The sequence below is a fragment of the Manis pentadactyla genome, chromosome 3 (assembly GCF_030020395.1).
Source record: "Manis pentadactyla isolate mManPen7 chromosome 3, mManPen7.hap1, whole genome shotgun sequence".
Classification (NCBI taxonomy): Eukaryota; Metazoa; Chordata; class Mammalia; order Pholidota; family Manidae; genus Manis; species Manis pentadactyla.
This window is the reverse complement of record NC_080021.1, coordinates 126,420,146-126,564,324: the sequence shown is the minus strand read 5'-3', so window position 1 is coordinate 126,564,324 and position 144,179 is coordinate 126,420,146. Positions and strand designations below refer to the sequence as shown.

The 144,179-nt window shown below is 44.8% G+C and overlaps 2 protein-coding genes and 2 pseudogenes across 5 annotated transcripts; 1 reads left to right on the top strand and 3 right to left on the bottom strand.

Moving 5' to 3' along the window:
* Positions 1-39,428: 39,428 nt before the first annotated feature.
* Positions 39,429-44,572, bottom strand: LOC118918283 (heterogeneous nuclear ribonucleoproteins A2/B1-like; annotated as a pseudogene).
* A 3,824-nt stretch (positions 44,573-48,396) lies between these two features.
* LOC130682943 (protein enabled homolog) lies at positions 48,397-52,043 on the bottom strand (annotated as a pseudogene).
* A 1,383-nt stretch (positions 52,044-53,426) lies between these two features.
* ZNF169 (zinc finger protein 169) lies at positions 53,427-95,853 on the top strand. 4 transcript variants are annotated; one of them, XM_057498397.1, is made up of 6 exons: positions 53,427-54,251; positions 59,103-59,189; positions 64,265-64,457; positions 83,802-83,928; positions 84,370-84,468; positions 94,364-95,853. In XM_057498397.1, the coding sequence occupies exons 3-6, from the start codon at positions 64,413-64,415 to the stop codon at positions 95,719-95,721; spliced, it is 1,629 nt and encodes a 542-aa protein (XP_057354380.1). In that variant the 5' UTR covers positions 53,427-54,251; positions 59,103-59,189; positions 64,265-64,412; the 3' UTR covers positions 95,722-95,853. The 4 variants fall into 4 exon arrangements, with proteins under 4 accessions (XP_057354380.1, XP_036752839.2, XP_057354378.1 ...); XM_036896944.2 differs by lacking the exon at positions 64,265-64,457; XM_057498395.1 differs by lacking the exons at positions 53,427-54,251; positions 64,265-64,457 and adding an exon at positions 58,254-58,970.
* Positions 95,854-122,658: 26,805 nt separating this feature from the next.
* Positions 122,659-126,557, bottom strand: LOC130683100 (NUT family member 2G-like). Its single transcript, XM_057499370.1, has 7 exons — positions 126,500-126,557; positions 125,947-126,115; positions 125,755-125,883; positions 125,269-125,408; positions 124,541-124,836; positions 123,890-124,006; positions 122,659-123,567 (listed from the first exon to the last, which is right to left on the bottom strand). The coding sequence occupies exons 1-7, from the start codon at positions 126,555-126,557 to the stop codon at positions 122,659-122,661; spliced, it is 1,818 nt and encodes a 605-aa protein (XP_057355353.1).
* Between the last annotated feature and the right edge of the window lie 17,622 nt (positions 126,558-144,179).

Here is a 144,179-nt window from a genome sequence, read left to right as displayed (position 1 = left end):
TGGGGCAAGAAAACCCTTCTTCAGGTTCTCACCATCTAAGGCAGTATTCTGCTTTGGATCTGGGCTGTGGCTGTTGTCTGAGGTCATGTCTTCCATTAACTTCTCACTGTCCTCTTTCTCTGCTTTCAGAGAACCGTCAATTTTTTTGTTTATTGAGATAGTATTCTTTTTTCTGGTTTAAATTTACAGTAAAAAAAGTAAAAGTCATTGCCTTAAAGACCAACAGGAACACACCTGTACTCAAAGACATGTTTTCCTTTGCAGAAAAGGAGAACATAACACTAAGGAATTGTGTGAGGCATCTCAGAATGGAGTGGTGTGGGGTTGTTAGGTTAAGTCTGGGGACTGGAGTTAGTCATAAAATGGAATTGGCAGGGATTATCAGAATTTATAAGCTAGGGATTTACTGTAACAAATGATGTTCTTGTTTTTTAGAATGTATGAGTCTGTTTATGTTACTCCTGAGTGAGTTTATCTAGTTTTGTGGTAGAATATATTTAGGTCTGTCGTAACAAACTAGTGTTACAAGCGCTTTAACTTGGAGAGTTTGTGATGAACATCAGTTTTGGTTTGGTACAGTTTGTTCTGTGAGTCAGGGTACATTTTGCAAGTTATGGTTTCTCTGTGGTTTTTATCTGTCTGTCACTTGTGTGGATTCTAGATTGCTGCAGTGCACACTTCAGTACTATTAAGATTGAGATAGCCTACCAAAGAAGTGGGAAACACCAAGAGCTCAGCAAAGGCTGGTGGGGCAAGTGGATGTCTATTTAGAAATGAATACATTTATACCTCTACCAGCTTATATTTATGATTCACACCATATAACATGGATTATAAGTAAACTTTAAATATATTAGAAGAAAATATAGGAGAATATTTTTATAATGTTAATGTGAGGAAGGTATGTCTAAGATACAGAGGCTTGATCGTACAAAAGTATATGACTAAAGCTTAATAATTGTTAAATAAATAAAAGCTACATTGTGGTTAGATAATGACTTTCAACTGATGACTCTTCCAAGTTCACCTGAACTTTGGAGCTGAGGTCACGCTGTTCTTGGCGTGGACCCCACAAATGACTGAGCAACACTGTAGCATGAGGGCCTAGCAATCTCTGCCCAACATGGACAGCCTGGCAATCAGTGTTGTGTACTGAAGGCTCTGTATGCCTAATCCTTCTTCCTCCCTTTTCCTTTCACAAGAAAAGTACTCCCTAGAAAATGCTTTGCCCTCTTTCTCAGCATCCGCTTCCTAGAGGACCCAACCAACACAGAACTTAAAAGTAGGAAAGTTTAGGTGGATGGGATTAAAGATGGCAGCATGAGAGGTGAGACAGAGACCTCCTCCTAAAACTACGTATAATACAATATAATTAATACAACTAATCCTGAAAAAGCACCAGAAAAGAGGGTTGCGCCAGACAGAACAGGGTTGGGAACTTTCAGGATCTTCAGGCACTCCACCCCCTGGCTGGCTGCACAGCTCCAAGGCCTCCCTCCGTGATGCTCAGCCTGCTGCGCCTGCCTTCCTCCCTGCCCACACCTGGCCCGCAAACCGGCAAACCCTGTCTTGGTGTTAGGCCAGCCAGAGGGAAGCCATACCGACAGCAGCTACAAATGCAAAGCAATAGAGACTTATACCTGTGTGTTTGGCCCACTGGGCATGGCAGTGGAGAAAGGCATGGCAGCCAGGAAGCAGGAAACAGCTCTTTGCTCCCCCAAGGCATCAGCACAGCTATCTTGCAACCCCCCAAGATCACTCCAGGGGCTGAGCAGCTACACAGAGTAGAACTTCTGGGCACTAGAGGGCGCCATAAAGAAATGAGACGTCAGAGGAACCTGGTTCAAAGCAAAATCTCACCAACACCAGAAAAAGGATCAAGACAGCCGGAACTAATCAATCTTCCTTAAAGAGATTTCAAAATAAAAATCATTAACATGCTCATGGAGGTACAGAAAAATTCAAGAACTCAGAAACGAATTTAGGACAGAGATCCAATTGTTGAACACAATGTAGGGTTTTAAAAGCGATTAGATTCAGTTGAAGACACAAATCAAATAGAAATAAGAGAAGAGGAATACAAAGAAGCTGACGCACAGAGAGTAAAAAGGATCTCTAGGAATGAAAGAATGCTGAGAGAACTGACCAATCCAAATGGAACAATACTCATTGGGGTACCAGAAGAAGGAGAGAGAGGAAAAGGGATAGAAAGTGTCTTTGAGGAACTAATTGCTGAAAAGTTCCCCAATCTGGGGAAGGAAAGAGTCTCTCAGGCCATGGAGGTGCATAGATCTCCCAAAACAGCGAACCCAAGGATGACACCAAGACTATAATTAAAATGACAAAGATCAAGGATAAGGACAGACTTTGAAAAACAGCCAGAGAGAAAAAAGATCACATATAAAGGAAAATACATCAGGCTATCATCACACTTCTCAGCAGAAACCTTACAGGCCAGAAGGGAGTGGCATGATATATTTAATGCAATGAAACAGAAGGGCCTCAAAGCAAGAACACTATACCTGGCAAGATTATCATTTAAATTTGAAGGGGGGATTAAACAATTTCTGGATAAGCAAAAGTTGAGAGAACTTACCTCCCACAAACCACCTCTACAGTGTCTTTGGGAGGGACTGGTGTAGATGGAAGTCTTCCTAAGGCTAAATAGCTGTCACCAGAGATAATAAAACCACAGTAAAGAAAGTAGAGCAATTAATTACTAAGCAAATGCAAAATTAAATCAGTGACCCCCGAAGTCAATCAGGAGATAGACAAAGAGGACAGAATATGGTGCCTAATATATAAAGAATGGAGAAGGGAAAAAAAAGGAGGAATAAAAAAACCTTTAGGATTGTGTTTGTAATAGCATACTAAGTGAGTTGAGTTAGACATAGTAAGGAAGTTAACCTTGAACCTTTGGTAACCACAAATCTAAAGCCTTCTATACCAATAAGTACATACCTATCAATAATTACCCTAAATGTAAATGGTCTGAATGCACCAATCAAAAGACAAGAGTCACTGAATGAATAAAAAACAAGATGGCTTCACCAATGAATTTTACCAAACATTTAGTGAAGACCTAATACCCATTCTCCTTAAAGTTGTCCAAAAAGTAGAAGAGGAGGGAGTACTCCCAAACTCATTCTATGAGGCCAGCATCACCCTAATACCTGAACCAGGCAAAGACACCACAAAAAGAGAAAATCACAGACCAATATCCCTAATGAACATAGATTCAAACACACAACAAAATATTAGCAAACCGAATTCAAAAATACATCAAAAAGATCATCCATCATGATCAAGTGGGATTCAAACCAGGGATGCAAGGATGGTACAACATTAAAAAATCCATCATCATCCACATCAACAGAAAGGAGGACAAAAACCGCATGATCATCTCCATATATGCTGAAAAAACATTTGGCAAAATTCAACATCTATTCATGATAAAAACTCAAAATGGATATAGAGGACAAGTATCTCAACATAATAAATGCCATATATAACAAACTCACAACCAATATTATACTTAACAGCGACAAGCTGAAAGCTTTTCCTTTAAGATCGCAAACAAGACAAAGGTGCCCACTCTCCCCAGTTTTATTCAACATAGTTCTGGAGGTCCTATCCACAGCAATCAGATAACACAAAGAAAGAAAAGGCATCCAGATGGCAAGGAAGAAGTCAAACTCCCTGTTAGCAGATGTCATGCTGTTGTACATAAAAAACCATAAAGACTCCACTCCAAAACTACCAGAGCTAATATCTGAATTCGGCAAAGTTGCAGGATACAAAATTAATACACAGAAATCCGTTGCATTCCTGTACACTAATGATGAACTAGCAGAAAGAAATCAGGAAAACAATTCCATTCCCAATTGCATCAAAAAGAATAAAATACCTAGGAATAAACCTAACCAAGGAAGTGAAAAACCTATGCTCTGGGAACTACAAGTCACTCTTTAGAGAAATTAAAAAAGATACCAGCAAATGGAAACATATCCCGTGCTCATGAATAGGAAGAATTAATGTCAAAATCGCCATCCTGCCTAATGCAATCTACAGACGGACGAGATCGGGCGCGTTCAGGGTGGTATGGCCGTAGACAATCTACAGATTCTATGCAATCCCTATCAAAATACCAACAGCATTCTTCAACGAACTAGAGCAAACAGTTCTAAAATTCATATGGAACCACCAAAGACCCCTGAGTAGCCAAAGCAATCCTGAGAAGGAATAATAAAGCTGGGGGAATTACACTCCTGACTTCATATGTCCTCAAATTTGCTATCTAGTGTTCTTTTGTTTTAACTTAAAGGACTCCCTATATAGCATTTCTTGCTTGGCAAGTGTAGAAGTAATTCCCTCAGTCTCTCTTTATCTGGGAATATCTTAATTTCACCCACATTTTTGCGGGACAGTTTTTTCAGATACAGAATTCTTGGTTAAGACATTTTTGACGAATTTTTTGACCTACTTTCTTCTAGTCTCCAAGATTCTGATGAGAAATCAACTGATAATCTTACTGAGGATCCCTTGTATGTTATGAGTTGCTTCTTTTCTGTTGTCATGATTTTTTGTGTTTTTCTTTTTTTTAATTTGCAATAGGCTTATGCAACAGGAAAGTTTATTTGATAAGACAGTAGACACTCAAATGGGGGTGTGGGTGGCCTCAGGAGGCACACTTAAAGGTTTAGGGTTTTGGGGTTTCTAGGGCCTTTTTGAGTGGGGGTCAGTATAAGGTATGAAGTATACAGGTGATTAATAATTTCTTTAAAGTTCTATCTTAAGAATAGGGTTATTTTTTTTTTGTATCATTAATCTACAGTTACAGAAAGAACATTATGTTTACTAGGTTCCCCCTTCACCAAGTCCCCCCCACATACCTTTTCACAGTCACTGTCCATCTGCATACTAAGATGCTGTAAAATCACTACTTGTCTTCTCTGTGTTGCGCAGCCCTCCCCGTGCCCCCCATGCACTATACATGCTAATCGTAATGCCCTCTTTCTTTCTCCCCGCCCTTATCCCTCCCTTCCCACCCATTGTCCCCAGTCCCTTTCCCTTTGGTAACTATTAGTCCATTCCTGGGTTCTGTGATTCTGGTGCTGTTTTGTTCCTTCAGTTTTCCTTTGTTCTTATACTCCACATATGAGTGAAATCATTTGGTACTTGTCTATCTCCGCCTGGCTTATTTCACTGAGAGTAATCCCCTCTAGCTCCATCCATGTTGTTGCGAATGGTAGGATCTTTTTTTCTTATGGCTGAGTAATATTCCATTGTGTATATGTACCACATCTTCTTTATCCATTCATCTACTGATGGACATTTAGGTTGCTTCCATATCTTGGCTATTGTAAACAGTGCAGCGATAAAAATAGGGGTGCATCTGTCTTTTTCAAACTGGAGTGCTGCATGCTTAGGGTAAATTCCTAGAAGTGGAATTCCTGGGTCAAATGGTATTTCTATTTTGAGCATTCTGAGGAACCTCCATACTGCTTTGCACAATGGTTGAACTAGGTTACATTCCCACCAGCGCTGTTGGAGGGTTCCCCTTTCTCCACAACCTTGCCAACATTTGTTGTTTGTCTTCTCGATGATGGCAATCCTTACTGGTGTGAGCTGATATCTCATTGTGGTTTTAATTTGCATTTCTCTCATGATCAGTGATGTGGAGCATCTTTTCATGTGCCTGTTGGCCATCTGGATTTCTTCTTTAGAGAACTGTCTATTCAGCTCCTCTGCCCATTTTTTAATTGGATTATTTGTGTTTTTTTTTATTTTGTATATTTTATTATTTTGTTGAGGCGTGTGAGCTCTTTATAGATTTTGGATGTCAATCCTTTATCGAATCTGTCATTTATGAATATGTTCTCCCATACTGTAGGATACCTTTTTGTTCTATTGATGGTGTCCTTTGCTGTACAGAAGCTTTTTAGCTTGGTACAGTCCCACTTGTTCATTTTTGCCTTTGTTTTCCCTTGCCCGGGGAGATAAGTTCATGAAGAAGTCACTCATGTTTATGTCCATGAGATTTTTGCCTATGTTTTTTCCTAAGAGTTTTATGGTTTCATGACTTAATTTCAGGTCTTTGATCCATTTGGAGTTTACTTTTGTGTATGGGGTTAGACAGTGATCCAGTTTCATTCTCTTACATGTAGCTGTCCAGTTTTGCCAGCACCATCTGTTGAAGAGACTGTCATTTCCCCATTGTATATCCATGGCTCCTTTATTGTATATTAATTGGCCATATATGTTTGGTTTAATGTTTGGAGTCTCTATTCTGTTCCACTGGTCTGTGGCTCTGTTCTTGTGCCAGTACCAAATTGTCTTGATTACTGTGGCTTTGTAGTAGGGCTTGAAGTTGGGGAGCGAGATCCCCCCACTTTATTCTTCCTCTTAAGGATTGCGTTGGCTACTTGGCGTCTTTGATGGTTCCATATGAATTTTTGAACTATTTGTTCCAGTTCATTAAAGAATGCTGTTGGTAATTTGATAGGAATTGCATCAAATCTGCATATTGCTTTGGGCAGGATGGCCATTTTGACGATATTAATTCTTCCTAGCCAGGAGCATGGCATGAGTTTCCATTTGTTAGTGACCTCTTTAATTTTTCTTAAGAGTGTCTTGTAGTTTTCAGGGTATAGGTCTTTCACTTCCTTGATTAGGTTTATTCCTAGGTATTTTATTCTTTTTGATGCAATTGTGAATGGAATTGTTTTCCTTATTTCTCTTTCTATTAGTTCATTGTTAGTGTATAGGAAAGCTACAGATTTCTGTGTGTTAATTTTGTATCCTGCAACTTTGCTGAATTCCAATACTAGTTCTAATAGATTTGCAGTGGAGTCTTTAGGGTTTTTCATGTACAATATCACGATATCTGCAAATAGTGACAGTTTGACTTCTTCTTTACCAATCTGAATTCCTTGTATTTCTTTGCTTTGTCTGATTGCCGTGGCTAGGACCTCCAGTACCACGTTGAATAACAGTGGGGAGAGTGGGCATCCCTATCTTGTTCCCGATCGCAGAGGAAAAACTTTCAGCCTCTCACTGTTGAGTATGATGTTAGCTGTGGTTTTATCATATATGGCCTTTATTATGTTGAGGTACTTGCCCTCTATGCCCATTTTGTTGAGAGTTTTTATAATGAATGGATGTTGAATTTTGTCGAATGCTTTTTCAGCATCTATGGAATGATCATGTGGTTTTTGTCCTTCTTTTTGTTGATGTGGTGGATGATTTTGATGGGTTTTTCAATGTTGTACCATCCTTGCATCCCTGGTTGGTCATCGTGTATGATCCTCTTGATGTATTTTTGAGTTCGGTTTGCTAATATTTTGTTGAGTATTTCTGCATCTACATTCATCAGGGATATTGGTCTGTAATTTTCTTTTTTGGTGGGGTCTTTGCCTGGTTTTGGTATTAGGGTGATGTTGGCTTCATAGAATGAGTTTGGGAGTATTCCCTCCTCTTCTATTTTTTGGAAAACTTTAAGGAGAATGGGTGTTATGTCTTCTCTGTATGTCTGATAAAATTCCGAGGTAAATCCATCTGGGCCGGGGGTTTTATTCTTGGGTAGTTTTTTGATTACCGCTTCAATTTTGTTGCTGGTAATTGGTCTGTTTAGATTTTCTGTTTCTTTCTGGGTCAGTCTTGGAAGGTTGTATTTTTCTAAGAAGTTGTCCATTTCTCCTAGGTTTTTCAGCTTATTAGCATATAGGTTTTCATAGTATTCTCTAATAATTCTTTGTATTTCTGTGGGTCCGTCCTGATTTTTCCTTTCTCATTTCTAATTCTGTTGATGTGTGTTGACTCTCTTTTTCTCTTAATAAGTCTGGCTAGAGGCTTATCTATTTTGTTTATTTTCTCAAAGAACCAGCTCTTGCTTTCATTGAATTTTTCTATTGTTTCATTCTTCTCAATTTTATTTATTTATTCTCTGATCTTTATTATGTCCCTCCTTCTGCTGACCTTAGGCCTCATTTGTTCTTCTTTTTTCAATTTTGATAATTGTGACATTAGACTATTCATTTGGGATTGTTCTTCCTTCTTTAAATATGCCTGGATTGCTATATACTTTCCTCTTAAGACTGCTTTTGCTGTGTCCCACAGAAGTTGGGGCTTTGTGTTATTGTTGTCATTTGTTTCCATATATTGCTGGATCTCCATTTTAATTTGGTCATTGATCCATTGATTATTTAGGAGCATGTTGTTAAGCCTCCATGTGTTTGTGAGCCTTTTTGCTTTCTTTGTAGAATTTATTTCTAGTTTTATACCTTTGTGGTCTGAAAAGTTGGTTGGTAGAATTTCAGTCTTTTGGAATTTACTGAGGTTCTTTTTGTGGCCTAGTATTTGGTCTATTCTGGAGAATGTTTCATGTGCACTTGAGAAGAGTGTGTATCCTGTTGCTTTTGGATATAGAGTTCTATAGATGTCTATTAGGTCCATTTGTTTGTGTTGTTCAGTGCCTCTCTGTCCTTACTTATTTTCTGTCTGGTGGATCTGTCCTTTGGGGTGAGTGGTGTGTTAAAAGTCTCCCAAAATGAATGCATTGCATTCTATTTCCTCCTTTAATTCTGTTAGAATTTGTTTCACATATATTGGTGCTCCTGTATTGGGGTGCATATATGTTTATAATGGTTATATCCTCTTGTTGGACTGAGACCTTTATCATTATGTAGTGTCCTTCTTTATCTCTTGTTACTTTCTTTATTTTGAAGTGTATTTTGTCTGAGACTAGTATTGCAACACCTGCTTTTTTCTCTCTGTTGTTTGCATGAAATATCTTTCTCCATCCCTTGACTTTTAATCTGTGCATGTCTTTGGGTTTGAGGTGAGTCTCTTGTAAGCAGCATATAGATGGGTCTTGCTTTTTTATCCATTCTATTACTCTGTGTCTTTTGATTGGTGCATTCAGTCCATTTACATTTAGGGTGATTATTGAAAGATATGTACTTATTGCCATTGCAGGCTTTAGATTTGTGGTTACCAAAGGTTCAAGGTTAGCTTGTTTACTACCTTACTGTCTGACCTCACTCGCTTATTGAGCTGTTATAAATACAGTCTGGTGATTATTTCTTTCCCTTCTTTTTCCTCCTCCTCCATTCTTCACATGTTGGGTGCTTTTTTCTGTGCTGTTGTTAGGAGTGCTCCCATCTAGAGCAGTGCCTCTAAGATACCCTGTAGAGGTGGTTTGTGGGAGGCAAATTCCCTCAGCTTTTGCTTGTCTAATTCCTCCTTCATATTTAAATGATAATCATGCTGGATACGGTATTCTTGGTTCAAGGCCCTTCTGTTTCATTGCATTAAATATATCATGCCATTCTCTTCTGGCCTGTAAGGTTTCTGTTGAGAAGTCTGATGATAGTCTGATGGGTTTTCCTTTGTAGGTGACCTTTTTACTCTCTCTGGCTGCCTTTAATACTCTGTTTCTGTCCTTGATCTTTGCCATTTTAGTTAGTAATGTGTCTTGGTGTCGACCTCTTTGATCCTGTCTCTCAGGAGTTCTGTCTGCTTCCATAGTCTGAGCAACTATTTTCTCCCCAGTTTGGGGAAGTTCTCAGCAATTATTTCTTCAAAGACACTTTCTATCCCTTTTTCTCTCTCTTCTTCTGGTACCCCTATAAATGCGGGTATTGTTCATTTTGGATTGGTCACACAGTTCTCTTAATATTGTTTCATTCCTGGAGATCCTTTTATCTCTCTCTGCATCAGCTTCTATGCGTTCTTGTTTTCTGGTTTCTATTCCATCAATGGCCTCTTGCATCTTATCCATTCTGCTTATAAATCCTTCCAAAGTTTGTTTCACTTCTGTAATCTCCCTCTGGACTTCATCCCTTAGCTCCTGCATATTTCTCTGCATCTCTGTCAGCATGTTTATGATTTTTATTTTGAATTCTTTTTCAGGGAGACTGGTTAGGTCTGCCTTTGCAGATCCTTTCTCAGGTGTAACTATATTGGACTGGACTGGACTTTTTTGCCTTTTCATGGTGATTGCAGTGGCTGTAGGCAGGTTGTGGGTGTCAGCTGGGAGAAGAAAGTCCTTTCCTGCTTGCTGGATGCCTTGCCCTTCTCAGCTGCCTGTGACGGCTACCTGCACTCCTGGAGCAGCCACCGGGTTAATCTCCTAAGCTGCTGTGGGCAGGGTGTCTGTCAGAGCAGCATGGAGCCCTGCGGGGAGTGGCGGGCACGCCAGGTGCACTCCTCCATGCTAGCGGCAACCCTGCCAGGCAGGTGTGTACCAGCAGTGGCCCTTGGGTCTGTTCCGGGCAGTTGTGCGTTGGGCTGGGATTCCGGTCGGCTTCTGGGAGCGCGCCTGCTCCCTCTGGCTCCGCTGCCGGTGCTCACGGGGCTTTTCCGTGCAGGCTTCTACCGGGCTCTGGCTTCACTCCTGCCAGTGCGTGTGAGCCGCGCCTGGGCTGTTCAGTCGTGCCACTGCTGGCTAGCCCTGCGGCTCACGGATCTGCTCTCGGGTCTTTCTAGCACTTCCGTCCCCAGCGTGTGCTCCTACTCTCCTGCCACTGGGCCCGTGTGTCGGGGTCTGCGCCAGTTGGAGTTACGACTGGCAGGCTGCCTAGTCCTGTGAGGGGCTTCAGAGCTGCACTGCCTCTGTTTAGGGTGCCTAAGTTTCCCCAGTACTCCCAACTGCCAGGACAACTTCATTCAGCTATGGGGTCCCTGTCTCTTTAAGACTTGCAGAACGCACTCACTTTTCTTTTGTCTCAGGGGCGCTGGTTGCGTGGACCTGCCCACAGGTTTTGCTTTTCCGTTTCTCTAATATCCAGCACCCCATGCACCTTATGTCTGCGTTCTGGGTGCGGAATTCTAGAGCTGGTTGTTTAGCAGTCCTGGGCTTTCACTCCCTCCCCCTTCCGATTCCTTTCTTCCCGCTGGGTTTTGGGGTGGTGTAGCGTTTGGGTCCCACCTGGCCATGGCTTGTATCTTACCCCCTTCGTGTGATTCTGAGTTCTCGCAGATGTAGATGTATCCTGGCTGTTGTACTGCATCCACTGGTGTCTCTTTTAGGAATAGTTGTACTTACTGTATTTTCATAAATATATATGTTTTGGGTAGGAGATTTCCTCTGAGCTACTCACGCCGCCATCTTCCCGTCTCCCCCTTTTTTGTGTTTTTCTTAACAGTTTGATTACAGTGTGTGTCAGGTGGTCCTCTTTGACTTTAGCCTAGCTAGAGTTCATTCAGCTTCTTGAATTTGTACATAAATGTCTTTATCAAATTTGGGGAGTTTCCAAACTATTATTTCTTCAAATATTATTTTTTTCTCCTGTTCTCCCAATCTTATTTTGGGAGATCCACAGTGCATATTTTGGTCTGCTTGATGGTGTTCCGTAGGTCCATGAGGTTCTGTTCTTTAATCTTTATCGTCTGTTCCTCAGACTTTATAATTTAAATTTTCCTATCTTCATGTTTGCTGATTCTTTTCTCCTCTTGTTCAAATCTGTTTTTGAAAACCCCGTTGTGAAATTTTCATTTCAATCATTGTACTTCTCAGTTCCAGAGTTTTTTTGTTCCTTTTTATATTTTCTATCTCTTTATTGATATTTTCATTTTGTTTTACTGCTTTTGTCCATGTTTTCCTTTATTTCTTTAAGCTTCTTTAAAACAGTTTTTAAAAAGTCTTTGTCTAGTGAGTAGAGGAAGATGGCATAATAGGAGGTCACTGTAGTAACCTCCTCCCATGTATACACTGAGGAGACATCTACATCTAATACAGCTAACTCTGAAAATGACCTGAGGTCTGCAGAACAGACTGTTCTGGATGAAGAAGAGAAAACCATATTTAAAAAGGGTAAAGGAACCACAAAGACCCCAATTAGCCAAAGCAAGTTTGGAAAAGAACAAACCTGGGGTGAAAAATGCTCCCTGATTTCAAACTATACTACAAAACTGCTGTAATTAAAACAGTATGGTAGTGGCATAAGACTAGATACATAGATCAATGGAACACGATAGAGTCCAGAAATAAATCCACACATACGTTTAACGAATATATGACAAAGAGGGCCAGAATATACAATGGGGAATAGATAGTCTTTTCAACAATTAATTGGAAAAACTAGACAGCTACATGCAAGAGAATGAAACTGGATTACTGTCTTACACCATACACAAAAGTAAACTCTAAATGGATTAAAGATCTCAATGTGAGACATGAAACCATAAAACTCTTAGAAGAAAATAGGGACAAGTCTCGTGAACATCAGCATGAGTAAGTTTTTTCTGGATATGTCTCCCCAGGCAAGGGAAACAAAAGCAAAAATAAGTTGAACTACATCAAACTAAAACATTTCTGCACAGCAAAGAAAGCCATCAAGAAAATGAAAATGCAACCTACTGTGTGGATAATATATTTGCAAATGATATATCTCGTAAGGGACTGATATCCAAAATATATAAAGCACTTACGACTCACACACACACAGTTTAAAAATGAATAGACATCTTTCCAAAGAAGACATACAGATGGCCAACAGGCAGATGAAAAGATGCTTAAAATGACTAATAATCAAGGAAAGGCAAAGTAAAACCACAGTGAGCTATCACCTCACATCAGTCAGCATGGCTGTTATCCAAAATACAAGAAATGATAAGTGTTGGTGAGGATGTGAGAAAAGGAAACTCTCCTACACTGTTGGTGAAGTTTAAGTTGGTACAGCCACTGTGGAAAGCAGTATGGGTATTTCTCAAAAAAACTAAAAATAGATATTCCACACTCCTCAGTAATTCAACTTCGAATTTACTCAGAAAAGACAAAATCACTGATTTGAAAAGTTAGGAATTAAATATATGATAAATGAACAAAACAAATAGACTCAGACACAAAGAAGAAACTGGTAGTCACTGTGGGGAAGGGTTGGGAGGATGGGTGAAACAGGTCAAGGGGATATAAAGTCACAAAAATAAAATTAATATAAATTAATCTCAGGGCTGAAAGTACATCAAAGACAGTGTAGTCAATAATATTGTAATATCTATGTTGACAGTAACCAGTTACTAGGGTGAACATTCAATAATGTAGAAAACTGTAGAATCACTATTTTATACACTTGAAGCCCAGTATATGTCAATTATATTTTAATATCAAAAAAATATTTTAAAAGGCTTTATCTAGTGAGTTTAATGCCTCTTGTTTCTTCAGGGTCACTTTTTTTGGTGGTTAATTTTGTCCCTTTGGATGGGCCATGTTTTTCTGTTTCTTCATGTGTCCTGTGATTTTTTTTTTTTAACTGGACATTTGAACCTTATAATGTGATAAGTCTGGAAATAGATTCTTACTCATTCCCCAGGTTTGGTTTTTTTTTTTTAATGTAGGATGCCTCTTTACCAAGAGATGAAAGATTAACAGTTTTCAGAGATTGTCTTTCCCTGGGCAGCATGGTGACTTTCTAAATATTCCTGTACATATGGTTGCTTTTGATTGTCTGAATTCTAAGTTGTCTGCGTTAGGAGTTGGAAAAGGGAAAGAGGAAGATTAAAAAACTCAACCCCATGTGCCATCTGTTTAAATACACTGGGTGCTGCTTCTGCCAGTAGGGTTGACAGAATAGCTGCCCATCTGTGTGTCTGTGCTTTTATGATCAGAAGCAAGAATTAGCAACTGTAATATCTGGAAGATAAGATCCTTATTGCCTACCATTTTCTGCATCTTACCATGTATACAGCATGGATCCCTGCCTGCCATGGGACTGTGGTCAGGGCATGGTTAGTTGCTATTGCACTACTGGATATAATTGGCTGAAATTAATCAAAATTTAGCAGCCAAGCCTGTCTCTGAAAGCTATGAGTATTCAAATAGGTTCCAGAATTCCAAAATAATTATACCACAAAACAATTGAGTTAACTGGAATTTTCTCCCTGTACATAGAGACAGATTCCTGGTGCTTCCTAATCTGCTATCTTCCCTGACACCGTTCTATATACTTTTAATTATTATTTTATTTCAAAGATTAAAGACATCAGAGAAAAAAAGATTGACTGGCCAGTAGCTTTATTTCCCAGGTTTAGCTATACAGCATTCAGATCTTGTTAACACTGGTCATGCACCTCTGATACATAATAGGATTATTCACTTTTCCAAAAAATGATGGCCTCCACTGGTAGGAACTACACAAATGGGGAGGGATGACAGAGGTATCCACTTTTTCTGAGTACAGAACTAGGGACCTCTGAAGAGAAGGGGGAAAAAATGTAAGCCCATCAAAATAACCAATTACAGTATCCCCTCATTTTTATTTGGAATATTGATATTTCTCTTTCATAATAAAGCACAATAAATATGTTTCACTTCTGGTAACTTGGTAATTTATCTAATTCAACCCCAAGGCTAATGACTAAAAACAATGGGACAAATATTTTTAAACAACCTATTTACAGGCATAAAAGAGCTAACAAGGTAATGAAGAATCTGGCCAAGGTGAAGAAAGAGATCCATAGGTGAAAAAAGCTTTTGGGTAATTTTGTATGGAGATACTTGTGTGTATTGAGAAGTGGGTTAGAGGCTTAACAGTGATTTCCATAGCCATTTTTGGCTAATGAGTAGCAGTCTACACTTTGTGTCATTCTCTAAAGCCTGTACCCTAGAAGTAAAGGTGAATCAGAAGTAAATAGTTCTCACATAGGCTATAGCTTAGCTTTGTGTCATACAGGTAGCTCAGAAAAATCCCCGTTTCTGAAAGCTGGATTAAAGTGATCCTGGATTGCTTAGACCCCAAGAATCTGACAAAAGTGAAAATCCTCTCTGAAGAAAGATGACATCATACTAATTGTCAACCTTTTCCTATGAATATCTTTTCAACACCTGGCATATGCTAAAACATGAAGACACAGAAAGATATAGGAGAGCATGACTAAAATGTGCAAAAAATGAACACATACATTCACAGAGGTTACTGATGTTTATAGATTTTGACTCAAATGAATATGGTTTCTCTTGAGATAAAATACAAAGAAAATTTTGTGAGGTAACTACAATGTATATAAAAAAAAGTTATCCCCTCATGCTTCCATCAGAGGGGGAGGGGAAAAGAAATGTTTTGAAATATGCCAGAGCTCCATTTTTCTTAAGGCCTGTTGTCCTCAGGAGAAACTAATTCAGAGTCCAATCACATGGAGTTTGTAGCAGTCTAACTGATCCGAGGGAAGGGAAATACCAAGTCAGTGCACTGCAGCCATCCTCTCCCTCCTAAAGAGGAGAAAAAAAGTAAAAGGGCAAAAATTGAAAAGTCACAAATATGTTAGGTACATTCATAATCACTTTGAATGTTAATGATCTAAATACACCAAGTAAAAGGTAGAGATTGTTGGAGTGGATAAAAAAAGCCAAAATCCAACTATATGTTGTTTACAAGAAACCCACTTTAAAAATAGGCATACAGGTTAAAAGTAAATGGGTGGAGGAAAATATACTATGCTAACACTAAGAAGCAGCAGGAGTAGCTATATTAATTTCAGAACAAACTTTAAAGCAAAGGGGGTTATCAGGGATAAAGAAGACTTACATTATGATAAAGGGGTCAATTCTCAAGATATACCAATCCTTAGTGCGTATACACCTAATAACAGCATTAAACTGAGGTAAAAAGCAGAACTGCAGGGAGAAGAGGATGAATTTACAATAGGCATCAAAGAAAGAAGTTGGGCTTCATTTAAATTAGAAACTTCTTCCCTGCAAAAGACAATGTCAAGACGATGAGAGGACAAGCTACAGACCAGGAGAAAATATTTGCAAAAGATACCTATGATAAAAGACTGTTAACCAAATATACAAAGAACTCTTAAAACTGAACAATATGAAAACAACCTAATTTAGGAATGGACCAAAGACCTAGCAGACACCTCACCAAAGAAGATACACAAATGACAAATAAGCATATGAAAAGATGCTCCACATCATATGTCATCATTAGAGATACAAATTAAAATAATGAGATACCACTACATACCCAACTAGTGTGGCCAAAATCAGAATACTAAAAACATCAAATGCTCGTGAGGATGTGGAACAATAGGAACTCTTATTCATTGCTGGTGGGAATGTAAAATAGTACAGTTTGGTAGTATCTTACAAAATCAAACACTCTACCATACAATCCAGCCATCATGCTTCTTAGTGTTACTTAAAGGGGTGGAAAACATGTCCACACAAAAACCTGCATGTGGATTTTTACAGCAGCATTATTCAAAATAGCCAAAACTTGGAAGCAACCAAGACATCCTTTAGTAGGTGACTAGATAAACTGGTACATCCAGAGGATGGACTATTATTCAGTGTTTAAAAAAAATGAGGTGTGAAGCTATGAAAAGACATAGAATAATTTAAATACACATTACTTAGTAAAAGTAGCCAATATTAAAAGACTACATACTGTATGATTCCAACTATATGATATTCTGGAAAAGCCAAAACTACGGAGACAGTAAACAGATGAGTGGCTGCCAGGGATGGGGAATGAAATTGGTGGAGCACAGAGGATTTTGGGGGCAGTGAAAGTACTCTGTATGGTATAATAATGGGTGTATATCACTACATATTGTTCAAACCCATGGAATGTACAACACCAGAAGTGAACCCTAATGTAAACTATGGACATTGGGTAATTATGCAGTGTCAATAAAGGTTGATAAATTAATTCTGGTGGTGTATGTTGATATTGGGGGAGGCAAAGCATGTGTGGAGGCAGGAGATATATTGGAAGTCTCTCTACCTTCCTCAATTTTGCTATGAGCCTAAAACTACTCTTAGAAAAAGCCTTCTAAAAATTTATGTGATCATTTCAATCAGTGCAGAAAAGCATTTGATGAAATTCAACATGCTTTCGTGTTAAAAACTCTCAACAAATTAGGTATAGAAGGAATTAACTTTGAGAGAGTAAAAGCCATATATGAAACCCCAGAGCTAACATCATATTCAACATACATATTACACATACAGTTGAAAATTTTTCCTCTAAAATTAGGAAAAACAGGGTGCCCACTGTCACCACCTCTATGCAACATAGTACTGGAAATCCTAGCCATAACAATTAGGCAAGAAAAAAGCATCCAAATCAGAAAGGAAGAAGTAAAATTGTCTCAGCAGATGACATGATCTTATATATGGAAAACAACACTACCCCAACAAACTGTTAGAATAAATGAAATCATTGAAGTTTTAGGATGCAAAATGAACATTTAAAAATAAGTTCAATTCCTGTACATTAACAACAAACTATTTAGAAGAGAAATTAGAGAACAATCCTACTTACAATAGCATCAAAAAGAAAATACTACTTAGGAAACCAAGTAGGTAAAAGACCTATACATTGAAAACTGTAAGACATTGATGAAAGAAATTGAAGAAGACACAAATAAATAGAAACACATCCTGGATTGTGTATTCATGGATTGAAAGAATTGTTAAAATGTCCCTACTAGATTCAATGCAATCTCTCTAAAAACTCCAATGGTATTTTTTACATAAAAAGAAAAAACAATTCTAGCAAAATCCTAAGATCCTAAAAATGGAATCACAGAAGTCCCTGAATAGCCAAAGTAATTTCAGGAAAGAAAGCTGGAGGCACCACACTTCCTGACTTCAAAATACATTACAAAGCTGTAGTAATCAAAATAGTGTGGCACATACATTAAAAACAGATACATAGGCCTGTTGTGTAACAGAATAGAAAGCCCAGAAATAAACCCACATGTATATGGTCAACTAATCTTTGACAAGATTGCTGAGAATACACAATGGGGAAAGGATAGGTTCTTCAAAAAATGGTGCTGGGAAAACAGTATCCATCCATGTGTAAAAGAATGTATGTGGACCTCTAACCAACCCCATTCACAAAAGTTAAGTACAAATGAATTAAAGGCTTAAACCATAAAACTAGAATAAAACATATAGGAGAAACTCCTTCACATTTGCCTTGGAATTGATATTTTGGGTATGACACCAAAAAATACAAGCAACAAAAGCAAAAATAAACAAATGAGACTACATCAAACCAAAAGTTTCTACACAGCAAAGGAGACAATTTGCACAATGAAAAGGCCACATAAAGCATGTGGACAAATATTTGCAAACCATATATCTGATAAGGGGTTAATATTTCAGATATACAAGGAACTTACACCACTCAATGGCAAAAATAAAAACAAATGTACCAAGTAAAGTAGGGGAAAAAGACCTGAATAGGCATTTTTTCCAAAGAAGACATACAAGTGGCCAAGAAGTGCATAAAAAAGTGCTCATTATCCCATCTCCCTGGAAATGCAAATCAAAATCACAATGAGATATAATCTAACATCTGATAGAATGGCTGTCATCAAAAAGACAAAAAATAGAGGAAAGGGAACCCTTCAATAATTTTGTAGGAATGTAAATTAGTACAGCCATTATGGGAAAATGTATGGAGCTTCCTCAAAAAATAAAAAATATAATATGATCCAGCATTTCCTACTTTTGGGTATGTGTCCAAAGAAAATCAAATTAGTATCTTAAATATATTCACTCCAAGGTTCATTGCAACATTCACAATAGCAAGGATCCAGAAACAACCTAAGTGTCCACCAACGAATGGATAAAGAAAATGTGGTATATACAGCCTTAAAAAAATAAGTAAATTCTGCCATTTGCAAAAAACTGGAGGACATTATGCTATGTACAATAAGCCAGACACAGTAAGACATACCACATGGTCTCACTCTTGTAGAATTTTTTTAGTTACATTCATAGTAACAAAGTAGAATGGAGGCTACCAGAGGCTGGGGAGTGGGAGAAAAGGAGGATATACTGATCAAAGGGTACACATTTTCAGCTGTAAGATGAATACATTCTGGAAACCTAAATACAGTATGGTGAGTATAGTTAATATATACCTGAAATTTACTGAAAGAGTAGATCTCAAGTGTTATCACCACACACACACAAAAGGTAACTGTGAGAGATGAGGGATATATTAGTTTGTGGTAATCATTTCACAGTGCATACATATACAAAACATTATGTTGTAAACCTGAAATATGTAAGATTTTTGTTTAAGAAAACTTGTGCTGGGAGAATTGTATAGAAAGGAAGAAGGGAAGGAAAGGGGGAGTTAGACTTTCACCTCACACCTTAAAAAAAAAACAAAATATATCATGACCCAAATGTAATAACTGGAAATATAAACCCTTTAGAAGAAAACATAAATTCATGATATTGATAAAGTGATTTCTTAGAGCATCAAAAGCACAACCTGAGTGATAAATTGAATTTGATCCAAAATAATAAAAACCTTCGTACTTTAAAAGACACTGTTAAGAAAATGAAAAGACATGCCAAAAAGTGGGGGAAAGTTACAAGTCGTGTCTGATAAAGGACTTGTATTCAGAATATATAAAAATATTTTACAACTAAATAAAAACCCAATTAAGAATGGGAAAATTTTTGAATCCTACCAAAGAATATTTATATAAATGGCTAGTAAGCACATGAAAACATTTGTGGGGAAAATGGAACTTTCTGACCAGGACCACGGGGCCTTAGTAGCGCCCACTGTGTATATAATAAAAGTATGTTTGCAGTCACAGGATTGCCAGTCCAGGGTAGGGGTGAAGAGGAAGCATCCATTCTCTCTTCCCGTCCATTGCTGGTATGTAATTGGTCAGTGCCCGCCAGCCACCAGGGTCCCGCCCACAGTTCTGCCTGATGCATTAGTGTGGCCAAGCATGAGCAAAGAGCTGAGCAACCTGGATTTGAGTGATGAGAAAGAGCCATGAGAATAAGCCGTTCCATCCCCAACCTCTTGCCCTCATCTCCCTTTAGCCTCACTGATTCGATAGATAACTTGACCTGGGTGGGGAACCCCTTCCTCCTGGAGCTACATTTCGGCAGTTGGCAGGATCTGGTGAAACAAAGAAGCTGTCTTCATGGGTCCAATGCCCTATAGATGGAGAGAACACCTGAGAATCTCTCTATGGAAACACCTGGAATCCTATGGATGGTGGGGAAGTGCCCAGGGATGCCCCAGTGGGGATTTGGACTGGGGTGATTTGCCTCCTAGAGGAGTGGGCCCCTCCCCAGAACTGGGGGTGGGGGGTGGGGATGCTTGAGGTAGTGGAGTTGGCCCTCCACAAAATAAGGGACTTCTTAGGGAAACTGAGTGCCCATGTGGCAATGGGAACTGTGGGCTGGATGTGTGTTACAACACTAGAAAGGGTTACAGAGGACAGAGATGTGCTTTGGTGGGACGTGGCAGAATGGGAACATGAGTTGCGAGATGCTCCAAGGAAGGAAGGAAAGATTTGGAGATTGTGTTGCTAGAGACATACTAGTGGTGTGGAGAGGGGCAGAAGGAGAATGTGAGATACCGTGAGGAGGTGGAGGAAGGGGCGGTGCTTTCAGCTCTGGAAATGGTGATATCAGGGGCAGAGGTGCCCAGAGAGGGCGAGGGGGTGAGGCCAACACAGAGCTGCTTGGCGCTGCCAGTGCCAGAGTCCCTGCTGGATGCACCAGCCCCGACCCTGTTGAAAGCCCACCCGGTTGTAGTTAATAGCAACCGTTGGTTCTTCAAGGTGAGGAGCAGCCCCTCCCCACGTTGTGGAGCACTCCATGCTCCACCCCTATACCCAGGCTGAGCTGGTAAATTTGAGCTCCTGGTTTCAGCAAAAGCCTCTGTCCATGTGCTTTTTGCATCTGTAGGATTCAGGAGTACATGGCATTCTGTCTGGGTCAGAAATGGAGAAACTGGCTTCCCTGATGATTCACCCCTCTGGCAAAGATTACAAAATGCTTATTAGACCCCAGGGAACCACTCTTTCCTGGATTGGGTGACTGCAGCTCTCTGGGCTTTGTGGCCTATCAGGTGATCTGCCATCTTTCCCCACTAAATGGCAGATGTATGCAATTACAAGTGTAATTGCAGGAATTGGACATGAATATCACCTACAATATGGACCATCAGGGTCCAGATGAGCTGTTGCTCACCATGGGAATGAGAAATCTAGTGCTTCAAACAGCTTCCCCATACCTTTTGGTCCCTAGTGGCAATTCTTGCTCCTCAGGGAAACCCATAAATGATATTACTCGTACTGATCTAGGAGAGGTTGAGGCAATGAGAACATTGAAATATGGTCTGCTACTGAGAGAAAAGGGTTAAAAGGCCCAGTGAAGGTCTTGAGGACCCAGATGTGGGTTGCTTTGATAAAGGCCAGGATAGTGAAAGAAAAACCTGATGGGCAGCCCAATAGGATCTTTTAGAACTGTGGCACCAATTAAAGCCAGAGCAGCAGTTCCAGCCGCTGAGTTCCAGGACACGGAAGCCAGAGTCAAAGCCTCACGTCCAGCCTGTGTCCCTGCTAAACTTCCTGGGGAACAATGCTCAGGATTTGCCTGGGCCCTCACCCCACAAGAGGGCGATTGGGCATCTCAGTTAGACTGATGGGGGGTCAAGGTCCCCACCTTGGGGGGACATGTTGGAGACCAGAGGCCACATGTAGAATTAGCAGTTCATTGCTCCCATGTATGTACAATGTGTCCTGGTGCTTTTAGACACAGAAGCTGAATGTTCTCTAATTTATGGCAACCCTGAACATTTTCCCAGGACCCCTCCTGTGATAGATGGCTATGGGGGTAAGGCAATTAGAGTGAAAAAAAAAACCAAATCCCATTGGGGATTGGGCGTTTACCCCCAAAGGAGTATACTGTATACATTCTCCCATCTCTGCTGAATGTATTTTGGGGGTAGATATCCTGAAGGGCCTGTGGTTACAGACCACTACAGATGAGTTCAGACTGAGGGTACCTGTGGTAAAGGCAGTTCTGAGGGGACATGCTAAGCTCCCACCTGTAACTCTGACTGTACCTTGGTGGGTGACAAATACTAAGCAGTATAAATTGCCGGGGAGGGGGCACACAAGGAAATTGGAGAAACTCTACGGGAGTTGGAGAAGATGGGCATCATAAAGCTCACTCAGCCTTTTAAATTCCCCAGTGTGGCCAGTAAAAAAGCCAGATGGCTCCTGGCATATGACTGTGGACTACAGGAAATTGAATAAAGTCACACCCCCTTTGCATGCTGCTGTCCCCTCTACAGCAGCCATTCTGGACACACTCAGCCATGAACTGGGAACATATCATTATGTAGTAGACCTTGCTAATGCTTTCTTCTCTATTGACATAGCACAGGAAAGTCAGAAACAGTTTGCCTTCAGATGGGAAGGCTGACAGTGAACATTCACTGTCCCACAGGGATACCTCCACAGTCCCACCATCTGTCATGGACTTGTTGCCCAGGTTGTGGCCACATGGAAGAGACTGCAAATGGTGCAACTGTACCACTACATTGATGATATTATGCTCACATCTGATTCTCTTGCAGATTTAGAAGGGGCAGTTCCTAGAATGCTGCCACATCTACAGGAGACAGGATGGGCTGGGAACAGCACCAAGGTTCAGGGCCCTGGTTTGTCTGTAAAGTTCTTGGGGGTTATCTGGCCATGAAAAACTAAAGTTATCCCAGAAACAATCATAGACAAGGTCCAGGCTTTCCCCACCCCTACCACTGTGGTAGTATTACAAGAGTTTTTAGGCCTTGTGGGCTACTAGAGAGTATTTATCCTGCACTTGGCACAAATTCTGGGTCCTTATACTGTTTGGTATGAAAGGGTGTCAGGTGGGACTGGGATGAAACATGCATCTGCCTTTACTGCTGCTAGGCAAGCAGTCAAGGCCAGGCAGACCTTGAGTGTAATGGACCCATCAGGGCCCTGTGAGCTAGATGTTCATGTAACCAAAGATGGTTATGGATCGGGTCTCTGGCAGTGGCTTGAACCACAAGAATACTGGATTCTGGTCACAACTCTGGAAAGGAGTGCAGGTCTGGTACAACTTGAGAGAGAAGCAATTGGTTGACATGTATCACACCTTGCTGGCTATGGACTCCAGCACCAGACCAGCCTAGACAAAGGTAATAACCACCTATCCCATTGTGGAGTGGGTGCGAGACTATACACTCAAAGGCCATGAAGCGGTGTGGCGCAGATGCTGACACTGGCTAAATGGGGCGCATATTTACAGCAGTGTAACGCCCTCTCTCTCTCTCTACTAGCTCCTTGAGTGGATAACTCCAGTGCTTTTTGGGGCTAGTGATATATATGAGTGAAAAGCAGGAAGAATTTGCTTGGAACCATTAGTAACAGGGCCCCTTATTGTGAGTGAAGAGCCCCTATACACAAAGATGCATGGTACACAGATGGCTCCAGCCATGGGCAGCCCCTGAAGTGGAAGGCTGTGACTTTCCTAAGGCTGAGACAATACGGATGGAGGTTGGGGAGGGGAAGAGTAGTCAGTGGGCAGTTCCAGGCAGTATGGCCCATGATCGCTGATGAACCCTCCCCAGTAGTTGTGTGCACTGACAGCTGGGCCATCTATCAGTGCTTGACTCTGTGACTACCAACATGGATGCTAACTGGATGGTTGGTCAACTGACCCCTTCTGGAACAAGAGCTCTGGCAAGATCTATGGGCTTCTGGTCACAGTAAAACAGTTACATTATATCATGTGACAGGTCATTTGTCTTTGGCATCCCCAGGGAATGATGAAGCAGACACATTGGCCCAGGCGTGCTGGCTAGAAGGAAAGCCTGCCTCTGATGTGGCCCAGTGGCTTCATCATTTGCTACATGCGGGACAAAAGATAAAGTGGGCTGTAGCCCATCAATGGGGCTTGTTTGACCTTCAAAGGAGTCACAAGAGCCCAGTAGGAGTGCCTTGTGTGCTCTAAGAGGGATTTACACCGACTCCCACAGCAACATGGGACAATAGTAAAGAGACAAATACCCCTCAGCTGGTGGCAGATAAGACTGTATTGGGCCATTGTCCATATCAGAAGGGTATATACATGAGGATGTGTGTGGACTTTTGGTTGCTAGTCCCGCACATTGTGCACATCAGCAAACAACTCAAGAGGCCTAGAGCATCTCTTTGCAGCCTATAACTGACTGCAGGTGATTGAGAGTGATCAAGGTACCTACTTTGCTGGACATTACAAGAATGGGTGCAACAATTATAAATAAGGTGGAAGTTTCATGTACTATATAACCCTACAGGGGCAGACATGATAGGTACAGTGGTTTGTTCAAATGTGGCCTGAAGGCAGACATCAATAGTCTATGGGGCTGGTCAGTCCACTTATAGACAATCCTACAGTGTTTGAATGAGAAGCCCCAGAAGTAGGTATTGAGCTCCATAGACATGTTAACACACATTCCTGCGTCTCCTGTGCAAACCAAGGAGGAATTGTTGAAGCCAGGATTTGGCCACCAGAGTAACATCTTGCTGCCAGCACCAAATGCAGTAAACCCTGGAGACTCTGTTGAATGGTCATGGCCTTGGACGTTCTGACACAGGGACTAGTGATGGCTGGCCCTTCTGGCACCTTAGGGACAGGGCCTGGAAACTGGCTTCCTGTGTGTTCCTGTAGTAGCTGCAGAGTGGCCAAAACAGGGGAGTTTTGTCTTATTATGGCCAGTGCATATGCCTCCAGTAGCCCTACACATCAACCCATCAGTAACTCCCAGAGCGAGAGGGATAAAGGTCAGGTATGCTAGAACAGGATGGGACACCATTCCTGCCACTGTCCTATCACAGGACCACACTCTTTCATGTATTCTACCTGATGGAGAAGATTTGCTTATGTTGGTGTCATTAAAACATGTGTCTTATTGCCCTTAGGGTTATTCATTTTTTTTTTTGGTATCATTAATCTAAAATTACATGAAGAACATTATGTTTGCTAGGCTTCCCCCTTCACCAAGTCTCCCCAACAAACCTCATTACAGTCACTGTCCATCAGCGTAGCAAAATGTTGTAGAATCACTACTTGTCTTCTCTGTGTTGCACAGGCCTCCCCGTGCCCCCCCAACATTATACATGCTAATCATAATGCCCCCTTTTTCCCTGCCCTTATCTCTACCTCCCCACCCATCTTCCCCAGTCCCTTTCCCTTTGGTAACTGTTAGTCCATTCTTTGGTTCTGTTATTCTGCTGCTGTTTTGTTCCTTTGGTTTTTCTTTGTTCTTATACTCCACTTATGAGTGAAATCATTTGGTACTTGTCTTTCTCTGCCTGGCTTATTTCACTGATCATAATACCCTCAAGCTCCATCCATGTTGTTGCAAATGGTAGGATTTGTTTTCTTCTTATGGCTGAATAATATTCCATTGTGTATATGTACCACATCTTCTTTATCCATTCATCTACTGCTGGACACTTAGGTTGCTTCCATTTCTTGGCTATTGTAAATAGTGCTGTGATAAACATAGGGGTGCATATGTCTTTTTCAAACTGGGCTGCTGCATTCTAAGGGTAAATTCCTAGAGGTGGAATTCCTGGGTCAAATGGTATTTCTATTTTAAGCATTTTGAGGAACCTCCACACTGCTTTCCACAATGGTTGAACTAATTTTCATTCCCACCAGCAGTGTAGGAGGGTTCCCCTTTCTCCACAAACTCGCCAACTTTTATTGTTGTTTGTCTTATGGATGGTGGTGATCCTTACTGGTGTGAGGTGATATCTCATTGTGGTTTTAATTTGCATTTCTCTGATGACTAGCGATGTGGAGCATCTTCTCATGTGTCTGTTGGCCATCTGAATTTCTTCTTTAGAGAACTGTCTATTCACCTCCTCTGCCCATTTTTAATTAGATTATTTGCTTTTTGTTTGTTGAGCTGCGTGAGCTCTTTATATATTTTGGATGTCAACCCTTTAACAGAGCTGTCATTTATGAATACATTCTCCCATACTGTAGGATACCTTTTTGTTCTATTGATGGTGTCCTTTGCTGTACAGAAGCTTTTCAGCTTGATAGAGTCCCACTTGTTCATTTTTGCTTTTGTTTCCCTTGCCCGGGGAGATATGTTCATGAGGAAGTCACTCATGTTTATGTCTAAGAGATTTTTGCCTATGTTTTTTCCTAAGAATTTTATGGTTTCATGACTTAATTTCAGGTCTTTGATCCATTTCTAATTTACTTTTGTATATGGGGTTAGACAGTGATCCAGTTTCATTCTCTTACATGTAGCTGTCCAGTTTTGCCAGCACCATCTGTTGAAGAGACTGTCATTTCCCCATTGTATGTCCATGGCTCCTTTATCGTATATTAATTGGCCATATATGTTTGGGTTAATGTTTGGAGTCTCTATTCTGTTCCACTGGTCTGTGGCTCTGTTCTTGTGCCAGTACCAAATTGTCTTGATTACTGTGGCTTTGTAGTAGAGCTTGAAGTTGGGGAGCAAGATCCCCCCCACTTTATTCTTCCTTCTCAGGATTGCTTTGGCTATTCGGGGTCTTTGGTGTTTCCATATGAATTTTTGAACTATTTGTTCCAGTTCATTGAAGAATGCTGTTGGTAATTTGATAGGGATCGCATCAAATCTGCATATTGCTTTGGGCAGTATGGCCATTTTGACGATATTAATTCTTCCTAGCCAGGAGCATGGCATGAGTTTCCATTTGTTAGTGTCCTCTTTAATTTCTCTTAAGAGTGTCTTATAGTTTTCAGGGTATAGGTCTTTCACTTCCTTGGTTAGGTTTATTCCTAGGTATTTTATTCTTTTTGATGCTATTGTTAATGGAATCGTTTTCCTGATTTCTCTTTCTATTAGTTTATTGTTAGTGTATAGGAAAGCCACAGATTTCTGTGTATTAATTTTGTATCCTGCAACTTTGCTGAATTCCGATATTAGTTCTTGTAGTTTTGGAGTAGAGTCTTTAGGGTTTTTCATGTACAATATCATGTCATCTGCAAATAGTGACAATTTAACTTCTTCTTTACCAATCTAGATTCCTTAACGTTATTCTTTTCTGCAGTCTTTGTGGATTGGGCATGCCCCCTAGCAACAGCTGCTGCTTGCTGAGCATGCCCAGAGATCCCTGCTGGTTCAAATGCTGACCTCCCATGGAATGGGTGAGATATAGACTCAATCTGAGTAGGACTTTGAATGCAGCTGGATCCTTAGGCTTGAGGATAGTGATGGTTTTATTTTTACCTGTATCATAATTTCTGTCACTATTTGCATGTTGTTAATCTGGCTACAGTGTTGTAGCTTTCTTAAACGGGCTATTGTGGAAGATTGGGGGCATCTGGATTGTGAGGTATGAATCCTCGATGTGTGGATTGTGGGGAAGATGGAACTTTTTGAGCAGGAGTCCCTCCTGGCCTTTATAGCACCTATTGTGTATAAATTAAAGATCATGTCTGTAGTCTTGGGATTACAAGTCCAGGATAGGGGTGGAGAGGAAGCACCCATTTTCTCCTCCCCCTTTGTGCTTGGTACATAATTGGTCAGGTGCTTGCCGTTTACTAAGGACCTGCCCATAGAGTTCAGCCTGGTGCAGTAGCATGGCCAAGCATGAGCAGAGAGAGACAAGTGGCCTGGGCTCAAGGAGAGACTGAGCCATGAGAATAAACCCTTCCATCCCCAGCCTGTCACCCTGGTCTTCCTTAGTCTCACTGAATTCCTAGAGAACTTGTCCCAGGCAGGGAACCCCTTCCTTCCAGAGCTACAACTTTCAACAACATTATATTAAGGAAATGCAAATTAAATCAGCAGCCAACCAATAAATTGTTCTGTTTGTCCCATAGACAGATTATTTGTACTATGTAACAAAGGGTTAAACTGGAGTAGTACAGTTGACCCTTGACCAACATGGATTTGAACAGGTCCACTTATATGCAGACTTTTTTCAATAAATATATTGGAAAAATTTTTGGAGATTTGCAACAATTTGAAAACATTTTCTTTTTTCTAGGTTTATGGTAAGCATACAGTATATAGTACATGTAACATAAAAAGTTAATGTTAATCCACTGTTATATTATCAGTAAGGTGTCCACAGGAGACTATTAGTGGTTAAGTCTTTTGGGAGTCAAAAGTTATATGTAGATTTTCTACTGCAGGGGCAAGGAGTGGTTAACCACTCCTTGAATAACCCCTGCTTTATTCAATGGTCAGCTGTATTTCTAGTACAGAAAATGATCCATTCCCCAAGTTTTTGCTCCTTGTCCTCATGTCTGTGGGCTCTGCTGGTTAGAGATTTTAGTAATTAAAGGAGGAATAATTTCATGAAGGAAAACAACAATGAGTCCACTGGACTGGAAATTGAGACCATCATCTGCACATTGCATGTTTCTCATGGCATTGGGCCCACAGGCAAGAAAGATAAAACTGATAGATTCAGTTCATTAGTATTTTTTTTGAAACATCCTTCCATTTATATTCACGACAGATGTTGGTGTAAGGTGTTTTTTTGTAATGCCCTTGTTAAAATTTAGTATTAAGATTAAAGTTTCACAAAACAAATTGACATGTTATTCCTCTAGTTTTGAAAGCACTTGTTTAGAAATGTTATTATTTCTTCCTTACATTATTTTCTAGAATTAAACAGTGAAGCAGCCTGGGCCTGGATTTTTCTTTGAGGGAAAATTTATACTGACTAATTTAATTATGTTAACAGATTATTGGGTTATTGAGGTTTTCTATTTCTTAATTAGATTTTATAGTTTATATCACTAAAGGAATTTTTCATTTTATCTAAACTGTCAGATTTATTGGCATAAAATTGTTTGTAACTTATTTTCCTTTTAATCCTTATGACATTTGTATTAATCTTCCATTCCAGATGTAAGCAATTTGTTTATTTTTTCCATATTTTTCTAGATAAGTATTATTAGGTGTTTGGATAATTCTATTGTCTATTTGGTCAATCTGGGATGTACATATGTTACCCAGAAGTTACCTCTCCATATGGTTTTGGTTAATATTGTCCCAAAGAGAAATCTGTATGAGATTTAGGACGTGGAAGGAGTTATTACTCTCTGAAGGTCTTTAGGGTGACATGGTTGGTGGACTGAGGCAGAATTGCCAAAAGGCTTACAGTTCTTCTGATTCATCACACTGAGCCCACCAGTAGATGCTTGGCTGCAAACCTTTGGAAGTGGTATTTGTTAAACAGACTGCTTAGGTTATTTGAAACCTGAGGGAGAACATGACAGTGAGTTTCCTGAGTTTGATTTTTGCTTCATATATCCCAGAGTAAGTTCTGAAAAAGCCTGCAACTTCCAAACACAGGTGAATACAAACAAAGGGAATATACAAGAAAAGCCTGTTTATCTAGTCAAAAGGCAAGGAAAGGTGCAACCTTTCAAGTTTGAAATTCAGGCATTATTTTCTCTACTTCAAGTACTATAGAAAAAATTTGGCTCCAGGCCCACCCCACAGGTGGCTGGTAGGAAACTTAGATTTGGGACACATCCAGTCATCTCAGAGAAGGCTGAGATGGGGGAAGCAGGACTTTCATCCTCACCAAATGGAACAAACTCTCCCTTCAGTGTTAGTGGAGACTTCCTGTCCACTTGGATTTAATGAGGCACACTCTTCCCTGCTGCATGGGTGCTAGAGAGGCCTGGTGTATATTAAGGACTTTCACCATTATCCAACAATACTGGCACACATCACTGTGGTGCCAGTAGAGGCTACATGGGGAGCAGTATCAAGGGTCCTACCACCAAGATTGGCCTCAGTAGAAGCCTTGTGGAGAACCTGAAATCCTTTCCCCACTTAATAGCAATGAAGAACCCCTTCCTTCTGGTGACCAAACAGGCTAATTCAGGGACCTATCCATTTCCAATCCCACCTAAAAATAAGGTGGTGTTCCTTCCACCACTAGTACACTGTCAGACCTACTAAACAAATTTAAATAAGATGTGGGGTCATAATATAATATATAAAATGTACAGGTTTTGATTTAAAATGACACCTTATACCAAAAGCCAGGAAAATCTCAACTTGAATGAGAAAATATAACCATATCACAACCAGAAAGAGATGCCAACATCAGAGTGACATAAATGTTAGAACTATTTGACCAGATATCTGTCAAGCAGGCTGTATAAAAATGCTTTAGTATTCATTATGAACATATTTGAAACAAATGAAAAAATAAAAAATCTGAACAAAGAAATTGAACATAGAAGGAAGAATGAAATAGGTGTTTTAGAAATGAAAAACAATTGAAATAAAAACTTGCAACTAAAAACTTGCAACTAATGGGCTGAACAGCAGAAAGCAGAGAGCAAAGAATCAGTGAGCTTGAAGACAAAACAATAGAAATGATCTAGTATGAACAGCAGAAAGAAAACAGAACAAAAAGAAATGAGCAGAGGTGGGAATGTAAGCTAGTTCAACCATTGTGGAGAGCAATATGGAGGTTCCTCAAAAAATTAAAAATAGAAATACCATTTGACCCTGGAATCCCACTCCTTGGAATTTACCCAAAGAATACAACTTCTCAGATTCAAAAAGACAGATGCACCCCTATGTTTACTGCAGCACTTTTTACAATAGCCGAGATATGGAAGCAACCTAAGTGTCCATCAGTAGATGAATGGAAATAGAAGAGGTGGTACATATACACAGTGGAATACTATTTAGCCATAAGAAACAAATCCTACCATTTGCAACAACATCGATGGAGCTGGAGGACATTATGCTCATTGAAATGACAGACGGAGAAAGACAAGTGCCAAATTATTTCCCTCATTTGTGGAATAAAACAACGAAGAAAAACTGAAGGAACAAAATAGGAGACTCAGAGACTCCAAGAAGGAACTAGTGGTTACCAAAGGGGAGGGGTGTGGGAGGGTGGGTGGGGAGGCAGAAGGGGATTGAGGGGTGTTACGTTTATTACACATGGTGTGGGGTATCATGGGGAGAACAGTGTAGCACAGAGAAGGCACATAGTGGATCTGTGGCATCTTACTACACTGATGGACAGTGACTGCATTGAGGTATGGGTGGGGACTTGATAATATGGGTGAATGTAGTAACCACATTGTTTTTTCATGTGAAACCTTCATAAGAGTGTATATCAATAACACCTTAATAAAAAAAAAAAGAAATGAGCATAGTGGTGGGGTCTGTGGGACAATAACAAGAGTATGTACATATGTCCCTTGAGTCTTGGAAGGAGAGAGGAAAGATACTGGGTCTGAAAAAGTATTAGACATAATGGATGAAAATTTCCCAATTTTGGCAAAGATACAAACCTGCAGATCTAAAAAGCTAAGGTAACCCTAAACAGAATAAATCTGTATCAAGATGTACCACAGTCACACTTCTGAAAACTAGAGACCAAGAAAGCGTCTTGAAAGCATCAAGAAATATACGACATTATTATATATAGGTGTGGGATTAATATATAAATCAAGTACAGAAATCAAATGTATAGTTGTATATGACTTATTTTTCCTGTAATTCCTGATACGTGATCAAGAACAGAACAATCAAGACCAAAACAGTTTCTGTGACGTGATTGCCCTTGCTATTGCTTCAACACCATGTAAGACGTCACACCCCAGGAGACTGGAGACTGCTGAGAATTAAGTTTAGAGTTAGATAATGATTGTGTGTTAAGCCCCTTACAGAGAATTCTGTTGTTGTTAATTATTGTTTGCTCAATAAATATGAGAGGTGCCCTCTCAGCACCACTCTTCGCTGTTAAGCCTCGAGTCCCCTGGCTGGTCCTTTCAGATCTTCAATATCTCATCGTGTCTCCTCCCTTATCTGCAGGTCAAAAGCAGGGAGGGACCCACAAGTGGCACCCGAACAGGAACCTGAAACTCAGAGCGGAGAAGCTCTGAAGATCGTTGATCTGGTAAGACTCCCAGGAAAGTGTATGTAGGGACAGGATCAAGACGTCAGGGACACTATAATGGGCCAACGTGAAACTAAAGCAGATAAACCAGAGGATTACTTAAAATTACCCCATGCCCTCCTAAAAAAATCAGGAGTGAACACCAGCTGCTGAAGAGGCTGTCATTTCCCCATTGTTTATCTATTGCCCCTTTATCGTATGTTAATTGACCATATATCTTTGAGTTAATGTCTGGACTCTCTATTCTGTTCCACTGGTCTGTGGGTCTGTTCTTGTGCCAGTACCAAATTGTCTTGATTACTGTGGCTTTGTAGTAGAGTTTGAAGTCAGGAAGCAAGATCCCTCCTGCTTGATTCTTCCCTATCAGGGTTGCTTTAGCTATTCAGCGTCTTTGTTGTTCCATATGAATTTTAGAACTATATGTTCCAGTTCATTGAAGAATGCTGTTGGTATTTTGATAGGGATTGCACTGAATCTGTAGATTGCTTTAGGCAGGATGGCCATTTTGACAATATTAATTTTTCCTAGCCAAGAGCATGGGATGAGTTTCCATTTGTTAGTGTCCTCTTTAATTTCTCTTAAGAGTGTCTTGTAGTTTTCAGGGTATAGGTCTTTCACTTCCTTGGTTAGGTTTATTCCTAGGTATTTTATTCTTTTTGATGCTATTGTGAATGGAATTCTTTTTGTGATTTTCTGCTAGCTCATCGTTAGTGTATAGGAAAGCAACAGCTTTCTGCGTATTAATTTTGTATCCTGCAACATTGCTGAATTCAGATATTCTAGTAGTTTTGTAGTATTAGGGTTTTTTGTGTACAATATCATGTCATCTGCAAATAGTGACAGTTTGCCTTCATCTTTACCAATCTGGATGCCTTGTATTTCTTTGTTTTGTCTGATTGCCATGGCTAGGACCTCCAGTACTATGTTGAATAACAGTGGGTAGAGTGCGCATCCCTGTCTTGTTCCCAATCTTAGAGAAAAAGCTTTCAGCTTCTCACTGTTAAGTATGATGCTGGCTGTGGGTTTGTCATATATGGCCTTTATTATGTTGACATACTTCCCCTGAATACCCATTTTGTTGAGAGTTTTTATCATGAATGGATGTTGAATTCTGTCGAATGCTTTTTCACCATCTATGGAAACGACCATGTGGTTTTTGTCCATTTTGTTGATGTGGTGGATGATGTTGATGGATTTTCGAATGTTGTACCATTGTTGCATCCCTGAGATGAATCCCACTTGATCATGGTGTACGATCCTCTTGAATTCGTTTTGCTAATATTTTGTTAAGTATTTTTACATCCATGTTCATCAGGTATATTGGTCTGTAATTTTCTTTTTTGGTGGGGTCTGCCTCGTTTTGGTATTTGAGTGATGCTGGCTTCATAGGATAAGTTTGGAAGTATTCCGTCCTCTTTTATTTTTTAGAAAATTTAAGGAGAATGGGTGTTATGTCTTCTCTGTATGTCTGATAAAATTCAGAGGTGAATCCATCTGACCTGCGGTTTTGTTCTTGTATAGTTTTTTGATTACCGCTTCAATTTCATTGGTGGTAATTGGTCTGTTTAGATTTTCTGTTTCTTCCTTGGTCAGTCTTGGAAGGTTGTATTTTTCTAGGAATTTGTCCATTTCTTCTAGGTTATCCAGCTTGTTAGCATATAGATTCTCATAGTATTCTCTAATAATTCTTTGTATTTCCTTGGGGTCCGTCATGATTTTTCCTTTCTAATTTCTGACTCTGTTTATGTCTGTAGATTCTCCTTTTCTCTTAATAAGTCTTGCTAGGAGCTTATCTATTTTGTTTATTTTATCAAAGAACCAACTGTTGGTTTTGTTGATTTTTTTCTATTGTTTTCTTCTCAATTTTATTCATTTCTTCTCTAATCTTCATTATGTCCCTCCTTCTGCTGATTTTAGGCTTCATTTGTTCTTCTTTTTCCAATCTCAAAAATTGTGACTTTAGACTATTCATTTGGGATTGTTCTTCCTTCTTTAAATAGGCCTGGATTGCTATATACTTTCCTCTTAGAACTGCCTTCGCTGCATCCCATGTAAGTTGGGGCTTTGTGTTGTTGTTGTCATTTGTCTCCATATATTGCTTGATCTCTATTTTAATTTGGTCGTGGATCCATTGATTATTTAGGAGCATGTTGTTAAGCCTCCATGTGTTTGTGAGCCTTTTTATTTTCTTTGTACAATTTATTTCTAGTTTTACACCTTTGTGGTCTGAGAAGTTAGTTGGTAGAATTTCAGTCTTTTTGAATGTACTGAGGCTCTTTTTGTGGCCTAGTATGTGGTCTATTCTGGAAAATGTTCCATGTGCACTTGAGAAGAATGTGTATCCTACTCCTTTTGGGTGTAGAGTTGTGTAGATGTCTGTTAGGTCCATCTGTTCTAGTGTGTTGTTCAGTGCCTCTGTGTCCTTACTTATTTTCTGTCTGGTTGATCTGTCCTTTGGAGTGAGTGGTATGTTGAAGTCTCCTAGAATGAATGCATTGCATTCTATTTCCTACTTTAATTGTTAGTATTTGTTTCACATATGTTGGTGCTCCTGTGTTGGGTGCATATATATTTATAATGGTTATATCCTCTTGTTGGACTGACCCCTTTATCATTATGTAATGTCCTTCTTTATCTCTTGTTACTTTCTTTGTTTTGAAGTCTATTTTGTCTGGTACAAGTACTTGAATACCCGCTTTTTTCTCCCTGTTAGTTGCATCAAATATCTTTTTCCATCCCTTCAGTTTTAGTCTGTGTGTATCTTTGGGTTTATGGTGAGTCTCTTGTAAGCAGCATACAGATGGGTCTTGCTTTTTTATCCATTCTATTACTCTGTGTCTTTTGATTGGTGTATTCAGTCCATTTACATTTAGGGTGATTACCGATAGATATGTACTTATTGCCACTGCAGACTTTGGATTCGTGTTTACCAAAGGTTCAAGGGTAGCATCTTTCCTCTCTAACATCTAACTTAACTCTTTCATTAAGCTATTATAAACATACTCTGATGGTTCTTTATTTCTCTCTTCTTATTCTTCCTCCTCCACTCTTTATATGTTAGGTGTTTTATTGTGCACTGTTTTGTGTTTCCTTTGACTGCTTTTATGGAGAGTTGATTTTATTTTTTGCCTTTAGTTAGTATTTGGTTGGTCTGCTTTCTTTGCTGTTATTTTATTTTCTCTGGGGACATCTATTTAGCCTTCGGAATACTTCCATCTAGAGCATTCCCTTTAAAATACCCTGTAGATGTGGTTTCTGGAAGGCAAATTCCCTCAACTTTTGTTTGTCTAGAAATTGTTTAATCCCTCCTTCAAATTTAAATGATAATCATGCTGGATACAATATTCTTGGTTCAAGGCCCTTCCGTTTTATTGCATTAAATATATCATGCCATTCGCTTCTTGCCTGTAAGGTTTCTGTTTAGAAGTCTGATGATAGCTTGATGGGTTTTCCTTTGTAGGTGATCTTTTTTCTATCTCTGGCTTCCTTTAATACTCTGTCCTTGTCTTTGATCTTTGCCATTTTAATTATTATATATCTTTGTGTTGTCCTCCTTGGGTCCCTTGTGTTCGGAGATATGTGAGCTTCCATGGTCTGAGAGATTATTTCCTTCCCCAGATTGGGGAAGTTTTCAGCAATTATTTCTTCAAAGACACTTTCTATCCCTTTTTCTCGCTTCTTCTTCTGGTACCCCTATAATATGAATATTGTTCCATTTGGATGGTTCAGACAATTCTCTTAATATTCTTTCATTCCTAGAGATCCTTTTATCTCTCTCTGCCTCAGCTTCTCTGATTTCTATTCCATTAATGATCTCTTGCACCTCGTCCAGTCTGCTCTTAAGACCTTCTATCAATTGTTTCATTTCTGTTGTCTCCCTCCAGACTTCATCCCTTAGCTCTTGCATATTTCTCTGCAGGTCATCAGCATGGTTATGACTTTTATTTTGAATTCTTTTTCAAGAAGATTGGTGATATCTATCTCACCAGGCCCTCTCTCTGGGGTTGTCTGAATGATTTTTGACTGGACCAGATTATTCTGCCTTTTCATGTTGAGAGAAGTGATCACAGGCAGGTTGCGTGTCTTTCAGCTGCGAGAACAAAGTCCCTTCTTGCTTGTTGGTTGCCTTGCCCTTCTGCACTGCCTGTGCCAGCTACACACACCGGGAGTCCATCTCTTGGATAATCTCATGAGCTGTTGTGGGCAGGGCAACCCTCTGGCTAGCCTAAAGCACTGTGGGGAGTTGCAGCCATGCCAGGTGTGTTCTCCTGGGAGAACAGCACCCCTTTGTGCCTTCCGGACCTTGCTCCAGCTTCCACTGCCTATGTCAGCTACCTACACAGTGGAAGCAGACTCTTGATAATCTCCTGAGCTGCTGTGGGCAGGGCCACCCTCAGGGATAGCCCAGTGCACTGCAGGGGTTGGCAGGCATGCCGCATGTGTTCTCCTGCGAGAAAGGCACCCCTTCATGCCTTCTGGACCTTGCTCTGGCTTCCTCCATCTGTTCCAGTTAGCTGTGCACTGGAATGAGACTCTGTGTGGTTGCTGTGGGCAGGGCTGTTCCCTGGCTGCTCTGCAGCTGTGGCAGTTAAGCTGGTCCACTTGCTGCACTGGCTGGGGGGAACGATTGGCAGGCTGCTTATCGCTGTGAGAGGCTTCGTTGCTGCGTTTCCCCCCAAGGGGTTTGGGACCCCCAAGTTTCTCATTCCAAGCCTGCTGGGCTGAGTGTGCTGGGTCTATTTTGTCCAGTTGTTGAGCCCTTGTCCTTCTAAGATTTCCAAAAGGCACCCACTTTCCTTTTGTCACAGGGGAGCCAGCTGTGGGGACCCACTCACAGTCTCTGTCTCAGATTTTACTTTTCTGTTTCTCTAATATCCAGTACACCATGCAATGTGTCTGTGCTCCCGGTGCAGATTACTAGGGATGGTTATTTAGTAGTCCTGTGCTTCCACTTCCTCCGCACTCTGATTCTTTCCTCCTGCTGGTGAGCTGGACTGGGGGGAGTGCTCAGGTCCCGCTGGGTCGTGGCTTTTTATCTTACCCCCTTCTTGAGATGCTGAGTTCTCACAGATGCAGATGTAGCCTGGCTGTTGTACTGTAGCTTCTGGTCTCTCTTTAAGGAATAGTTGTATTTGTTGTATTTTCAAAAATATATATGGTTTTGGGAGATTTCCACCACCCTACTCACGCTGCCATCTTGAGCTGTTGCATTTCTTCTGGTTGTTTTTAACTGTCTCTGATTGTTTCTTCTCTTGCTCTCTTCCCTTGTGTGTGATTAGTTTCTTTAGTGTTATGCTTAGATTTCTTTCTCTTTATTTTTTGTGTATCTATTAGCAGTTTTTGGTTTGTGTTTGTGATTACTATGAGTTTTATATATAACACCCTACATATGTAGTAGTCTATTTTAAGTTGTCACTTATGTTTGAACTCATCCTAACAGCACATTTTTTTACTCCTCCATATATTATGTGTATGATGTTTTATAACTTTTTAGTGATTCTATTATGTAACTTTTTAGATATACTACTTCTGTCTTTTAACCTTCATACTTTCTTTTAAATGATTGACCTACTACCATTACTATAAATATGCTTTTACTAATGAAAAATTTCCCTTCATAATTTTCTCACTTCTACGTATGACCTTTTCTTTTCCTCTTAAAAAAGTTCCTTTAACATTTCTTGTAGGGCTGGTTTAGTAGTGGTGAACTATTTTACCTTATCTCAAGTGGAGTACTGGGTGTAGGCTTTTTCTTTTTAGCACTTTGACAATGTCATGTCCTTCCCTCTGGCCTATAAAATTTCTGCCGAAAAGTTAGCTGATTGCCTTATGGGGTTTCCCATTTACATTTGTGGCTTTTAAGGTTCTCTCTTTATCTTTAATCCTTGACATGTTAATTATTGTCTTGGTGTAATCATCTTCAGTTTTATCTTCTTTGGGGCTCTTTGTGCTTCTTGGACCCAGATGTCTGTTTCATTCACTGGCTTAGAGAAGTTTTGTTATTATTTTTTCAAATAGGTTTTCCACCCTCTCTTTCTCTTTCCCTCTGGGACTCCTATAATGTAAATGTTAGGACACTTGATGCTGTCCCAGAGGTCCCTTAACCCATCCTTTCTTTTTATTCTTTCTTCTTTCTAGTGTTCAGCTTGAGTGCTTTTCATTACTGTCTTCCAGATCAGATTGGTTCTTCTGCATCTTCTTATGTGCTGCTGATTCCCTCTCATGTATTTTTCATTTTTTGTAGACATCATCTCTGATAGGTTTGTTTTATATTTTTCCATCTTTTTTTGAAGTCCTGAATTCAGCCATTCTTCTCCCTAATCTGGTGACCATCTTTATAATCCTTACTTTGAACTCTATCAGGTAGATTGTTTCACTCCATTTCATTCAGTTCTTTTTCTGAAGTTTTGTCTTGTTCTCTTATTTGCAACATATTCCTCTATCTCTTTATTTTCTTTGACTTTGTTTGTTTCTATGAATTACACAAAACTACCTGTCCCAGTCTTGAAGGAATGGCCTTATGTAGGAATATTTCTTTTGCCTGGTAGTTTGGTTCTCTGGCTGGAGGCTATGTGGGCATGGGCCAGATATCTCCCAGTTAGTGCTGGACAGGGGTGTACCCATTGGTGGCTGGGGCCAAGCAAGTGTCTTCCAGGGGTGTCCTGGAGAGTGCTAAGCCAGCATGATGACAGGCCTTCTGGGGCTGGGGGCATATGGTCTGGGATATCCTGGTGAGCACCAGGCTAAGGGTATGCCCTGAGAGCTGGAGGCAAGCTAGCGCATTCCAGGGGCATTCCAGTGAGTACTGAGACAGGGCAGGCTGCCAGGGCTGAGGGGGTATTTGCTGTAGTTGCTTGAGTGAGCACTGGCCAGAGGACATGCTGGTAGGGCTGCTTGACCAAAGAAGCAACAGTCTGGGGAAGTCAGTGAGCACTGCCCAGGGGCCCACCAGTGGGGGCCATGGCTTGGGAAAGTCCTGGTGAGTATGTTGGGTCTGGGCGCATCATGGGGCTGCTGGGCAGAAGGGTGTGATCCAGAGAAGTCATGATGAGCACCAGCTGGGGGAAAAGAGGAATTACTGAGTCAAATGGTATTTCTATTTATAGTTTTGTGAGAAACTTCCATACTGCTTTCCACAGAGGCTTCACTAATTTGCATTCCCACCAACAGTGTACGAGAGCTCCTTTTTCTTCACATCCTCGCCAACTCTTGTTGTTTCTTGACCTTAGGAGAGTGGCCATTCTGACTGATATGAGGTGGTACCTCATTGTTTTGATTTGCATCTCACTAAGGGGTAGTGATACAGAGCATCACCTCCTAGCTTGACTCCTTGACACCAGAGGAGGAATGAAGCAGAGTGCCGGCTACCCTACCCAGTAGCGCCTCGTCTGTCCTCCTAGTGCCTCGTGGGTGTGAAGACTGAGGCCCTGCTTCATTCTGCTTGTCCAGTCTCATTGCTGGCAGGGTGTGTGGAGGTTCAGCTCCCTCTTGGGCTCTGCTGACACCAGGGGTAGGGTGGGGGAAATGGAATGCTCACTTGATTGGGATTACATTGCTTTGTTAAACTCTGAGCACTGGAAATGGGTAAGGACATTAGGTCTTGCTCAGAGTGGAGGGGTGGAGGTAGTGGTAGTAGGAAAGTGGTGTGACTAGCACCATATTGCACCTCTTCATTAAGTTTCATTACTGTCAGGTGGGGTTCAAATTGCTATGGAACACCACCAACACTATTCTAGGGGTGGGGTAAAAGAGTGGGGGGAATTGGAGCACTGCCTGTTTACACCTAGTGGAGGATGGAGAATCAGCTGTCTGCTTAGCCTACCTATACCACTTGGAGTTGGACGGCTACTCTCTGCTTCGCAGGGTGAGACATGATAAAGTGGAAGATCAGCTCTCTGCTTGGCCCTGTGAAACTGTGCAGCAGGATGAGGTCTTTATATTGGTATTTGGTTGGAGTAGGGTGGGTATGGCCAAAAATATATTTTGATGTTGGCCCAAACTTTTCCTGTTCCACTGGCTAGACAGAACAGAACTTCCCTGTTTCTTGGAGTTTTTTTAGTCATGCCTGTGGGCTATTCCTGGCTGGTGTCTTCTCCAGCACCCTGCCCAGTATATGTGGGAAGCAACAAAAATACAGGGAACTCACTACTGTGTGGCTCCTCTAATCCCACAACTACTGAGAGTCTTCCTTCTTTCTTACATATTCAGCTTCTGCCTATGCTTGTTATGTCCAGAGATTTTTAGTGGTAAGAGGGAGAACCTGAGAGGAAGGGGCCTTTTCTATTTTGGCTGGAAATCAAGAGGCATTTTTCATTTATAATTATTTTATTACAACAACTTCTTAACTCTACACATGTACTTAAGCTTTTAAAAAGGAAAATGTGATTCTAGCTGATAGCTTTTCAATATTTTGAGAAAAGTGTTTTGGTAGGTTTCACATAACACCTGAAACTTATACATGTAACATTATGAAGGAAGGAATGTTTTTACACTTTTACAAACACCACTAAAATGAAACAATTAAAAAGGTAAAAAAGCATCTCAAAGGCATTTTTTTTTACCACCCTTCCTTCATAGTAAGATAATGTTATTAAATAATACAACCCATTCACAAAACAGTTGTCTGTATGTGCTCTGGTGTCTTCTGCTATGTAATTCCATATTTATGCATGTCTGAGGTATAAGTTTTCTAAACATTGTTATTTTGATAACCCAAAGCCATTCCCTTACTTTGGGTCCTTGTTCCTTCCAAATTATACAGTGAGGCCCATAGAAAATAGAAAGCTCAGTATTGGTTCCTCCTGCATAACCCTCACTTCCTCTACTGCCTCCTGGACCGTAGTTTGCTCCACTATTGGTCCCCCTATGTTCGTGCTACCACCAAATCTCCACTTTTCATTGGGTGATTAGGTTATAAGGTTGATAGTTATAATTTCCAAAATCACTGTAATTTCTACTTTCCTAATTTCTTCCTATATCTCCTGGCCCCCAACCCTGGTTGCCATATTCAGATCCTCCAACAGTATATCTTCAACTTCCCTTTTCATAAGCAGTGCTGTATCCAAAAATGCCACCTTCAGATCTCTTCCATATCCATTATAGCCATCCCCAAATCCACATCCTCTTCCATATCCAACAGATCCTCCTCTAGATTTGCTATCTGATCCTGGTCCAAAATTTCCCCTGCTTCTGCATGAATTTCTCAAATCAAAGTAGCCTCCTCTGCCACTCCTAGACATTAGACAAAGTCTTTTGTACTTCTGATTACTTAAGGTATGGTATTTCTGCAGTACAACTTTATCCACAGGATCATGGTCATCAGAAGTAATAAAGCCAATGCCTCTTTTCTTTCCAGACTGTCAGTAGTTATCTCAAATGGTATCAACTTTTCCATATTTCTTGCAATAACGTCTAAGGTGATGCTCCTTCTTTTAATTCCACCAACATCTTCATAGTTGCATAAGTGTCAGGTTTTCCAGATTTCTTTCTTACTATGGCACATTTTGGCTCAACCACCCTCTCATCAATTGAATGAGACCATGCAGCTATGGCAGCATTAGTATCAGCAATGAACGGAAAAGCTACAAAACCAAATACTTAAGATTTTTTGGTTCCCGGATCCCTTATTACCACACAATCTGTAAATTTTCCCCATGGCTCATTAGTTCCTCAAACTTTATGTGGTTCAAAGCTTAAGCCACTAATAAAGAATTTAGAGAAATGTCCCTTTTCTCTCTGTCACTTCAGCTGGATTTCAGCCCACAGAGATGAGATATTTTTGCCTAGGAGCATGAGCACACGTGTCCTGGCACTGATATCTTGAGGCAGTCTTTTCTTGATGGTCTCTGCTTTGGTGTAATGCATACAAAGGCCTTCATACCACAAGGTGTTTTTCAAAATCACTTATATTTTGTCATGTTATGCCTCTGATTTCTCTTTTTATATTTGTTTTGTGAAATAAATTTTTCCAAAATAAGTAACTGTTTTCTCAAGCATTCAAAATCCTCTAACTTTTCCTCCCTTTATCCTTACTTAATTACTTTATGGACATTCCCTTTAGTTCCATTCAGTTGACTTGCATCTGTCAAAGTGATTATTATAGTTTTATATTAAAATGCTAATAGAAAAAAATTGAGCAATATTATGTATTACCATTATCTTAATAAATATCACTGAAACAGTCATCCAGATAAATACAAAATTCTTGGAAATGCAAATTAAAGCCACAGTGAGAAAACCTCACACCAGTTAGGATGGCCAACATAGAAAAGACTAGGAACAACAAATGCTGGCAAGGATGCAGAGAAAGGGGAACCCTCCTACACTGCTGGTGGGAACGTAAACTAGTTCAACCATTGTGGAAAGCAGTATGGAGGCTCCTCAAAAAACTAAAAATAGAAATACCATTTGACCCAGGAATTCCACTTCTAGGAATTTACCCTAAGAATGCAGCACTCCAGTTTGAAAAGGACAGGTGCACCCCTATGTTTATCACAGCACTATTTGCAATAGCCAAGAAATGGAAGCAACCTAAGTGTCCATCAGTAGATGAATGGATAAAGAAGATGTGGTACATATACACAATGGAATATTATTCAGCCATAAGAAGAAAACAAATCCTACCATTTGCAACAACATGGATGGAGCTAGAGGGAATTAAGCTCAGTGAAATAAGCCAGGCTGAAAAAGACAAGTACTAAATGATTTCACTCATCTGTGAAGCATAAAAACAAAGCAAAAACTGAAGGAACAAAACAGCAGCAGACTCACAGAACTCAAGAATGGACTAATAGTTACCAAAGGGAAAGGGACTAGGGAGGGTGGGTGGGAAGGGAGGGAGAAGGGAAATAAGGGGCATTATGATTAGCACACATAACGTTGGGGGAGAGGGAGGGGGGGCACGGGGAAGGCTGTATAGCACAGAGAAGACAAGTAGTGACTCTATAGCATCTTACTATGCTGATGGACAGTGACTGTAATGGGATATGTGGTGGGGACTTGAGAATGAGGGTAATCTAGTAACCACAGTGTTGCTCATGTGATTTTATATTAATGATACTGATGCCGGGGTTCTTGTTTGCAGAGCTGAAGAATGAGCTTCACAAACAGTCGAGGTAGGAGAGCAAGGTACAGGCTTTTATTTAGAAATAAAGAGAGAGAATAGAGCTCCCGGCTCACACCAGGAGGGGACAAGAGAGTCCGTAGTGGTGCGTAGCTTAGGGGGTTTTATAGGCAGCTGAGGATTTTTCGAGAACATGAAAAAACTTAGGGGTGTGGACTTGTTAAGTGGTCCCTGAATATTTAGAATTAACTTAACACAAGCAACTTCCTCTGATAATTTCTCCCTGAGATACCAGCATGTTGGTCTGGGGGCATATCAAAAGGCTGCCTGCCCAGCCCCCAAGGTGGGCTGAGGTATTGTCTACTTGCTAAAGAATCTTGCCTCTTGAGCTTCCTGGGTGTTAAAATACAATCTTATCTTCAAGATGGAATTCTTCCTGCCCTTTACTATGCTGTTTACAGCTGGGTCTGCATGCTAAGTTATTTGCTCAGTTTGCAGAATCACCTCGTCAGATCGTCAGATCCGAAGGAGGAAAGGCAGCACATAGGCCTGGGCCTTTTAGTATGCTAAAGTGAATCTTCCACATGGTTACAGAAGTTTAGCATAATAAAACCTGTGCTACTCTTCTTTATCTGGGGAACATTAACTGATTTCACTGAAGAATGATTTTAGAGCTCAGTGTTAAACAGAGTTTTAGCAGGGGGTGGTTTCCTTGCATATAGTTACATTGCTCTGACTGCAAATATCCTGCCTTGCCCCCTCCAGAGGCCCTCACCCTACTCTGACTGCATCCATGGTCCCTGTCTCAATACCAAAATAAAAATAAAGCAACGTGAAAAAAAAATCATAATTCTTTATGGTGTTGAAAAATATGCAAATGCTCTTATAAGTGGCTCAATTTAAATTTACAGCTCATTTTATGGGAGACCTTGAATTTAGGCTTCTTTAAAATTTTATTTGTATAAGAATATGCTAAGTTCTGCATACATAATTCATGCAAAAATGAGAGCAACTTTTAAGATTTCTGTAACATATTTGACACTCATCTCCCAAAAATTTAATATAAAAATTACCTCAATCAAGCATTGAGGTGAAACCCTTTTGAGTACTACAGTGAATGCCATATGAATTATGAAGATTTCCACTCTGGTGGGAACAGGCACTGTTCCTGGCCCTACGTGAGCTCACAGTATTTTCCTCTAATCCACGCCAGTGGTTTCTTCCCAGGGATGTCACAGGTGTGGTATTGGCCAGGACCCAACCGACAGTGAGGAGAACCCTCCTTTTGGGTTTCCCTTCTCTGTCCTGTGATGTGAATTTTCTCTCATCCAGAAATTTCACGGGCTTACCTTGATCCTTACCTACCTCTCAAGGTTCACCGCTCTTCATTGTCATATGTACAATGTTCAAACCTGTTGTTTCATATATTTTGTCCTTTTCAAAGTTGTTAAAGGCAGGACACTGTTGGATCTCCCCAAAGGAGGACACCACCCCAATTCACTCACGGAAGGCGTCTCTTGATGCAACCAGCAAGAGGACTTTATTCAGGAACCAGCTAGCTGGGGTCCAAGTGTCAGCCCGACGCAGCGGGTTTCAACAAGGACCCCGAGCACTCAAAGCCAGAGGTTTATATAGCATTTTCACAGTGTTTTTCCATAAGCACATAACTTTTGGCTGGCGCCACATCCTGGGGGTTTAGCAAGATAAGATCACTTTTCAAATGTTAGGGTAGTTCAGTGAGATAAGCTTGGTATGTATGATTAACTGACTGAGGTTAGCTGACTAAAGGTCACCACTGCCGGTGTCCATGATTGATTAACTTGTTTTTCTCGGCCTTACTCAGTTCCAGTTCACACACACTCAGGAAATGGCTTTTAGGCCCTTAAGATGGCTACTCTTATGCTAACCTATTTCTATTCCCACCTAATGCTTAGACTCTACATTTCCCCACTTCTTTTTTTGGCATTCCAATCATGGAATGTTTGTTTCTTCCTGCTGTGTGAGAGAACGGTATTGTTGTCTCAGCATTAGTACCTGAACAGCACTCACTCTTTCCCTAACGAAGGCTATTAGCCGGTTTAAAATACAAGGGCCTAAGGTGAGGAGTAATATGAAAATGAGCAAGGGCCCTGCCAGGGTGGATATCAGGGTTGTAAGCCACGGGGACCGAGTGAACCAGGATTCAAATAGACTTTGGTTGACCTCTCGCTCTCTCTTCCATTGATCTAATCTCTCTCTAAGTTTAGACATTGAATCTCTTACTATTCCGGAATGGTCTGCATAAAAGCAGCATTCTTCTTTCAGGGCTGCACATAATCCTCCTTCTTTTAAAAACAATAGATCTAGTCCTCGTCTATTCTGTAGCACTACTTCAGAAAGGGAAGTTAGGGATTCTTCAAGTTTAGTGATGGATTGTTCTATGGTCCTTAAGTCTTCATCAATAGCTGCCCTCAGTCCCTCGTAATGTTGGTTCCCTTGGATAATGGCGGCTGTCCCCGTTCCTACTCCAGCTGCAACTCCTACACCTAATAATACGGCTAGAGTCAACGAGACAGGTTCTCTCCTATATCTATGTCTCGGTTCAAATTCTGTTACAAATGAGAGATCATCATGATACATCAGCCTAGGCACTAGTTGGACCATAATACAGAAATCGCGGGAGGAATTAAAGGCTGAGGTGGAGACACACGGGGTCAGTCCAGTATTACAAGCCCACCACCCCTCGGGAGGAGGGACTAGATATCTGTTTTTACCTGAGGAGGCTATAGATATGGTTTCATTACACAGATCTTCATGAGTCGGGGGGACCGTTCCTAGGCACTTCCCTTTCCCAGTCACTTCGGTCAGGGTTAGCTTCTTGTGACTGCCCCAGCTACAGATCTCGTGGCTGGTTGTATTGTTAAAACTGCCCAACAACCCCAGTCCTTCATAATAAGGAGGTAAAGAGGAAAAGCATAACCAACAGGATTCGGTAGTATTAGGGTTGGTGGTGTTTAGAACCCGGAAAGCCCCCTCAAGGAGGTTGAGGAGGTGTTGTCCGGTGCCAGAAAAGGGGGTTACCTTGCCAGGAGTGGGGACGGCGGAAGTGGTGGTAGGGCTTACTGGTGGGACTCGGGTCTGCCCTGGGGCTGGGGCTGGGAGGCGTGGCTGATCTCGTAGGACAGTATTAGGTTCTACTGGGGCAGCCGGAAGGGTCTCAACTTTAAGTCTGATAGTAAATATGAGGCCTTTGTCATCTCCAGTTCTATAGTATCTAAGTCCCCACTGTCTTCCAGTGGCCCATCCATCGTACTGACGTCCCTTATCACTGAACGTGATATTTAAGGGGTTGCATAGCCCTGTCTGCTCACAGTTAGGGGATGTGTGATTCTTAACTACTTTAAGGAGGTCCCAACTAGACACGGGATTCCAATAAACATTACCCGTAGTTTCACAGCCCCAAGAGCTACAATAAAAAGATTCCAAGCCCCCACACTGTCGGGCTAGTTGATGGGTTCGTCCGTCACGGGGGCAGACATAGAAAGTAGTGGCTTTTGTCTTATTTCGAGCGTCAGGTGTACTGCATCCAAAACCGGCGGGCCACCAGCCACTCACTAGGGGGTGATTGAGAGTTTGGTGGGCCTGTTTCCAGGGTATATTAGGTATATCCCAGGTATCTAACCCAGCAACCAGGGCACAAACATCGGGGTGCAGGGACGGCCACCAAGTCTTAAGGGGGGCAGTCTTAGAAATGGACCACACTGCCTCTCCTGTCTGAGAGCAAACTTGCCATGTCAGCAACCTGGGTTCATGGGGGTTGGGGTTCTGGAGGGTTGGAAGTGGCAGGAGCATCAGAATCACTAATAGCATGGTTCTTTCTACACAAGCGAAGCTTAAGGGGGTTATCAGTCCGAGTTACTCGCCAATCCGGGTCCGGCGGGGGTGCTTTCTTCAGATGTGAAGCGTGGACCCAGGAGGAGATGCCATCCACTTTCACGGCTGTGGGAGTAGTCAAGAGGACGATGAAGGGTCCTTTCCATTGAGGCTCAAGGTTCCCCGTTCGGTGTCGTCTCACGTAGACAGAATCTCCCACCTGGAACTGATGAGGTACTGAGAAGTCCTCTGGTCGATAAGCTTCCCTGACGGAGGCCCACACTTCTTTCTGCACAACTTCTAGGGCCCGTAACCTTTCAAGCAGAAACTTACTGGTTACACATTCGGGGGATGTATGGAGGTGAGCCGATTTGAGCGGAGCCGGGGCTCCAAACATTATCTCAAAGGGTGTTAGTCCAAAGCGGCCAGGAGTGTTCCTGACCCGAAATAAGGCGAAAGGAAGGAGGACTAACCAATCACATAAACCAGTCTCTATGGATAATTTAGTCAAGGTCTCTTTTAGAGTTCTGTTCATCCTTTCTACCTGTCCTGAACTCTGGGGCCTGTATGCACAATGCAATTTCCAATCTGTCCCCAGGATCCTGGCCAATCCCTGACTCACCTGGGCAACGAAGGCAGGACCATTATCGGAGCCGATTACCTTTGAGATCCCGAACCTTGGAAATATCTCTTCAAGGATCTTCTTGGACACCGTCTGAGCTGTTTCGGTTTTGGTAGGGAATGCTTCTGTCCATCCTGAAAAGGTATCTAAGAAGACTAGGAGGTACTTATGTCCATACTTGGCAGGTTTAATTTCAGTGAAGTCAACTTCCCAGTAAGCTCCTGGTCAATCCCCGCAAAGCCTTTTCCTGTTTATTACTTGATGTTTGTTCACATTTACTAATTGGCAAGGAACGCAATTTCTCACAACCTCGTCTGCCATTTCTCCCAAGCCAATGATGTGATAAGGGGAGTTTCGAATCAGGGTTTTTAAGTTCTTGGCTCCCAAATGTGTCAACTGATGTAGTTGCCTTAAGTATTTTCCTGCCTCTTTCTGAGGTAGAATACTTTTTCCACTTCCTGACTCGTATGTCCCAAGGGGTGAGGACTTTTGGAACCCCAGCTTATCTATCCGAGCGAGATCCTCGGGTGTATACTGGAAGCTTTTAGTACATGTATCTTCTGGGTATGCCTGGAGGGGTAAGATGTTCATTCCCTGGGCCGCTTGTTTTGCGGCTTGGTCCGCTCTCCGGTTCCCTCGAGCTATTAGAGATTCATCTTTTTGATGTCCAGGGCAATGTATTATTGCTACCTCCCTGGGTCTATGGATGGCTTCTAACAGATCTAAAATTTCCTGTTTGTTTTTAATATCTTTCCCAGCAGAAGTCAACAGCCCTCTCTGTCTGTAGATAGCCCCATGTATATGAGCGGTGGCAAAAGCGTATCGGCTGTCAGTGTAGACATTGAGTCTCTTACCTTCAGCCATCCTTAGAGCCTGGGTCAAGGCAACGAGTTCTGCTCGCTGCGCAGAAGTACCCGTTGGAAGTCCGCTGGCCCACACGATCTGGTCATCGTCTACTACTGCAGCCCCTGCCATCCTCTTACCTCCCATGATGTAACTGCTCCCGTCTGTGTACCAAGTCAGGAGTCCCGATCCTTTTAAGGGCTGATCTCGTAGGTCCCGACGGGTCCCTGTCTCTTCAGCCAGGATCTCCTGGCAGGTGTGAAGCACTTCTTTCCCCGAGTCAGGGAGCAGGGTAGCCGGGTTTAGGATGGCGGGTGAATTCCACACGATCGTGATTCAGGAGCAAGGTTTGGTAGTGAGTCATTCTGGCGTTCGACATCCATCTTTCCGGCGGTTGCCGAATTACACTCTCCAGCGCATGGGGAGCAACTACAGTGAGTTTTTGTCCCAATGTAAGTTTGTCAGAATCTTTAACTAAGAGGGCCACGGCTGCCACTACTCTCAAACAGGCAGGCCATCCGCTACTTACTGGGTCCAATTTCTTCGATAAATAGGCGACAGGTCTCTTCCAAGGTCCCCATTGTTGGGTCAGCACTCCTCGAGCTACCCCACTCCATTCATCCACAAAGAGGATAAACGGTTTAGTCACGTCCGGCAATGCCAGAGTAGGTGCCAACAAGAGGGCCTTCTTAATATCATCAAAGGCCTGCTGTTGTTCAGATCCCCAAACAAACGGGGCCGCCCCTTTGGTTAGGGGATACAGGGGGGCGGCTAGGGTAGCATACCCGGGTATCCACAGTCTACAAAACCCTGCCGTCCCCAGAAACTCGCGAACCTGGCGTGGAGTAGTGGGAACTGGGATTTGTGTCACAGTCTGCTTTTGGGCTTCAGTGAGCCACCTTTTTCCTTCTCTCAGGGAATATCCCAAATAAGTCACTTGTTGGCAGATCTGTGCCTTTTTGGCAGATGCCCTATACCCTAGTTTAGCAAGTTCAGTCAGAAGGGCTCCAGTGGCCTCTTGGCAGGCTTCCCGGGTAGGGGCTGCTATCAATAGGTCATCAACATACTGCAACAAAGTTACCTGTGGGTTGGAGGCTCGGTAAAAAGCCAAGTCCTGATGTAGAGCCTCGTCGAAGAGGGTGGGCACAATTCTTGAATCCTTGTGGCAATCGAGTCCAGGTCAATTGCCCAGTAGTTCCTGTGGAGAGATCTTTCCACTCAAAAGCAAACAGCGGTTGGCTATTCTGGTGCAGGCGCAGGCAAAAGAAAGCGTCTTTTAAATCCAGGACTGTATACCAGGTGTTTTCCGGGGCCAGGGAGCTTAGGAGATTATAAGGGTTTGGCACAGTGGGGTGAATGTCCTGTGTCCTCTTATTAACCTCCCTCAAATCTTGCACTGGTCGATAATCTCCTGTTCCTGCTTTCTTTACGGGCAGCAAGGGAGTGTTCCATGGGGATTTACATTTTACTAATATCCCTTGCTCTATAAGCCTCTGGATATGGGGCCTAATTCCATCTCTGGCTTCTTTACTCATGGGATATTGTCTCACAGTTACTGGTGAGGCTGAATGTTTCAACTCTATGACCACGGGAGGCTCGTTCACAGCAAGCCCCATACCCGCCGTCTCCGGCCAGGCCCCTGGAAACTGGTCAAGCCACTCCTGGCCAACTCGGGAGGGTTCTGGTTTCTTAAAAAGGCAGTATTCATCCTCTAATCTTATGGTCAAGATACTTAGGCTCAGAGGTTTTTTCTCTCAGTCAGTCACTTGAGTCTCTTCAGCTTGAAAGGATATTTGGGCCCCTACTTTGGTCAATATGTCTCTTCCTAACAGGGGTGTGGGGCATTCCGGTATGACAAGGAATGAGTGGTTTACTCGTCCCACTCCTAAATCCACTGTTTTTCGGGTAGTCCACGCATATTGTTTCTGACCCGTAGCCCCGATCACCCAAGACTTTTTGCCAGAGAGGGGGCCCTTAGCTTGGGTCAGTACAGAATGTTGAGCACCGGTGTCTACCAGGAACTCAACGGGTTGCCCCTCCACCTTCAGGGTTACCCTGGGCTCGGGGAGGGGCTCCAAGCCCCGTCTTCCCTAATCTTCATCCTCTAGCAGGGACAACACCTTCTTGGGGGGTCCCCTCGGTGACTTCTTAGGGCATTCTTTCACCCAATGCCCCTTTTCCTTGCAGTATGCGCATTGGTCCTTCTCTAAAGGGGTCCGGTTGCCCAGGTACCCTGCCTTGCTAGCTCTGCCACTAGGGGGTGGGCATCCCCTACCTTCTACTACTGCAGCCAAGATCCTTGTTAAATTTTTCTCATGCTTCCTGTCCCTCTTTTCTTCTTTACCTTCTCTTTCTTTCTCTTTCCTCAACTCCTTCTCTTCCTCAGTCTCTCTCTTGTGATAAACCTTTTCGGCCTCTTTCACTAAATCTTTCAGTGATAAATCTTGTAGGCCCTCTAATCTCTGAAGCTTCTTTCTAATGTCGGGCGCTGATTGTCCAATAAAAGCAAGGGCCACTGAAGCACTGTGCTCTTCAGAAGTGGGATCAAAGGGAGTATACCGCCTGAAGGCTTCCATCAGGCATTCTAAGAATACTGCGGGCGCCTCAGTGGCTCCCTGACTGACCTCTCTTACCTAGGCCAAATTAGTGGGGTGCCTTGCGGCCCCACAGAGACCTGCCACCAGAGCCTGGCGATGATAGATGGTTAGTTGCTCCTTACCTTCTGGAGAATTAAAGTCCCAGTTGGGTCTGGTCAGCGGGAACCCCCTCTCTATATCATGAGGGAGTTGCGATGGTCGTCCGTCGGCTCCAGGCACGTTCTTTCGTGCCTCCAGGAGGATCCTTTCTCTCTCCTCTGTGGTGAAAAGTACTTGTAAAAGCTGCTGACAGTCATCCCAAGTGGGCTGGTGAGAAAACATCAGAGACTCTATCAGCCCAGTTAGTCTCTGCGGTTCCTCTGAAAAAGGAGGGTGGTTAGCTTTCCAGTTATATAAATCGGCAGAGGAAAACGGCCAATACTGCAGAGGTTGGAAAGGTGGGTCCCCTTCCTCTCCGGGGATGGGAGCCCCATAGGACTGGAGAGGAAAAATACCCGGGGGGTCCAGAGTAGCCCCTCGGCGGCGCCAGGTTCCCTGGGCAGGTCCCGGAGCCGGCCCCACTGTCTCGGCACCAGAGACTGGAGGTGTCGGGGGTGCCGGGGCTGGGGGGGCCGTAGGGGCAGGAGGGTAGGGAGGGGGATCATCAACCATGAGTAAATCTTGAGTGTCTGGGTGAACTTTGGTGGTCTCCTTTTCCTTGCTCTGAGGTTGGGTCTGGGCAACTAAGACCCGAGGGCCCGTTTTCTTTTGCACCCAGGGCTTTACCCAGGGTGGTGGATTCTCCACCAACTCTTGCCAGACTGCAACGTAGGGTTGCTGATCCGGGTGTCCCTGAGGCGAGTCCTGGAAAACAACAGCTTTTACTGCTAGTAAAATGGAGAGATCGCAGGTCCCCTCCAGGGGCCACCCAACATTAAAGGTGGGTCACTCGGAGGTGCAGAAAGTCTGCCATGGTCTTTTCTTAACTTCTACTGACAAATTATGTGCTCTCGTCCTTACTTCTGTCCAGTGATCTAACGTCAGACTGAGGGGGGTCGTCACTGTCTGTCCCATTGTCAGTATAAATTTTTATTAGACACGTGAAAGACACAAAAAGCAAAGACACACACAGATTAGACACACAGCGGCCGCTCCTTGTTTTCTTCAGATTTTTGACCAGAAACTGAAAGGAATCAGAGGGTTGATACTCTTGGCACCCGAAAATCAACCCTATCTCATCAGATTCACCTTGCCGAAAAAAACAGGTGAGTGGCCACCAGGCGTCCCTGGCCCTCTAATCTCCCCGAGGCGTGCCCCAGGGTTGCAGCCTGCAGTGCTCCGAGTACGTCTACCAACCGCGGTCTCGAACCCTTTATGGGATTGGGATGACTGCCAGACAGAGGGTACCCTTCTCCAGAATTCCGACTGGTCGCACTGAAAAACAGAAGACGAAACACAGACAACCCAAGGCGCCGCTAACCTTGCCTCTTCCAAGGGCGACTTCGGGAGTGAAGCGGGGTGAGCGCTCAATCCCGGACGAGCCCCCAAGAAATGTTGGATCTCCCCAAAGGAGGACACCACCCCAATTCACTCACGGAAGGCGTCTCTTGATGCAACCAGCAAGAGGACTTTATTCAGGAACCAGCTAGCTGGGGTCCAAGTGTCAGCCCGACGCAGCGGGTTTCAACAAGGACCCCGAGCACTCAAAGCCAGAGGTTTATATAGCATTTTCACAGTGTTTTTCCATAAGCACATAACTTTTGGCTGGCGCCACATCCTGGGGGTTTAGCAAGATAAGATCACTTTTCAAATGTTAGGGTAGTTCAGTGAGATAAGCTTGGTATGTATGATTAACTGACTGAGGTTAGCTGACTAAAGGTCACCACTGCCGGTGTCCATGATTGATTAACTTGTTTTTCTCGGCCTTACTCAGTTCCAGTTCACACACACTCAGGAAATGGCTTTTAGGCCCTTAAAATGGCTACTCTTATGCTAACCTATTTCTATTCTCACCTAATGCTTAGACTCTACAACACTAAATCTGGTTCCTTTTACTTCATTTTGAGAAGAAGTAAATAGGAAGTGTTAGGCAGGAAAATAGATACGAGCGGGGTGGAAAGAGAAAAAGGCCAGAAAGTCCACTAAAAAGACCCAAAATTAATCAATTAAAGCTTAAAAAGCCAGGAGCAACTTGGCCTGGAATGTTTGAATATTCCCCAAATAAAGGAGGGTACCTCAGCATAGCCCATGTCTTTATTGTGCTAAATATGCAGGCCCAGCCGTTAACAACATAGTGAAAGGCAGGAAGGATTCCATCTTAAAGACTGTATTTTAATACCCAGGAAGTTAGAAATGTAAGATTCTTAACTTACTCTTTAGCAAACAGACAATAACTCAGCCCACCTTGGGGGCTGGGCAGCAGCCTGTGTGATCTGCTCCCAGACCAGGACTCCGGTATCCCAGGGAGAAATCAGAACAGGAACCTCCTTGTGTTAATTCTAAGTATTCAAAGGCCACTTAACAAGTCTCCATCCCCAGCCCTTAGTCACGTTCCTAAAGAATCCTTAAAAGGGGGAACCCCCGGCCTTTCGGGGCGCTCCTCTCTGAGGTCGCCCACACTTTGAAAGTGTGTAACCTTTTTAATCTTAACCTTTTTCTCTCCAAACCTTTCAGGGCGCCTCTCCGTGCTGAGGTTGCCTGCTGCACTTCTCTCTTTAAGTAACTTTAAATAAAACTTTTACTCTGCTTCACTGTTTCTCTGCCCTTCCAATTCTTTGTCGCGGCGGGGACAAGGACCGAGGAAAATACACAATGCTTCCCCAACAGAAGTAATCTGAAAATATTTTCTTCAAATTTGTAGGAAAAGAGTGTGCCTCTTTATAAAGCCAAGTTTTTGAGCTTTCCATTCTGTTACGTCTATCAACGACTTTTGTAATAGTAAGATAATTTTAATTATTGTAGTTTTAAATCTTGCACGTTTAATTTTTCTAGCACTTTTGCATTTTTTAAGTTCATTAATCATGCGCTGTTATTTAAGTGTAAAAACACAGGTGTGATTCTGCAGGATGGAGGACAAGTACATATCCAGGGAACTGACATACATACATACATACATACATATATACATAAATAACTTAAGCCAAAATTACAAGGACCGTATAAATTAACAGATCTTACTGCTCACCTGAACCCTTCTCACGTACCCAAAGGTCAGTTTTATTTTTTTCACAATTTGTTCAAGAGCCCAAGGGGTGCAATCCAGTGACGTAAGCGTAGGCTCCAGCGGCGCTGAGGAGCCCAGGACCCCAGGCGGTCCCCGCGGGGCGTTGGTGGGTATTGAATCCCCTAGCCTGGGTTGCTACGGCGGGCGCAGTCTCCCGCCCCGCGCCAGTCGGGCACTGCAGTTGGGGTCCGCAGCGCCGTAGGTAATGGAGCTCCTGCCGCGGGGCATCATGGGGTGTGTAGTCCCGGGCCTCAGGGCAGTGTGGGTAGCGCTGGCTGGAGCCAGCCGGACGCTCGCGGCGCGCTGGCCGTCCTTCCCGCCCGTGGTAAGCGAGCCAGCCCCCGGCTGCCGGCTTCCCGAGCAGAAGGCCAGGTGAGGATGGAAGGCCGGGCGAGGGCGAGCGGCGTGGGTCCGCCCTGGCCGCGGGCCTAGAGGGTTGGTTTCCGGGGCGCCGTCTGCCTCGGTGGGGCCGTCGTCGGTGGTTTCAGGTGGCGAGCTGTCCGCCGGGACCGGGGGCCCAGCATCCCGTCTTGGAGGGAGCGTCGTAGCCGGGGTGGTTTTGGGGACACGGTCACCCTCTTCCGGAGCAGGCGCCCCGCTCCGGGCGCGCTTGCGGCTGGGTGGGACTCGCCGTGGTGGCGGCGCCTCTGGGCCCCGAGGCCGCTTTTTGGGGAAGGCTGGCCAGCGGCAGAAACTCAGACTTGTCTTGATGGTGGGGGCGCTGAGGCGGAGCTGTGGTCTGGGCCCCCGCCGTCAGGGTGGCGTGGAGTGGAGCAAGTGCAATGGTGCCGGGACAGGGAGCCTTCCCCTAGCCCAGGGGCCTGCTGGTTGTCGTCCTGAATTAGTGGGGGCAAGACATCCAGATTTAAGTTATTCATTTTAACTTTACATTATGAAAACATTGCAAACATAAGCTACCGTAAAATTCCGCGGATTAATCGCTTAGATTCACCACTTACCAAGAGCCCTGGCCTTTCTTCTCCAAATCTGCAACCTCAACTGTGCATCTCTTTGGGCCTTGGCTCTGCCCAGGGGACTATGCTAGGCTTGCATTGCGAGTCAGGCCTCCACAGGAAGAGTTCAAATCTGGGTCTGCCCCTTTCTCACTGAGTCGCCTTGAGCAAGTACTGAATCTCCTGGAGCTGGTCTAAGTATGGAAAGGGGTAAAAGCTTGGGTCTGGCACATTTGTGCTTTTACTAAGTCCCCCTGGGCACACGGAGGATTAATGTCCTGCAGGGTGTCAGCATGAGGTCAGAGCTTTGCTCTAAAACCCACAGCCTGCGTCTGCCCCTGTGGTTGTCTTTCCCTTCCCTGCCTGGTTCTCATACCTTACTTTAGCGAAGGGGAGGGACTCCAGCTGCAGGCTTGGGCGCTTCCAGCCTCCTCTCTAGGCTGGGAGAGAATCCTGAGGCCAGAGCGGCTACTGCATGCTCAGGCCTGTCCTGGAGTGGGCATGGTCCCCCCACATCGAGGGGAACTGCTTGTTAGAGAGTGGGGATCTCCTAGGGGCTGGCAGTCCTGTCCAGCTAGACACCACATCCTGGTTGTGTTATGTGCGTGTGGTCTTTGCTCATAACAGAGTGTGCACTGCTCTGCTCCTCCCTGACAGCTTATGATGTGTAATATCCCCCGGGGGTGCTCAGAGCTGCAGGTCCTTGCCCGGAAAGCCAGGCCTCTGGAAGGGACACATTCCTGCCCAGGGGTCCTCCTAGGGCACCTTCCTCTGCCCTCCTACAGAGGCTTTCCAACACCTCCAGGGAGTTCCCTCCCACCTTGCTTCTCTCTCTGTGCATTCACTCCACCGCTATTTCTCAGTGCTTTGGAGCATGGGCAAAACAGGTGAGAAATCCTGTTTAAGAGCAGTAGGTGGTGGTGGTCGCGTGCCTTCTGTTCACTGCCTCTATTCCCTCAGCGTCTTGAACATGCATAATAGCATTCTCATTTTATAGAGAGGGAAATGGTGTGGTAGAGGATTAAACTAGCTTTTACCTTGGAACTAACTGTTCTTTAAAGTTTTAATGAAAATGTAAGGGGAGAGGTTCTGTTTTTCAAGTTTGTGTCTCTATCTAATGCTGATAAAGGTAAAACACTCTTTCACTTTATCCTGGTCCTTGGTCTCACTCGCTGATGATGTTAACTTCTGTTGCTGACATTAATGACACCAGCAGAAGATGGGAATCAGACCAGACCATCCGGTGTCTTCAGGCCACATTCCTCACCACCACCCCCTTTTAAGTTTTTTCTACTTCCCTTATCTTGGAATGTGGAGGGAGATTGGGTTATTAAACCTAAAATTTATTATGTAAGTTTTACAGATACCAGCGAAAGCAGTGAGAATCCTGAAAGAGCATCTGTGTGCCCTTCACCCAGCTTCGGTGATTGTCAGCATTCTGTACTTCCATTCTTCCTTTTAGTTTTATCTGCAGCTATTTTGCTGCAAACCCCAGATGTCATTTACCTGTAAATGCTTCCATATTCTGTATGAATAGGGTCTTTAAGGAAAACCTTCATGTCAGATCCGCTTCTTGCACACTGTATGCCTCCTTGGTCTCCCACATTTCCCACTAACTATGAGCCTTTGCATCTCATCAGTTCTTCCTGTCTCCTCTCCCTTCTTGGTGTTAGCTCAGCATATTGTCTTTCCTCATGTTCTAGTTCAATTTCTTCCTGGGTCTCCTTTTTTTTGCCTATCCCTGATTACTGAGTCTGAAGTCACACTCGGAGCCTCCACCATGTCCTGACTTCATGGCTGTGGGCACTTGCCTGCATTCCGGGCGAGACACCTCCCTTTCCTTTGTCACCTGTAAAATGGGGCTGAGGGCAATGTCAGGTTTGGTCAAGGAGTCGTGCAGTCATGCCTCAGAAAGGACTAGGGTGCCTGGTACACAGTGAATTGTGGTGATGATTATCAATTCTCAGTTGCCTCCACATTGTGGGAATTGTGGGAATATATTTTATTCCGGAAGTTTTATTCCTTCAGGCTTTTATGCTTCACACATTCACTCTTGTTAACTAACTAGCTCACATGTTTCTCTGGTGCAAAGATTTCTGAGTGTTCTCTGTCAGAATCCCACTGTTGCCTGTAGTCGCAGAGCACTTTATATTTGAAGACTCTGTGGCTCACGTGGTGCATCCCAGCTGTCTGACTGGTTTTGAGATGGATCTTTGAGGACCTTGTCTGACTTCCCATGAGTCACTGCTTGGCACCCAGCTATGAGGACAGGAGGGGTTGCCCTTGCTGCTCAGAAAGGGATGTTTGTCAGGGGTGTGGTGGAAACGCCAGTGAGAAAGGGCATTGGGCTATTACTGGGAGGCTGTGGGTGCCATGGTAATAGGTAATAGGTATAGGGTTTCGTTCTTCGGGACCCACTGCAGGGTCCTGGATTTGACCAGACCAGGGTCATGATTTCTTCCTTTAGTTGTCCCATCTCTGCTTCCCTTTATAATGAAAGCTATCAAGAAAGTTGTCTGTGCTTGGTAAATCCAGTTTTCGCCACCCAATTTCTAAATTCCAGGGATTTGGGAATTTTCTAGATACTTGTGATTTCTTATTTAATTCCATTCAAGTCAAAGAAGAAATTACCTATAATGTCAGTCCATACAAGTTTGTTGTGAGTAATTTCATGATCCAGCATATACTGTGTTTTGGTGAAGGTACTGTGGGCCCTTGAAAAGACTATATTCTGCAGTTGTTGGCTGTTGTTCTAACAATACATTGTTTGATTATGTTCAGATCTTTTATTACCTCACCGATTTGTCTGGTTATTTTTGTCAGTTTATTTAGCAATAGTTTTACCAGTGCTATCAATTTATTGATTACTTTATCAGTTGCTGTGACAAGGTGCTCACAAGGATTATGGAACGGTCTACTCCATTAATTTTTGCTTCATATATTTTGAAACACTGTTGTAAGATGCATATACATTTGCCTTTGGTATATTTTTCTGATGACTGGACCCTTTTATTATTATTAAACATCTCCTTGTGTCTTTGCTAATACTCTTTGGTTTGAAGTATACTTTATCTGATATTAGTATTACCATTCCAGCTTTCTTATGTTTACTGTTTGCATGGTATATCTTTTTCCGTCCATTTTCTTCCAGCTGACCTGTGTCTTTATACTTAAAGCATGATTCTTGTAGACAGCGTTAGGGGTAGGGTCTTGCTTTTTTATCCAGTTTGTCAGTCTGTGCCTTTTAATTAATTGGTGGGTTTATTTCATGGTTAGATTCATGTCTCTCTTTTTAGTGTTTGTTTTCTATTTGCGTCCTACTTTAAAAGCCTTCTTTTATCCCATAAGAGCTCTCTCTTTTTATGCTATTAACTTGGTGAAGAGACTTCACAATTTTTTTAAAAATTGGAAATATCTCATTTCATCCTTCAGTATTTCAGCATAATTTCTTAATTATGACTTGTTTTTTTCTATGTACAGAATTTCATGATAATACCTAACAAGTAACAATAATTCTTTAACATCATCTAATACCCAGTTCATACTGAACTATTGTTCATAGTCCCCAAAACGGTTTTCATTTCATTTGTACAAACTAGGACCTAGTCAAGGTTTATAAATGTGATCTGAAGAATGAAATGGTTTCTTTCTTAAGTATCTTTGCATTAAGGAAAATCTCCCCTCTTAAAAATTTCTTAATAAAATTGACTCATTGAAGACCTGGGCCATTTGCTGACTGCCTGTACTTAAATTTCAAGTCATATTTCAAATGTTGGGACCCTAATCTTGGATATAAAAGTGGAGGGGTGGGTGTAGCCATGTTATGGCTTCCAGTCTGCTTCGAGTCTCACCCCAAAATCTACATTCTGTGGAGACCTGCAGTGTTCTTTCTGTTTTGAATTTCCTGGGCCTTGTCCTTTGGCCTCTGGGCAGTTGTGGGTGGTGAGTTTCTGTTTTTACTATGGCACGTCACTGGATTTCTCAATGTGAGTGGTCACCTGTGGGCTCTCTGAGGCCCTTCTCCTTTACTAGAGTCCCCACAGGGACAGAGTCTCACCCAGGTGCTGGGGGCTCCTTCTCCCAACTGGAGATAGTGGCTGAGCCTGCTGCTGGCCCTGCCCTGGGGGCCTCATTTACAGTTAAGAATGGGCTGCTTTGATGCCCTCTGCAGCCTGCCTTCTTCTCTCGCCTCACCCCTGCTGAACTGGGAGGCCAGGTGGATGGGTTTTCACCACCCAGGCACCCCCTTACCTCTCTCCTCTCCCCCTAGCTCTGCCTCTGCAGCTTGACTCCGTCTAGGAAGAGTGCTCAGCACACCAGGAATATGGTTCCGGGGCTCCTGACGACCAGAGATGAGGTGAGTCTTGAAGTCTCTTCCTAGACCCATGCCTTTTCTTGTCTCAGTCTGTACCTTGCTGTTAGTCTGTACCCTGCCCTGATCTGGGGGGTGTGGCCCATCTTACCTAGGGCCTTTTCTCAGACTCCTCTGCTCTATTTACAATTCAGGCATTCAGCAAATAGTAAACTGTGAAACCCGGTTAAAATATAATACAGGGCATCCCTACTTGTGTGCCCAGCCATTCCAGAGGCCATCGAAAGGTGAAGGCAGGCTGCCTGAGCTGCCTGGCAAACTTGGCAAGGTGAAGAGCCGAGGGAAGGCATGCTTCTGGGAATGTGGCAGGAAGCCTAGTGCATCTCAGCAGCCAGGTAACCAGCAGACTGCCCCTTCCCCTGTGGGAAGCATGGAGCAGCTCCGGGTCTTTGGTCACATCAGTGTTCTCTGGGTAGAAGTTAGGGTGCTGGCCTCTTGGCTTGTGGCTCAGGGAGAGATTTAAGTTTACAGGCCCTGTGCTTTCTGTGTAAGTGAGTTTTCCACACTTAAAATTGGAAAATTACACCTAACAGTCTGGATTGCCAACTTCTCTCACAATCGTTCATTCTCAACTGTCCTGAGTCCATGCTCTTGGCAGATGACAAGTAGCTGGAGCCACAGTGTAGTCACAACCCCTTGTGCCTCTTGACCCCAAGGCAAGAGTGCCTGCTTCCCTCACTCATTATTTGCCTGGCCCCTGAAGGCTTTGCCATCACCTACTCTTAGCCTGGGTGGGGACAGTTCAGCCAGAATCCTGAAAGCCAGGCTGAGGAGTGTGGACTTGAACTTGGAGCAAGCTGGGTTTTGAAGAATTTTGAAAAGGAGTTTGCCATATTGAAATTTGGAAATAGCTACTAGCTGAATGAGTATATGTCCTAAAGGAAAGATTTTTCTAACCCCCTAAGACAAAGCAGCATGTACTTGACATAATTGAATGGAGTTAACATTTATTGATCACCTAAACAGCTGCAGGGTGGGGCACTTTTGTGTTGATTGTATCAATTACACAGTATAATGTCAGTTGTACTAATTTAGTTTTGCATTGCCTGGCCCATAAATATATCATGTGTAGATATTTTTGCAAGATCCAAACTTGACCTTAATACTGGGCTCTTTTGGTGGATGTTTGCCTGTTACTGTGCAAGATAAAAATGATTGGTTTTTGGAGAGTGTAAAAATTGAGAATGTTCCGGAACTAAGGTAACAGGGAAGGCTTTTCTTTTGTATGTTTCCCTTTACCATTTCTGATGTTAATAAAAAAGCATTCTTGGCCAAAATGGAACATTGCACCAGTTCACTTTTCCTGTCCCTACGGTGCCACTTCCGGTGGGATCCTTAGCACACCATGAACATCATCCTGTCTGTGACCAGCATCTCTCAATAAACAGTTTTCTCTTTTTATTCATTTCCTTGTGAGAAATTGATTCCAGGGCATGAGCATCTCAGTGGCTTAGTGTTTTAAGATGAAGTTTCATATCTGGAAGTGTCTGGCTCTCATGATATACTTGTTTCGTAAAAGTCCTGCAGTCTTATTTTGAAGGAATGGAAGTGTAAAGGGGTTTGTTTGTTTTGCTATTTGTTATTTGAGGCATAGAAATGGCATATTTTAGGATTTTTAAAATTGCATTTCCAGATATTTTGTTTTGTGTCAGATCTGAATTGTATAGAATATTCTGACCTGTAGTCTGTATAATTGAATATAGTATTGACTATATATACAACATGATTTTTAGGTAAAAATTCTAACAGCTTCTGCCTGAGAGGAGAAATTGGAATGTGTATTAAAGTTGTGCAAAATGTCTTTTAGCATCAGAGCATCTCCATTTGAGAGAGAAACCCTAAAAATCTGGTAAGTGTGAGATAGATAACCTTTAGTTAGAGCTCATGCCTTGATCTTCTTAGGTGCACTCAAACTCATAGGGCGAACCCTGTAAGGTGTGTGGCAATTTTATCTGTAGCTCCTATCTGGCCCAACACCAAAGAATCCACTTCAGAGAGAAGCCCTGTAGATGTGATGAATGTAGGGGGGTTTCTGTTGAACCCACACTTGGCCAGCGTCAGAGAACTCATGGTGTGGGAAGAAAGCCATACAGACGTGACATCAGCAGGGAGTGTTCTGTGAGCTCCCTCCACCTGCACCACCACAGAACCCACATGGGTGGGGAGCTGTGTGGGTGTGGTAAGTGTGGGAAAGCTTCTGTCAAAATACTTTATTCAGCATCGGAAAGTTCACACTGGAGAGAAGCCGCATGTATTATCTTACAGGGCTTGCATAAAAGAACATCACAGAGTAGGTGGCTTAAACAACAGAAATTTAATTTTCCCAGAGTTCCAGGGGCTGGAAAGCCCAAGGTGACGATGCCGGCCACCCCGTTTCCTGGAGAGGGCACTCTTCCTGACTTGCAGATGACTGTCTTTCTCCTGTGTGTGCGCATGGTGGAGACAGAGCTCTGGGCTCGCTTCCTCTTATGCGGTACCGTCTCCAAGGATCAGGGCCCAGCCCTTACGACCTCACTGAATCTTAACATTTCCATAGAGGCCCCATCTCTGAATATAGCCACATTGGTGTGAATATAGCCACATTGGTGTTACTCAGCATAAGAATTTCGAGGAATATGATTCAGTCCACAGCATTCCCTCCCAGCCCCCCACCCCCAAATTAGTGTCCTTCTCACGTGAAAATACATTATTTCATCCTAACAGTCCCTAAAGTCTTAACTCATCCCAGCATCAGCTTTAAAATCCAAAGTCTCATCTAAATCAGATACTGGTGAGACATGAATTGTGGTACCATTCATCCTAAGGGAAAATTCCTCTCCAGTTGTGAACTTGTGAAACCGAATGAGTTATGTACTTCCAAAGTAAAATGGTAGATAGGCATAAGGTACATATTCCCATTCCAAAAGGGAGAGATCAAAAAGAATATAGGGTAATAGATCCCATTAAGTTCAAAACCTAGCAAGGTAAGTTGTATTGGATCTTAAGGCTGGAGAATAATCCTCTTTGGTTTGGTTCTCTGCTCTCCAGGCCCACCAGGTTGGCAGCACCCCTTCATCTGGGAGGGGTGACCCATCTGTGTGGCTCACTGAGAAGGTCCTGCTGAAATTGGAAGGGACAGCCTTGTCCCTTGGGCCTGTGGTGAGATTGGTAGCCCTGACAACTTCTGAATTGCCTTTGGGGTCCTTTTATTAAAAGATAATGCATTTTCACAGCCTTCCTCATTCTGTCTCATTTTCTCTGTTTATTTTAGTCCCAGCTGGGAGTGTTTCTGTTGGTGTAATTCCATCTCTATTCCTGGTTTCTGTTGAGGAGGCTGATTAAATTATGGTTCACACTGATACTAATCTCCTTATCAAATCATTCAGGCATGCTTTCAGTGTTCTCTTCAGATCAAGTTTTCTCATTTTTTTGCAATGTGGATATTCTGAAAATTTCCCAAATTTTCACTTCAGGTTCCTTTTTTTGCTTAACATTTCCTTCTCAAACATTTTATTGTAAACAGTCAGGAAGAAGCAAGCAGCTCCTTCAACACTTTAATATGAAGTTTCCTCAGCTGACTATCCAGTCCCATCTTGCACAAGTTCAGCCTTCCACAAAACACTAGAACACACAGTTCACTCAAGTTCTTGCCCCTTTTAACAAGGATTACCTTTCCTCCAGTTTCCAGCAACCTGTTCATTTCCATGTGAGACATCACCAGAATGGCCTTTAATGTATATGTCTGCCAACATTCTTTTCATTTATTTGTGTACTCTCTAAGAAGATGGAAGTTTTTTTTTCAGCTGTTTTCTTTCTGAATCCTCATCAAAATCACCTTTCACATCTGTTATTTCTGCCAACAGTAGCTTCACATCAGTCTTGGGTTTTTCTAGCATACACCTGAGAACTCTTCAAACCTCTACCCATCACCCATTTCTAAAGCCACTTCCACAGTTTTAAGTATATGTTACATCAGCACCCCATTTTTAGTTTCAAAATCTGTACTAGTCTGCTAGAGCTGCTATAACACAATATCATAAACTAGTTGGCTTCAATGACAAATTTATTTCCCACAGTTCTTGAGGCTAGGAAGTCTAAGACCAAGGTGCTGTCAGATTCAGTTCCTGGTGAAGATTCTTCCTTGCCTGCAGAGATAGAGTGCCTGGTCTTTCCTTTTCTTATAAGGTACCAGCCTACCGTGTCAGGGCCCTGTTATTACAACCTTATTTAACCTTACTTCCTTGGAGACTACATCTCCAAATATAGAAACCTGAATTTGGGGAGGACACAATTTAGTCCATAGTACCCCATAAATGTTAGGAATGTGGAAAAGCATTTAATCAAAATTGACAACTTAACCAGCATCAGAGAATCCACAAGTGAAAATGCACAGAAATTGAGAAAACCATTTAAATAGAATGAATGTGAAATTCTGGTTTTGTTGAATGTCAGAGAATTGATAGAGGGTGAAAGGCCATAGATATGTGTGATACACAAGGAGCTTCCATGTGGTAAGCCACCTGGAGCCTGACTGCACATCAGAGTACTGATACCAGGAAACTTAAGGAACATGGGGGAGATTCTGAGGTTACTCAGTGAGTGCAGGAGGGCAGTGAGAGCCCTGTGAATAGTCTCTGTTTACAATTTGTTGGAAGTATAATTCTGGACCATTTAAAAAGATATGGAAAGTGCCCTTGGGCACACAGCTTGAAAGTGACATTAAGAATTTTGTTGATGTGAAATTCACATAACAAAATTAACCATTGTAAAATGTACAGTTCAGTGGTATTCAGTACATTCACAGTGTTGTGCAACCATCACCCCTATATAGTTCCAGAATTTTTTCATGACTCCCAAAGGAGTCATTAAGTTTTCACTCCCCATTTGCTCCCCAACCCCCAGATACTAACAACTACTAATTTGCTTTGTGTCTCTGTGGCTTTTCCTATTGTGGCTATTTCATATAAATGGGATCCTATGATTAAACAAAACAAAACTTTGTGGTATGAAAATAGCAAAGTAAGGGAAATCTATGGCTCTGTACCTGCCCAAAAGCAACTAATGAACTGCTAGTTTTGTAGAACACTGGAGTCTAATCAAAACTGGAAGATGCAGTGAGGAAAGAAGCACCTACTTGTGGTGGGAGAGTGCTGTTGCATTTTAAACTGCACATCTACAGAGTGTACACAAGGAAGCCCAGGCACAAACACTCTAAAGCACTGTTTAAATATGCACAAAGAGCTAATGGAAACCATGAGCATGGAACTAAAGGAGGTAGGTCAACAGTATTTGAACAAATAGAGCATATCAATAAAGACAATTATATGCAGAAGCCATATAGAAATCCTGGAGCTGCAAAGTAAAACAGAAGTGAACAGTTTATTACAGAGGTTCGGCAGTATATTTAAGCAGGCAAAATAAAGTGAACTTGAAAATATCTCAACTGAGAATACCCATTTTGAGGAACAAAGAGAAATGAACAGCTTAAGAGACAGCAAGTGAGAAGTTATATTTGTTACTTCTAAGGGATCCTCAGTAAGATTAATGACTGATTTCTCATCAGAAACCATGGAGGCCACCAGTCAGTGGGATGACATATTTAAATTCTTGGAAATAAAACTGTCAACTAAAAATTCTATGTCTGGCAAATTATCCTTCAATAATGAAGGCAAAATTAAGATGTTTCTAGATAAAACCTGGGAGAGCTCCTTAATGGTAGGTATTGGTCTACAGAAAATGCTTCAAGCTGAAACAAAAGGACACTAAACAGTAACTAAACCATAAGAAAGAAAAGTGCATTAGTAAAGAAAACGTCATAGGTAAATACAAAAGCCAATATTATACTTTTCAGTTTGGTTAGTAACTTACACTTTTCCTATATGATTTAAGGCAAACATACTAAAAAAAAATGACAAATCTATGTTAATAGTGTTAACCTTAAAAATAAAGCTGTTGGGTATTTTACCAGCAAAATGGGTTTATTTGGGAACAGCAGAGAATTGCAGTTCCAGACATACAGCTAATGCAGAACCACAGGCAAGTCTGGAGGATAAAGGAAAGGGGGCTCATTTATAGAAGAAAGGGAGAGAACTGGGGGACTGTTGTTAGCAAAAAGTCCATTGAAGGAAAATGGAATCCCATGTGTTGTGGCTGCTCATCAATTGAGTTGTAACAGTCTCTCATTGGCTGGGCTGTTTCCAGGCTGCTGCTGGGGGAGACAGAAATGCTTCCTGCCTCCTATTGGGTGGTAAAGTAGTCAAAATAGTAGAGTTGTAAGGTGTCCTTCTCTTCCTTCCTGTGGGGTCTGAAATTGATCAGGAGTGGTGCATGGGAGCTTCCCCTGTGCTGGTGCCATGTCATAAGGTTTCTCTTTATCAATTTTTACAGTAGGCATACAATGTACAAAGATGTGATCTGTGACAATTACAAAATAAGGGGAGAGGGGTGGAAAAGTATAGGAGCAGAGGGTTTGTTAAGATGGTAGATTTTATAAATTTAATATGGCAATCTGCAAGGTAACCACTAAGAAAATACTAAAAAAATAACTGAAAAGCAAGGAAGGGAATAAAGGTGATTCATGACCAAAATAAGTAAATAAATATTTTATAGGTCAGAAATGGAATTGAAAAACAAAAGACATAGACACAGTAAATAGCTAAAAAGCAGAAGTAAATCCTCCCTTTTCAGTAATTACATTAACTGTAAATGGAACAAACTCCCCAATCAAAAGGCATAGATTAGCAGACTGGATTTTAAATTTTAAAAAGCACAATCAATATATGTGCTGCCTAAAGAAAGAGGCCATATATGAAAAATCCACATTAGCATCATTCTTAATGGTGAACTGAAAGCTTTTTCCTGGAGAACAGGAACAAGATAAGAATGCCAGTTTTTTTTAGATAGTTTGTGTGGCATAACACAGTCATCAGGCCAGCACCCAGTTTCAGCCCCTCAGGGCCTGCCCATCCTAGCTCCAGCCCTGCTCAAGACTGACACCCAGAGGGCACTGAGGATGTCCAAGGATTGCTAAGGGATCCTGAAGGAAAGCCCCAAAGTTGGGGTCAGAAGCCCTAGGTGTTAGTCCCCACATTGACACTCACCATCCTAGTAACAACTAGTAAAGTTGTTTTTCTTTGGACAAGTCACCTAAGAAGACAGCTACATAAGAGTAGCTAAGTGGGGTGCTCAAGATGGTGGTGAGAGTAGGGCGGAGGAAATCTCCCAAAACCATATATATTTTGGAAATACAACAAATACAACTATTCCTAAAAGAGGGACCAGAAGATACAGTACAACAGCCAGACTACATCTACATCTGTGAGAATGCAGCATCTCACAAAAAGGGTAAAAGATACAAAGCCGTGAACTGGCAGGACTCGAGCATTCCCCCTACCCCAGCTCACCCAGGGGAGGAAAGGAGTTGGGGTGGGGAGGGAGTGGAAGCACAGGACTGCTAAATAACCAGCCCTAGTAATCTGCACCAGGAGCACAGACACATTGCGTGGTGTGCTGAATATTAGAGAAATGGAAAAGTAAAATCCAAGACACAGACTAAGCGGGTCCCCACAGCTGGTTCACCTGGGACAAAAGAAAAGCAGGCACTTTAAAAGACTTAAAGGGACAAGGGCTTAATAGCTTGACAAAATCGGCCTCGCACACTCAGCCCAACAGAATAGGAATCTTAAGGAACTTCAGGTGCCCTAATTCCCTGGGTGGAAACAGAGCTCTGAGGACCCTCATGGCGATAAGCAGCCTGCCATTCATTGCCCCCTTACTGGCACAACAAGCAAACCGTCTGACCCACCATTGCTGCAGACCAGCCAGGGAGCAGCGCTACCCACAGCAGCCACACAGAGTCTTCTCCCAGCAGGCAGCTAACCAGGCCACACCCAGAGGCTGCCCCCTGTGCGCAGCTGCCCGGCACAGAGGAAGCTGGTGAAAAATCCAGAAGGCATGAAGGGGCACCGTTCTCGCAGGAGAACAGATGCCAAGCACCTGCGACCCCCCAGCAGAACCCTAGGCCATCGGGAGGGCCGCCCTGCCCACGGCAGCTCAGGGGTTTAACCCAGGGACTGCTCCCTGTGTGCAGGTAACCGGCACAGGCAGCGGAGAAGGGCAAGGCGACCAGCAAGCAAGAAGGGACTTTGTTCTCCCAGCCGACACACATGCCACTTGCTGGCAATCCCTTCTATCGCCATGAAAAGGCAGAAGAACCTGGTTCAGTCCAAAATCACTCAACGCCAGAGAGAAGGCCTGGTGAGATAGATACAACCAATGTTCCTGAACAAGAATTCAAAATACAAGTCATAACCATACTCATGGACCTGCAGAGAAATATGCAAGAGCTAAGGGATGAAGTCTGGAGGGAGATAACAGAAATGAAGCAATCAATGGAAGAGCTTAAAAGCAGACTGGACGAGGTGCAAGAGACTGTTAATGGAATAGAAATCAGAGAACAGGAATACAGAGAAGCTGAGGCAGAGAGAGACAAAAGGATCTCTAGGAATGAAAGAATATTAAGAGAACTGTGTGACCACTCCAAACAGAACAATATTCACGTAATAGGGGTACCAAAAGAAAAAGAGACACAAAAGGGGATAAAAAGTGTCTTTGAAGAAATAATTGCTGAAAACTTGCCCAAGCTGGGGAAGGAAACAGTTTCTCAGACCATGGAAGCCCACAGATCTCCCAACACAAGAGACCCAAGGAGGACAACACCAAGACATATAATACTTAAAGACGAGGACAGGGCATTAAAGGCAGCCAGAGAGAGAAAAAAGATCACCTACAAAGGAAAACCCATCAGGCTATCATCAGACTTCTCAACAGAAACCTTACGGCCCAGAAGAGAATGGCATGATATATTCAATGCAATGAAACAGAAGGACCTTGAACCAAGAATACCATATCCAGCACAATTATCATTTAAATTTGAAGGAGGGATTAAATAGTTGCCAGACAAGCAAAAGCTGAGGGAATTTGCCTCCCACACACCACCTCAACAGGGTATGTTAAAGGGACTTCTCTAGATGGAAGTACTCCTAAGGCTAAATAGATGTCACCAGAGAAAATAAAATCACAGCAAAGAAAGCAGACCAACCAAGTACTAACTAAAGGCAAAAAATAAAATCAGCTATCCCAAAGTCAAGGGGAACACAAAAGAGTACAGAATAAAACACCTGACATAAAGAGTGGAGGAGAAAGAGTAAGAAGGGAGAGATAAAGAATCATCAGACTGCATTTATAATTGCATGATAAGTGAGTTAAAGTTAGACAGTTAGATAATAAAGAAGCTACCCTTGAACCTTTGGTAACCACGAATGAAAAGCCTGCAATGGTAATAAGTACCATATCTATTGGTACTCACCCTAAATGTAAATGGACTGAATGCACCTATCAAAAGACACAGTAATAGAATGAATAAAAAAGCAAGACCCAACTATATGCTGCTTACAAGAGACTCACCTCAAATGCAAAGTACACAAACTAAAAGAGAAGGAATGGAAAAAGATATTTGATGCAAACAAAAGGGAGAAAAAAGCAGGTGTTGCAGTACTTGTATCAGACAAAATAGACTTCAAAACAAAAAATGTAACGAGATAAAGAAGGACATTGCATAATGATAAAGGGGTCAGTCCAACAAGAGGATATAACCATCTATGCAACCAACACAGGAGCACAGACATGTGAAACAAATACTAACAGAATTAAAGGAGGAAATAGAATGCAATGCATTCATTTTAGGAGACTTCAACACACCACTCACTCCAAAGGACAGATCAACTGGACAGAAAATAAGTAAGAACACAGAGGCACTGAACAACACACTGGAACAGATAGACCTAACATATCTACAGAACTCTAAACCCCAAAGCAGCAGGATAGACATTCTTCTCAAATGCATATAGAACATTTTCCAGAGTAGACCACATACTAGGCCACAAAAAGAGCCTCAGTAAATTAAAAAAGATTGAAATTCTACCAACCAACTTCTCATATCACAAAGGTATAAAACTAGAAATAAATTGTACAAAGAAAACAAAAAGACTCACAAACACATGGAGGCTTAACAACATGCTCCTAAATAATCAATGGAACAATGACCAAATTAAAACAGAAATCAAGCAATATATGAAGACAAAAGACAGCAATAGCACTATGCCCCAACTTCTGTGGGACGCAGCAAAGGCAGTTCAAAGAGGAAAGTATATAGCAATCCAGGAATATTTAAAGAAGGAAGAACAATCCCAAATGAATAGTCTAAAGTCACAATTATTGAAACTGGAAAAAGAAGAACAAATGAGGCCCAAAGTCAGCAGAAGGAGGGATATAATAAAGATCAGATAAGAAATAAATAAAATTGAGAAGAATAAAACAATAGAAAAAAATCAATGAAACCAAGAGCTGGTGCTTTGAGAAAATAAACAAAATAGATAAATTCCTAGCCAGACTTAATATGAGAAAAAGAGAATCGGAAATGAGAAAGGAAAAATCACAACGGACACCACAGAAATACAAAGAATTATTAGAGAATACTATGAAAATCTCTGCTAACAAGCTGGATAACGTAGAAAAAATGGACAACTTTCTAAAAAAATACAAACCTTCCAAGACTGACCAAGGAAGAAACAGAAAATCTAAACCAATTACCAGCAACGAAATTGAATAGGTTACCAAAAAACTACCCAAGAACAAAACACCCGGGTCAGATAGATTCACCGCTGAATTTTACCAGATTTTTAGAAGACATAATACCCATTCTCCTTAAAGATTTCCAAAAAATAGAAGAGGAGGGAATACTTCCAAACTCATTCTATGAAGCCAGCATCACCCTAATACCAAAACCAAGAAAAGAACCCACAAAAAAAGAAAATGAGAGACCAATATCCCTGATAAACATAGATGCAAAAATACTCAACAAAATATTAGCAAACTGAATTCAAAAATAGATCAAGAACATTATACACCATGATCAAGTGGGATTCATCTCAGGGATGCAACAGTGGTACAACATTTGAAAGTCCATCAACATCATTCATCACATCAACAAAAAGAAGGACAAAAACCACATGATCATCTCCATAGATGCTGAAAAACCATTTGACAAAATTCAACATCCGTTCATGATAAAAACTCTCAACAAAATGGGTATTCAGGGGAAGTATGTCAACATAATAAAGGCCATATACGACAAACCCACAGCCAGCATCATACTTAACAGCGAGAAGCTGAAAGCTTTTCATCTAAGATCGGGAACAAGACAGGGATGCGCACTCTCCCCACTGTTATTCAACATAGTACTGGAGGTCCTAACCGCGGCAGTCAGACAAAACAAAGAAAGAAAAGGCATCCAGATTGGTAAGGAAGAAGTCAAACTGTCAACTATTTGCAGATGACATGATATTGTACATTAAAAAACCCTAAAGACTCCACTCCAAAACTACTAGAACTAATATATGAATTCAGCAAAGTTGCAGGATACAAAATTAATACACAGAAATGTCTTGCATTTCTATACACTAATGATGAACTAGCAGAAAGAGAAATCAGGAAAACAATTCCATTCACAATTGCACCAAAAAGTATAAATTATCTAGGAATAAACCTAAGTGAGAGATCTATACTCTGAAAACTACAGGACACTCTTAAGAGAAATTAAAGAGGACACTAACAAATGGAAACTCATCCCATGCTCCTGGCTAGGAAGAATTAATATTGTCAAAATGGCCATCCTGCCAAGAGCAATGTACAGATTCAATGCAATCCCTATCAAAATACCAATAGCATTCTTCAACGAACTCAAACAAATAGTTTTACAATTCATATGGAACCAAAAAAGACCCCGAATAGCCAAAGCAATCCTAAGAAGGAAGAATAAAGCAGGAGATATCTCGCTTCCCAACTTCAAACTCTACTACAAAGCCCCAGTAATCAAGACAATTTGGTACTGGCACAAGAACAGACCTACAGACCAGTGGAACAGGATAGAAAGTCCAGATATTAACCCAAACATATATGGCCAATTCATATACGGTAAAGGAGCCATGGATATACAGTGGGGAAATGACAGCCTCTTCAACAGCTGGTGTTTGCAAAACTGGACAGCTACATGTAAGAGAATGAAACTGGATCATTGTCTAACCCCATACACAAAAGTAAATTTGAAATGGATCAAAGACCTGAATGTAAGTCATGAAACCATAAAACCCTTAGAGAAAAATAAAGACAAAAATCTCTTGGATATAAACATGAGCAACTTCTTCATGAACATATCTCCCCAGGCAAGGGAAACAAAACAAAAATGAACAAGTGGGACTATATCAAGCTGAAAAGCTTCTGTACAGCAAAGGACACCATCAATAGAACAAAAAGATATCCTTCAGTATGGGATAATATATTTGTAAATGACATATCCGATAAAGGGTTGACATCCAAAATATATAAAGAACTCACACACCTCAACAAACAAAAAGCAAAGGGAGGGAATGGAGGGATAAGGGGAAAAAAGGGGCATTATGATTAGCACGCATTATGTGGTAGGGGGCACGGGGAGGGCAGTTCAACACAGAGAAGACAAGTAGTGATTCTATAGTATCTTACTATGCTGATGGACAGTGACTCTAAAGGGGTATTTGGTGGGGCCTCGATAATGAGGGGAGTCTAGTCTAGTAAACATAATATTGCTCATGTAATTGTATATTAATGATACTAAAAAAAAATGCCAGTTTTTGCCACTTCTGCTCAACATATTACTGGCAATTCTCACTAGAATAATTAAGCAGAAAAGGAAAAGCCATGTGAATTACAAAACAAGTAAAATGATCTCTCCACTGAAGACTTCATCTCATATCTGCAAAACCCTAGAATCTGCAATTTAAAAAAAGCAAAACTGTTAGAGCTAATAAATTAATTTAGCAGTTTCAGGATACCTGAACAACACCCAAAAGTCAGTTGTATGTCTGTACATTTCAAATGAACAAACAGAAAATGTTTTTTGAAATTCCATTCACAATAGCATCAAAAAGAATGTAATATTCAGCAATAAATTTAAACAAGGAGGCAAAAGTCTGGTCCACTGAACAAAACATTGCTGAATTTAATAGTGAAAAAGCTGGAACAATGTCCCACCTTATCAATTGAAGGATATTGTTAGAATGTTAGTACTACCCAAAGTGATATATAAATTCAGTAGAGTCCCTGTCAGAATTCCTTTTTCTTTATTTCTTCTTCTTTTTTTTAATGGAAGTAGAAAAACGTCTCCTGAGGTTCATTTGGACTCTTACAGGACCCTGCATAGCCAAAACAACCTTGAAAATAAAAAAGAAAGTTGGAGGATTCACACTGCCTGATTTCAGTACTTAGTTATCAGGGTACAAACAGTGGCAAAACAGTGTTATACTAACATAAGGGGAAACATACAGATCAATGCAGTAGAATTGAAAGCCCAGAAAAAAAAACTTATCACATATATATGGCCAATGGATTTTTGACAAGGGTGCCAAGACCATTCAATTGAAAAAGGATAGTCTATACAGATGGGTACTTGGATAACTGGATATCCACAGCTATAAGAACATACTTGGTAAATGAAAAATTAGAAATCCTCTGCAGGAAACAGAAGATAGAATAAATAAGTAAATGGCAATTTCAGAACTGAGAAATATATACTTAGAAAAAAAGCTCAGTAGATGGACTCACCAGCAGATTGATTTAGAAGAGAAATTAGTAACTAGAAAATGGAACAATAGAAATTACCCAGTCTGTACAATGGGGAGAAAACGTATTGGGAAAAAAACTAATAGTCTCAAGAATTGTGAGAGTATAACAAAATACCTAACAGTTGTGTCATTGCAGTTCTGGAAGAAGCAAAGGAGAGCAGGTTGAAAAGTATGGCTGAAAACTTACCAAATTTGGCAAGAGTTGTATGTCTGTAGATTTTAAAAGCTGAGCATATTCCAAACATGAAGAACCCACTGAAGTCCATGCCAGGACACATCATAATGAATCTTCTGATTACTAAAAATGAAAACATCTTGAAAGCAGCCAGAGAAAAATAACATTTCTTCTAAGGGAAAAACTATTAGGATGGTAATGGATTTCTCATTAGAAATTAAAGAGGTTAGATGGAAGTGTTGTGATGTTTTTCAGATGGTTAAAGAAAAAAATTGTTAACTCTATATCCTTTAATGATTATCTTTCAGGAATTAAGGGAAATTCAAGACATTCTCAGATGAAGGGAGACTGATAATTTTTCTCCAGGAGAATGATTAACAGAAATTTTATAAACAAAAAGGAAATAAAGAGTGAAACTTGGACCATATGTGTACAGTAAAGAATGAACACAGCAGGCTTGAGACTACCACATTTAGGAAGTCCTGCTTGCAGGATTACCCTGTGGCTGGCTTCAGGGTCTTGCAGCTCAGGAGGATTGACACCATTCCCAGAACTGTTAGGAATGGCTCCCTGTGCCTAAACTGCAAACTGTGGTTCATGCTGAATACCTGTTTTCCTTCTAGGATCTTAAATTTTGTTATATGCTAGACTAGCCCCTCCCCATGAAAAAGGTTGGACATGGAACCTCTATCTAATGAGCTTCCTTGTTAGACGATATTTAACACATGTTGTCACAAGTTCTTACTGGAGGAATTAAGTGGGTCACATTGCCTGCACCGGAAGAGGATTCTTGGAAGCTTGTTCCTGTTTTCCTCTGGACTTGATCTTTCATACCATTTCCCTTTGCTGATTTTGCTTTGTATCCTTTTGTTGTAGTTTTTGCCATCATACAGCTATACGATGAGTCTTGTGAGTCCTAGTGAACAATACCTGGGGGTAGTCTTGGGGATGCCTGCCACAATCAGAAAGAAAGAAAACATGGCAAGAAAAAATGTGGATAAACACAATAGGCACTCCTCTTAGAAGTGAATTTTCTAAACTAATTTTGGTGGTTGGAGCAAAAATTAATGCACAGTCTGATGGGATTGTAAGTGTACACAGAGGAAGACCTTAAGAAATTACATTTTAAGCAGGAAGGGCAAATAAGATGTAATGGGAAGTAACATTTCCATACTTCATTCAAACAGGTAAAATGATGACACCAGTAGACTGCTAAGTTATGTAAATGTAGCACCTGGAGCAAACCACTAAAACAGCTATACAATGAAGTACACTGAAAAACACTGTAAATAGAATAGTTAATTCTTAGAAACTTCTTAAGAAAATGTTCAAGTAATCCATTAAAAGGCCAGAAGAAAACAGAGAAGCAAAGAACAAAATTAAAACAGTTTAAAAACAGTCCAACTAAGAGAGAGACTGGCATGGTGAATTAAAAACCTATTTGCTACCTAAATGACACTTCAACTATTACAGGTTAAAAGGACTTTTAAAAGATACATTATGCAATCAAAGGAAAGCAAGAGTGGCTATATTAAGATCTGGAAAGGTGGACATAAAGCAAAGAAAGTCACTAGACACAGAGAATGATAAGCGTGTCAGTTTGCCAGAAGGACATGGTGAGCCTCAGTGTCTGCACATCAAATAAACAGGGCTTCAAAATATATGAAGAGGAAACTGAATGGAAAAATAAATAAATGAATGAACATTTGGAGACTTTAACATCCTCCTTAATTATAGAATAACTAGACCCCAGATCAGTAAGAATTCATCAACACCATCAATCAATAGAATCTAATCAACATTTATAGAGCATTCCACCCAACAGTAACAGAATATATATTCTTTTCAAATGCCCAAGAAAACACATACCAAGATTCTAGACATATCCTGGGCTATAAAACCACACAGAACATAAAACATAAACATTTATGTTAACAGATTTTTAAAAATTGAGATCATACAAAGTGCTGTCTGATCATAGTAGAATAAAACTTGAAATCAGTAACAGAAGAATCTCTTAAATACTTAGAAAATAAACAACACACTTTAAATAATCCATGCATCAAAAATGAAGTCTGAAGGGAAATAAAAACATACACAAAAGTGAATCAAAAGGAAAATACAGTATATCAAAGGATGTGGGATGTAGCTTTAGCAGTCCTGAGAGGAAAACCTGTAGCACTAAATGTACATGTTAGAACACACAAAAAGATTTAAGTTAATAATCAAAACTTCTGCCTTAGGAACCTGAAAAACTAATGAGCAAAACAAACTCAGCAGAAACAAATGGAAAGAAGTAATAGTGATAAGATGGAAATCAATGAAATTTAAAAAGAGAAAATCAGTGTAATAGCTGCTGCTTTGAAAACAATAAAATTGACAAACCTAGCAAGACTGACTATAAGAAAAAAAAGGAGAGTAGACACACATTACAAGAATCAGGAGTGAAACAAGGGCTATTACTATATGCTCTGTGGCCATCAAAAGAATATCCCCCTGTAAATTTGACACCTTAAGATGAAATGGATGAGTTCCTTGAAAAATGCAAAGTTGCCCAATATGAAATATATAATTTGAACAGCCTTATAACTAGTAAGGAAGAGCAGTTTGTACTTAAAAACTCCCACAGAACAAATCTATAAACCCAGATGATTCTGTTGTGGAATTCTGCCAAATGTTTAATGAGATGTAATCCCAATGCTACAGGATTTCTTCCAGAAAATAGAAAAAGAGGAACACTTACCAATTCAGTTTAGGCATTATGCTGATACTAAAATAAGACAGGTACAATAAAAAAAAAACAAGAACTAGGGATAAACATCTCTAGTTAATATAGACAAAAAATCTTTAAATTATTTAGCGAAATGAATTTTATAATAATGATTGTTATATACCATTACCAAGTATGATTTGCTCCAGGGATTCTAACACTGGTTCCATATTTGAAACTTAATTAGTGTAATCCGTTTTATTAGCAGATTAAGGAAGAAAAAAACCTCATGATTATATCAGGTGATGCAATAAAAAGCATTGACAGAATTCAGTGAGAATTCTGAATGACAGAATTGTGGGGGTTTAAGTCTGGGGAGAGGAAATCCCAGGGCAAAACACCTCTAAAAACCAAAATCAAACAGAGAAATAAAGTTTAAAACCTTTATTGCTTTATTGCTTACAAACTGCAGTCCAGGGCCATCTCTTTCCTCTGCTCTGGAAGAAGCAAGCAAGTAAGCCTCTCCCCTTAACCTCTCAGGTTGAGACACGCCCTCGGTTGCCCAGGTAATTATAAATTGACATGGAGATGAACTTCTCTCCACTCCTGAGGATATGCAAATACACCAAAGCCAGGCAAGATATCCTGGAAATGTTACAATTTTACCCGCAGGCCACCCCTCCAGAAATCTTCCTTTAACAATCTACTCATTACCCTTCTTCCACGATGGTCCCTGGGCGAGAAAACTGCAGCATTGTGGCCAGACTAATGATATACAATAGCAACAGCAGTAAAATCATGATAATCCTTAAATCGGAGGATTCAGCTAGGTTCAAAGTCCTATGCAGATTAAGTCCATAGCTCGTCCATTCTATAGGCAGGCAGTAGCTGAGGGTTCAGAGCAATCATCACATTGCAGCTGCAGCCAAAGGGTGCATTCAGGCCACAAGGACTATAGGAGAAAATAACCTTAAGGGTGATAAGATACATGTTTTAATGACACCAGCATAGGCAAATCTTGTCCATCAGGTAGGATACATGCAAGAGAATCGTCTTGTGATAAAACAGTGGCAGGAATGGGATCTTGTCCTGGTCTAGAATACCAGACTTTCACCCCACTCCCTGAGGGGGTTACAGATGGGTCAATATATAGGGCTACGGGAGGTACATGCACTGGCCATAAAGATAAAACAAAACTTCCCCGAAAGATGCTCTTACCTCCTGGACGTTTTGGGTACACTACTGTGATCTTTGGGGGCCATTCAGCTGTTATTCCAGGAATACACAGGAGGCCAGCTTCCAGGCCTTTCCCCCAAGGTGTCAGAAGGGCTAGCCATCGCTTGTCCATGTGTCAAAATGTCCAGGACCAGGTCCATTCAACAGTATCTCCAGGGTTTGATGCAGTAGGGGCTGGCAGCAGGATGTTGCTGTGCTCGCCATATCCTGGCTTCAATAACTCTTCTTTGGTTTGCACATACAGTTATATAGGACAGGAAGCAAGGTGTGTTAGCATATCCACAGGACTCAAAACTCTTTTACATGGCTTCTCATTCAAATGCCGTAGCACTGTCCATAGGTGAACTGACCAATGCTGTAGACTATTAGTGTCTGACTTCAGGCCAGATTTCAACAAACCGTTGTACCTCTCTATCATGCCTGCCCCAGTAGGATTATATGATACATGAAATTTCCACTTTATTCCTAATTGCTGCACCCATTCTTGTAACACATGTCTAGTAAAGTGGGTGCCTTGATCGCTCTCAGTCACCTGCGGCTGGCCATAGGCTGCAAAGAGATGCTCCAGGGCCCTCTTGGTGGTTTGCTGATCGGCAAGACTAGGGAAAGCAACCAGTAGTCCAGTAGCCATGTCCACACAAGTCATCGCATACTGATATCTTTATGATATGGGCAGAGGCCCAGTATAGTCTATTTGCCACCTGACAAGGGGTATTGGCCCCCTTACTATTGTCCCATGTTGCTGTGGGACTCGGTGTAAGTCCCTCTTAGAACACACAAGGCACTCCTTCAGGGCTCTGCTGACTTCTTCAAAGGTCAGTGGCAAGCCCCACCAACAGGCTACAGCTCATATTGTCCTTTTCCCCGTGTGCAACAAACACTGATGTAGCCATTGGGCTTTCCTTCTAGCCAGCGCGCCTGGGCCAATGTGTTTGCTTCATCATTCCCTGGTGATGCCAAAGGCAAATGGCCAGTCACATGATATATGCTAACAGTCAGTCTGACCAGAGGCCCGTAGGTCTTGCCACAACTCTTGCCCCCAAAGGAGCTGGTGACCAACCATCCAGTTGGCATGATACCATGTCAGTAGCCACAGGCTCAAGCCCCAATAGATGGCCCAGCTGTCAGTACAGACAACCATGGAGGAAGGCTCCTGGGTGATCATGAGCCATTCTGCCCATAACAGCCCACTGGCTGCTCTTCCCCTCTCCCTCCTCCATCCACATTGTCTCAGTCTTAGGATGGAAAGCCACAGCCCTCCACTTTGGGGGCTGCCCATGCATCTTCAGGTATAGGGGCATTTCCCTCCTGATAAGGACTCTCGGCTACCAATGGCTCAAAAGCATGTTTTTCCGCTTTCCACTGATATATGTCATGGGCCCCAATAAGCATTGGAGTTCTCCACTTAAGGGGCTAGTGGAGAGGGCTCTACGCTGCTGTAAATATGCGCCCCATTTGGCCAGTGTGGGTATCTGAGCCACAGCACTCCATGGCCCCTGGGTCCAGTCTTGCACCCACCCCATGATGGGATAGGTGGTTATTACCTTGGTCAGAGCTTTTGTTGTGATGTAGCCAGCAAGGTGTGGTACACAGCAGCCAGTTGCTTCTCTATCAAAGTGTACCAGACCTCTGCCCCTTTCCATAGTTGTGACCAAAATCCAATAGGTTGGCGTGTCCATTCAAGCCACTGCCAAAGACCCCATCCATAACCATCTTCAGTTACCTGACCATCTACTTCACAGGACCTTGATGAGTCCATTACACTCAAGGCCTGCACAGCCTTGACTGCCCACTTGGCAGCAGTAAAAGCAGCTGCACATGTGTCATCCCAGTCCCACCTGATGCCCTTTCATACCAACTGGTATAAGGGCTTCAAAATTTGTGCCAAGTGCGGGATAAACACTCTCCGGTAGCCCAAAAGACCCAGAAACACTTGTAATACTGCCACAGTGGTAGGGGTAAGGAAAGCCTGGACCTTGTCTATGACTGCTTCAGGAACAACTTTAGTATTACCTGATCACACAACCCCCAAGAATTTCACAGACAAACCAGGTCCCTGAACTTTGGTGCTGTTCACAGCCCATCCTTTTTCCTGTAGATGTTGCAGCAGTCTAGGAACTGCCCCTTCTAAATCTGCAAGAGAATCAGATGTGAGCATAATATCATCAATGTAGTGATACAACCGCACTGTTTGTGGTTCTTCCATGTGGCCAAGTCCTGGGCTATAAGTCCATGACAGATGGTGGGACTGTGGAGTTATCCCTGTGGAAGGACAGTGAATGTCCACTGCTGGCCTTCCCATGTGGAGGCAAACTGTTCCTGGCTTTCCTGTGCTATGTCAATAGAGAAGAAAGCATTAGCAAGGTCTACTACATAATGATAGGTTCCCAGCTCATGGCTGAGGGTGTCCAGAATGGCTGCTGTAGAGGGGACAGCAGCATGCAAAGGGGGTGTGACTTTATTCAATTCCCTGTTGTCCACGGTCATATGCTAGGAACCATCTGGCTTTCTCACTGGCCACACTGGGGAATTGAAAGGACTATGAGTGGGCTTTATGATGCCCACGCTCTCCAGCTCCTGTAGTTTCTCCAATTTCCTTGTGTCCCCCAGGCAATTTATACTGCTTAGTATTTGTCACCCGCCGAGGTACAGGCAGAGCTGCTGGTGGGTGCTGAGCATGTCCCTTCAGAACTGCCTTTACCACACGTACCCTCAGTCTGAACTCACCTGCAGTGGTTGGTAACCACAGGCCCTTCAGGATTATCCACCCCCAAAATACATTCAGGGATGGGAGAAAAGTACATGGTATACTCCTCTCGGGGTAAATGCCCTATCACCAATGAGATTTGGGCTTTCTTCACCCTAATTGCTTTATCCCCTTAGCCATCTATCACATCAGGGTCCAGGAAGATGCTCAGGGTTACCATAAATCAAAGAACACTCAGCTCCTGTGTCAACCAGCACCAGGATATGTTGTACATTCACAGGGGACCAATGAATTGTTAATGCTACATATGGCCTCTGGTCCCCACCATGTCCCCCAAGGTGGAGACTTTAACCCCCACCTCAGTTGAACAGCAATGCCCAATCATCCTCCTGTGGGGCTGAGGGCCCAGGCGAGTCCTGAGTACTGTCTTCCATGAAGTTTTGCAGGGACACAGGCGGGGCATGAGGTCTTGACTCTGGTTCCTGTGTCCTGGACCTCAGGGGCTGGAACTGCTGCTCTGGACCTCAGGGGCTGGAACTGCTGCTCTGGCTTTCATTGGTGCCACAGTTCTAACAATATTCTATTGGGCTGCCCATCGATTTTTTTTTCACTACCACAGCCTTTATCAAATCAACCCCCATCTGGGTCCTTGAGACCTTCACGGGGCCCTTTGCACCTCTCCTTTTGGTCGTAGCCTGTACTTCCTTTCATGCCCTTATTGTTTCAACATGCCCCAGATCTGCTAAAGTATGAGTAACCTCACTTAGGGGTTGCCCTAGGTGGGGGACAAGAATATTCACTAGGGACCCAAAGAGAGAGGTGGGAGCTGTATGCAGCACCAGGTTTCTCATTCCTGTCCATATTATAGATATTTTTCATACCCAGTTCCCGCAGTACGGGAGCTCTGCATACGTTTTCCAAATAATGGGAAAGTATTTTCCAAATACTGGGAAAATCACCCTGATTAGGCCAAACTACTGCGATGGCAGCTGTCAGCCATTCCAGGAGTGTTTGATTCCCTGAGGCGTGATGAGCATTTTGCAACAGCTGCCGGAGGGAAGGGTGAGTCGTCAGGGAAGCCATTCTCCCCATCTCAGTACCTGACACAACAGTGTTCTCCACCCCCATGTCCCAGAGACATAAAAGCCATGTAGGCAGAGATTCCGATGGCCTCTGCCTATGCTGGACCCTCATGTCCACTAGCTCATCCTGGGTATAGGGGCATAGCATGGAGTGCCCCACAACCTGTGGAGAGGGCTGCTCCTACCCCTGAGGAGCCCACAGTTGTTTCGTTTTCATTTTGTTAATTACAGCTGGAGAACATGGTACCTCCAGCGGAGGCCTGGGTAGCAGATCCGCCAGTGGCCCCACCTCCTCCTCTTCTCCCTCGGGCTCCTCCACCCATGGCTCCTCCTCCACCATTTCTGGGGCTGAAGGCACCACTCCTTTCTCCGCCTCCCCACGGCCTCCTGCTACGCGGCTTCCCCTCCACTAAAGAGTCTTCTAGGAGTGTGACCTGCCTTTTCAGTAACTGTCTCTCTTCTTTAATCGCATCCCGTAGGTTATCACTCAGCTCCTCCAGGCGATGCTGAAGTGTGTCTCTCTCCCACCCAAGTCCCTCTCTCTCCTCGCTAACCCTCTCGATAATCCTCTCTTTCTCCTTATAACATTTTCCAGTACCTGGATGAAAAGAGACCCTACAACGCCAGCCGCTACACGGCCCTCTAAGGTCTCCAAGCAGTCTTCCAACTCATGGGGGAGCTAACTCTGCAGCATCTGGTATTTCCACCTTTCCCCAGTTCTGGGGAAGGCACCACCCCTCTAGGAGGTACTTTACCCTAGTACAGCTCCCCACCAGGGGCTCCCAACTTGGAAGCCCCACAGCTGGGGGGATAATAACAGGTTAAGCGGCAACTTTTGCTGCTGCATCCGCTGGGGTCTCCCCACCATCCACAGGAGCGTCCCTCCCAAGGTTGCACCATTATGACAGATTTCGGGTTCAGAGGCACCCTGCCAACTGTGCCAGAATGTAAACCTGTGGAGAGGAAATACCAGGGCAAAATACCTCCAAAAACCAAAATCAATCAAAGGGAGAAATAAAGTTTAAAACCTGTTTATTGCTTACAAACTGCAATCGAGGGCAGTCTCTCTCCTCAGTTCTGGAAGAAGAGAGCAAGCAAGCCCCTCCCCTTAACCTCTCAGGTTCAGACACACTCGGTTGCCCAAGTAATTATCCATTGACATGGAGATGAACCTCTCCATCGGTGAGGATATGCAAATGAACCAAAGCCAGGAGAGATATTCTGGAAATGTTAAAATTTTACCCAGAGTGGGGAAGATCTTAGAACAATAGAAACAGAGGGGAACCCCTCTACTTGATTAGGGACATCTACAAAAAATCTATAACATTAATCATTTTTATTGTTAACATACACATAACATAAAATTTGCTATTTTAACCATTTATGTAATCACACCATTCTCCATTTCCAGAGCTTTTTCATCTTCCCCAATTGAAACTCTGCCCATTAAAGTAATAACTCCCCATCCCTCATCACTCCCAAGGTACTGATGACCTCTGTTTTACTTTGTCTCTATGAATATGCCTATTCTTAGTACCTGCTGTAAGTGGAATCAAAAAGTATTTGTCCTTTTGTGACTGGCTTATTTCAGCCAGGATAATGTTTTCAAGGTTAATCCCTGATGTAGCATGTATCAGAATTTCCTTTTTAAGGTAGAATAATTTAAAACTGTGTGTAGGTACAACGTTTTTTTATTCATCTGTTGGTGGACATTTGCGTGGAGCTATTGTGAATAATGCCGTAATGTTATGGACACTGGTGTACAAGTACCTGTTTGAGTCTCTGTTTTCAGTTCTTTGGCGTATATTCCTCGGAGTGAGATTGCTGGTCATAGGGTAAATTTTATGTTTAACTTTCTGAGGAAAGGCTGAAGTCTGTTCCAGAGAAAGGGCACCATTTTATGTTTCCCACCAGCAATGCACAAAGGTTCCAATCCCTTCACACCCTGCCCAAACTCCTTTTCCCTTTCTTTGGTAATAGCTATCCGGATTGATATGCAGAGGCACCTCACTGTGGGACAGTGTTCTCAACACTGTGAGCCGTGATGCTCTCTGCCTCATGTCAAGGACAAGGCAAAGATGTTTGCTGTCATCAGTCTTACTTGTGATTGTGCTAGAAATTCTACCGTAAGGCAGAAAGAGGAAATAAAATGCATATAGATTATAAGGGAAGAAATAAATCTGCCCCTATATGCAGGTGCCAGGATTGTCTATGTAGAAAAATCTCAAGGAACCTAGAAAAAAAAAACAACTAGAGCTAATAAGTAAGTTTAGCCAGGTTGCAGGATTCAAGATAAACAATTGTTTTTCTGCATCACAGCAATGAACGTATGATCATTGCAATTAAAAATACAATAGTAAATCACTAAAACCACTAAAAAATAAAAAAATTATTAGGTGTCAATCTAACAAAAATAGATATGGATCTGTGTGCTGAAAAGGACAAAGCTGATGACGAAATGAAAGAACATTGCAGTAAATGGAGAGACATAATCATGGTTCATGGATTTGAAGAGTCAACATAGTAAAGATGCCAGTTCTCCCCAAATTGATATACAGGTTTATTGCAAATGTTACCAAAATTCCAGCAAGGTTTTTTAGTAGATATAGACAAGGTTATTCCAAAATTTATATGGAAAGGCATGTGCTCTAGAATAGCTAAAATATCCTTTAAAATGAATAAAGGTGAGAATTAGTTTACCTGATTGCAAAACCTACTTTGTAGCTACAGTAATCAAAATTGAGTTTTTGACAAGCGTCATAGAGATCAATAGAGCAGAATAGAGAACCCCTAAGTAGAACCACCAGCAATAGAAAAGGGATTAATAGTCTTGAACACATGGCACCAGGTTCAGGTTAAAAGCAGGATCTATGGATCTCACCTGGATGCCCCACACCAGCGTTCTGGCTGCCTCAGCCCTATTTAGTGGCTTTGGTTGACTAGTGGGTATGGCTGGCTCCTGGATGAGCAGCAGTGTGTTTGTGTTACAGGCATTCATGGCCTTCAGGGATGTGGCTGTGGCCTTCACCCAGAACGAGTGGCAACTGCTGAGTCCTGCTCAGAGGACCCTGTATCGGGATGTAATGCTGGAGAACTACAGCCACTTGGTGTCTCTGGGTAAGGATGGCCTGTCTCAGGTCTCACACTGCCTGTGAGCATCAAGATTTTTATGTCGCAGCTGCTGTGCTTTTGGCTCAGAAAGAAAAGCAGTATTTTTCCTGTACTCCTGGAGAAAGTCTGGATTCTACAGAGTTGAAAATAGGGAAGGTGTGTCTAGTGTCTGATGTGTCTCTTCCAAAGCCGGGCCCCTCCTCCTAAGTGATCTTGCTTCAAGTGGGAGATGTGTTTGCTTCAGTTTGGGAGAATCAGTATATACTGCCTTTGGATCTAGGATCCCTGTCTCTGGAGTTGTCCTTTCTCAGCTTTCAGAGAGGCTTTGCTGCCCACCCTGAGCCCCGGGACTCCCTTCTGGGTTACTGCCTTCCCCTGCAGACTTGAGTTCAGTGATAGCCTCTTAAACCACTAACCCAAGGCCATCTTGTTTTTTTTCCCTGTAAGTAGGAGTTGCCTTTTCCAAACCAAAACTCATCACACAACTGGAGGAAGGGGATGAGCCCTGGAGAGAGGAGAGTGAATGTCTTCTGGGCGTTTGTCCAGGTGAGTGGGGAGCAGCAGGCAGGCAAGGAGACAGGACATCGAGGTGTTCAGTTTCTCCAGGACCCCAGCTCTGCCATCCTGCTCACCCTGTACAGGGCTCCCCTGGATTCCCCTGCCTCACCCAAGCAGCCTCACAGCTCACTTGGCCATCCTTCCCCAGCATGTTCTGGGACCTCCCCATTCTTGGGCTTTCCTTGGGTGGTTTGACCTTGACCATAGCCCTTTCCTCTGAGATTAAGTCATCTGCTAGATACTGTTCAGCTTCCATTCTTAACCTAGCAGCTGTTTTGTACATTGGTTCTACCCCATAAATTCCCACAACTTTGTTTCTTTTATTTTATGATGGGTTATTTAAGATTACAAGAGGTTGTGACAAATTATACAGTGAGTGCCAGTGGGCCTTCCCTGTAGTCTAAGAACAGAATGTTAAAAAGGCTGGGGACAGCCCTTGGCCTTCCCTGGCTGTCCTGCTTCTGCAGCCCGGCCTGGAGAGTCCCATTTCTGCATTAGCTCCCATTCTGCCTCCACCCTTCTTTGCACTTGTTGGGTCCTTTCAGTTTACAAACTTCTCTGCCCAAAGAATTGTAATATACACATCCTTCCAGGACATACTCTTCTCCCCGCTTTATATGAAGCTCATGGTAAAATGTATAGGTTTAGTTTATACTTTTATATGAATATTGCTGTTTTAATGCACTTGAATTATCATTTGGGCATTTCGGTTATTTCCAATTTTTGGCTATTAAGTAATGTTGCTGTGTATTCTTGTTACTTTCTTGAAAATGTGAAAGAGTTTTTCTCACAGTTCACACCTAGGGGCACTGGGGCTACTTCACGGGCATGTGTGGCCTCAACCTGATGAGGTTATGCCCCACTGTTCTGAAGTTGTTACACTACTTGACACTACCTGCAGCTGTGATGAGAGCTCTTGTTCACGTTGTCACAGGCACTAGGTATCGACAGGCCTTGTTTTTCACCCATCTGTCTGTTCTCCAGTGGAATCTCAGAAGGGTTTTGCTTTCCACTGAGCATGAGCACGTTTTGCTGTGTTGACTAGCATTGGTGTTTCCTCTCCTGCAGTTTGACCATTCAGGGTGTTACCTCCTTTTCATTTGGCTGCTTCTTTCTGTTACTGTTTTGTAGAAATTCCATATAAATTCTGGGAACACTTAGGTCTTCAGTCCAACTGGAATTAATTTTATGTGAATGTTGGAAGGTAAGGATAGATTTTTGCCTGAATTATCTTTTTTCATTCTCTTATTTTCAACATTCCTAGCATTTTATTTTTCTTTTGTTATTTGTTTGCTTCTAAATACAGTCATATATAAGTACATGTAAAAGCACATATACTTGTGCTTTTACAGCGGACTTAGTGCTTTTGTATTCTTTTAAAAAGAACTACAACATAAGCTATAATTATAGTATAATATAAAGATATGTTATCATGGCATAAGGTGCTATTACAGTTAATGGTTAAGGGATAATTACAAGGTATATTGTCAAAGTATAATAAACTGCATATGTTGAAAGTATAAAATTTCTTGTGTTTTGATATATGTGCACAGCCAGGAAACCATCACCATGATCCACATACCAGGCAAACCTGTCACTCCTGAGTTTCCTTGTGCCTCATTGGAATTCCTGTCTCCTACCCCTCCCTGTCTTTCCCCTCCTCCCCAAACCCAGCAACCAGTGATCTGCTTTCTATCATTATAGATTTATTTGCATTTCCTAGAACTCATGTAAATTGAATTATACAGAGTACATACTGGATTGTTTTACTTAACATAATTATTTTGAATTCCATCAGTAGTGCATTTTCTTTTTATTGCTGAGTAGTAGCTCATTATATAGATATCACTACTTAACCATTCACCTACTGAAAAACATTTGGTTAATCTCCAGCTTTGATGAATACAGATAAAGCTTATGTGATCACATTCATGAAAAGTTCTGGTGTGGACATACGCTTTCATTTCCTTTGGATAAATACCTGGGAATGGAATGGCTGGGTTATATGATACAGTGTACATTTTACGTTTTACAAAACTTATAACCTATTTTCCAAAGTGGCTGCTCCATTTCACATGTCCACTGGCAATGTATGAGAGTTCCATATACTCCTTATTTTTGTCAACACTTGATATTATTATTTTAATTTTAGACATTCTGAAAGCTGTGTAGTGGCATCTTACTATGGTTTTAATTGACATTTTCCTAATGACTGATGATGTTGAGACTTGTCATGTGCTTATTTGCCATCTGGATATATTTGATGAAATGTCTTCTCGAATCTTTTGCCCATGCAAAAAATTGGTTTCTTATTTTTTTGTTAATTGAGTTTTGAAAGTTCTTCATATACTCTGTATAGAAGTCCATTATCAGATGTGCAATTTACAAATATTTCCTCTATGGTTTGCTTTTCATTCTCTTAATAGTGTCTTTCTAAGAGAAATTCCTCACTTTGGTGGAGACCGAAGTTTCAATTTTTCTCTCATGTGTTTCACTTTTAATGCTTTAAGAAATCTTTGCCTAGCCTAAGATAAAAAAGATTTTCCCATATTTTTTCTTCTTGAAGCTTTATAATTTTTTTGTACATTTAGTTCTATAATCTATTTTGAGTAAGTTCTTATACTTAGTACCAGGTTTGGATTTAAGTATATTTGTGGGTTTTTTTGGTATCTAAATACCCAATTTTTCTGGCACCACATATTGATAAGACAATCTTTCCTTCGCTGAGTTGCCTGTACACCTTTGTGGTAAAGCAGTTGACTGTGGGTCTGTATCTGGACTGTATTTTTCCATTCTTCCCTTTGTCTCTCATGATGCCCATACCACATAATCTTGATTAATGTGACTTTATAATAAGTCTGGAACTCAGATAGTGTAAGTCCTTCAACATTTTTTTCTTTATTAGAGTTGTTTTAACTATTCGAGTTTCTTTGCATTTCCATATGGGTTTTAGAATCAGTTTGAAAATTTTCACAAAAAATCTTGCTGAAATTTTTATTGATTAGGTTGAATCTGCATCAGTTTGTGCAGAATTTGCATGTTAATGATACTGTGTCATCCAATATATATACCCAGTATATCTGAACATTTTTATGGGACTTCATATTTTGTCAGCATTGTTTTTATAGTTTTTACTGCACTGGTTTTTTGCATCTTGTCACATTGATCCCTCTGTATTTCATATTTTTGATGCTATTTTCAAATTTTAGTTTTAATTGTTTGTTGATAATACATATAAATACAATTAATTTATGTATAATGATCTTGTATCAAGTAAACCTGCAAAACTTACTTCTTAGCTCTACTACCTTTTCCTGTAGATTCTGTAGGATTTTCTGTAGAGATGATCGTGTTATTTGTGAACAAGTATAGTTCTACCTCTTTTTTTGCATTCAGTATGTCTTCAATTTCTTTTTCTTGCCTCATTGCACAGGTGAGAACACCCAGTGTGGTGATGAATTTAAATGGTGAGAGTGAACATCTTTTCTTTGTTCCTGATCTTAAAGGGAAATACTTTCCTCCTAAGTGTAAGTTTTATAGCGGCCTCTTATCAGCTTGACAGACTTCTCTTTTATTCCTTTTTGATGAGAGTTTTAATTGGGAACAGATGTTGGGATTGTCAAAAATTTTTTGGCACATTTTTAGATGACCATGTCTTTTTCTTTTTTTTTTTGGTCTTCTAAGTTGAATTCACTGATTTTTTTCCTTGTTAAACAAGCCTTGTTTTTCTGTTAATACAATACACTGAGCTCATTCAGATCTCACTCAGTTTCACCTTCACTTGTGTGTGTTTGTGTTTTGAACCAGGTCTGTTCATGTAACCACCACTGTGTTTAAAAGTGCAGAATAGCTGCATTGCTGGCCCCTTGTGTGCCCTGTAGCCACTCTTTTCCCTCCTCCCTGTCTGCCTCTGGAAACCACTGATCTGTTCTCTAAGGTTTGTCGTTTCAGGAATGCTCTGTAAATCACACAGATGTCACCTTTTGGGACTGCCTTTCTTTCATGTAGCATGATCCTCTTGCGATCCATCTAAATTGTTGAATGTACCAATGACTCATTCTTTTTATTGCCAAGTAGTACCACAGTTTGTTAAACCATTCACCCACTGAAGGATATTTGGGCTGTTTGCAGTTGGGGCTGGTATAAATAAAGCTGCTCTAAACATTTGTGTATAGGTTTTCTTGTGTAAACATAGTGTTTTCATTTCTGGGTAAGTGCCCAAGAGGGCAGTTGCTGGGTCATGTGGTAAGCATATGTTTAGTTTGGTGAAAAAAGGGCCATACTCATGTTCAGAAAGGTTAGAACATGTTATGTTCCCACCAGCACTGTTTGATCCAGTTTCTTTGCATTCTTGCCAGCATTTGGCATTAGCACTATTTTTTATTTTGTTCATTCTGACAGATTTCTAGCAAATATCTTCTTGGCTGGTAAGAATGAGGAGCTTAGTGAAGCAGTTCTCTCAGGGAGCGCTGGGTAGCAGAGCATATCTGAGTAAGTGCACTTTGTAAAGCTTTCCCCTTCTTCACAAAGAGCCTGCTGTTCTTCCAGGAGGTAGGTAAAGAGCTTATGAGGTCCTGTTCAGGGGTGGCTGTGTCCTTAGCCTCTGCTCCTCCTTCTCGACACTCTCTATCTGGCAGAGGGGTTGTGAGTGTGAATTAAGATCTGATCTGACCACCAAGTGGTCCTGGCAAAGATGGTCTAACAAAGGTGGGAGGAAAAGGGATAGTCTCCTACTGAGTCGACTCATGTGCATGCTTGGCGGGAAGGACCTGCGGACTCAGGGCCAGGGTGTCCACTGGAGCATCTCCAGACAACACCTTGGCAGTTCATCTCAGTGAGGCGGGCCCCACAAGTAATGGGTAGCATGCATATCATTAACTAGAGTGGTTTTTTTTTCTTTTTAGGTGGAATTTAGGAATGCATAGGAAATGCAAAATCTTAAGTGTACTAGTCTACAAGTTCAAACAATGCATACACCTCTACAACCTAAACTTTATCAAAATACCAGGCATTACTGTCACCCTAGATCATTCCCTTGTGGCCTATCCCAGTAAACCCCCAGTCCTATCCCTCAAAGGTACCACTGGTCTGACTATATTTCACCCTAGCCAGTTTTGCCTGCCATACAGTTTTGCATAAATGTAATCATATAATGTGTATTTTTTTGTATAAGTCTTCTTGCGCTCAGTATAAAGTTCTTAAGCTTCATCCATGTTGTTGCATACGTCAGTACTCTGTTTTGAATGCTGGCTAGCATCCCGTTGTATGAATATACAACTATCCATTCTTCTGGACAAATACTTTGGTGAGGTCCAGTTTTTGTTATTTTGAAAAAGCTTCTATTAACGTTCTTATGCTAGGTTTTTGTTTTGTTGGTAAAATTTTTTTGATTTGTATTTGGATAAATACCTAGGGTATAGGGTGGATATATTAATTTCCTAGGGTTGCTGTGACAAATTACCACAACCTGAGAGGGTTAAGACAAAAAAAAATTATTCTCTCCCAGTTCAGAAGTCAGAAATTCTAAATCAACCTGTCAGCAGGGCCGATTTCTTCTGGAGGTTCTGAGAGAGAATGTGTTCCTCACCTCTCTCCCGGCAGTCCTTAACATTTTGTGTCACTCCCATCTCTGCCTCCGTGGGCATGTAGCCATCTTCATTCTGTGAGTCTGTACCCACATCTCCCTCTTGTGAGAACACCAGTTGCTGGGAAGGCTCACCCTGATCCAGTATCACCTCATCTTCTCTTGGGACCCTATTTCCGAATAAGGCCACATTCACTTGTTCCAGATAGATGTGAATTTTGGTGGGATATTTTTCAGCCCAGTACCTTGGGTCATAGGGTAAATGTATGTGTAGTTTTATGAGAAATGACCACACCTTTCCCAAAGTGGTGCCATTTTTCACTTCCATGAATAACACAGAGTTCCTATTGCCTCACGTCTTCCCTGGCAGTTTCCATTGTATCTACTGGGACGGATATGTTGTAGTCTCATGAGGGTTTAATTTGTTTCCTGATGATTCATGATGTCGTGCACTTTCTGCGTGCTTTTTTGCTCATTCACATGTATCATATATCTTACTTTGTGAAGTATCTATTCAGATCTTTTTTCCAACTTTACTGCATTTTTTTAAGTTGTCCAGTTCTTTCTTTATTAATCCTGGACATCAGTCCTTTGTCATCTGTACATTTTGTGAATATTTCCCTTAGTCTGAAACTTTTCTGTTCATTTCCTTAAACAATAACTTTTGATGAGCAGATGTTTACTTTTGAAGAAGTCTAATTTTCCTCTTAAATTTTTCTCAGGAAGATAATGTATATCTTCTAATTGCCATATTAGGTTTAGCTTTCACATTTAGGTCTATGATCTTTCTCGAACTCACTGCTATGAAGGGTGTGAGACAAGGACGAAAATTTATTTTTCTTTTTCATCTGGAGATCCATTGGCTGTAGCACCATTTGTTGCCTTCCCCTCATTGGATTGCTTTGTTGAAAATCCAATGACTGCCTAAATTTTACACTCCGTTTTGTTCCTGAGATTAATATGTCTATCCTTAAACCAAACTACACATCTGTATTAGTAGGACGTAGGAAGTCTTGAAGTAGTGTAAATCCTCTCCCTTTGTTTTTCTTTTGCAAGATTGGTTTGGATAGTGTAGGTCCTCTGCATTTCTACTTAAATTTTAGGATCGATGGGGGAAGGAGTAAAAGAAAGGGAATAATGAAAATAAGAGCAGGAATCAATGAAATTCCACACAGCTTAACAACATAAAAAAAATTGCAAAGCCAATTATTGATTTTCTGAAAAGTTCAACAAAATTGTGTATCTCTAGATAGAAAGAAGACATGAATAAATTGAGAAATGAAAGGGAAGTTGTCACTACAAATCCTTAAGACTTGAACAGGATAATAAAGGAATGTTATGAACAAGCTTATACTAACTTATACTAGTTAACAAGCTTAAACCAAGGCTTTTTCTAGGATGTGCCTCAAAACCCTTCCAGCCTCTTTCCATCTCCCAATTCCAAAGCCACTTACAGTTTAAGGTTTCTGTCAGAGTTGCACCCGACTCCTGGTACCAAAATCAGTATTAGGGTTCAGAATCCAGAGTAACAGAAATCAGTATCCAGAGTAACAAAACCAATAGGTTGTGTGTGCCTGTGCGTGTATACATGCATATGCATATACAGGCACACAAACACACACATGAGATAATTATAAGCAGTTGGCTCATGTGATTATGGAGGCTGAGAAGTCCCAAGGTCCTGCAGGCAGTAAGATAAAGGCCTTTCAAGAGCAGATTGTGTAGTTCCACCCAAAGCCTGGCAGGCTCAGCACCCAGAAGAGCTGATGTTTCAGTTCAGTACAAAAGCAGGAAAAAGTCCCCATTCTCTTGCTCGGTTTGAAGGCAGGCAGGCAGGAGGAGTTCCCTCTCATTTGGGACAGGGTCAGACTTTTGATTTGATGAGGGCCACCACATTAGGGAGGGTAGTCTGCTTTACTCCATCTGTCCCTTAAATGTTAAAGTCATCCAGAAACACTCAATATGTTTGACTGAATGTCTGGGCATCCTGTAGCCAGCCAAGCTGTCACACTGAATTAACTATCACAAATGCTAATGTCTTTTATGTTGTCATGAATCCTGGAGATGATATACTGTCAAAGTTGCCCAGTTTCCAGGGATTCTGATTGATATTGAAAATGTCCCACTTCTACATTATGGATCAAGTCTTAAAATTCTTTAAATTGCTTAAAAGCAGTGTGCCCACCATTGCTTCTCTACTGAGCTGCAGGTAAGGCCATTGTTCTAATCCACAGCTATACTTTTATCTCTCTCAACTGCAGCTGCAGGAGGAACATTTTCTTTAAGGAGCCAGTAGGCACTAGGTTTTCTCTTTGGAAAAGCTCATGGGCAATTATTAAAATGCTTATTGGCCTGGAAAGTGAATCAGCACAAGAGTGCTGTAGATTTTAGGAGCTTATAAACTGAGTAATTTTATTCCACATCTGGGAATTTTTATGATTAACTGAAAAGCATTATGTTGGTAAAAATCTATTTTTATTTCTCCTTTTATTCTAGAACTTCTAGCTGCTTAAAACCATGTTAAATTTTAAGAGTTTCCCAAAGTGGACACTATAATTTTAAATCATTTTTAGTTAAAATTTGCCACTTGACTCACTAGGCACGAACATTGTGATGGGTGAATATTCCTATTAGAGACTTGTTCCTACAAGTTGACATTAACTGTATTTACACCAGTCACCATATTTAATACGGAGGATCTGCAAAAGTGATTCCCCTGCTGCTGAAAGGCCTGCCTGTAGTGATGTGCAGTTTACCCCGGCCCATTTGGTTCTGTGACCCAGCGGTCTATAAGCACACTGAGGGGAAGGCAGTGGCTGCTTTTCTCTTCCCACCAAATCACAGATGAGCAGACAGTAGCTCACAATGAAAGGTCAGCTGTCAGAATGCTAGAGTCACAACAGAGCATTTATTGGAAACTGCTGGCAGAAATGACGTGACTGCCAGGAGCTGTGATACGGACAGCTTGGTTGAGCAGAGCAGACTTAGGGCCAGCGAGCCAGACCAGTCCACATCACTGATGGAAGCCAGAGATGCCACCAGGCCTGAGGGGCTCCCTTTCACTTTGGGAAGTCCAATGGGGTCTGCACTGGCAGGTGACAGCCAAGGCCATCCCACAGGAGCCTCTGGGTCTGGGGACATACACACGCACACACACAGAGCTAAGCTTACCGAGTAAGTTTGCTGAGAAGGAAATGTAAGGGTGTTAAGTGTCAGGAAGTGGGTTTCATGGTAGCTATTCTTGTTAGTAATGGAAGCTAGCTTTTTAGGCCAGATGGTAGATCAGGGTTTGAGAAACTTTTGTGAAGGGCCAGATAGTAAGTATTTTAGCCTTTTTTTTCATGTTTGTGGCAGCTCCTTCACTCTGTTGGTGAGAAAGCTACCACGGGCTCCGTGCAGAATGAGGGTGGCTGTGGTCCAACAGATGTTTATTTACATGACACTGGCAGGCTGTAAGTTGTTGGCCCAGGTGTAGATAGTTCATGAAGTATATCTCATTGTTGCTTGGTGAAGGGGTCAGGTGAGGAAAGGCCTGCTACACTGCATTTATTCAAAGGTCGTGGTATTTTTCATCAGCTGCAGGCAGATAGAACCAGTGTAATGGAGCAAGGCATTCAGATACCTCCTAGGCAAGAGCTGTTTTAAGTGGGAATTTGTACTTTTACAATAATTTATAGAAGACTGAGAAAAGCAGGTTTTGGATTATTGGGGTCACCAGTAGCCAGACTCCTTTAAGGGGTCATAGGCCTAGACTATATCTCAGTGTTCCATTGCCACATCCCCATCTTCTGTTAGAGAACTCCGTACATAATCCTCTAGGAAGTACTTGTTCAGGACTTGGAGACACCTTCTGGTTCATTTTCCCGTGGATCTCTCACTCTCCTTTTCACTGCTTCTCCCAGGGAGGATCTCGGTAGGGCAGCTTCTTTTAGTTACTCTGTTTCTTATAGGAAAAGTCACTTAAGAAACCTGTAATAAGTCAGTTTAACTGTCAGTTGAAGTATATCTTCCTGCATAGCTTTTATGTCAACGTTAAAGCCTGTGGCTCATAAGATAATGGTAGTAGGGAGAATGCAGGACTCCAGGGACAGCAGTGTCTGGGACTGATACCTGGCACAGAGCTGGTTTGTCATGTGCACTTTCTGTGTTGTGACAGGATGTGCATTAATGTATCACCATGGGTTGGAGGTAGGTCTGTGAAGATCTTTGTTGTGTTAATAGCTGAGGATGCCTGTTGGGCAAGTGTGACCATCCACAAGGTACCTGTGGGAATTCTGACCAAGACTTTCTCTCCACCAGAAACAAGGACAGAACTCCAGCCATGTCTTTCCTGCCCAGTGGCCTTTTCCAGTCCACAGTTTCTCAGACCATATGTGCTGTGCAGTCAGCCCTCTCAAGTCTTCCCAAGCTCTTCTGTGGGGAAATACTTTCCACTAGAGGCTCCAGACTGCATGAGTGAGAAGGCCGAAGATGGGGAGAGAAAAGCCTCTGGCACTGTGTTGCTGAGGCTGCAGCCAAGTGGGACTTCCAGGATGCTCTTCAGCCTGTCTCAGGGTCAGCGGGTAGGTCGGGTGGAAGGCGGCGTTCATGGAGGACTGGAGCAGGGCGTGAGCGCCGAGGAGGCAGACGTGTCCGGTGCTGGAGCAGCCGCCCATGGGAGCTGTAGACTAGGACTTGGCAGGACATCCCGCCTCTTTGGCCTGCAGACGCATCATGTGTGCCCTGAATGTGGCAGAGGCTTCTGCCAGAGGTCGGACCTCACCAAGCACCAGAGGACGCACTCAGGGGAGAAGCCTTATAGTTGTGGGGAATGTGGGCAAGGCTTTCGACAAAAGATCGCCCTCATCTTGCACCAGAGGACACACTTGGAGGAGACGTCCTTCGTGTGTCCCGAGTGTGGGAGAGGCTTTTGCCAAAAGGCATCGCTCCTCCAGCCCTGGAGCTCACATTCAGGGGAGAGGCCCTTCCTGTGCCCAGAGTGTGGGTGCAGCTTCAGGCACCAGTTGCTGCTCCTCAGTCACCAGGTCACACACTCAGGGGATAAGCCTTATGTCTGTGCTGAGTGTGGGCGTGGCTTTCGCCAGAAGGTCACCCTCATCAGACACCAGAGGACGCACACAGGGGAAAGGCCTTACCTGTGCCCCGAGTGTGGGCGTGGCTTTCGCCAGAAGGTCTCCCTCATCAGACACCAGAGGACACACACAGGGGAGAGGCCTTATGTCTGTGCCGAGTGTGGGCATGGCTTTAGCCAGAAGGTCAACCTCATCAGACACCAGAGGACGCACACAGGGGAGAGGCCTTACCTGTGCTCCGAGTGTGGCTGCACCTTTGGCTTCAAGTCACTCCTCACCAGACACCAGAGGACTCACTCAGTGGAGGCGACTGATGTGCATGGAGTGTGTGAGCAGGGACTTGGCCAGAAGTCCCACCTTGCCTCTGACCAGAGGACACACTCAGGAGGGAAGCCATGTGTGTGTGGTGAGTGTGGGCGCAGCTTTGGCTTCAACTCAGCCCTCATCAGACACCAGCGCACCCATTCGGGGGAGAAGCCATATGTGTGCAGGGAGTGTGGCCGTGGCTTTAGCCAGAAGTCTCACCTCCACAGGCATAGGAGGACCAAGTCTGGCCATCATCTCCTGCCACAAGAGCTGTTCTGACCTTTCCTTTCCTCTCCCGGGGTGTGAAGATGACAGAAATTGCTTGGAAATATTCTGCTTTCCTCAGATGCAGTGGAGCAAAAAATGTATTGCATTCTTTCAGTGATCATAAAATCATTGATTTATGGTTTATTTTCTCAGTAACAATGTGTTTAATTTGCTAGGGCTGTCATAACAAAATTCCAGAGACTTGGTTCTTTAGAAGAAAAATTTATTTCTCACAGTTCTTGAGACTGGAGGTTCAAGGTCAATGTGTAGGCAGTTTGATTCCTGGCTTCTTGCCTTGGCTTGCATGTGACTGCATTCTCGCTGTGTCCTCACCTGTCCTTTGGCTGCATGTGTGCCTGCCTGGTGTCTCCCTCTTCTGAGGATACCATATATACTCTGATAGGGCCCCATCCTTACCACCTCATAACATTTACCTTTGAGAGGCCCTGTCACCAGATAAAGTCATGCTGTGGGTTCTGCCTTCAACATACGAATTTGAGAACAATTCACTCCATACCTCTCATCCCTGTGGACCCCAGAATTCATGTTCTTCTCACATAAAAAACACATTCACCCCATTTTAACAGCCTCCAAAGTTAACCCGTTCCAGCACCAGTTCTGTCTAAAAGCTCAGCTCAAGCTCATCCAGATCAGGTGTGGGTGAGACTACGGTGCATGTCTTCCTGTGGAAAACTCCCATCCAGCTGTGAGCCTGTGACCCTGACAGGACATCTGCTTCCACATAAAATAGTGGGACAGAGTTCACGTTCCCATTCCAAAGGTGGGAAGAAGGAAGGATTCATGGGTCCCAAGCAAGTCTAAAAGCTAGCAAGGCAAATCTTTTAAGCTCTAAGGCTTGAGAAAGATCTTGGGGTGGATGCTCTGCTCTCTGGCCCCACAGGTGCAGCAGCGATGCTGCCTTGGCCCACTGACACGACAAGGAGATGTACCGGCCCCTCAGCTTGTCCCCTCTGGGCCCACCGTGGGAAGGGCAGAGCTGCTGATCTCTGTTTCCCCTCTGGGTCACTTCTTCGTCTTCCTGAAGGATAACACACATGCAGCCAGAGCTCTCGTCCCTGCGGCATCGCAGAAGTCTGTCCGCCTGCCTTCATTTTGTCCCATATATATTACCTTAATCCAGCCTACAGAATATCAGCTGAGATGGTTGATTGGTTCCAAATTAATCTCTTAATCAAATGATTGTCCAGCAACGCTGTTGGTGTTTTTTCCAGAATGTACTTTTTCATTTTTTGCAATATGGACAGGCTGATAATTTTCTAAATCTTCAAGATCTCGTTCCTTTTCACTAAACAGTTCCTTCAGTCAGTCTCAAATTTTACTATAAGGGGCAAGGAGAAACTAGGCCACACCTTCAACACCTTTCTTAGAAAATTCTCCTTAGCTAAATATCATCACTTATGCCACTTACAGTCTCTACTCTCCACAAAACACTGAAACACAATTTGGCCAAGTTCTTTGCCACTTATAACAAGAACTTTCCTCCAGTTTCCAGTAGCATTTCACATTTCCATCTGAGACCACACCAGAATCACTTTAAATGTCCACACTACCACTGTGACCTCTTCAGGGCAATCCAGGCTTTTTCTAACAAGTGCCTGAAAATTCTCCCACCACCCAGTTCCAAGCCACCTCCATATTTTTAGATATTATAGTAGTATCTAACTTGTTTTCTTTTGCCATAACAAAAGGGACTGGGCAGCTTAAACAACAAATTTATTTTCTCATAGTTCTGCAGACTGGAGTCCAAGATCAAGGTGTTGCAAGGGTGTTTTCTACTGAAGCCTCTCTCGTTGGCCTACAGAGGGGCCACCTTCTCTCCTCACTAGGCCTTTCCTCTGCTTATGTGCCAGAGAGCAAGCAAGCTGTGGAGTTTCTTACCCTTTCTTATAAGGATGCCAGCCCTGGCAGATTAGGGACCCACCCTATGATATGACACCATTAACCTAAATTACTTCCTTATAAGCCCTATATCCAAAGTCCTGTCAACATTAGGGATTAGAACGTCAACCTGTGACTTTGGGAAGGGTGAAATTCAGCACATAGCCCTCTATCCTCTGGACCCTCCCCACCCCAAATTCCTATCTGGCCATCACCTCCTGCCATAAAGAGTTGTTCTTACCTTTCCTTTCCCCATGAATGTGAAGACAGAAATTGTTAGGAAATGTTCCACTTTCCCAAAATGTAGAAAAACATGTTGCTTTCTTTCAGTGTTCCTGAAATAGTTTATGGTCTCCTGTCTAAGCAGCAATCCTCTGTATTTTACAGCCTTTGCTTTAAAAAAACTGCTTCTTTACAAAGCTGCACACCTGGTTATGTACCTCAACTCACCTGTTGAGAATTCCAAGGTACTCAGTCTCTTGGGAGACACAGGAGAGTCGCTGTGTATTTGTTTGGACTCTGCTCCTGTGGGAGGGGAGAGCAGTTAATGGCAGCCTTCATCCTCACCCTTTCTTGAGTCTTCCAACATCCATATGAGCCCAAGCCACACACACAGACTCCCCCAAGGGTAGGATGAAGGGCAGTGTATTAGCACTGAGCCCTGCAGCCTGAGGTCCTATCCCATTAGCTACACATGTATATGCCAGAGACCCAGCCCCATGGCCTTCAGCCACCACCCTCCCTCGTCTTCCTGTCAAGGGTAAAGATCTGGAGTATCTGTCTTTATATCCAGGCCAGGCATTGCCCCTTTAGCCACTGCCTCACTGTCTGATCCCCAGAGCCCAAATGTCCCAGGGATACCTAGTACAGATGTCCCTGGCAGACACCTCACCCAGAGCGGGCTGTGTCCCTTTGCCTTGGACACTGAATGGTTACTGCAAGATAATTTCCCCCAGGCCTCAATCCAGAGACAATAAAAGATTTATAAAAGTTGGTATACAAAAATTTAAAAACTTGACTGGCAAAAAATGCCATAATAACAGAAGACAGATGACTGGAAGAAAAGTATGTGTCAATATATAAGTCAACATATTTTACAGATAAAACATTAATATCCCCATTTTATAAGAATTTTTAAAAACCAAAGGGAAAACACCAGAAATCCTACAGAAAAGTGGACAAAGACATGATCAGACAGTTTACCAAAAGAGGTATAAAGAAATGAAAAGATGTTCAACTTCACTCATTTTAAGATAAATGCAAATTTCAGCAATGCTGAGATACCATTTCTCAACTCATCAGCTTGGCAAAAACTCAAGAGCTTGATGGTACCATGTATTGGTGGGGCTGTAGGGATCTTCATACATTGGCCATGGGAATGCAAAAATGACATAAGCCTTATAGAGGACAATTTTGCAAAACTTAATAATAAAACTAGGGGCTCTCTTGTCCCTCCTGGCCTGAGCCAGGAACTCTGTCCTCTCCCTGTATCTCTCAATAAAAGCCTCTCCCTGGCTCTCCTACCTTGGGTGTTTGCTAAGTTCATTCTTTGCTCTGGGGACAAGAACCCCAGCATCATCTTTGGGGGCTCTTCCAGGAAATCTTCAGAGATGAGTATCAGCACCTGAGCCTGCCTTTTCTCTCACTGTCCTCATAGAAGGAAGCCGTCTATGGCTCACAGCATCAGGCGTTCATCAGCCACTTAAATGGGACTAGCCCGGCTGCTGATCTCAAAGTCCCAAGTGACAGGTTCCCCTGTGTCTCCCTCAGTGGATCCCCCATCTCCCCTGGGAGCCGGGAAAGTCACCTGAGTGGAGGCCAGGATTCCCCTTCAGAGGCATCTCCCTGGATGTGAGGGACTGAGGAAGGCCCTGGGCAACTGCGAGGGTCTAGGCTGAGGCTGCACTTCAGCGGCTTCTCAAAGGCCCCCGTGTCTGGAATCAGGCCCCGACAGCCCGACTGGGTGTCCATGAGGAGTGTCTCTCTGTTTCTTCTCTGACTCCCAGCCTGCTAATTCAGGCTGCCCTGGCCTCTGGGTGAGACAAGGATGCTCTTTACTTCCTTTACATGCTCTCTTTGTGCCTCTAACTTCATCAGTTTCAAGGAACCCGATGCTCACCACGGCAAGGTAGTATATCCACGCTTCATTCTTATTCCTGACTTGATGCTGCACTTTTTTTTATCTCATAAAATTTGTCTGGGCACCATTAACCACGTAAAAGATGATTAGCATCGGCTAACAGTCTTAAGTCTCGGGTGAAAGGTTTCTCAGTGTCTGCCGCTCCTTGGTCCCAACCTCCGGATGGACGGGAATGTTGGAGAGTGGGTGAGCTGACTTCCTACTTTCCTATGCTAATCTGTGGACTAGATTGTGGTCCTTGGATCTCGGCTCCGGCCAATTGATCCGATGGTGCTGAATGAACCCCCGGCTAGGCTGCTGCCTATGTGAGAGTTGCCGGTGACCCCTGACCTCTTGTCTCACAGACCAGGTTTCTTACAGTGGGGAACTAGCAAGCTGATTCCCAGGCAGTGGCAGAAACTGGTGTTTAAGAGTATAGACCTCCCCCACTCCCCCAATAAATGTCTGTGACAGCCTCTAAATTTTATCTCTGGTCTTGGAAACAGTCCCCCTGCTCATTGAAAGCAGTCCTCTTAGGGCTGTGCCGCTTTCTCCTGTGTAATGTAAATGAAGTCTCTGAAGTAGTCAAGCTGAAACCTGAGACCAACATGTAAATGGCTCTATTCTATTGAACTCTTGCTTAGAGGCAGTCATCCTGGGGCTAGGCATTTCCTTTTCTGCAACCCCCAGGGAAGCGAAATGGGCTTGTAACTCTTACTGACAATGACTCTGGCAGCAAGAGGTCACACAGCCCCTGCACTTATCAGACAGACAGGGTCCCCTCAAAGAATGATCCCGAGTGGACTATGCTAAAGCTCATGCAGAGAAACTAGGATCTGAATAGACTCCCAGAAGGCGTAAAGTAGGAGCACACTGGTGAGGTCCCACTAAATTCAGAGTACAGAGGCGACTCTTGCTTATAGTGGGAAGGCAAGAGGGGGGGAATCAAGGCAAGGTGCAGGCCATGCTGGTAAAGAGTGGTTAAGTCCAGTAGGCCTGGCAGAAGAGGTGATTGACCACTGTCACCCGGGCTCCAAGGCAAGGGGACACCCTCACAGAGAAAGGCTGACCAGGTGTCATACACCTGTCTTTCTGTCTTCGGGGTGGGAGCTTCCTCTTCAAGGTTAAAGCCAGACACGCCTTTGGCATGCATTCTAAAGAACTGGGAGCAATTTGATCCCCAGACCCTGGAAAAGAAGTGCCTTATCTTCTGCACACAAGCCTGGCCTCAATACAAACTCTATGGAGAGGCTTGACCCCTGAGAGAAGTATACAGTATGATAAGGTTAAATATATTTTGATGCAAAGAAGGGAAATGGTCAAAAGTCCCATAGACTACTACAATATGGAACTAGTTTTCTAAATTTTTTTGGTGAAACTCTATTCTACTTATTGGGTTCATCATTATCTTCAAAAATTGGGAGGTTTTTAAACTAGACTCCCTGAAATGGAAGAAATTTATCTTCTGCAATACAGCCTGGCTTTAAATAACTGGTGCTAGAATTATACTTACATTTCATTCCCAGACCCCTGGATGCACACAGTCCCTATCAGTACAGAGCCTTCTTTGGCCCTGTTAGTCTGGGCCATCTAAAACTTAACCCAGTTATGTAAACTGCTCACCCTTAGAGTGTATTCTTGAAAATTGAGTTACTTTTAATCAAATAAACTAAAAAGAAAGAAGGCAACGATATCAGTAACTCAAATCTTTGTATCAGTTTATCTGCCTGTGTATATGTCTTATGAAAAGTATTCCTAACTGTAGCCATTACATCAATCTGTATGTTTGTGTGTCTAAGTGTGAAAATGAAAAATATTTTTCTACCTCCGGATGGTATTAATAAAAATTAATTAATTTAAAAACAAGCACTTGTAAAAATTGGGCATTCTAAACCTTCCAGAAAATTCTAATAGAAAATATTAAGCATTAATGCTAATTTAAGTTAAACTGAAATGGACATGTCCTTATGGTTCTCAGCTGCCTAAGTTTATCTAAAGTCATTTGAGTTGATGTTTTCTGTTAAATCTTTCAAGAAAAGATGCTTAAAGAGAGGCTGCACTTTGTCTAATGTTTGATAAAAGTTTTGTGAGTAATCTAGCATAGTTGTTGGAAATGAGTAAACTAAGCATAGCAAGTGAACATCTTAATAGTAGTGAGTTACAGTGTGTATACTTACAGGTGGTCTGAGAATCTTTGTGGTAACCTAAAACCTTAAAGTTTTGCTAAGTTAGGTAAACGTTTTGTGCTTAGTGAGAGACTGTGCTGTAAAGCACATGATTCCAGAAATTATAAAATGTGTTCATAAATTTATCAGTCTAAAGAATGCTAGTGTAAAAGTTTACAATAGCCTACTTCTCAATGTTCACTAAAAATTAAGGTACCTAATGGTTTCAGGTTCTAATTAAAACTGCTTAAAGTAATAGAAGGTATAAGGAATGGAAATTCATTTTATTGAGGGTAAAAGAAGGTAACTGTTCTAAAGTACAGCTGTTTATTTAAAGAGGAAGAACTCTGAATGTAAAAAGAAAGTTGTAGAAAGTTTATGGAAAAATTACTGATATGGTCATGCTATGTGAAATTAAAGCAAAAGAGGCTTAATATCAAGTACAAAGCAAAACTAGAATTTTTTTCTGTTTGTTTAAAGGACAAAGGTGTATTGGTCTGTTGTTAATATTAAAAGAGTGCAAATAGTTTTCTAATTGTTTTATCAAAGCAGTTTCTCATACTCAAAGTCTCAATGAGTTGTCTAAGTACTGTGTAACCTTCTGTATTTGCCTAAAGCTTTTATTGTCATTCTGCTTAAGTAAGTACTGTTTCACAGTGACCTGCTATTCTGTTTAGGCTATTTAGGCAAGTGCCTTAAAAACTTTCTTACAGCTTCCCAAAATCAAACTCAAAAAGGTGCTTTTACTTCTAGTTAACTGATATTTTCCAGAGGGCCCCTGGAACCTGTCAGGGGAATTTTTTCTTCTCATTGAGGAAAGTATTTGGCTAATTTGGCTTATTTATCTAATACATATTTTCCTGAAAAGCACTGCCAAAGGGAATGATGTTCCTTGTTACTGAATGTTTTGTGGTACAGAAATATATCAATTTCCTTATGTCAACTGTTTTACAGTAAGCTCTCATCAGATCTTTAACCATTGTCATTTGTAAGTCTTTTGTCATTTATAGTCACTGTTTTATTACTCCTAAACTAGTAAAGAACTATATTTCAGCAGAACAGGTACTGGTTAATAGGATTAAGTAAACTAAGGAAGATGATTTTGTGGCTTTTTGTTTCAAATGTTGCTGATAAAGTGTTTTAAGCTTTTTCTCTTAAGCTGGCAACAGCTTAGTAAATGACAATACCTTTGTAAGCAGAATTAAAACTTTATCTTTCTCTCTACCTGATCCCTCCAGAATTTAAAACTCAGTGAATATTTTATATTTATGGCAGTATGTTTATTTGCTTAAGCTCAATAAGAATCTGCTTTCCTTGTAAGAGGACCAATTAAAAACACTGGTTATATTACCAAGGCTTTGACTGGAATGTCATACCTGAGAGACATGTGTGTAAGCTCAGATATGAACAGACAGCTTTAAGGAACTAAGGTTGACTTTATATAGCCAACAAAGCCCCTTGGAAGAACTGGCCTGGTACCTTGCTTACAGAGTTCCCAGCAGCCTTACCAGGTGAGTAAGGAAGGTCACTTCCCGGCAGGTGCAGGAACCTCACAGTGTCTTGGGGACATCGAGAAGAGTGGAATTCACCCAAATCTACAGGCATACAGGCAAAACCTGATGGCAAGTCTGGCTTGGCTTTCTGGCCTCAAGAAGCCTTTAAAAGTCCAATCTGAAATTCCTTATAAAAAGTTCCAGCAAAGCATATTTAAAAGAGCCTATGTAATCAATTGCTCTTCTTGCTGCACTTATGCAAATAATCAAGCCAAGTGTTAATTATTTTCTTAATCTGGTTACTTCTAATAAAAATGGGGGTGATTTTAGAGAAAAGTACTGTTTCAATAATGCAGCCTTTCTATACTGAATCCTAATATTAGTCATTGGTACATAAACTAGATCCAGAATTTTAGTCTCCCTAAATATCTGGCTATAATTCTCTAGATGTTTGTTTTCTCCCATCATTCCAATTAAAGTTTTACTGTTTCTAGTTCTCATATTCAGCCATGTATTCTTAATCTTGTCAAGGTGATCCAAAATGGAAAATCCAACTCCAGATGTTGTTACTTAACCTAATAACATGAGTTCTATCTTGCCTAGAAGCCATGAAACTGCAAATAGTAACAGAAATGGGAGCCCATCTTCGGAGGCCTCTAGACCCACCACTGATGGAGACCTAACTGCAGCCTTTATGCGCCCCTTCTAAGCACGAAGCAGCCAGAGCGGTCAATCGCCTCCTTTCCCTAGCAGCAGCTAGGGTCCCTATGTGTAGAGGGGGGGATGAGACAGGGACAGTGGGTGTAGTCAGAGTGGGTGAGGGCCTCCAGAAAAAGCAAGGCGGGATATTTACAGTCAGAACAGTGTGACTACATGTAGGGAAAGCCCCTACCCAAACTCTGTGTTAAACATTCAGCTCTAGAGTCATTCTTCAGTGAGATCAGTTGATACTCCCCAGATAGAGGAAACTAGCCCATGTTTTTATTATGCTAATTGTTTGTAATCATGTGTAAGATTCACTTTAGCAGGCTAAAAGGGACTTAGTGTCTCATCAAGGACAAACATCCTAAGACCACTTTTAACAAGTCCACACCCTAAGCCCTCAGTTCCCAAAAATCCTCAACCACCTATAAATCCCCTAGACAATGCACCACCCCGGGCTCTCTTGTCCCCTCCTGGCCTGAGCCAGGAGTTTTGTCCTCTCACTGTATCTCTCAATAAAAGCTCCCTGGCTCTCCTAAAAAAAAAAAGGTAATAGTAATAATAATAATAATAATAAAATTTATGCACACATAGCTAACACAACAACTTCAGTTCTAAGAATCTATCCTGAGGTCACTTGCAGTTATATGAATATACACATGCTCATGGTTATTTTTCACAGCATTATTCATAATTGCAAAATATTGAAAACTGCTTGAATGTTTAAGCATTAGGAAATTGAATAAACTGGTGCATGCACACAATGGAGTAAAATGCAACTGAGAAAAAGAATTACAGAGGATACTAATTAAATGTTATGGAGTGATCTTTAGGAAATTTTATTACATGAAAAGGTCAAAGTGCCAAAAGCAAATATAGTTTGTTAACCTTTTATGTAAGAAGGGAAAATAATAAACAGAGTATTTGATTATATCCTCAGTCTTGGACAGAGTTTATTATTATACATGTGTTAGAATTACAAACAAATTCTAAACTCTTAATAGGTTTGTTTCTTGTAGCAATATGGTGAGGAAATTCTGAGACTAGTTTGGATGCATTATAGGGTTGAACAAATGAGTACATGTGTCTATGTTTTTGGGAGCCAGCGTTTTTAACTGTGAAAAGGGAAGTCATACAAATGTGGAATGGGGTAGAGCACGAAAGAATCTTGTGAGGATGGGCTGGAGTTGAAAGTATTAGTGTGAGCTTAAGATTCCTAAGATTTGTGTGTGTGTGTCCGTACCTATTTATGTGCACATGAATATTTGTGTACATGTATATATTTTCTGCCTCTGTCTGACCAAGAAACAGGGACACTCCAGTAGCAGCAAAGAGCTATTATCCAGATCTTAGTCTCTAATACCACTTTCCATTAGTGGAAACTTGGGTTCTGATTAATGACTGCTTCCAGGTTTGGGGCAGGATAGGTACCTGATGATCCCAGAACCTCTTGTAATGGCAGAATGTGAGGAAGTGCTAAAGCACATAATGGAGCGTGACACTAGGACACAGGCACCAGTCTGAACGGTTTTCCACCCAGGGGCCAAGTCTGGGACAATTTGAGCACCAAACTAATTGAGTATGCTAATAACTAAGAAACCATTATTTAAAAAAAAAGAGAAACTTAGGAGTTTATGTAAGATTGTACATATGTACTTATGTACATAAATGATTGCTTTAAATAGAATGCCAAGGGCCAACTGGTAACTTCATTTTTTCCCCTCCTAATATTAAAATCTTACATAATCGTGGTACTTTTATCAAAGCCAGAAAGTTAACATTGGGGTAACACTATTAGGAATTACAGGCTTTAGGATTTTTCACTATTGTCCTTATTCTGATCTAGGATCCAACCTAGTGTCCCATATTGCATTTAGTCATATGTTTCTTTAGTTTCCTCCAATCTGTGACAATTTCTCAGTCTTTCTTTGTCTTTAGTGCCTTGACACTTGAAGAAAGCTAGTCAGGTATTTTATATAATGCCCCTCAATTTTGGATTGTCTGATGTTTTCTCATTGTTAGATTTGCATTTTGGACTTTCTGGAAGAATACCACAGAAGTGAAGTATCCTTACTATACCATATCAAGAGGTACATGACACCAGCACAACTTATTCTTGGTGATGTTAACCTTGATCACTTGGTAAAGGTGGTGTCTGCCAGGATTCTCCACTCTTAATTTACCCCTGTTTTCTTTACATACCCTATTTGTTAGATCCATAAGTCTGGTCCATACTCCAAGGGAGGGGAATTAAGCATTGTCTCCTGAAGAATAGACCTTGTAACTAGAGGAACAACATAGTGATAGTGCTTCTTACATCCCCTGTCCCCTCCCAAATAACAAAGTGGCCAAGCATTTCCTGGCTCCAAAACTAGCAATGGACAGCCCATATAGGCTCATTCCTCCCTGGATGGAATGGAAGTCTTGCTGATCACACCAGGTGAGCCCAGAAGTACCATTGGGTAGGATCAATTAGGACCCCCTGCTAACAGTAAATGGTGTAGGGAAGTGCCTTCTTTCTGACAGGACTGAGGCCCTTCCCCTGACCTAGAGACACCAGGCAGTTGCGTGACACCAGCCAGGGGGATCCCAGTAAGTATTCTTTAGCCTTATAGACCTGAGACTCACCATGTAGGTACAAGGCACCAGGCATCTAGGTGACACCAGCAAGGAACCTCCCCACTGTCCCCATGAACAGCCCAGATCAGGAAAAGACCTTTTCCCCCTGGCTGACTGATACCATGTGGCCAGGAGGCACTGGGAAAGGGGATCCTGACATCAGTTCAACCTGTGAAGCTTTTTCCTCCCTTAGAAACACCAAGCAGCCTATTTGAAGAAAGCTCCTTCCACACTCTCCAGCAACACTAACAGGGAAAAGTGAAAGCAACAGTGACACCAAATAATCCAGGCAGACCTAAACATCATTGCAGAAGCTCGGAAAATTACATAACCAGAGGGAAAAACAGCCTACAAAAGTAAGCTAGCATCTGGGAGCAAACCTAAAAATAGGGTGATTGGCTGCTAAAATGAAAGATTTAAATAGGACCCAGAGTCTCTCCAAAACAGTTGGGTGTTTAGGATACAAGAGGAAATCACTCATCTTACCAAGAACCAGGAAATCACAAATAAGAATCAGCTGACACCAACATAGATGAATATGGACATTGGAATCATCTGACAGGGATATTAAAGCAGCCATCATAAAAAGTGCTTCAAGCAATTACAAATGTTCTTGAAACAAATGAAAAAGTACAAAATCTCAACAAAAAATTGAAGTTGTACCAAAACTCAAGTGGAAATTATAGAACTGAAAAATAGAAAAGACTCATTGGATGGGCTCAATGATAGAGTTGTATGATAGAAAATGGAGTCAGAATTTGAGGACAGAGCATAGAATTTAACAAATCTGAAGAGAGAAAACAGATGGGGAAAAAACTCAAAACAATCTCTGGGACAAGAACAAAAAGCTAACACTTTGTGTCACCGTAGTCCCAGAAAGAGAAAGTGGGATTGAAAAAATATTCAAAGAAATAATGGCTGAAAAACTTCCCATATTTGGCAAGAAACCAAGTGAACAACAAATAAACTAAATCCTAAAAAATCCACATTAACACAAATCCTAATTAAAATTATGAAAACTAAAGACAATGAAATCTTGAAAGCAATCAAAGAGAACTGTCACATTACTATAGGGGAGCACTAATTCAAGTGACAGCAAATTTCTCATATGACACAATGGAGGGTCTCATGGAATAAGGAGACGGTACATTGTTCTTCGAGTGCTGAAGAGGATGATCAGCTGCAGATAAATGTTTGACAAATGGCTTCTGAAACAAAGGCACAATGAATACTCAGAAGAATTCTCAGAAGAAAGTAAACTAAAATTGTTAGCAGGCCTACCCTCAAACAAATGAAGTTGGATGCTTACAAAATCAACTCAAAATAGATCAAAGAATCTAAATGTGAGACCTGAAACTGTAAAATTCTTAGAAAAAAATGTTGGGAAAAGAAACTTCATGACAGTGGACTCGACAGTGATTTCTTAGATATGACACCAAAAGTGAATGTAATAAATAAACTGGAGTAATCAACATTTAAAAACTTCTTTCATCAAAGTATAACAGAGTGAAAAGGAAACATACTGAATGGGAGAAAATACTTACATGTCATTTATCTGATAAGGAGTTAATATCCAGTATATAAAGAACTGCTGGAACTCAACAACATTTAAAAAAGCCACTCTAAAATTTGTGCTAAGGATTTCAATAGACATTTCTTCAAGATACATAAATGGTCAATAAACACCTAACAGGATGCTCTACATCAGTAATTATTAGGGGAATGCAAAAGAATCACAAGATACCACCTTATACCCATTGGGATAGCTACAATTTTTAAAAAGTCAAAACCAACAACAAAATAGTAAGTAAAGGCAAAGATGTGGAGAAACTGAAATACTTGTGCACTGTTGGTAGGAATGTAAAATGGTACACACAGTATGGAGAACACTGTGGTGGTTCTTCAAAAAATTAAAGATAGAATTACTATACAATATCTTAATTCTGCTTCCTATTAGGTACCCAAATTAAGGTATATTGAAATTAAGGACTCAATATTTGTTCACCCATGTTGATAGCAGAATTATTTACTATAGTCAAAAGGTGGAAGAAACCCAAGTGTCCATTGATGGATGAGCGGGTAAACAAAATATGCCATATACATACAGTGAATTAGTATTCATCCTTAAAAAGGAAGGGAATTCTGATACATGCTATAACATGGATCAACTTTAAGGTACTATGCTAAGTAACATAACCTAGTCACAAAAAGACAATGTATAATTCCACTTATATGTTGTACACAGAGTCATCCAATTCATAAAGACAGGAAGTAGAATGGTGGCTACCAGGAGCTTGGGGGTGGGGGAAGTGGGAGTTATTGTTTGGTTACAGATTTTCAGTTTTGCAAGACAAAATGTTCTGTGGGTGGACAGAGGTGACAGTAGCACAGCAATGTGAATTTACTTATTGCCACTGACCCATACTCTTAAAATGGTTATGATGGTAAATTTTATGCTATTTGTATTTTATCAGAATTTTTTAATGAAGGAAAATTAAGACATTCATATAAAGAAAAGTTGAATAAATTCATTAGTTGACCTGTTCAACAAGAAATGTTATGGGAATCCTTCAGGCTGAAATGAAAGGTCACTATAAACAACCATGTGAAGAAATAAAGAATAATGGTAGAGGGACCTACACTGATATGCTTTAAAAGCAAGTCTTTTTGCATTTAGCATTTATAACTCCTTTTAAAAAAATATTTGAAAGACAAGCATATAAAACAATACTTATAAATCTGTGTTAATGGGTGCACAATGTAATTTGTGATAATGAAAATGTAAAAGAGGATGTAAATAAGCTGTGTTTTTATTAATACTAAATTGTTATTCAAGATTGTCTTTTATAAAGTTGTTCATTTTAATCCTAAACATAGGCACTAAGAAAAACATCTCAGAAATACATAGAAATTGAAAAGAAAGTAGAAACTAGAAAAAAGTCAATCACAAAAGGATGAATATTAAAGGAATTAAGGATGAAAAGGATATAAGATATGTGTAATTTCTCTGTATGTTATAGACAAAGAGCAAAGTGGTGGAAGTTCTTCCTTAACAGTAAATAACTACATGTAAATGGATCCAGCTACCAATTAAAAGGCAAAAACTGGCATAATGGATAACATTATCCAACCACGTGATATGTAAAAAGGACTCATTTTAGATCCAAATACAAATGTTGAAAATAAAAATATGGGAGAGATATTCATGGAAATAACAATCAAAAGTGAGCTAGGGTGGCTATACAAACAGCAGACAAAACAGACTTTAAGTAAAAAATTATTCCCAGAGACAAAAGGACATTATTCTTTGATAAAAGGGTCAGTGCATCTGGAAAATATAGCAATTATAAACATACACACATGCAACAGAGCCCCAAAATAAAGAAAAATTGACAGAATTGAAGGGCAAAGTGGGTAAATATACAATGAGACAGAAGATCATTGAGGAAATAGAGGACTTAAAAAATACTATGAAACTAACATATAGAAAGCGAGACTGAACAACAGTAAAATGCACATTTTTTTCTCAAGTGCACATGGAACATTAGGGCACAAAGCAAGTTTCACGAAATCTAAAATTGAAATATTTTGAAGAATTATCACCAATCTTTCTCAAACTCTTCCAAAAACTAGAAGAGGGAACACTTACTCGATGATATCAGCATTACCCTGTCATCAAAGCCAGATAAAGACCATAAAGCAGGTAAACGTTACTTCCCCATCCCTCATAACAAATGGATGCAAATATCCTCAGAAAGATACTTGCCAACCAAATCTAGCATCTTCTGTGAATAGGATTATCCATCATGATGAATTGAGATTTATCCCAGGAATGGAAAGATGTTTCAATGTAATAAAAATCAATCAATACAATAAACCACACAAATAGAATGAAGGAAAAAATACAATTCTCTCAATTGATGCAAAAAGAATTTAGTAAAATCTATCACTTTTATATATACAGTAACCAAACTAGGAGTAGAAGGTAATTTCCTAATCATGATAGACTATGAGAAACTCACAGCTAACATACTCAATTGTGAAAGAATGAAATATTTCCCTAATGACCAAGTACAATAGAAAGATGCGTGCTTTTCCCATTTATTTTCAACATTACTAGGTATTCTAGCCAAAGTAATTAGGCAAGAAAAAGACATAAAACATCCAAACTGGAAAGTAAGAAATAAAAACACTGTTTGAAAGTGATAGTCTTATATACAGAAAAGCCTAAAGAGCTCACAAAGAAACTTACCTGAGCTATTTAAATTCAGCAAAGTTGCAAGATACTAGATCAGCACACAAAAATCAGTTGTTTCCTATACTCTAGCAATGAATAATCAAAATGAAATCTAGAAAAACCCATTTAAAATAGCATCTAAAAGAATAAGATACTTAGGAATAAATTTAACCAAAGTTGTGCCAGACTTGTATACTATACTACAAATAATTGCTGAAAGAAGCTAAAGATGTAAGTAAACTGGAAAAACAGCCTATATTTGTGGATTGGAAACATGAATATCATTAAGATGGCTATACTACCCAAAGTATTGTCCACACTCATTATAATCTCTATCAAAATTCTAAAAGCCTTTTTTCAGAAGTGAAAAAGGCTGATCCTAAACTTCATATGAAATTGCAAGGGACCCCAGAATAGCCAAAATCATCTTTGAAAAAGTTGGATGGCTCACACTTTTCAAACAAATATGTGTTGAAGTGCACAAATGTTCATAGTGGCACTCTTCCTGATCACCTTAAGATGTAAGCAGCATAAAAGTCCATCAGCTGCTAAGTGGATAAACAAAATCTATGTTTTTCAGCCATAAAAGGAAGTCCATTAGCCAAATGGTGAGCTAGGTGGTCACAACCCTCATCCTCCCACAAAAACTGATAAAATAACCCAAAGATGAAAAATATATCTGTCAAAGTTCCAGAATAAATTAAGAAGGTGCAACAGCCCAGTGGAGCACAGAATCTATTGGTGGCCACATAGGAACTTGAAGGAAAGAAGCATTTTACCTGTCACCCAACCCTTAGCCTGGTGCAGTTCAGTGCCAAGACAGATCTCTTGGCTTTGACCTCCTACAAGCAGAAGGGAGAGCAGGAGGTCCCCCATTAGCCTTCATCACTGAGGACTTCAGCAGCCCTGCCTAGTCCCACAGACACTTGCACCTTTCACCACCAACATGACCAGTACAGTCTTCACTGATGCTGACAGCTGCCCAGGGTCCATGCTACTGTGATCCTCTGGAGCAGAAGTCAATGTTGGGAACCCTGACTCCCCAGCCCTGGAGCTACCACATGTTCTTGTGCCTCAGGCCCATGTTAATATCTGTATGCCCATGCCCCAGATCCTGGCACTGAGATGAATGCTTTAAACTGATGTCCTCATATAGGAGAAAAGAAAAGCAAGAAGACCCCCAGCAGCCCTTGCTACTGCCAGAGAAACCTTCAGTTGATGATGCTAAGCTGACAAAGCTGCCCAGATTCCATGTCACTGTGCTCCCTTGGAGCCAGAGCCACTATTGCCAGAGCTGCCACACCCAACCCAGACAGAGCCCTTTTAACCACCCATATGTGAAGGTCTTTCCCAAACAAATCCAGTCCATAAAGACTAGAAGATGTAACAGCTCCTTCAAATGTGCAGACATCAATGCAAGGCTACAGGGAACATGAAATGAAAAATCAAGGAGCTATGACACCATCAAAGAAACACAGCAAATGTCCAGTAACAGACCTAATGAGAGAAGTGGTGATCTATGAATTGCTTGCCAAAGAATTTAAAATAATTATTTTAAATAAGCTGAGCAAACTATAAAAGAACACAGACAACTCAGTGAAACAATGAAAGCATACACTAAACAAAGGAGAAATTCAATAAAGGGACAAAAATAATAACTAAAGAGAAATTTGGAGCTAAAGGATACAATGAATAGAATGAAAATTGTAATGGACAGTTTTGGCAGCTGACTAGATCAAGGAGAGAAAATCAACAAACTCAAACATGAGTCATTTGAAATCGTCCAGTTAGGAAAAATAAAATTGTATTTAGAAGATGAAGACATCCTAAAGGACTTTTGGGCCACTGTTGAGTGAACCAATATATGTATTACGGCAGTCACAGGCAAAGAGAAGGTGTAGAGGAGGGCAGAAAGCTTATTTAAATATATAATGGCTGAGAACTTTCAAAATCTGGGGAAGGAAATAGACATTGAAATTATGAAGCTCAAAGAAGTCCAGACGGGATCAACCCAATGAGACTATAACTAGATGCATTATAATCAAATTGTGGAAAGTCAAGAACAAAGAATTTTAAAAGGAGCAAGAGAAAAGCGACTCATTATATACATAGAAACTCTCATAAAACTATCAGTAGATTTCTCAGCAGAAACCATTCAGGCCAGGAGAATGGGATGATATATTCAAAATGCTGGGAGAAACCCCCACAAAAAACAAAACTTTGCCAACAAAGAATACCTTACCCAGCAAAATTACACTTTAAAAATTAAGCAAGGAGGGAATAAGTGCTTAGGAATCATGCACACCTGGCCCTGGAGATCTTCTCTGGGATTACAAGTGCAGATTGCATTGGGCTTTGATAATTGATGGGGCTGGACACCAGGGAGAGTTGGAACACTGTGAGAGGCTGAGACTCCTGTCACTCTCGGAGAACAGGTACACTCAGTTCCACTGAGACCCAACACAGAGGTGGCAGTTTGAAAGATTACTAGCAGTGGGAAGTGTGCCAGAGGTTCAGGGGTTGGAGGGAACCCTTTCTGGAGGAGAAAGGGCATGTGGACAATGCTTCCCCAGCCCAAATGTTTGGGTGCTTACAGGAGCCAGCTCCAAATTCTCCATTTCCTTCACTGGTGGCCTAGCCCTGCAGTGTACTTCCCAGTGTACCCACCCACCTGCTCAGTCTGCTTGGCCCAAGAGCTGTCAGACTTTTTTCTGGTTGACAGGCAAAGGGATACTTTGGTGACTGGCAAGCAGAGGGAGGCTTTTCCAGCTGTCCCAGCCCTCTCTAGGCCCAGGTGATGGGTTCATGTGGGAGCCAGCTCCAAATCTTCCATCTCCCTTGCTGGCACCTAAGCCCTGCCACAGGACTCACCTGAGGCCCACCTTCTCTATCCTCCTGGCCCAGTAGTGGCTGCCATTGCTGCCCAGTAGGCAGAGGGCAGCCCTGCCCACAATGATCCCAGAAGTGCTTCAGTACACAAAAAAGGCATCCTGAGGTGAGCTGTTAGCCTCTGCTAACAGAGATAAGCCTTTGCCTTCAGGCAGGGAGAAAGGTAGCCATGCCCACAGCCCTCCAAGAACAACTGTGGCTCTACCACAAAGGAGAAACAGGCACTGTTGAACAGGGTCTTGAGCTTCTGGGCACTACAGGATTTCTTATTCTAAAGCCACTACTTTCTAGACCAGGAGGCATAGCAGAAACCCTGACAAAATGAGGAGGCAGAGGAATATGTTCCAAACAAAAGTACAGGTTAAGACACCAGCAAAGGGGGCTAAATGAAACAGATTACCAATCTTCTTGACAAAGATTTCAAAGTCAGTTATAAAGATACTCACTGACCTGGGGAAAACAATTATGATCTCAGAACTCCAACAAACAGATAGAAGAGTTGAAAAGAGTCACTCAGAGCTGAAGAATAGAGTAACTGAAATGATAAACACAATGGAGGGAACAAATAGTAGACTGAGGGAAGTAGAGGAGAGAACTGATGAGATGGAAAATAGAGAATATGAAAACAACCAAGGTGAGGAACAGAGAGAAAAAATAATTTCTAAAAATGAGAAGATGCTAAGAGAGCAGTGCGACACTCCAAATGAAACAATATTCACATAATAAGGATCCCAGAAGGAGGAGAGAGAGAAAGGAGTAGAAAGTCTCTATGAAGAAATAATAGCTGAAAACTTCCCCAATGTGGGGAAGGAAACAGGTCCTGGAAGCACAGAGCCCCTAACAAAAGGAACCCAGGAAGACATCATCAAGACATACAATAATTAAATGGCAAAGATTAAGATAAAGAGAATTTTAAAAGCAGCGAGAGAGGTAGACAGTTACTTACAAGGAAGACTCCATAAGGCTATCAGCATATTTCTCAGCAGAAACTTTACAGGCCAGAAGGGAGTGGCATGAAGTATTTAATGTATTAAAAGGGAAGAACCTACAACCAAGAGTCCTCTGTCCAGCAAGTTTATCATGCAGAAGTGAAGGAGAGATGAAAAGTTTCCCAGATAAACAAAACTTAAAAGAATTCACCACCTTTTAAACAGCCTTGCAGGATATGTTAATGACCAGCAGGCAGAGGGAGGTTTTTCCAGTTGTAGATCTACTTCTGTAGATGGAAATTGTTCTTAAGCCTAATGTTTTTCATCAGTGAAAATAAACCTACAATATAGACCAATTACCAAGCAAGCATGAAGTTAAAAAAAAAGTAGTAAAATCAACTATACAGTCAAGGGATACACAAAATATGTAGATTATGACATCTCATACATAAATTGTGCAGAAGGAAAAAGAATAAAAGAAGTACTTTTTGATTGTGTTCAAAATAGAGTAACCATCAACTTAGTATATAGACTATTACATATTTAGGAAAATATCTATGAATCCTATGGTAACCACAAGCCTAAAGCCTATAATAGATACATGAAAGGTTAAAAAAAAAAGGAAATCCAAGCATAGTACTACAGAAAACCACCAAATAACATGAGTGTAAGAGAGGGAGAAGGAAACAGAGAGAAAATGCAAAGCAGTCAGAAAACAACTAATAAAATAGCAATAAGTACATACCTACCAATAATTACCTTAAAGGTAAATGGACTAAAAGCACAAATCAAGATCCCTTTCCCCAGATCATCGGGAGGCTCTGCAGTGTAGAACCAATGTGTGAATGAAGCTTTTAGAGAAGAAATCCTATGCTACAAACAGGAAAATCTTTTGAGTCAAATGGGTTCCTCTGATGGCTGCACAACTCTGTGAATATATTAAAGACTACTGAATTATACACTTTAAATGGGGGGTTTTTATGTTACCCCATGGTCAACCACAGCTGGAGCAGATGATCTTCCTTAGAAGGTCAAGAGTACTTAATGCTATGTCAGAATGCCTATGTCACACGCCTCAGTTCACCTCATCACAGAGGCATTTTTATCATCCCATAGTATCACAAGAAGGGTATTTTAAGGAAAGGCTGCATGAGGAAGAATAAAGAAGCAGGTTGCCTGAAGGTACACAGAGTGGCTGGTCCCTTGGCAGGCATTGTCTGAAGAGGTGTACCGTTTTACCAGGGACCCTGCAAGGTGAATATCATTAACTCCATTGTGCAGGTACAACAGGATGGCATATTCGCTACATTCAGTGCACAAAGACAAGGTACTATACCAATATCCTACTTATAATAATGCTCCTGCTACCTGAACTCTATCAGAAATGGCTGAGGTCTCCAAAAGATAACACCACATTGGTTCAAACCCAGTGGAGGTTTGAAGCTTCTGTTCAACTACTGGAGGAATATTTGAGATTTGTATTCCTTTATCTGAGCCATCTGTACTGCCTCCGAAATTAAAAGATTACCAGGTCATTTCTAACTGTTTCTGGGACTTACTACTGCTCCCTTCTTGAAAGTAATTTAAATGTCTACTCAAATATTTTCTACAAACAAAAGTTTATTTGCTATATATAGAAAAATGCTACCAGAGGACTAATTTGGCAGCTTTGTTGATTACCCACTGTAATGAGCCTTATTAAATAATTAACATAATTTTTTCCTAAAAAAGAAAAGTACAAATCAAGTCTTGGGTGACAGAATGGAAAAAGAAATAAGACCCATCTATATGCTGCCTACAAAAGATTCATTTCAGACATAAAGACATACATAGACTTAAAGGAAGGGATGGAAAAAGATATTGCAAATGGAAGAAAAAACAGGTAGTAGCATTATTTATATCAGAAAAAGTAAAACTCAAGACAAAGAAAATAACAAGAGACAGGAAAGATATTACATAATTCTAAAGGGATCAGTCCAACAAGAGGATATAACAATTGTAAATATCTATGCACCCAACAGAGGAGCATGTAAATACATAAAACATATACTAACAGATATCAAGGGGGAAACGGACAACAACTTAACCATATTAGGAGACTTTAAGACCCCAGTTACATCAAGAATAGATTTTCCAGACAGAAAATGAAGAAGGAAACAGGGGCATTGTACAATATATTAGGTCACCTGGATTTAACAGGATATAGAGAACATTCCATTCAAAAGCTACAGGATACACATTTTTCTCACATTCACTGAAACATTCTCCAAAATAGATCACATATTAGGACACAAACAGAGCCTCAATAAATTAGAAAGTTTGAAATTGTATCAAGCATCTTTCCAGATCAAAATGGTATGAAATTAGAAATAAATTACTTGAAGAAAACACAAACAATATGCTTCTAAGTAATCAATGCATCAATGAACAAATCAAAGAAGAAATCAGGCAATACATGAAGATGAATGAAAACAAAAATGCAACAGTCCTAAATTTGTGAGACACTGCAAAAGCAGTTCTAGGAGGGAAGTATATAGCAATATAGGCCTACCTCAGGAAATAAACAATCCCAAATAAACACTCTAAATTCACAACTAAAGAAACTAGAAAGACAACAAATGAAACCCAACATTACTAGAAGGAGGGACATAATAAAGATAAGAACAGAAATAAATAAAATAGAGAAAAATAAAACAATATAATTGAATGAATGAAACCAACTGCTGGTTCTTTGAGAAGATGAACAAAATAAACAAACCCCTACCCAGACTTATCAAGAAAAAATGAGATGACACACACAAAAAAGTTAAACTGTCACTTTTTGCAGATAACATGATTGTACATATAGAAAACCCTGAAGACTCAACCTAAAAACTATTAGAACTAATAACTCAATTCAGCAAAGGTGCAGGATAAAGTCAGTATACAGAAACTGTTGCATTCCTATATTCCAACAAGCTAATGGAAAGAAATCAGGAAAACAATTCCATTTACAACTGTATTAAAATAATAAAATACCTAATTAAATAAACCCAACCAAGAAGATAAAAGAATGGCACTCTGAAAACTATAAGACACTGATGAAAGAAATTACAGAGGACACAAATAAATGGAAATCTATCCTGTGCTTATGTATGGAAAGAATTAATATTGTCAAAATGACCAATCTGTCCAAAAGCAATTTAAAGATTCAGTGCAATCCCTATCAAAATATCAATGCCATTTTTCAATGAACTAGAGGAAATAATCCTAAAATTAATATGGACCCACAGAAGACCCTGTATAGCTAAAGCAACTTGAGAAAGAACAAAACTGGGAATATTATGCCCCCTGACTTCAAGCTATACTACAAATATATAATAATCAGAACTGTATGGTACTGGCACAAGGCCAGAAACATAAATCAATGGAACAGAATAGAGAGCCTGGAAATAAAGCCATGCATATATGAAACATATGATGAAGGAGGCTTGAATATGCAATTGGGAAAAGATGTTAGGAAAACTAGGCAGCTACATGCAAGAGAATGAAATTGGATTACTGTCTAACTTCACACACAAAAGTAAACTCGAAATGCATTAAAGACCTAAATATAAGACCTAAAACCATAAAACCGTTAGAAGAAAACGTAGGCCAAAATCTCTTGAACATAAGCATGAGCAATTTTTTTGGATGTATCTCCTTGGGCAATGGAACCAAAAGAAAAAATGAAAAACTGAGACTACATCAAATTAAAAATGTCTGTAGAGCAATAGACAGTGTCAACAAAACAAAAATGAAACCTACAGTATGTGGGAATAAATTCATAAATGATTTATTGGATAAGGGGTTAACATCCAAAATATATAAAGAACTCATGGGACTCAACACCAAAATAAATAAATAATAATCTGAGTAAAAAATGGACAGAGGACCTGAACAGACATTTTTTTCCAAAGAAGAAATACAATGCCAACAGGCACATAAAGAGATGCTCCACATCACTAATCATCAGGGAAGTGCAAATCAAAATCACACACCAGTTATATCACCTCACACCAGTTAGAATGGACACTACTTAAATGGCAAGAAATAACAAGTGTTGGTGAGGATGTGATGAAGGAACCTTACCACATTGCTGGGAATGTAAATTGGTGCAGCCACTATAAAAAGCAGTATGGAGGTTCCTCAAAAAATTAAAAATAGAAGCACCATACAACCCACTGACTCCAGTTCTAGGAATTTACCCAAAGAAAACAAAGTCTCTGATTTTGAAAGATGTATGCACCTCTATGTTTATTGCTACATTATTTAAAATAGCCAAGATATGGAAACAACCAGTGTCTGTCATGGATGAATGGATAAAGAAGATGGGGTACCTAGACATGATGGAATGTTATTCAGTCCTGAAAAAGAAAAGCATTCTGCCATTTCTGACAACAAGGATAGACCTAGAGGGTATTATGCTAAGTGAAATAAAAGGGGTGGAGAAAAAGAAATACCATGTAATTTCACTTTTATGTGGAATCTCAAAACCAAACAAAACTAAACAGCAGTGGACTCAGACAGTGAGAGGTGAATACTGGTTACCATGGGGGAGGGTTTGGGGTAGGTTGGTGAGTGGGTGAGTGGGATAAAACAGAAAAGTCTCAATCATAATAAGTTGGTCATCAGGTGGAAGTGCAGCATGGAGAATATACTCAATGATTCTGTAACATCTTCCTATGTTGACAGATAGTAACTGCACCAGTTGGGGTGAGGATTTAATAATGTGTGTAACTACTGAATCACTGTGTTGTATACTTGAAACCAATATAATATTGTATATTAGCTATACTTCAATAAAAAATGCATTTAAAAAATTAGGACAGAAATAAACCAAGTAGAGAATATAAAAACAATAGAAAAATCAACTAAGTGATGGGTTTTTGAATGATAAGCAAATTCAACAGACCCTTAGCTAGACTAATTAAGAAGATAGGAGAAGGCAAAAATCACTAAAATCAAACATGAAAGAGGAGGCATTACAAGTGATGCCTCACAAATAAAATGGAGACTGTCTCCTTATCTAATTTCAGTCTCTTGGGAGAGTTGGGGAGCTGCCAGAGGCCCCCACCTCTGATATCTGGTGCAAATGAAGAGAAAGAGAGCAGAGAGCAGGTTGCCCTGGGATTCCCACAGCATGGGCTCCTTTGGGTGCATTGTGTCCACATGGCAGGCCTGGTGGGTGGCACAAAAGTGATCCAAACATCCCTCAGAGATGAACAGAGGGAGTGACTCTGTGTGCAGGGAATAGAGAGCATCTGGGCCACATACTGAATTCCCTGAAATGGGTTTAAAAATAGCGTGCCCAGGAAGATGGGAGAGAACACGATCAAGGTGCCTTCTGATAATAAAATGGAGTTTGTTTTTGGCACATGACTGAGACCCTCATTCATAGTGACTACATGCTCAGCATGCAGCGTTTTACTAATTGTTTGCACAACTCACTTGTAAGCTCTGATTCTGGGGAGCTACCATTTCATTGTTTTATCTTCCAATCACTGCAGAATTCCAAGCACACTTAGGTATTCATGAGTTCTTGTCAAAATACTTGAATCAATTACCTTCTTGTGAGCCAGTGTGAAATGGGGAGGTGGCCAGGAACTATGTCACAGTTCGGTTTGCATAGAAGCACACAGAACATGGGACTAAATGCTCTACAGAGGCTCCTCGAAGGGACCTTTGGAATGCATGCCAGAGGAATAACTGAAAAAAGACGTGGTTAAACAGGGAAAGGTATTGGGCCAAGATAAGGGTGCTGAAATTTCCAAGGTAGCCGACTTGTTTATTACAGAGGAAAAAAGCAGAGGTGAAGATTGCAGGGACGGTGTACAAGGTGTGATTCTGGGTGGCATGGTGGAAAGTGGAGTAGAATCTATGAGAACGGATGTGTCCCCTCACCCCTCCAGGTCAACAGGATCATCCAACAGGTGCAGTGCCTCCTGGAGGAGCTGGAAGGCCCAGGCTGGCTCTGGGTTACTGGGATTTCCCCAGGACTCCACGGCCTCTCAGGGGCTGACTCTGGCAAGGTAGGAGGAGGACTGAAGCCAGGCCACGTGGTGCCAGCCCTGGGGCTCCAGCTTCGAGTGCTGGACCTGCACCGGGATCCACACCCGTCTGAGCCCACTGTATTCACAGAGCGACGGGTGACGTGGGACCCCTCCTGATCTCTGTGGGGAGCCTACAAGTTACAGGAGGCACAGCACCTGCTGGAGGAGCATCGTGACCAGGAGGGGAGACAGGGACCTGGCCGTTCGCAAAGAATCTGCTTCACCTCCGACCAATGCCTCCCGGAGTCACCCCTTGTACACCGTTCCAGCAAATGTCAAGTGTGCTCTGTTTTTCTCTAATAAACTTGGTCATGATGAGAATTTAGACATTTCACTATTGGTCCCAGTGGACCTCCCTCTGTCCTTTCCAAGACAGCATGCAAATGCTCACCCACCTTGTTTCAGTTCCCCCAGCCTGCCACATGGGGCTTCCCAGGGAGGGACCAGCAGAGTGGCCACGAGGGGACACATGTGGACCAGTCCTTGGCGCTGCCGCCTGGGCCTGGGCAGGTGAGGGAGGCAGATGGCAAGGTCAGAGGCTGACCCGTGGGGCCTGTGGGAGGTGGGGAGGGGTAGCCCTCACTTTGCACAGCTTCAAGCAGAAGGCCAGGCCACCTGTGGGTCCCAATGGAGCAGGGCCCCACTGTGGGACACATGGCCGGAGGACCCACAGGGCCAGGAGGGAATCAGAACTCAGAACCTGGAGAGGCGGTATTGGCCAGGAGGGAAGACAGGGCATCCACCGTCAGCTCTTGCCCCTCATTCTGTGCTCACCTCACTCTTGTGAGCAAGGTTGTACACTGCTGTGCCATGTGGTCTGGGTCACAGACCAAGGAGGACCTGCCTGGACCCCCATTCTCCCAGCCCTGGGTGCAGGACTGAGACTGGAGCCCCTGCAGCCCTCATGTGCTTGTGTGCATCAGTTGTGTTGCCTTAGTAGGAAGACACTCAAAACCAAGCAACATCCACACCTACTCACTGAGGGTCCAGCCCTGGGGGGAGGCGATGTGACAGCAGTGTGGGCATCGTTGAAATGCAAAGGCCCCGAGGCCAGCCTCTCAGGCCACAGCTACATGGGGCCTCCTACCTCAGTGGAGAAGACGCTCCTGCACAGAAATGCTCCAGAGAGACAAGGTGCCCCCGCCCCCGCCCAATCTCCTTTCTGAGTGCCCCGATTCTCCTTCCCAGCCCGATACGCTCTCTGTGCTGAGGGAAGAGGGACTGTCCACCAGCCCACACATTTTATTCGCCCACCAAGGCCGGAGGATGGGCCTTCTACGTCAGTTGTGGAGCCTGTCCCCTCATGACATGCCTTTCCTCTCTGCTCAGCCCACCAGGAGACCCTGATGCCTGAGCATCCCCCAGTGCCCCAGCCTGCTTCAGCGAGAAAGGGAGGGCCCCCTCTGGACAACGGCTGTCTGCAGGCTCTGTCCAGAAAGTGGGCTGGTGCTGCAGAGGGCACAGGGCCAAAGCAGCGGCCATCCTTAGACGACTGGGGTCCTGTGATGACGCTGTGTCCTGGGGACTCCCAAAAGCGGCCTCCAGGAGAGCAGGGGTGGGGCGGGGGATTTATGGGGGTGGTGGGCTCTCGGGAGCCATCTGGAGAATGCACATGAATGTGGAGGGGGAACGGGGACATCATCGCCTTGGGTCCCGGAGCCCGGGACCTTCTTGCTTTCTGCGCCCCTTCCCATGGAGAAGCCCAGATGCCACCAGGGGCAGAGACCCAGAGCATTTCGTGACAAAACAGGCTTTATTTGCATTTGCATACAAGGCCCAAATGGGCTGAACCCCCCCCACCGCCCCACACCTTTCCCACCACCCTCTTATCCCAACCCCAACCAGCCACCCCCAGGGGACCCGCCCTCCCGCCTCTCCCACCCCTCCCTCCCTGTCCCACAGCAGCCAGGATCAGGACTGGGATGTGGAGGAGCCCGAAGCTGCCCTGGAGGGCCGGCTCCTCCCTCCTGGCTGCAGGGCCGCTTCCTACCCTTCCCTGTGATGAAAGGGTCCCCCCTTCTCTTCTGGGGCTGGGAGGGGCGGCCCAGCCCCAGAGCCAACGCTGGAGCCCCAGCGACCCTGAGGATGGCCCCTGGCAGGGGTGTCTTCCCAGCAGGGGCTGGGCCTGCACGCGGGGCCCGACTGCTGGCCTTGCCAGCTGGAGGGCCAGCGGGGCTGAGGCCCGGCTTGTGGGGAGAGCGGGCCTGGGGTACTCCACGGCGGAGGAGGTCTGAGCCCGGAGTAGGACTCTGGGGCAGTCCCCAGGATGGCAGCGTGTGCTGAGAGGCCAGGAGGAAGGCCAGGCTGGGGAGCTCCTCCTCGCTCTCACTGGGCCTGCCCGTGGGCCCCAGGGGCTCCCGAGCAGGACAGGTCTCTCCCGGAGCAGTGGCGAGTCTGGGCCCCAGGCTGGGGGAAGTGTGGCACCAAGCCTGGGGGGCAGGGGGCCGCCAGCCAGGCTTCATGGGAGGGGGCTCCTGGCGTCCTGGAGAGGCAGCGAAGGCTTTGGGCCCGGACACACCAGCATCTCCTCGGCTGTGCGCCTGGCGCTGCCCGCAACCAGCCTCTGGTGGGAAGGCTTGGTCGCTGGCCCCTACCTGGGGGCCGTGGCTGTGCCTCTGGGGATCCTGGCTGGCCACAGGGCCAGAAGGCCTTGAGTCCGCTCGGGGTGTGCCGTGACTCGGGGGGCCCCGCACACCCTCCTCCTGCTTCAGTTCCAGGAGTCGCTTCTGCTCCAGCTGCGAGGAGGGTGGGCACCGTGAGGCGGCCCGAGAGGGGGAGGCGGTGCCACGCCAACGACAGCCGCTGCGGCTCTCCTGCCAACCTCACCCTCCAGCTTGGTGCCCCGGCCTGCGTCCTCCCTCTCCTCCCCGGCTCCCCACATCCTCTCCCTGCCGTACTCCTGCCCGGCCCCCACCCTCAGAGAGGCCCTCCCTGCCACTTCTGCCATGCAACGCAGGGGGACGGTCAGGAAGGAATCCTGTCCTGGGCTCCCCTGCCCTGGCACACCCGGGGTGCCCCTCTCCAGGCTCACCTGTTTCCTTCCCTTTCCCAGCTCACCTGTGCCAAGGACAGTCCTTCCTCCTGCTGCAGCTCCTCAGCGAGGGCCAAGAGATCCAGCTGGGCTTCCGGGCAGGGCAACTCCGCCAGGAAGCGTGGGTGCAGCACTGCGTCCACCTGGCCCAGAAGGAAGAGGCTGTGAGCATCCTTGGAGGGAATCCCCTGGGCATCCAGAGGACCCGGAGGGCGACGGAAAAGCAGAGACCAGCCCCAGCCTCCACAACAAGGGGCTGTTGGAAAGACGTGGTCACGGTCCCCGACCACAGGCACACATGCACACGCACAACATATACACACGTATATGTGTGCATGCCACACACCCCACACGAGACGTGCACGCAAACATATGCACAGCCACACAAGTATATATACCGGTACCTATGCACACACACAAGCACGCACACCAACACCCCGCACAACCCTGGCTTACCTGGGTTACCCCTGTACAACACGCAGACACACACACACATATACACAGCTACATATGCACACACACACACACACACACACACACACACACACACACACGCACACGCCAGAGCTCAGGAATAAGAAACAACTCAATTCCAGCTGCCTGGGCACCACCCCGACCTGGGTGGTAGGAGTGCCGCTCCCCGAAATCCTGTAGCACCCGGGCCAGGGCCAGCCTACCTTGTTGAGAAAGTCTTCCTGGGCACAAAGCTCATTGATGTAGGTCAGGAGACCCGGGTCTGGATAGAGGCCCCCCTCTCCCTGTGGCGGCTTGGAGCTATCTTCCCCACGTTCTCCGCCGGGCAGCCCCTGAGCTGGGCCGCCGGGCCCCAGCAGCCCCTCCATGATCTCCAGGAACTCTGTCACGGCCTCGAGGGGGATCTCCGTCGGCGCCTCGGTGTGCGGGCTCCGCCGGCATCGCGGTGGCTGGGCGGTGGCGAGCTGGGCCATGGCGCCGGCCTTCTCGCGGATGCGTGCTGAGGAGGGTGCAGGGAAGGAGTGTGGGTGGCCCGGCCGCACCTCCCCAGCCCTGAGCGTGCTCAGGGAGTACAGAGCTCGGGGACATTCCCGTGGGGGGTCATGGCCAGCTGGTCCGCAGGCACCAAGATGTGGAAGTGGACACAGGGCCTCTGAGGGCTTCATGCTGGGGTGGCGGGAAGGAGGCCCGCCCTCCTCCCAGCCCCCAGCCCCTTCCAGCACCCTCTGTGGGTCTCTGACCAGGGCAAGGGGGGTGGCCATGTCCTAAACCTGGCCCATTCCCGTCGGGTCCAAGGGAGACCCCACGCTACTGGTGGCATCGAGGTCACTGCCCAATGCCCCCGGGATGAGGAGGACCGTGTTGGGGACCGCGGCCTTCCCAGGCTCCCACTGCCTCTGGCCTTTGGCTCCGGGGGAACACGGTGGCATACCTCGCTTCTGGCCCCGCTCTGGGGTTGAGGGCACCCGAGCAACAGGCCTGAGGGGTGCTGGAGGAGGTACGCCCTGCGCCGCCTTCATCCACTGTGCGTTCTGACAGTGTCTCGCCTCCTCGGCCTCGAACTCCATGAACCTGGGGCAGGGGAGGCACGGCCCCTTGAGGAGGAGGCCTCCCGGGCCCAGGCAGGGAAGCAGTCAATGGAGAGGTCAGACGGCTAGGTCATGGGGTGTCATGGCCCTGGCCGTGGTGGGGAGGCAGGCTGCCTGGGGCACCCGACCCCATGTACAGCCCCAGGGCCCGAGTCTGAACCCCACCCCCCAATGTCATGAGACCTTCATGTCTAGACAGAAAAGGTCAGCGTCTGGCCAGGTGGGGCTCTGGGGCAGGGGAAAAGAGTAGCCAGCCTCCCAAAGTGGGGGGCGTGCTTCCAGAGGGGTACAGGTCTTCATCCAGCCCTTGGCCCGGGGCCCTGACTCACCTTCCCGCCATCACATAGTAGATGCTGCGCTCTGACTTGCTTAGACAATGCCACTCCTGCACGCCCCGCTGCAGGACCTCCTCCCGGGTCATGGTGGGGTTCTGGCGGGCCAGGGTCCGAAGCAATGGGCTGTAATTTGCCCACTGCGGTCAGTCACCATCTGCAGCCCGGAACCTGCCCACCCCACCTCACACTGTGGAGCCTGCATCCCCAGCACGGAGGACTAAGCCCAGGAGGAGACCGGCAGGGTCTCGGCGGTAGAGGCCAGCCTTCCGGGCCACTGTGGTGCCGCCTGACTCCACAAGCCTCCGCCACGGACTGCGGCCGCCCGTGCCCTCACACCGCAGCTGCCCACTGTGGCCTGGAGAGCGGGGCTGCTCCTCAAATTGGCCCTTTACGGCTAACAACGGCAGGCGTCCAATGGGCGAGCACAGGCCACGCCGTCAGACACCCTGCCTGGACAGCCCAAGGCGCGTGCTCTGCAGGCCTCTGAATGCAGTGGAGTGGTGTGTCAGGAGGGGCCCGGCCATGGTGGGGCTGCCCCGCTCTGGGCTCCGAGTGTGCCGCCCCCCCTGCACCAGTCCCCCCGCCTCTCCCGGCCTGGACCCTGCACCCAGGAGGGCAGTTGGGCAGAGAGCTGTCTCCTGGGCCCTGGGGTCCCCCGCCTCCCTGAAGGGATGCCCAGGCATCATCCCCTCAGCCCCGTGTTAAAAGGGGACAGAGCCCTGAGAGCGCAGCCTCCAACCCTGGGCCTGCCGGCCAGGGGCCCCACTGTGAGCCCGCAGCGAGCCTGTGGTGAGCATTGCGGCCAGAGGCCGGCTGGCTCACAGGGGCCGCCCGCGAGATGCGGCCTAAAGGATGTCACCACCAGAAGTGACCGCCTCCCGACAACCAGCCCGGTCAGAGCGAGGACGACACGGCCCTTGATCCAGGCTGGACACCGTGGCTTCCCCGTTGGACGACACTCACATGAGGAAGCAGGACAGTGCCTCCGCATCGGGAGTCTGGGGCAGGTGCCTGCGGGCCAGGGGCTTGCAGTGCTGCCAGTGCCGGAACTTTTTGTTCACGCTGGTGCGGTGGCAGGCGTTCCCGGGTGAGGCGGTGGGCTGCGAGCAGGCCGGGCCGCTGTTCCTAGCAGCCCCAGGTGGACGAGGCCTGGCCATCGCTGGGAGCTCGCCAGAGGCCAGCTGGGCAGCTGGCACTGCAGCTCGAGGTGGACGGTGCAGGGACCAGCGTCCATCGCTAGCCTGGGTGCTCCAGGCAGGAGGGGCGGGCAGGATGGTCTTCCCTCCCGAGGCCGCCAGGAACTGGGGCACAGGACACACAGCACCCCCACAGAGGGCCCCAGGAGTGCTCCCATGGAGAGGGGCCCGAGTCACGACAAAGGTCTGAGGCAGGGGAGCCTGCACGGGCCTCTGTTCCGGCCAGACGTGCACAGTGATGTTGCAGGCCCCAGGCCAGCCTGAGCCACAGCTGGCCTGTCCTGCCACCAACGGCGTGCTGGGGAAAGCCGGCAGCACCAGGGTGCTTCCTGGGGGCAACACTGGGCCCAGGAGGTTCGGTGGGTGCTGCTGCCAGGGGGCCCAGTGTGGCGGGCTGAGGACGGGAGGGGCTGACGGCAGCACTGTGAAAGATGACGCGAAGCTGCCAAGGTTGACGGTCCCCTGCGGGCCCGGCACTGGAAACGCTGTCAAGACAGGAGAGGTGCTGAGAGGATCTGTCCTGGGAAGGGTGCCCGGGACTCAGGGGCCGGTCTGCTGGTGGAACCGGGCAGGGCACAGCTGTCCGCAGGGGACAGTCAGGCCCCGACCAGCTGAGACCGTTCCCCTGGAAATGTCTGCCCCACCCGGGTTCCCGGCCCACTCTGCCAAGAAGAGACCTCCCAGCAGGTGCTGCGTTTGTGCCACCAGACCCTGGCCTCATGGCTCTCTCCACACAAGACTTGCAGACACCTGCCTGCGGGGACGACCCCGACCACAGCCCGTGAGCCGCAGGGCACTCATCCCCGAGGTATGGTCCGGGCCCTGGGGCCTTGAGACCCGGCAGTGTCTAAAACACCGGGGCCCACGCCCCTCTGCTTTGCGGTGCCCGTGCCCACATAAATCCCTCTCTTTCTTGCCTGACACAGCACACGAACGCACTTGAAATGTCCCTCTGCACAGGAAAGGCCCCGGGACCCTGACTGACATAACCCATCCAGAACCACCCACAGCACACCCTTAACATGGGCCAGGGTCCCTGCCACCGCTCAGGAGCTCCATTCCCAGGAGAGGGTCAGTGGAGGAGGTCTCGTGTGCCCTGAATTCTGTCACTCGACAACCAGTGTGGGCTGCAGAGCCTGGGAAAGGGCTGGCAATGGAGAGCAGAGGGCAGTCAGGGGAGGATCCCTCCGCTTTGGAAAGGAATCAGCACGTGTAGATGTCCCAAGGGACAGGCAACCATACTCCACGTCCACTATCATCCCTGGGTTAGTGACTCGCACACAAGCAAACGCCTCATCTCAAAGGTGAAACGCAAAGCTCAAGTCTGTGAGACACTGGACAGGAGGAAGTGGCTCTGCAGAACTGAGTCTCCTCACAGGGAGAAGGATTCAGGATGACTCAGGAACCCAAGCCCTATCCTGCTGGCGTCACCCAGCTGCCGTGTCCCCGTTGAGCCCAACAACAGCCCACTGCCCAGAGGAGAAGAGCTCTGGCTGGAGGGATTGCGGGAGGTCAGGGCTCCGGCAGCCAGGGGACGCTGTGGCCTTGCTCGTGGAGAGAACATGTGCCTGCAGACTTGGCCATAGATAGGGCCCCTGGACAATTTTCTGGCTCAGGCCAAGTCTCTCTACCTCTCCTAGCGCACTGTGGGGTCTGGTAAAGTGCAGTTCAGATCCCTTGGGATGACATCGTGGGGCAAGCACTGTGCCCCGGAGGGTGACTCAGGGCTGGGCTTTCCCGGGACACCCTCCACTCTATGCGGCCACTACAGCCTCCCCAAACGCAGGGTCCACGGCGTGTCTCCTTTCTAGAAAGTAGCAGCGTGTGGGCGGCGGTCCCTTCTCCCTGCTCAGGGCGCTTCCCTTGGGTCACCTGACCCACCTCCAGAAGCCACCTCCCCAGGGCTTCCTCAGCTTTCCAGAGCACCCCCCCACCAAGCAGGTGAGATACCCTGGGGCCCAGAGCTCTCTGCCCCCTTGACGGTCTAACCACTGTGCCCGGATAACAGTCACATTTGAATCCCAGGGACCGGTGGGCGGTGGCCCCTGAAACACTGCCACCCAGCCTTCAGGCCTTACCTCCTCCTGAAGTCATCACCACAGGCTGAGATCCGACCGCAGCCGCTTGGCCGTTCCACCTGGGGAACCGAGTCCAGGACCAGAGAGCAGCCTCCTCCACCAACTGCTCAGGATCCCACTCAGCCAGGGCAAGTTTGAATGTAAACAGGCCTAGAATGTAGGGGCCCAAGACACTCTGCAGTGGGGGAGGGGCAGAGGGCAGGCGGGCTGGGGGCACGAGGGAGGGGGAGACATTCCACGGGCACTCTGGCAGGTGGGCAAGAGCACAGGTGCTCTTCCAGCTTCCAGCGCCACACCCTCGGTGGGTGCCTCTCTTGGCCGCTTACAAATCGTTTTTCCGCCTCACAGCACCAAGGTCCTAGCTGATGTTCCCGCTACTTTCATTCTGTGACCATCCACCTAGTTTGCGGCCAGGGCCCCACTGCTTCCTACTGCCCGTCACTGACTTCCACAGAGGCTAGGCTTTCTGAACCCATGGGAACAGGTGCTCTGATGAGCACACAGGTACTCATGGCCACGGGCGGCCCTGCGTTTGAAATGGGGATGTCTGTGCAGCCGCGGCCTGTTCGGGGCACTGTGCCCATCGCGCTTCAGGGAGCAGCCCGTGCGTCCCCAGGGCTGTGTGTGGAGGCCCTGCAGACCCCAGCCAGGCCCCCGTTGTTGGAAAGGCCCATGCCATCAAAGAAAGGCCCTGCGGCCTCCACGTCCAAGACCAGAAATTCCTCCTTCGCGTTTCTTGGAACATCACCCTCCTGTTAAATACGTTTTTTACCTTTTCGATGGTTTTAATGTACTATCTCACACAAGTAAGACCTTCGCATGATTCACAGTCCATTGTAAACACGGAAAGTACAGTGGCGAGTCCTCCTTCCACCTCTTTCCCAGCAGCCCAGATCTCTGTCCACCGGGAACCAGTGTCATCTGATTGTGCAGATCTTCTCAGACATGTGCTATGTGGCCAAAGGCAAATGCATTCTCTTCTTATTTTTTAAATGCTTTCAGTTTTCTCTTCTGGTGAAAATTCATTTATGTTCTGATATATTTGCAGATATTTACAGCCTTGCAAGCAAGTCACAGTGAGCTTTATTTAACAGAACTCCTGCTGGGGATTGAAAAAAGAACAACTTGCAGACATCTCCCAGGACTTGGGTTTTTATCATGGGAAACCTTAGATGATTTTCACCAAGGAACTTCATATTCAGAGGGATGATGAAGCAAAGCATGGTACTGAGACACTCACGAGAGGCAGGCTTCCCTCTTGCTTCCTCCACCAATTGTGGACAAGATTCTCCCTCACGGCTTTCATGTGGGATTTGCTTGTTCTTCTCAGGACCACCGACTGGAAAACTGCATTGTGGAAAAACTATCTCGTCCCAATTCCACACCCCTTTTTATATGACTCCATCAAAAAGCCTAGGCTCCAGAAGCAGATAGAATTGTTAGCGCAAATGTGTTTGACAACACCAGCCATGCGAGGGGGAGATGACAGTCCTCTGCACTCTGATTTCTGACCATTCCTGCAGGAAGGCCAGGGGCGGGTGTCTTTCGAGCAAACAAAAATCTCCAGACGTGGGTCTCAGGCCTTAGCGGACAGAGGATCTTCCTCCCAGTCAGGGAGGAGCAGCAGAACGGGGAGATCACGTGTGCACACAAGGTTTTAGTGTGGTAGGTGAAGCTGCGGAGTTGAGACCCGGTACCCACCTTGCAACAGGCTGGACGGGTGTGTGCAGCTTCTGGGAATGCATTAGAAACTCAAGTCCCAAAGTGGCTTCTGCTGCCTGTCTTTTTCATTGCCAGCTCAAGGGCTGCAAAATTCCCTCCGGAAGAGGAGGGGAGTAAAGCTACTCCTACGCTGCCTGCTGTGCAACTTCAGTTGGCCCCTTGGCCCGTGTGGATCCTTGTCAGAGCGCCATGCTCACGGAGGAGGGTGTTCCCGCCACCCTCCACCCGGAGGCGTGGCCGCGGGGAAACCTGCATGCACTCAGCAGGTGCCGTGAAGGGGACACGTAGTGCAGCAGGCCCGCGGAAGAACCCCGAGTGTTTCCCTGGTGGGTCTAGAGCTCTGAGCGAGGAGTGTTCTCTGAGAGTGATTTTTATGTTTTAGGTACTAGTCCACTGTGAGACGTATGTTTTGCAAATGCTTGCTCCCAGTCTGTAACTCGTCTTTCCATCTTGTTAAGGCGATCACTGGCAGAGCAAATGTTTTTACTATCGATGAGGTCTGGCGGGAGGCTCCCGCCAGTCTCTCGGGAGGGCCGCCCCTGGACTCGGGGGCGGGGCGCGAACCTAGGGAGGCAGCCTGCTGCCCGTGAGGCCTGTGAGACAGGACGGCTGCGAGGCGGCCAGCCTGCGGTGCGTGGGCGGCCGAGTGCAGGGTGCGGACTGGGGGTGCGCAGTCCGCAGGCGGCGGAAAGGAGGCTCGGCTCCGATGCCCCGGGACCCTGAAGCCGGGTCCTGCCAGCCGCGGATTCCCGCTGCGCCTCGCGCGTCGCGCGCACGCGCGCCACACGCCCAGGGAGCGGGCTCCGGGCGCGCGGACCAGCGGATCCAACGGCTCCCAGGATCCCTTGCGGCGGACCGCTCGGGCTGCGCGCGAGCTCGCGGGGCGGGGCCAACGGCAGAGCAGCCGGTCGGGGGTCCGTAGCGGCTACCTCGCCCGGCGCGTGAGGGAGCGTGGCTGCCGCGTCCTGGCTGCCGAGGGGCTAGGCGTCTACCTGGGGGCGGGGACACGCGGGCGGCTGCCGGCCTCCAACACCTCGCGGTCTCTCCGCGCGGAGCTGCTGTGGCCCCGGCTGATGACTCAGAAATCAAAGGGGTCATAGCAGATAATTATGGACAGCTATGTGCCAACAAATTGGATGACCTGGAAGAAACGGATAAATTCTTAGAAACATAATCCACCAAAGCCGAATCAAGCTCAAATAGAAAGTCTGAACACACCAAGAACAAATGAGATGGAATCAATTTTTAAAAGCCTCCCCAAACAGCAAAGTTCAAGATGGCATGGCTTCACTGGTGAACTCCACCGAACACTTAAAGAGAAATGTAAAAAGTCCTTAAATGGTTCCAAAAAACTGGATAGGAGGGAGCACTTACAAACTCATTTAGATGACCAGCATTACCTGACACTGAAGCTAGACAGGACAATACAATACAATAAAATTACAGGCCAATATCCCTGATAGGCATAGATGGAAAAATCCTCAACAAAATTGTAGCAAATCAAATTCAACACCACATTAAAAGGATCATACACAATGATCAAGTAAGATTTGTTCCTGGGATATGAGGACAGTTCAACATACCCAAATGAATGTGACACACTGAATTAACAAAAGGAAGGAATAGTATAAGCTATCTCAATTGATGCAGAAATGGGACTTGAGAAAATTCAGCACCCCTTGCACGGTACAAACTCTCAACAAATTGGGTGTAGAAGGAATGTACTTCAACACAATAAAGGCATATATGAGAAACCCACAACAAACATTCTCACTGATGAAAAACTGAAATCTTTTCTTCTAACATTAGGCAGAAGGCAAAGGTGCCCACCCTCACTGTTTCTATTCAATAGCACCGAAAGGCCCACTCAGGGGAATTAGGGGAGAAAAAGAAATAAAAGGCATCCAAATCAGAAAAGAAGTAAAACTATCTCTGCTCATGCATGTCATGATCATACATGTAGAAAACCCTAAAGTGTCAACAGCAAAATCTCTTAGAACTCATAAACCAATTCGGCACACTTGCAGAACACAAAATCAACATACAGGAACCAGTCATGTGTCTAAACAAAAGCACCAAATTACTCTGTTCACAGAGGGTCCAGCCCTGGGGGGGAGGCGATGGGACAGCAGTGTGGGCATCGTTGAAATGCAAAGGCCCCGAGGCCAGCCTCTCAGGCCACAGCTACATGGGGCCTCCTACCTCAGTGGAGGAGACGCTTCTGCACAGAAATGCCCCAGAGAGACAAGGTGCCCCCCCTGCCCAATCTCCTTTCTGAGTGCCCCGATTCTCCTCCCAGCCCGATGCCCTCTCTGTGCTGAGGGAAGAGGGACTGTCCACCAGCCCACACATTTCATTCGCCCACCGAGGCCGGAGGATGGGCCTTCTACATCGGTTGTGGAGCCTTTCCCCTCATGACATGCCTTTCCTCTCTGCTCAGCCCACCAGGAGACCCTGATGTCTGAGCATCCCCCAGTGCCCCAGCCCGCTTCAGCGAGAAAGGGAGGGCCCCCCTCTGGACAACTGCTGTCTGCAGGCTCTGTCCAGAAAGTGGGCTGGTGCTGCAGAGGGCACAGGGCCAAAGCAGCGGCCATCCTTAGACGACTGGGGTCCTGTGATGACGCTGTGTCCTGGGGACTCCCAAAAGCGGCCTCCAGGAGAGCAGGGGTGGGGCGGGGGATTTATGGGGGTGGTGGGCTCTCGGGAGCCATCTGGAGAATGCACATGAATGTGGAGGGGGAACGGGGACATCATCGCCTTGGGTCCCGGAGCCCGGGACCTTCTTGCTTTCGGCGCCCCTTCCCATGGAGAAGCCCAGATGCCACCAGGGGCAGAGACCCAGAGCATTTCGTGACAAAACAGGCTTTATTTGCATTTGCATACAAGGCCCAAATGGGCTGAACCCCCCCCACCGCCCCACACCTTTCCCACCACCCTCTTATCCCAACCCCAACCAGCCACCCCCAGGGGACCCACCCTCCCGCCTCTCCCACCCCTCCCTCCCTGTCCCACAGCAGCCAGGATCAGGACTGGGATGTGGAGGAGCCCGAAGCTGCCCTGGAGGGCCGGCTCCTCCCTCCTGGCTGCAGGGCCGCTTCCTACCCTTCCCTGTGATGAAAGGGTCCCCCCTTCTCTTCTGGGGCTGGGAGGGGCGGCCCAGCCCCAGAGCCAACGCTGGAGCCCCAGCGACCCTGAGGATGGCCCCTGGCAGGGGTGTCTTCCCAGCAGGGGCTGGGCCTGCACGCGGGGCCCGACTGCTGGCCTTGCCAGCTGGAGGGCCAGCGGGGCTGAGGCCCGGCTTGTGGGGAGAGCGGGCCTGGGGTACTCCACGGCGGAGGAGGTCTGAGCCCGGAGTAGGACTCTGGGGCAGTCCCCAGGATGGCAGCGTGTGCTGAGAGGCCAGGAGGAAGGCCAGGCTGGGGAGCTCCTCCTCGCTCTCACTGGGCCTGCCCGTGGGCCCCAGGGGCTCCCGAGCAGGACAGGTCTCTCCCGGAGCAGTGGCGAGTCTGGGCCCCAGGCTGGGGGAAGTGTGGCACCAAGCCTGGGGGGCAGGGGGCCGCCAGCCAGGCTTCATGGGAGGGGGCTCCTGGCGTCCTGGAGAGGCAGCGAAGGCTTTGGGCCCGGACACACCAGCATCTCCTCGGCTGTGCGCCTGGCGCTGCCCGCAACCAGCCTCTGGTGGGAAGGCTTGGTCGCTGGCCCCTACCTGGGGGCCGTGGCTGTGCCTCTGGGGATCCTGGCTGGCCACAGGGCCAGAAGGCCTTGAGTCCGCTCGGGGTGTGCCGTGACTCGGGGGGCCCCGCACACCCTCCTCCTGCTTCAGTTCCAGGAGTCGCTTCTGCTCCAGCTGTGAGGAGGGTGGGCACCGTGAGGCGGCCCGAGAGGGGGAGGCGGTGCCACGCCAACGACAGCCGCTGCGGCTCTCCTGCCAACCTCACCCTCCAGCTTGGTGCCCCGGCCTGCGTCCTCCCTCTCCTCCCCGGCTCCCCACATCCTCTCCCTGCCGTACTCCTGCCCGGCCCCCACCCTCAGAGAGGCCCTCCCTGCCACTTCTGCCATGCAACGCAGGGGGACGGTCAGGAAGGAATCCTGTCCTGGGCTCCCCTGCCCTGGCACACCCGGGGTGCCCCTCTCCAGGCTCACCTGTTTCCTTCCCTTTCCCAGCTCACCTGTGCCAAGGACAGTCCTTCCTCCTGCTGCAGCTCCTCAGCGAGGGCCAAGAGATCCAGCTGGGCTTCCGGGCAGGGCAACTCCGCCAGGAAGCGTGGGTGCAGCACTGTGTCCACCTGGCCCAGAAGGAAGAGGCTGTGAGCATCCTTGGAGGGAATCCCCTGGGCATCCAGAGGACCCGGAGGGCGACGGAAAAGCAGAGACCAGCCCCAGCCTCCACAACAAGGGGCTGTTGGAAAGACGTGGTCACGGTCCCCGACCACAGGCACACATGCACACGCACAACATATACACACGTATATGTGTGCATGCCACACACCCCACACGAGACGTGCACGCAAACATATGCACAGCCACACAAGTATATATACCGGTACCTATGCACACACACAAGCACGCACACCAACACCCCGCACAACCCTGGCTCACCTGGGTTACCCCTGTACAACACGCAGACACACACACACATATACACAGCTACATATGCACACACACACACACACACACGCACACGCCAGAGCTCAGGAATAAGAAACAACTCAATTCCAGCTGCCTGGGCACCACCCCGACCTGGGTGGTAGGAGTGCCGCTCCCCGAAATCCTGTAGCACCCGGGCCAGGGCCAGCCTACCTTGTTGAGAAAGTCTTCCTGGGCACAAAGCTCAATGATGTAGGTCAGGAGACCCGGGTCTGGATAGAGGCCCCCCTCTCCCTGTGGCGGCTTGGAGCTATCTTCCCCACGTTCTCCGCCGGGCAGCCCCTGAGCTGGGCCGCCGGGCCCCAGCAGCCCTTCCATGATCTCCAGGAACTCTGTCACTGCCTCGAGGGGGATCTCCATCGGCGCCTCGGTGTGCGGGCTCCGCCGGCATCGCGGTGGCTGGGCGGTGGCGAGCTGGGCCATGGCACCGGCCTTCTCGCGGATGCGTGCTGAGGAGGGTGCAGGGAAGGAGTGTGGGTGGCCCGGCCGCACCTCCCCAGCCCTGAGCGTGCTCAGGGAGTACCGAGCTCGGGGACATTCCCGTGGGGGGTCATGGCCAGCTGGTCCGCAGGCACCAAGGTGTGGAAGTGGACACAGGGCCTCTGAGGGCTTCATGCTGGGGTGGCGGGAAGGAGGCCCGCCCTCCTCCCAGCCCCCAGCCCCTTCCAGCACCCTCTGTGGGTCTCTGACCAGGGCAAGGGGGGTGGCCATGTCCTAAACCTGGCCCATTCCCGTCGGGTCCAAGGGAGACCCCACGCTACTGGTGGCATCGAGGTCACTGCCCAATGCCCCCGGGATGAGGAGGACCGTGTTGGGGACCGCGGCCTTCCCAGGCTCCCACTGCCTCTGGCCTTTGGCTCCGGGGGAACACGGTGGCATACCTCGCTTCTGGCCCCGCTCTGGGGTTGAGGGCACCCGAGCAACAGGCCTGAGGGGTGCTGGAGGAGGTACGCCCTGCGCCGCCTTCATCCACTGTGCGTTCTGACAGTGTCTCGCCTCCTCGGCCTCGAACTCCATGAACCTGGGGCAGGGGAGGCACGGCCCCTTGAGGAGGAGGCCTCCCGGGCCCAGGCAGGGAAGCAGTCAATGGAGAGGTCAGACGGCTAGGTCATGGGGTGTCATGGCCCTGGCCGTGGTGGGGAGGCAGGCTGCCTGGGGCACCCGACCCCATGTACAGCCCCAGGGCCCGAGTCTGAACCCCACCCCCCAATGTCATGAGACCTTCATGTCTAGACAGAAAAGGTCAGCGTCTGGCCAGGTGGGGCTCTGGGGCAGGGGAAAAGAGTAGCCAGCCTCCCAAAGTGGGGGGCGTGCTTCCAGAGGGGTACAGGTCTTCATCCAGCCCTTGGCCCGGGGCCCTGACTCACCTTCCCGCCATCACATAGTAGATGCTGCGCTCTGACTTGCTTAGACAATGCCACTCCTGCACGCCCCGCTGCAGGACCTCCTCCCGGGTCATGGTGGGGTTCTGGCGGGCCAGGGTCCGAAGCAATGGGCTGTAATTTGCCCACTGCGGTCAGTCACCATCTGCAGCCCGGAACCTGCCCACCCCACCTCACACTGTGGAGCCCGCATCCCCAGCACGGAGGACTAAGCCCAGGAGGAGACCGGCAGGGTCTCGGCGGTAGAGGCCAGCCTTCCGGGCCACTGTGGTGCCGCCTGACTCCACAAGCCTCCGCCACGGACTGCGGCCGCCCGTGCCCTCACACCGCAGCTGCCCACTGTGGCCTGGAGAGCGGGGCTGCTCCTCAAATTGGCCCTTTCCGGCTAACAACGGCAGGCGTCCAATGGGCGAGCACAGGCCACGCCGTCAGACACCCTGCCTGGACAGCCCAAGGCGCGTGCTCTGCAGGCCTCTGAATGCAGTGGAGTGGTGTGTCAGGAGGGGCCCGGCCATGGTGGGGCTGCCCCGCTCTGGGCTCCGAGTGTGCCGCCCCCCCTGCACCAGTCCCCCCGCCTCTCCCGGCCTGGACCCTGCACCCAGGAGGGCAGTTGGGCAGAGAGCTGTCTCCTGGGCCCTGGGGTCCCCCGCCTCCCTGAAGGGATGCCCAGGCATCATCCCCTCAGCCCCGTGTTAAAAGGGGACAGAGCCCTGAGAGCGCAGCCTCCAACCCTGGGCCTGCCGGCCAGGGGCCCCACTGTGAGCCCGCAGCGAGCCTGTGGTGAGCATTGCGGCCAGAGGCCGGCTGGCTCACAGGGGCCGCCCGCGAGATGCGGCCTAAAGGATGTCACCACCAGAAGTGACCGCCTCCCGACAACCAGCCCGGTCAGAGCGAGGACGACACGGCCCTTGATCCAGGCTGGACACCGTGGCTTCCCCGTTGGACGACACTCACATGAGGAAGCAGGACAGTGCCTCCGCATCGGGAGTCTGGGGCAGGTGCCTGCGGGCCAGGGGCTTGCAGTGCTGCCAGTGCCGGAACTTTTTGTTCACGCTGGTGCGGTGGCAGGCGTTCCCGGGTGAGGCGGTGGGCTGCGAGCAGGCCGGGCCGCTGTTCCTAGCAGCCCCAGGTGGACGAGGCCTGGCCATCGCTGGGAGCTCGCCAGAGGCCAGCTGGGCAGCTGGCACTGCAGCTCGAGGTGGACGGTGCAGGGACCAGCGTCCATCGCTAGCCTGGGTGCTCCAGGCAGGAGGGGCGGGCAGGATGGTCTTCCCTCCCGAGGCCGCCAGGAACTGGGGCACAGGACACACAGCACCCCCACAGAGGGCCCCAGGAGTGCTCCCATGGAGAGGGGCCCGAGTCACGACAAAGGTCTGAGGCAGGGGAGCCTGCACGGGCCTCTGTTCCGGCCAGACGTGCACAGTGATGTTGCAGGCCCCAGGCCAGCCTGAGCCACAGCTGGCCTGTCCTGCCACCAACGGCGTGCTGGGGAAAGCCGGCAGCACCAGGGTGCTTCCTGGGGGCAACACTGGGCCCAGGAGGTTCGGTGGGTGCTGCTGCCAGGGGGCCCAGTGTGGCGGGCCGAGGACGGGAGGGGCTGACGGCAGCACTGTGAAAGATGACGCGAAGCTGCCAAGGTTGACGGTCCCCTGCGGGCCCGGCACTGGAAACGCTGTCAAGACAGGAGAGGTGCTGAGAGAATCTGTCCTGGGAAGGGTGCCCGGGACTCAGGGGCCGGTCTGCTGGTGGAACCGGGCAGGGCACAGCTGTCCGCAGGGGACAGTCAGGCCCCGACCAGCTGAGACCGTTCCCCTGGAAATGTCTGCCCCACCCGGGTTCCCGGCCCACTCTGCCAAGAAGAGACCTCCCAGCAGGTGCTGCGTTTGTGCCACCAGACCCTGGCCTCATGGCTCTCTCCACACAAGACTTGCAGACACCTGCCTGCGGGGACGACCCCGACCACAGCCCGTGAGCCGCAGGGCACTCATCCCCGAGGTATGGTCCGGGCCCTGGGGCCTTGAGACCCGGCAGTGTCTAAAACACCGGGGCCCACGCCCCTCTGCTTTGCGGTGCCCGTGCCCACATAAATCCCTCTCTTTCTTGCCTGACACAGCACACGAACGCACTTGAAATGTCCCTCTGCACAGGAAAGGCCCCGGGACCCTGACTGACATAACCCATCCAGAACCACCCACAGCACACCCTTAACATGGGCCAGGGTCCCTGCCACCGCTCAGGAGCTCCATTCCCAGGAGAGGGTCAGTGGAGGAGGTCTCGTGTGCCCTGAATTCTGTCACTCGACAACCAGTGTGGGCTGCAGAGCCTGGGAAAGGGCTGGCAATGGAGAGCAGAGGGCAGTCAGGGGAGGATCCCTCCGCTTTGGAAAGGAATCAGCACGTGTAGATGTCCCACGGGACAGGCAACCATACTCCACGTCCACTATCATCCCTGGGTTAGTGACTCGCACACAAGCAAACGCCTCATCTCAAAGGTGAAACGCAAAGCTCAAGTCTGTGAGACACTGGACAGGAGGAAGTGGCTCTGCAGAACTGAGTCTCCTCACAGGGAGAAGGATTCAGGATGACTCAGGAACCCAAGCCCTATCCTGCTGGCGTCACCCAGCTGCCGTGTCCCCGTTGAGCCCAACAACAGCCCACTGCCCAGAGGAGAAGAGCTCTGGCTGGAGGGAGGGCGGGAGGTCGGGGCTCCGGCAGCCAGGGGACGCTGTGGCCTTGCTCGTGGAGAGAACATGTGCCTGCAGACTTGGCCATAGATAGGGCCCCTGGACAATTTTCTGGCTCAGGCCAAGTCTCTCTACCTCTCCTAGCGCACTGTGGGGTCTGGTAAAGTGCAGTTCAGATCCCTTGGGATGACATCGTGGGGCAAGCACTGTGCCCCGGAGGGTGACTCAGGGCTGGGCTTTCCCGGGACACCCTCCACTCTATGCGGCCACTACAGCCTCCCCAAACGCAGGGTCCACGGCGTGTCTCCTTTCTAGAAAGCAGCAGCGTGTGGGCGGCGGTCCCTTCTCCCTGCTCAGGGCGCTTCCCTTGGGTCACCTGACCCACCTCCAGAAGCCACCTCCCCAGGGCTTCCTCAGCTTTCCAGAGCACCCCCCCACCAAGCAGGTGAGATACCCTGGGGCCCAGAGCTCTCTGCCCCCTTGACGGTCTAACCACTGTGCCCGGATAACAGTCACATTTGAATCCCAGGGACCGGTGGGCGGTGGCCCCTGAAACACTGCCACCCAGCCTTCAGGCCTTACCTCCTCCTGAAGTCATCACCACAGGCTGAGATCCGACCGCAGCCGCTTGGCCGTTCCACCTGGGGAACCGAGTCCAGGACCAGAGAGCAGCCTCCTCCACCAACTGCTCAGGATCCCACTCAGCCAGGGCAAGTTTGAATGTAAACAGGCCTAGAATGTAGGGGCCCAAGACACTCTGCAGTGGGGGAGGGGCAGAGGGCAGGCGGGCTGGGGGCACGAGGGAGGGGGAGACATTCCACGGGCACTCTGGCAGGTGGGCAAGAGCACAGGTGCTCTTCCAGCTTCCAGCGCCACACCCTCGGTGGGTGCCTCTCTTGGCCGCTTACAAATCGTTTTTCCGCCTCACAGCACCAAGGTCCTAGCTGATGTTCCCGCTACTTTCATTCTGTGACCATCCACCTAGTTTGCGGCCAGGGCCCCACTGCTTCCTACTGCCCGTCACTGACTTCCACAGAGGCTAGGCTTTCTGAACCCATGGGAACAGGTGCTCTGATGAGCACACAGGTACTCATGGCCACGGGCGGCCCTGCGTTTGAAATGGGGATGTCTGTGCAGCCGCGGCCTGTTCGGGGCACTGTGCCCATCGCGCTTCAGGGAGCAGCCCGTGCGTCCCCAGGGCTGTGTGTGGAGGCCCTGCAGACCCCAGCCAGGCCCCCGTTGTTGGAAAGGCCCATGCCATCAAAGAAAGGCCCTGCGGCCTCCACGTCCAAGACCAGAAATTCCTCCTTCGCGTTTCTTGGAACATCACCCTCCTGTTAAATACGTTTTTTACCTTTTCGATGGTTTTAATGTACTATCTCACACAAGTAAGACCTTCGCATGATTCACAGTCCATTGTAAACACGGAAAGTACAGTGGCGAGTCCTCCTTCCACCTCTTTCCCAGCAGCCCAGATCTCTGTCCACCGGGAACCAGTGTCATCTGATTGTGCAGATCTTCTCAGACATGTGCTATGTGGCCAAAGGCAAATGCATTCTCTTCTTATTTTTTAAATGCTTTCAGTTTTCTCTTCTGGTGAAAATTCATTTATGTTCTGATATATTTGCAGATATTTACAGCCTTGCAAGCAAGTCACAGTGAGCTTTATTTAACAGAACTCCTGCTGGGGATTGAAAAAAGAACAACTTGCAGACATCTCCCAGGACTTGGGTTTTTATCATGGGAAACCTTAGATGATTTTCACCAAGGAACTTCATATTCAGAGGGATGATGAAGCAAAGCATGGTACTGAGACACTCACGAGAGGCAGGCTTCCCTCTTGCTTCCTCCACCAATTGTGGACAAGATTCTCCCTCACGGCTTTCATGTGGGATTTGCTTGTTCTTCTCAGGACCACCGACTGGAAAACTGCATTGTGGAAAAACTATCTCGTCCCAATTCCACACCCCTTTTTATATGACTCCATCAAAAAGCCTAGGCTCCAGAAGCAGATAGAATTGTTAGCGCAAATGTGTTTGACAACACCAGCCATGCGAGGGGGAGATGACAGTCCTCTGCACTCTGATTTCTGACCATTCCTGCAGGAAGGCCAGGGGCGGGTGTCTTTCGAGCAAACAAAAATCTCCAGACGTGGGTCTCAGGCCTTAGCGGACAGAGGATCTTCCTCCCAGTCAGGGAGGAGCAGCAGAACGGGGAGATCACGTGTGCACACAAGGTTTTAGTGTGGTAGGTGAAGCTGCGGAGTTGAGACCCGGTACCCACCTTGCAACAGGCTGGACGGGTGTGTGCAGCTTCTGGGAATGCATTAGAAACTCAAGTCCCAAAGTGGCTTCTGCTGCCTGTCTTTTTCATTGCCAGCTCAAGGGCTGCAAAATTCCCTCCGGAAGAGGAGGGGAGTAAAGCTACTCCTACGCTGCCTGCTGTGCAACTTCAGTTGGCCCCTTGGCCCGTGTGGATCCTTGTCAGAGCGCCATGCTCACGGAGGAGGGTGTTCCCGCCACCCTCCACCCGGAGGCGTGGCCGCGGGGAAACCTGCATGCACTCAGCAGGTGCCGTGAAGGGGACACGTAGTGCAGCAGGCCCGCGGAAGAACCCCGAGTGTTTCCCTGGTGGGTCTAGAGCTCTGAGCGAGGAGTGTTCTCTGAGAGTGATTTTTATGTTTTAGGTACTAGTCCACTGTGAGACGTATGTTTTGCAAATGCTTGCTCCCAGTCTGTAACTCGTCTTTCCATCTTGTTAAGGCGATCACTGGCAGAGCAAATGTTTTTACTATCGATGAGGTCTGGCGGGAGGCTCCCGCCAGTCTCTCGGGAGGGCCGCCCCTGGACTCGGGGGCGGGGCGCGAACCTAGGGAGGCAGCCTGCTGCCCGTGAGGCCTGTGAGACAGGACGGCTGCGAGGCGGCCAGCCTGCGGTGCGTGGGCGGCCGAGTGCAGGGTGCGGACTGGGGGTGCGCAGTCCGCAGGCGGCGGAAAGGAGGCTCGGCTCCGATGCCCCGGGACCCTGAAGCCGGGTCCTGCCAGCCGCGGATTCCCGCTGCGCCTCGCGCGTCGCGCGCACGCGCGCCACACGCCCAGGGAGCGGGCTCCGGGCGCGCGGACCAGCGGATCCAACGGCTCCCAGGATCCCTTGCGGCGGACCGCTCGGGCTGCGCGCGAGCTCGCGGGGCGGGGCCAACGGCAGAGCAGCCGGTCGGGGGTCCGTAGCGGCTACCTCGCCCGGCGCGTGAGGGAGCGTGGCTGCCGCGTCCTGGCTGCCGAGGGGCTAGGCGTCTACCTGGGGGCGGGGACACGCGGGCGGCTGCCGGCCTCCAACACCTCGCGGTCTCTCCGCGCGGAGCTGCTGTGGCCCCGGCTGATGACTCAGAAATCAAAGGGGTCATAGCAGATAATTATGGACAGCTATGTGCCAACAAATTGGATGACCTGGAAGAAACGGATAAATTCTTAGAAACATAATCCACCAAAGCCGAATCAAGCTCAAATAGAAAGTCTGAACACACCAAGAACAAATGAGATGGAATCAATTTTTAAAAGCCTCCCCAAACAGCAAAGTTCAAGATGGCATGGCTTCACTGGTGAACTCCACCGAACACTTAAAGAGAAATGTAAAAAGTCCTTAAATGGTTCCAAAAAACTGGATAGGAGGGAGCACTTACAAACTCATTTAGATGACCAGCATTACCTGACACTGAAGCTAGACAGGACAATACAATACAATAAAATTACAGGCCAATATCCCTGATAGGCATAGATGGAAAAATCCTCAACAAAATTGTAGCAAATCAAATTCAACACCACATTAAAAGGATCATACACAATGATCAAGTAAGATTTGTTCCTGGGATATGAGGACAGTTCAACATACCCAAATGAATGTGACACACTGAATTAACAAAAGGAAGGAATAGTATAAGCTATCTCAATTGATGCAGAAATGGGACTTGAGAAAATTCAGCACCCCTTGCACGGTACAAACTCTCAACAAATTGGGTGTAGAAGGAATGTACTTCAACACAATAAAGGCATATATGAGAAACCCACAACAAACATTCTCACTGATGAAAAACTGAAATCTTTTCTTCTAACATTAGGCAGAAGGCAAAGGTGCCCACCCTCACTGTTTCTATTCAATAGCACCGAAAGGCCCACTCAGGGGAATTAGGGGAGAAAAAGAAATAAAAGGCATCCAAATCAGAAAAGAAGTAAAACTATCTCTGCTCATGCATGTCATGATCATACATGTAGAAAACCCTAAAGTGTCAACAGCAAAATCTCTTAGAACTCATAAACCAATTCGGCACACTTGCAGAACACAAAATCAACATACAGGAACCAGTCATGTGTCTAAACAAAAGCACCAAATTACTCTGTTCACAGAGGGTCCAGCCCTGGGGGGGAGGCGATGGGACAGCAGTGTGGGCATCGTTGAAATGCAAAGGCCCCGAGGCCAGCCTCTCAGGCCACAGCTACATGGGGCCTCCTACCTCAGTGGAGGAGACGCTTCTGCACAGAAATGCCCCAGAGAGACAAGGTGCCCCCCCTGCCCAATCTCCTTTCTGAGTGCCCCGATTCTCCTCCCAGCCCGATGCCCTCTCTGTGCTGAGGGAAGAGGGACTGTCCACCAGCCCACACATTTCATTCGCCCACCGAGGCCGGAGGATGGGCCTTCTACATCGGTTGTGGAGCCTT

What these genes read in the sequence shown, in the direction of transcription:
- ZNF169 (XM_057498395.1), top strand. Translation starts at nt 58,794, where the DNA reads ATGGCACGTCACTGGATTTCTCAATGTGAGTGGTCACCTGTGGGCTCT. An exon ending in TCCTGACGACCAGAGATGAG is followed by an intron (nt 59,190 to 83,801) that starts GTGAGTCTTGAA and finishes TTTGTGTTACAG; the next exon opens with GCATTCATGGCCTTCAGGGA. An exon ending in TCTTCTGGGCGTTTGTCCAG is followed by an intron (nt 84,469 to 94,363) that starts GTGAGTGGGGAG and finishes TCTCTCCACCAG; the next exon opens with AAACAAGGACAGAACTCCAG.
- LOC130683100 (XM_057499370.1), bottom strand. Translation starts at nt 126,557, where the DNA reads ATGCTCACCACAGGCTCGCTGCGGGCTCACAGTGGGGCCCCTGGCCGG. An exon ending in GGGGATGCAGGCTCCACAGT is followed by an intron (nt 125,884 to 125,946) that starts GTGAGGTGGGGT and finishes GGCAAATTACAG; the next exon opens with CCCATTGCTTCGGACCCTGG. An exon ending in AGGAAGACTTTCTCAACAAG is followed by an intron (nt 124,007 to 124,540) that starts GTAGGCTGGCCC and finishes CTTCTGGGCCAG; the next exon opens with GTGGACGCAGTGCTGCACCC.